The sequence below is a fragment of the Heptranchias perlo genome, chromosome 14 (assembly GCF_035084215.1).
Source record: "Heptranchias perlo isolate sHepPer1 chromosome 14, sHepPer1.hap1, whole genome shotgun sequence".
Classification (NCBI taxonomy): Eukaryota; Metazoa; Chordata; class Chondrichthyes; order Hexanchiformes; family Hexanchidae; genus Heptranchias; species Heptranchias perlo.
In genome coordinates, this window is record NC_090338.1 from 64,500,127 (window position 1) to 64,644,305 (window position 144,179).

The window sequence follows — 144,179 nt, forward strand, 5'->3', positions numbered from 1 at the left end:
TGCTTGCTGCTCACAGAATCGTGAATGTGACGCATCCAAACGGCCTGTTTAACTAGAGTAGGATTATCCAGTCTAAACAACAAGACAACTAGGAAGTGTGATCATCGACTACAAGCTGCCAACGTCATCATTTACAAATAGAAACCTCAGTCGCTGATGGTGTCCCTTTAACTTGTGACGGGGCTGGGTGTGTAGACTCAGGTCGTTGAGTGTAAGCCAGCTGGTCCTCCACCTCAGTGCTCGTTCTCCATGTGGGAGTGTAGCCGGTCGGTGATGGCAGGCTATGCAATAGTGAGCGGGCAACACAGCCGAGGGGCTTGATTTCATTCATCACCATCATCGGTCGACTGTTGTCGGAGCTCCTGTGATTGTCCTCCACACCTGAACCCCTGGCGTTCTGGAGACTGTCTGCAGTGGCTCTTTCACTGACTGGGTCACGGTTTGTAGGCTTTGGGCACCGTTGGCTAGTTTGAAATTAGCTCACCCGCCTTTTAATGCCGAGTCCTCTGTCAAGGGTTCCACTTCACCCCCTCCCCCTCCCTCAGGTGCTCCTCCGCTCAAGGACGTTGGCTCCTTCTGGAGGTGACCGGGTCACTTAACCGCTGCCCGGCACTCGCCGGTGACCAATCACTGGTGCCACCATCTAGTATCGTTATGGAAACAGGATTGAACACCTGACCTGACTGCAAGGAGATTGATGTGGAGACACTCGAACATGCTGATGGTTTTCTGTGTGCCGATCCCAGCCTGGCCAACAAATAAAAATAAGATTATTTGCAGTGAATGCGATTAGTGCATTGGCCGAGCTGCCTCCGATTGGGGTATTTGAAGCGATGAGCAGAGTCCTGAGCCCCCTTTTAATTGCACCAAGCAGCACAATATCTGACGTAATAGTGTGAATGGTTGGGCTCATCTGACATTTCACAATAGCTGCTGCTGAGCACAAAGACACAGCACCAAAATAACAAAGGACCAGGAGCTTCAGAAAAACAACTCACAGCTTAGCAACAGTGCTCAGTATAAGCCAATGAATGTGAAAAGGAGTAATAACATTGAAAGCACAGTGGGACACAGGCTCGCAACGTAAGCTGTGGATATACCCAAAATCCTTTCACTCATACCGAAGGGAAAAAATTTAAATACAAGTCCAAATTCCACTTACAGACAGGCTCCCCTCCCAACCCCACTCACTGCCACACACCCCTCATTCACAGTCACTCTCCCTTCAAACCCCACACAGTCAACCGTTCCCCTCATACACTCACTCATGGTCTCTCTCCCCTCATACACTCACTCACAGTTTCTCTCCCCTCAAACACTCACAGTCACTCTCCCCTCAAACACTCACAGTCATTTCCCTCAAACACTCACTCAGTCATCTCCCCTGAAACACTCACTCACAGTCACCCTCTCCTCAAGCCGCTCCTGGAGCTGGGACCGGGGCTGAGGGATGGAGCTCGGAGCAGGGCTGAGGGGTGGAGCTGGAAGCAAGGCTGAGTGGAGGAGCTGGGAGCAGGGCTGAGGGGTGGAGCTGGGAGCAGGGCTGAGGAGTGGAGCTGGAAGCAAGGCTGAGGGGTGGAGCTGGGAGCAGTGCTGAGGGGCGGAGTTGGGAGCAGGGCTCAGAGCTGGAGCTGGGAGCAGGGCTGAGGGGTGGAGCTGGAAGCAAGGCTGATGGGTGGAGTTGGGAGCAGGGCTGAGGGGTGGAGCTGGAAGCAGGGCTGAGGGGTGGAGCTGGGAGCAGGGCTGAGGGGTGGAGCTGGGAGCAAGGCTGAGGGGTGGAGCTGGGAGCAGGGCTGAGGGGTGGAGTTGGGAGCAGGGCTGAGTGGTGGAGCTGGGAGCAGGGCTGAGGGGTGGAGCTGGGAGCAGGGCTGAGGGGTGGAGTTGGGAGCAGGGCTGAGGGGTGGAGTTGGGAGCAGGGCTGAGGGGTGGAGCTGGGAGGAGAGTTTGCATAAACTTTGCTGTATTCCCTTGAGTTTAGAAGGTTTGAGGGACGATCTGATTGAGGTGTTTAAAATGAAAATAAGATTTGGTGGAGTATATAGAGAGAAACCATTTCCTTTGCTGGGGGAATCGAGATCAAGGGAGCACAATCTCAAAATTAGAGCTAGGCCATTCCAAAATGAAATCAGGAAGCACTTTTTCACAAAAATGATAGCAGAAAATCTGGAATTCCCTCCCGAAAAATGTTGTGGATGCTGGGGGTCAGCTGAAATTTTCAAGACTGAGAGTGATAGATTTTTGTTATGTAAGGGTATCAAGGGATGTGGAAGAAAGGCAGGTAAAATGGAGCTGAGGCATAGATCAACCATGATCTAATTGAATGGCGGAACAGGCTCGAGGGGCTGAATGACCTACTCCAGTTCCTATGATTTCCATCTTCAAATATTGGTAAGCAGACACTGCCCTTGGAATGCTGAGTGTTTGCATGAATTGCAGAGAGTTGCCACATGCACAGCTTTCACTGAAATCATTAGAATAGGCCCCGGAGGAATGACGGCCCAGAATGGGAAACCACAATAATCAACACTTTTTTATGATGGTATTTCTTCCTTTTTTCCCTCCCTTCGGGCACCAGAGGAGATAATCTGAACAGGAATATTTTCTCTACTTTTCTTCCCCTTTAATGCTGACGAGATCAATGAGCTCAGTGTCAAATTGTGATTTAAACCTTTGAATGCGAGGAAGACAAAAAAAAAACTGGGGAAGTGCTCCCCCTGGTGCCTCAAATGGCATGGTACTGAGCCATGCCAGGTCTCTGCTGACTCTCTGGAGTACCACAAGATCGCCTTAATGGTGAGTGTTTTAATGCGGTTAAACATGACCAAGTGAGCAACTTCACCTTTAATTGGTCCTTAACAAGCACTTAGCAAGCCAAAAAATAAAACCTACTGTCAACGTCAGATGTGTGTGTTGACATGCGTTAATCCGGTTTTGTCGCGAGAGAAATTTTGGAAGATGACGTCACCAGATTACGACACATTGGCGCACCCATATTGCGTGGGTCAGCGCTGGCACATCAGGTGAGGTACTGGAGAGCAATGGGCAGCTGCGGTATCCTGTATCCCAGCAGGGCTCAGCCCCTTCAGGGAAGGAAGAGGAGGAGAGAAACATTGATTGAAAAAAATCTAAAATAATTTTAACCAACAAGCACCCTTCAAATATAAAACAAAAAAATAAATCCGGAACATTTCTGGTATGTGTGGTACGTGCATATTGTTAGCTGGACACTAGATGGCCCCATTGATGGGAGTAAGCATATTGTAGCAATTACATACTAAGGCTTCTCATATTACGTTTGTTATTCTTTGATGGAATGTTCCAAAGGGTCTGGGAATAAGAGCAGTTAGTTACTACCCCACCAATACCAGTGTTTATTTATGAGTGTCCACTGTGGCTTAGTTGGTAGCACTTGTGCTTGTATTTTTTTATTCGTTCATGGGATGTGGGCGTCGCTGGCGAGGCCGGCATTTATTGCCCATCCCTAATTGCCCTTCAGAAGGTGGTGGTGAGCCGCCTTCTTGAACTGCTGCAGTCCGTGAGGTGAAGGTTCTCCCACATTGCTGTTAGGAAGGGAGTTCCAGGATTTTGACCCAGCGACGATAAAGGAACAACGATATATTTCCAAGTCAGGATGGTGTGTGACTTGGAGGGGAACGTGCAGGTGGTGTTGTTCCCATGTGCCTGCTGCTTTTGTCCTTCTAGGTGGTAGAGGTTGCGGGTTTGGGAGGTGCTGTCGAAGAAGCCTTGGCGAGTTGCTGCAATGTGTCAGAAGATTGTGGGTTCAAGACCTACTCTGGAGATTTGAGCCTAAAATCTAGGTGTACACTACTGAGGGAATGCTGCACTGTTGGAGGTGCCATCTTTTGGATGAGACATTAAACTGAGGCCCCGTCTGCCCTCAGGTGGACGTAAAAGTTCCCATGACACTAATTTTGATGGTATTAGACAGGAACTTTCAGAAGTTGATTGGGAGAGTCTGTTGGCAGGCAAAGGGACGTCTGGTAAGTGGGAGGCTTTCAAAAGTGTGTTAACCAGGGTTCAGGGTAAGCACATTCCTTATAAAGTGAAGGGCAAGGCTGGTAGAAGTAGGGAACCTTGGATGACTCGGGAGATTGAGGCCCTAGTCAAAAAGAAGAAGGAGGCATATGACATGCATAGGCAGCTGGGATCAAGTGGATCCCTTGAAGAGTATAGAGATTGCCGGAGTAGAGTTAAGAGAGAAATCAGGAGGGCAAAAAGGGGACATGAGATTGCTTTGGCAGATAAGGCAAAGGTGAATCCAAAGAGCTTCTACAAATACATAAAGGGCAAAAGAGTCACTAGGGAGAGAGTAGGGCCTCTTAAGGATCAACAAGGTCATCTATGTGCGGAACCACAAGAGATGGGTGAGATCCTGAATGAATATTTCACATCGGTATTTACGGTTGAGAAAGGCATGGATGTTAGGGATCTTGGGGAAATAAATAGTGATGTCTTGAGGAGTGTACATATTACAGAGAGGGAGGTGCTGGAAGTCTTAACGCGCATCAAGGTAGATAAATCTCCGGGACCTGATGAAATGTATCCCAGGACGTTATGGGAGGTTTGGGAGGAAATTGCGGGTCCCCTAGCAGAGATATTTGAATCATCCACTGCGACAGGTGAGGTGCCTGAAGATTGGAGGGTAGCAAATGTTGTGCCTTTGTTTAAGAAGGGCGGCAGGGAAAAGCCTGGGAACCACAGACCGGTGAGCCTGACATCTGTAGTGGGTAAGTTGTTAGAGGGTATTCTGAGGGACAGGATCTACAGGCATTTGGAGAGGCAGGGACTAATTAGGAACAGTCAGCATGGTTTTGTGAGAGGAAAATCATGTCTCATGAATTTGATTGAGTTTTTTGAAGGGGTAACCAAGAAGATAGATGAGGGCTGTGCAGTAGACGTGGTCTACATGGACTTCAGCAAAGCCTTTGACAAGGTACCGCATGGTAGGTTGTTATATAAGGTTAAATCTCATGGGATCCAAGGTGAGGTAGCCAATTGGATACAAAATTGGCTTGACGACAGAAGACAGAGGGTGGTTGTAGAGGGTTGTTTTTCAAACTTGATGCCTGTGTCCAGCGGTGTGCCTCAGGGATCGGTGCTGGGTCCGCTGTTATTTGTTATTTATATTAATGATTTGGATGAGAATTTAGGAGGCATGGTTAGTAAGTTTGCAGATGACACCAAGATTGGTGGCATTGTGGACAGTGAAGAAGGTTATCTAGGATTGCAACGGGATCTTGATAAATTGGGCCAGTGGGCCGATGAATGGCAGATGGAGTTTAATTTAGATAAATGTGAGGTGATGCATTTTGGTAGATCGAATCGGGCCAGGACCTACTCCGTTAATGGTAGGGCGTTGGGGAGAGTGAATGAACAAAGAGATCTAGGAGTACAGGTTCATAGCTCCTTGAAAGTGGAGTCACAGGTGGATAGGGTGGTGAAGAAGGCATTCGGCATGCTTGGTTTCATTGGTCAGAACATTGAATGCAGGAGTTGGGATGTCTTGTTGAAGTTGTACAGGGCATTGGTGAGGCCACACTTGGAGTACTGTGTACAGTTCTGGTCACCCTATTATAGAAAGGATATTATTAAACTAGAAAGAGTGCAGAAAAGATTTACTAGGATGCTACTGGGACTTGATGGTTTGACTTATAGGGAGAGGTTAGACAGACTGGGACTTTTTTTCCTGGAGAGTAGGAGGTTAAGGGGTGATCTTATAGAAGTCTATAAAATAATGAGGGGCATAGATAAGGTAGATAGTCAAAATCTTTTCCCAAAGGTAGGGGAGTCTATAATGAGGGGGCATAGATTTAAGGTGAGAGGGGAGAGATACAAAAGGGTCCAGAGGGGCAATTTTTTCACTCAAAGGGTGGTGAGTGTCTGGAACGAGCTGCCAGAGGCAGTAGTAGAGGCGGGTACAATTTTGTCTTTTAAAAAGCATTTGGACAGTTACATGGGTAAGATGGGTATAGAGGGATATGGGCCAAGTGCAGGCAATTGGGACTAGCTTAGTGGTATAAACTGGGCGACATGGACATGTTGGGCCGAAGGGCCTGTTTCCATGTTGTAACTTCTATGATTCTATGATTCTATGAATACAATAAAATCAGCTGTGATGCTCTTGATCATTATTCCGTCAGCTCTGGTGGAAGGTGCATGCACATGGGGGTAAGGTATGAGAGGATTGAGCTTCTGAATGTGCAAAGTTGATGGGCAGGAAAAGACCAGCTGGTCCATCAAGCCTGCCCCACTTTCATCATGACTAGACAATTCCTACCTCGCACCCCCACACACCCAACAGCCATACAATCTCCTGGGAGAGACAAAAAAACAGAGAAAAACCCAGGACCAATTCGGGAAAAAGTAAGCTGAAAATTTCTCTCTGACCCCCTCAGTCAATCGAAATCAGTCCAGGAGATCACATGGACCAAGTCACTATAAAGACACTTACCTTCTATGTGATGTGATCTCTGCCCCAGTCAAGAAGCGGTCCAGCTCTCTCTTGAAAGCATGCAGAGGGTCAGCACCCACTCCACAGCTTGGCTGCGATGGTGCCATGGTTCGATAGCCTGCCATCGCTCAATGTCTCACTCACGAAGAATGGCTACTTGCTGACTTAACGGTCGGTCAGGAGAGAATATAGGCCTAACCTTCCTCCCTTACCACGGTTTTAAACCCAGCTCTTTCTGTCCTGCAGAGGACCGTGCAGTTTAAGGACCTTCCAAACAGGTTTGGCCAACACCTTCAGCGTCCCCCATGCCGAAGGAAGACTGGAAGAATCAAAGCTTTCGGTGGCAAGTCGGAGGTGAGTATTATTAAACATTAAACTCCATGTTATTGGAAAAATGAATGGCTTTCTGCTCCGCCCGTCTCCTTTTGTCAGGTGACGCCTAACTCCACTCTCAGAAGTAACTGTTGGTGTTCACCGAAGATACACGGACCATGGTCTAGGGGTCATGGGCAGGTTGACCCTCCTTCACTTGTGCCCATCAACAGACATTGCTCCATGTGCCTCTGCCACCATCTGTGGCTGACACTGCTGTGTGACACTGACCAGCCCAAGATTCAGTGCCGTTCCCTCGCCTTCCCAGCCAAGGATGGCCAAGGGAATGTTATGAGTAGACAGAGTTATCCCAGATTCAATACAGCAAGTAGAAATCGAACAATTTGATAGATTTATTGATCCTAATGTTTTATTTTATTCTCCTTTCTTGTTCTGTGAGGTCTTCACTTGGCAACTACCCGTAGCGGGTTGATTGAATTCAGCGGGGACGTTATTGTGACTGAGAGGAACGTTCCCCTACGGGACCTCACTTGATGGGGAGTCACAGGTGGCAGGCCCACATTCCCTCAATCTGTAAAGCAAGGCATTCACGACATTCCCGGGAGTGGAACTCCAGCAACAGATTGGGTTGGGATTGCCCGATGAGGACTGGGAGTTAAAATCACCCAGAACTCAAGTTGCAGAGGTCAGGAGAGTTTGGTGTTCCCCTCACCACTCCCCATCCCCCCTCCCAACCCCCCACCCTTCATCCCTCCCCCATGCCGCCTACCCCCCCATCCCTATCCCCCACCTGCCCGATTCCTGCTCCGAATTAAAATCAGACCTTTTCACTCAGAGCACAGCAACACCAGATCATAGGAACATAGGAACAGGAGTAGGCCATTCAGCCCCTCGTGCCTGCTCCGCCATTTGATAAGATCATGGCTGATCTGTGATCTAACTCCATATACCTGCCTTTGGCCCATATCCCTTAATACCTTTGGTTGCCAAAAAGCTATCTATCTCAGATTTAAATTTAGCAATTGAGCTAGTATCAATTGCCGTTTGCGGAAGAGAGTTCCAAACTTCTACCACCCTTTGTGTGTAGAAATGTTTTCTAATCTCACTCCTGAAAGGTCTGGCTCTAATTTTTAGACTGTGCCCCCTACTCCTAGGATCCCCAACCAGCGGAAATAGTTTCTCTCTATCCACCCTATCTGTTCCCCTTAATATCTTATAAACTTCGATCAGATCACCCCTTAACCTTCGAAACTCCAGAGAATACAACCCCAATTTGTGTAATCTCTCCTCGTAAGTTAACCCTTGAAGTCCTGGTATCATTCTAGTAAACCTACGCTGCACTCCCTCCAAGACCAATATGTCCTTCCGAAGGTGCGGTGCCCAGAACTGCTCACAGTACTCCAGGTGCGGTCTAACCAGGGTTTTGTATAGCTGCAGCATAACTTCTGCCCCCTTGTACTCTAGTCCTCTAGATATAAAGGCCAGCATTCCATTAGCCTTGTTGATTATTTTCTGATCATGTAGGTCAATGCCAGTCACAATGCTTTCATAAAATAATGACCAAGCCATGCTCGCCCACATCAATGGGTCGTCTCACTTAAGCAGAATAAATCCTTTACATTTCGTCCTACAACCCAGGGCAGAAACCTCTCTCCCTGCTGTAACCTGTCTTATTCTGAACCTGCCTTTGGCTGCCTGACAGCGTCCTGTTTCAAGAATCCTCTCTCTCTCTCTCTCTCTCTCAGCCTGTATCCCAGCTCTATCTTCTGTCTCTTTTCACAGACAGACAGAGATCAAAGGACTTTCATACAGAATGGGTGTGAGGAGTTTTCTTTGAAGTACACAGACGAGCTAACAAATTGCTCATCATTTAGCCTCGGGGCGAAAACAACTTCCGTTTAGCATATTAATCACCTTTCATCTCGTGGTGTCGATGTTCGGGATCTTGTCTGCTTTCTTGCAGCTCTGTAAAAACTTGATGTCTGTGTCTATATGCGCGATCTGCTTGGATATCCTTTCCACTGTGAGCCGGCAGTTTGTGGTGTCGATGTTCGGGATCTTGTCTGCTTTCTTGCAGCTCTGTAAAAACTTGATGTCTGTGTCTATATGCGCGAAATTGATAGCTAAGTTCTGCACCCATGAGGACGGCCTCAACTGGGATCTTGGGTTCATGTCACGCTACACGTAACCCCACCAGCGAACAAAAGCTATCTGTTTTTAATATAACGGGACATTTGCTGGCTTTTTCTGCCTTCCGGATGTTTCTGCCTCTCTCTCTCTGTTTTTTTTTCTGTTTGTTTTTTTTTTGTTGACTGTATATTCGGGGGCCCTGTAGGTAACACCTCTCTGTCTGAACACTGTGATTGCCTTGGCAGCGGGCAGTTGCAAAGACTATCTGTAATCACCATGTATTGTTCTGTGATTTATAAATGCGTAGGCTTCGAGGAGTTCCTGACATTTACCTGAGGAAGGAGGAAGCCTCCGAAAGCTTGTAAATTTCAAATAAAATCGATGGACTATAACTTGGTGTTGTAAAATTGTTTACAACCTTTCATCTCAGCACCTTAGTTTAAAACTCATGAAGAATAAGGAGAGGGCAGATTTGAAAGATGATCCCTGGAAGATGAAGACTAACCTCTTTAGCCCTGGATAGTGATACTGTCACGTGTCTGGAGCTTTTGACTATATTTCCAGAGAAAGGATTTGGAGAAAGCATTACTTTTTATGTTTTTTAAGCATCTTCATGAGTTTTAAACTAAGGTGCTGAGATGAAAGGTGATTAATATGCTAAACGGAAGTTGTTTTCCCCCCGAGACGAAACGATGAGCAATTTGTTAGCTCGTCTGTGTACTTCAAAGAAAACTCCTCACACCCATTCTGTATGAAAGTCCTTTGATCTCTGTCTGTCTGTGAAAAGAGACAGAAGATAGAGCTGGGATACAGGCTGAGGGAGAGAGAGAGAGAGAGGATTCTTGAAACAGGACGCTGTCAGGCAGCCAAAGTCAGGTTCAGAATAAGACAGGAGACAGCAGGGAGAGAAGGTTCTGCCTTGGGTTATAGGACGAAATATAAAGGATTTATTCTGCTTAAGTGAGACGACCCATTGATGTGGGCGAGCGTGGCTTGGTCATTATTTTATAGTGTAATGCAAAGACAAGTGCTGATTAAAATAAAATGAATCTGAATATATAAAAGATAAGTGATTTAACAGTTAATGTAATTTCGTGGATCGGTTTCAATTGCCTGAGGTGGTCGGAGGGGAATTTTCCAGAGTTTTTTTTCCTTATTGGCCCTGGATTTTTAAATTTTAACAGGGAGGCAAGAAGAGAGCAGGGGTGGGGGAGGGGAGGATTTCTTGACGGGAAACCTGGAATTACGGGTTTTCTGGATGTCCTTACGATTTTGACGTAAGGACGTCTTTCAATTTTTTTTCCACCCGACAGCCGGCCAGATTGACAGGCTGTGGAACGGGAGAGTAGCCAAGGAATGGATGCCATGTAAGTCAGACGTTGGTGGTTGGGGGGATGGGGAGGAGGTCGGTCACCAGGGGCTCAGTCATGTGTGATTGGACATGGCGGGGGGGTCGGAGGTCATGGAGGGGGGGGCGGCGGACATAGGAGTGGGGGTGGGAATCGGTAAATCACACGTGTGGGATTGCGGCAGGTTGGCTTGTTGGGCCTGGAGGAAACATTCCCGCTCATCCTGGCCCACAAGCAGTGCACTAAAGGCACTTACCTGTTGATCTGGGCCTTCTCGCCTCCTCTTACGCGGCGAGAATCAGAAGGCCCGGGAATCCCGGCCCCCGGGAGTTAAAATAAAAAACCTATTAAAATGGAGGCCCGCAGCCTCCGTAAAAGATTTTACTGACCGACCCACCTCCTGAGAGCGGGTTGATCGCCCGCCTCCGTTAAAACTGGAAGTGGGCGGGCTGGAGGAGGGTTGAGGTCGGGTCTTACACTTTTACAATTTTTACCTTCCCACCGCACCCCCCAAACCCACCCATTGGTGGGGTTAAAATTTACCCCCGTGAGTGTGGGGCAGGCTTGATGGACCAGCTGGTCTTTTCCTGCCTGCCATTTTCATATGTTCGTACGTTCACTCGCTGTGAAGCAACTTAATGATTTGCGTCACGCCTCGGCTCACCAAGTCTTCGCTTGATCCGCCTTGAGAGGAACTGAAGAAATACATGTGTGAAAGACACGGATATCTGGGCCAGATCTCTGGTCCAGATCACAAGCGGGTATTATTGATACACCCCTGGGTCCCGCTATCGTACAAGTTTAGTGAAGTGAGGGCCAACTCCCACAAGCATAAGACGCTCAGACCATTGGTGCCATTGAACATGATTGGCAGTTGTAGATTGTTGAATCAGTCCTGCGGTTCCCTTATTATGAGTGAAAGGCTGAGCAGGGATTTCCCCCCCACCCCCCCCAGTGGCCAAGTAGATAACTGCATTGCCCAGTTGGGTCCGAACAGCCCGAGCAGGGAGATCCCAGGTTCCATGCCTGGTCTGTGCTGAGTTAGCTGATCTTGGCCAGGGCAGTATTTACAAACGCGACAACTGGTCTCGGTGTCCCTGGATTAGGGAGGGGACCATCCATCCAGACTCCCAGCCCTGTTTGCTACTCCGCTGGAACGTCTGCAAGTGTGGCTCAGGATCAAGCTCACCTGTGATGCATTCCATGGCCGAACAGCCTGCCAACACACACCGTCTCAGCTCACAATTGGCCCGAGGTACCGGGGAACTACCAGCGCCAACGTATTCCGTCACAAGTCTAAGGAGGGGATAGGCGGGGGGGGAGATACCAAGGAGGAGCCTGTGACACCAGCTCAACTTTTTTTTTATTCGTTCCTGGGATGTGGGCGTCACTGGCGAGGCCGGCATTTATTGCCCATCCCTAATTGCCCTTGAGAAGGTGGTGGTGAGCCGCCTTCTTGAACCGCTGCAGTCCGTGTGGTGAAGGTTCTCCCACAGTGCTGTTAGGAAGGGAGTTCCAGGATTTTGACCCAGCGACGATGAAGGAACGGCGATATATTTCCAAGTCAGGATGGTGCGTGACTTGGAGGGGAACGTGCAGGTGGTGTTATTCCCATGCGCCTGCTGCCCTTGTCCTTCCAGGTAGTAGAGATCGCGGGTTTGGGAGGAGCTGTCGAAGAAGCCTTGGCGAGTTGCTGCAGTGCATCCTGTGGATGGTGCACACTGCAGCCACAGTGCGCCGGTGGTGAAGGGAGTGAATGTTTCGGGTGGTGGTTGGGGTGCCAATCAAGCGGGCTGCTTTGTCCTGGATGGTGTCGAGCTTCTTGAGTATTGTTGGAGCTGCACTCATCCCGGCAAGTGGACAGTATTCCATCACACTCCTGACTTGTGCCTTGTAGATGGTGGAAAGGCCTTAGGGAGTCAGGAGGTGAGTCACTCGCCACAGAATATCCAGCCTCTGGCCTGCTCTTGTAGCCACAGTATTTATGTGCTGGTCCAGTTAAATTTCTAGTCAATGGTGACCCCCAGGATGTTGATGGTGGGGGATTCGGCGATGGTAATGCCGTTGAATGTCAAGGGGAGGTGGTTAGATTCTCTCTTGTTGGAGATGGTCATTGCCTGCCACTTGTCTGGTGCAAATGTTACTTGCCACTTATGAGTCCAAGCCTGGATGTTGTCCAGGTCTTGCTGCATGCGGGCATGGACTGCTTCATTATCTGAGGGGTTGCGAATGGAACTGAACACTGTGCAATCATCAGCGAACATCCCCATTTCTGACCTTATGATGGAGGGAAGGTCAATGATGAAGCAGATAAAGATGTTTGAGCCTAGGACACTGCCCTGAGGATCTCCTGCAGCAATGTCCTGGGGCTGAGATGATTGGCCTCCAACAACCACTACCATCTTCCTTTGTGCTCGGTATGACTCCAGCCACTGGAGAGTTTTCCCCCTATTTCCCATTGACTTCAATTTTACTAGGGCTCCTTGGTGCCACACTCGGTCAAATGCTGCCTTGATGTCAAGGGCAGTCACTCTCACCTCACCTCTGGAATTCAGCTCTTTTGTCTATGTTTGGGGACCGCCGTCCATTGTTCTTGTCAACCGACAGAAGCTGAGTGTCGAACTGAGTCAGAAAGGGAGCTTCAGTTGCTGATAAGGAACAGGCTTAACCGTCTCCAACAGTAATTTCGGTGAGGGTAGAAGTCAACTAAACAACCCAAGAGCACGTGATGAGTCACTCTTGGGTGATCAAAGCTTCTGATCTTGTAGGAAGCTGGAATCTAAAGCTACCAACAGGAGTTATTCAGATGTTGAGTAATTTGAGTCGAACATCTCAACGGTACTATTGAGGTCAAGTTCAATAGAATAATGGCAGTGTTTGTTATCGAGAATATCAGCAGGATGTGACTTCACCACAGAGGGCTGTGGGCCACAAACACAGATCATGCATTTCCTATTTCTGCTACAAGGAGTGCTCTAGCAACCAATGGTATCAATTAAACTAACCAAAGAGTCTCGGTCAATGGATTACACTTTAGAAAATTTCAAACCATTGTAAATTATGACTAAACATAAGTTTTGTTTGAGCTATTTCTGTGAATCTTTTGCTCACCAAAGTGAGGGATGTTGGCACTGGGGAATCAGCGTTCTCCATTTCAGGCACCAATTTTCAGCATTAAACACTCTAGGGCAGGTACAGCACAGGTTAGATACAGAGTAAAGCTCCCACTACACTGTCCCATCAAACACTCCCAGGGCAGGTACAGCATGGGTTAGATACAGAGTAAAGCTCCCACTACACTGTCCCATCAAACACTCCCAGGGCAGGTACAGCATGGGTTAGATACAGAGTAAAGTTCCCACTACGCTGTCCCGTCAAATAATCCCAGGGCAGGTACAGCACAGGTTAGATTCAGAGTAAAGCTCCCTCTACACTGTCCCATCAAACACTCCCAGGGCAGATACAGCACTGGTTAGATACAGAGTAAAGCTCCCTCTATACTGTCCCGTCAAACACACCCAGGGCAGGTATAGCATAGGTTAGATACAGGGTAAAGCTCCCGCTACACTGTCCCATCAAACACTCCCAGGGCAGGTACAGCACTGGTTAGATACAGAGTAAAGCTCCCTCTATACTGTCCCGTCAAACCCACCCAGGGCAAGTACAGCATGAGTTAGATACAGAGTAAAGCATCTACTACACTGTCCCATCAAACACTCCCAGGGCAGGTATAGCACGGGTTAGATACAGAGTAAAACTCTCTGTACACTGTCCCATCAAACACTCCCAGGACAGGTACAGCATGAGTTAGATACAGAGTAAAGCTCCCTGTACACCAGTGACATAGGGAAGAAAAGGGTTGAGGTCTTGCTAAGGGAATATCAGAAGTTAGGAACTAAATGAAAAAAACAGGACTTCACGGGTGGTAATCTCAGGATTACTACCCGAGCCACTTGCTAATTGGCATAGGGATGGACAGATCGGGAAGATGAACACATATCCCACATGGTGTGTTGCCTCCCTGGTGCCAGGGTAAAGGACATCATGGAAAGGGTGCAGAACATTCTGTGGGGGGAAGGGGAACAGCCAGAAGTCGTGGTCCATGTGGGTACCAATGACATAGGAAACAAAAGGGACGAGTTCCTGTGGACAGAGTTTCAGGAGCTAGGGAAAAAGTTAAAAAGCAGGACCTCAAAGGTAGTAATCTCCAGGTTACTCCCAGTGCCACGTGCTAGTGAGTACAGAAATAGGAAGATAAGGCAGGTTAATGCGTGGCTAGAGACATGGTGCAAGAGGGGGGTCTTCAGATTCTTGGGGCATTGGGACCAGTTCTGGGGCAGGAGGGACCTGTTCAAGACGGCCGGGTTGCACCTCAACAGAGCTGGGACCAGTGACCTCACGGGGAGGTTCACTAGTGCTGTGGGGGAGGGTTTAAACTAATGTGGCAGGGGATGGGCACCGGGATGTAGCATTAGAGAGGAGAAACAAGGTGCGCAAAGGATTGGGAGAGACAGATAGCGCTGGAGTAAGAAATAGTACAGTATTAGGTGGGGTCAGACGAAGAGAGAATAGGAGAAGGTCTAAGATAGAATTAGAGTGCGTGTGTGTAAACGCACGAAGTGTGGTAAATAAGGTCGGTGAGCTGCAGGCGCAAATAGCCACATGGGAATACGATGTTGTGGCAATAATGGAGACCTGGCTCAAAAAAGGGCAGAATTGGGTACTAAATATTCCTAGATACAAGATGTTCAGTAAAGATACGGAAGGGAGAAAAGGAGAGGGGGGTGACAGTATGGATTAAGGAGAATATTGCAGTGCTGGAGAGGGAGGATGTCCTGGAGGGGTCAAAGACAGAATCTATTTGGTTAGACTTAAGAAATAATAAAGGTGCCAATAAACTACTGGGTGTATTCTATAGGCCACCAACTAGTGGGAAGGATATAGAGGAGCAAATTTGCAGGGAAACTACAGAGAGTTGCAAGAACCATAGAATAGTGAAAATGGGGGACTTCAACTATCCTAATATAGACTGGGATAGTAATAGTGTAAAGGACAAAGAGGGGGAGGAATTTCTGAAGTGTGTTCAGGAGAACTTTCTTGATCGGTATGTTTCCGGCCCAACGAGGAAGGAGGCATTGCTGGGTCTAGTTCTGGGGAATGAAGTGGGTCAAGTGGAGCAAGTGTCAGTGGGGGAACATTTAGGGAACAGTGATCATAGTATCATAAGGTTTAGATTAGCTATGAAAAAGGACAAGGAACAATCTAGAGTAAAAATATTTAATTGGAGGAGGGCCAATTTCAGTGGGTTGAGAATGGATCTGGCCCGGGTAAATTGGAATCAAAGATTGGCAGGCAAAACTGTAATCGAACAATGGGCAGCCTTTAAAGTGGAGATTGTTCGGGTACAGTCTAGGCACATTCCCACGAGGGGGAAAGTAGGGCAACCAAAGCCAGAGCTCCCTGGATTTTAAAAGAGATAGAGAGTAAGATGAAGCAGAAAAGTGGGGGGAGGCGGTGTATGACAGATGTCAGGTTGATAATACAAGTGAGAACCAGGCTAAGTATAGAAAGTACAGAGGAGAAATGAAAGAGGAAATAAAAGGGACAAAGAGAGAGTATGAGAATAGACTGGCGGCCAACATAAAAAGGAATCCAAAAGTCTTCCATAGGCATATAAATAGTAAACAGGTAGAAAGACAAGGGGTGGGCTGATTAGGGACTAAAAAGGTGATCTATGCATGGAGGCAGAGGGCATGGCTGAGGTACTAAATGAATACTTTGCATCTGTCTTTACCAAGGAAGATGGTGCTGCCAAAGTCACAGTAAAAGAGGAGGTAGTTGAGATACTGGATGGGCTAAAAATTGTTAAAGAGGAGGTACTAGAAAGGCTGGCTGTACTTAAAGTAGATAAGTCACCCGGTCTGGATGGGATGCATTAACCCTAACCCTAACCCAACCCTAACCCTAATGCATCCTAGGTTGCTGAGGGAAGTAAGGGTGGAAATTGCAGAGGTGCTGGCCATAATCTTCCAATCCTCCTTAGATATAGGGGTGGTGCCAGAGGACTGGAGAATTGCAAATGTTAAAATGTTACACCCTTGTTCAAAAAAGGGTGTAAGGATAAACCTGGCAACTATAGGCCAATCAGTTTAACCTCGGCGGTGGGGAAACTTTTAGAAACGATAATCTGAGACAAAATTAATAGTCACTTGGACAAGTGTGGAGTAATAAAGGAAAGCCAGCACGGATTAAAGGCAAATCGTGTTTAACTAACTTGATTGAGTTTTTTGATGAAGTAACAGAGAGGATTGATGAGGGCAATGTGGTTGATGTTATGTGTATGGACTTTCAAAAGGCGTTTGATAAAGTGCCACATAATAGGCTTGTCAACAAAATTGAAGCCCATGGAATAAAAGAGGCAATGACAGCATGGATACGAAATTGGCTAAGTGACAGGAAACAGACAGTGGTGGTGAATGGTTGTTTTTTGGACTGGAGGAAGGTATACAGTAGTGTTCCCCAGGGGCCATTACTAGGACCACTGCTTTTTTTGATATATATTAATGACTTGGACTTGTGTGTACAGGGCACAATTTCAAAATTTGCGGATGACATAAAACTTGGAAGTGTAGTAAACAGTGAGGAGGATAGTGATAGACTTCAAGAGGACATAGACAGGCTGGTGGAATGGGTGGACATATGGCAGATGAAATTTAACGCAGAGTAGTGTGAAGTGATACACTTTGGCAGGAAGAATGAGAAGAGGCAATATAAACTAAATGGTACAATTCTAAAGGGCGTGCAGGAACAGAGAGATCTGGGGTATATGTGCACAAATCTTTGAAAATGGCAGGACAGATTGAGAAAGCAGTTAAATAAGCATACGGGATCCTGGGCTTTATAAATAGAGGCATAGAGTACAAATCCAAGGAGGTTACGTTGAACCTTTATAAAGCACTGGTTCAGCCACAGCTGGAGTATTGTGTCCAATTCTGGGCACCGCACTTTAGGAAGGATGTGAAAGCCTTAGAGAGGGTGCAGAAAGGATTTACTAGAATGATTCCAGGAATGAGGGACTTCAGTTATGTGGAAGACTGGAGAAGCTGGGGTTGTTCTCCTTAGAGTAGAGAGGGTTAAGAGGATATTTGATGGAAGTGTTCAATATCATGAAGGGTTTAGAAAGACTAAATAAAAAGAAACTGTTCCCATTGTCGGAAGGATCGAGAACCAAAGGACTCAGAGTTAAGATGATTGGCAAAAGAACCAAAGACGACTTGAAGACAAACTTTTTTACACAGCGAGTAGTTATGATCTGGAATGCGCTGCCTGAAAGGGTGGTGGAAGCAGATTCAATCGTGGCTTTCAAAAAGGAATTGGATAAATAGTTGATGGAAAAATATTTGCAGGGCTACGGGGAAAGAGCGGGGCAATGAGACTAACTGGATTGCCCTTACAAAGAGCCGTCACGGGCACGATGGGCTGAATGGCCTCCTTCTGTGCTGTAACCATTTTCTGATTCTATGAATGTGTGGCTGAAAGACTGGTGTGGGACATGGGGCACTGATACCAGTACTGGGACATGAAGGAACTGTACCGTTGGGACGGGCTCCATCCGAACTGGAATGGGACCAGTGTCTTAGCAGAAGGGATAAATAAGGCTATCAATAGGACTTTAAATTAGTGAGCCGGGGTGGGGGGGGTGGGGGTGGATCTGCTGAAGATATTGTAAGTCTGAAGAAAAAAGAAATAGGAATTGAGAGTAAAGGTCAGACCAAGGTAAGGAATAAAGATAACATAAACGGTCAGGGAACAAATACAGTTAGAGAACATAAGTACAAAATGACTGTTAAAAATAAAGTGAGAGGAACAATTACTAAAAACAAATTAAATTGCCTGTACAACAATGTGCACAGTATCTGAAACAAAACTGGGGAACTGGAGGCAATAATTCATAGTGAGGAGCCAGATGTAGTAGGGATAACTGAATCATGGCTACATAAAGAACAGGACTGGCAGTTAAATATTGCCGGATATAATGTATTTAGAAAGGATGGGGAAGGAAGAAGGGGAGGTGGGAGTAGCTGTACTAATTAGAGACAACATAATGGCAATAGAAAAAAAGAGGCATAAGTAACAATAAGATAGAAACAGAGTCCATATGGATTGAGACAAAGGATAAGAAGGGATCAATCACGTTAATAGGTATATTTCACAGACCACCTAATAGTGGAAGGGAAGTGAAGGATGAAATATGTAGATAAATCTATGAAAAGAATAAAAAGCATTGTATAATAATCAAGGGAGATTTCAACTAACCCCCAAAAAACTGGCAAGAAGATGTAGGGAAAGGGGAAAAGGGAATGGAGTTTTTACAGTTTGTACAGGACTCCTTTCTTATTCAGTTTGTGAGAAGCCCAACAAGAGAGGAATCACTGCTGGATCTAGTAATGGGAAATGAACCAGAGCAGATAAGAGAAGTAAGCATAGGGGAACATCTAGGCAATAGCGATCATAACATAATAAGGTTTAAAATAATGATTGAGAAAGGCATAAGTGAGACAAAGACCAACGTAATAGATTGGATAAAAGCTAATTTTGAGGTGATGAGAATGGAATTGGGGAAGGTAAACTGGAAAAAATGTTGACGGACAAAGAAATAGAACAGCAGTGGGAAATATTTAAAACTGTGATCCCCTTGGCTGGGGGGCCAGGAACGAGGGGTCACAGTCTCAGGATACGGGGTAGGACATTTAGGACTGAGATGAGGAGACATTTCTTCACTCTGAGGGTGGTGAACCTGTGGCATTCTCTATCATAGAAGGCTGTGGAGGCCAAGTCACTGAATATATTTAAGAAGAAGATAGATAGATTTCTAGACACAAAAGGCATCAATGGGGTATAGGGAGAGAGCAGGAATATGATATTGAGATAGAGGATCAGCCATGATCATATTGAATGGCGGAGCAGGCTCGAAGGGCCGAATGTTCTACTCCTGCTCCTATTTTCTATGTTTCTAATAGAGTCCAGGAGAAATATATCCCTCTAAAAAGCAAGAGCAAACCAGCCGATAATGAAACACCATGGTTAAACAAAGAGATAAGGGTAAAATTGAAACTTAAAAAAAGGTATACACTAAGTACATAGACAATAACGGAGAGGATGACAAAAGGGAATACGAAGAGGTTAGGAAAGAAGTTAAAAAAACAAGTGGAAAGCAAAGAGGAACTACGAAATTAAATTATCAAGGAATATAAAAAGAAATAGTAAAGTATTCTACAGACAGTGAAATGGCAGAAATATGGAATGGTTACTTCACCTCACTATTTACCAGGGAGGTTAACAAGGTGGGCATGACATTAGAAGAAGAGATCAAAAAAGACATAAACACATTTAAGATAGAAAGTGGGGAAATAATTGATAAACTATTCAAACTTAGAGAGGATAAAAGCGTTGGTCTGGATAGATTGCATCTGCAAATATTAAAAGAAGTTAGAGAGGAGATAGCAGAGGCACTATTACATATATATATAAAAAATCATTCAAAAAGGGAATAGTGCCAGAGGACTGGTGGTCAGCTAATGTTATTCCTATATTTAAAAAAGGGAGATAGAACAAATCCATGGAACTATAGACTAATTAGCTTAACGTCGGTGGTAGGAAAGTTAATGGAATCCATACTCAAAGATGTAATAGAAAAACATCTAGAGAACGAAAATATAATAAAGAACAGTCAGCACGGATTTCAGAAGGGAAAGTCATGCTTGACCAATCTTATTGAATTCTTTGAAGAAGTAACAGAAAGAGTAGGCAAGGGTAATGTAGTAGATGTAATATATTTGGATTTTCAAAAGGCCTTCGATAAGGTACCACATTGTAGACTCATGACTAAGGTCAGAGGATGTGGAGTCAAGGGATCCATAGCAGAATGGATAGCAAGTTGGCAACAAAACAGAAAGTAGAGAATAGGGGTTATGGGTACACACTCAGACTGGCAAAAGGTGGGAAGTGGTGTTCCACAAGGATCAGTGCTGGGACCACTGTTGTTCACATTTACATTAACGATTTGGATTCGGGAATCGGAAGTACAATTTCAAAATTTGTGAACAACGCCAAATTGGGGGGTGTAGTTAATACAAAGGAAGAATGCATCAAAATGCAAGAGGACACTAATAAACTTGCAGAATGGGCGTGTAATTGGCAAATGAATTTCAATATAGATAATTGTGAAGTGATGCATTTTGGTAGGAAGAATAAGGAGGCCACATACTGCTTGGATAATAAGAGTCTAAATGGGGTAGAGGAGCAGAGGGATCTCGGGATACAAATACACAAATCACTAAAAGTAGCGACACAGGTTAATAAGGCCATAAAAAAGGCAAATCAAGCACTGGGGTTCATTTCTAAAGGGATAGAATTGAAAAGCAGAGAAGTTATGTTAAACTTGTATAGAACCTTGGTTAGACCACACTTGGAGTACAGTGCACATTTCTGGTCTCCATATTATAGAAAGCATTGGAGAGGGTGCAAAAAAGATTCACAAAGATGATACCAGAACTGAGAGGATATGCTTATCAGGAAAGGCTGATCAGGCTGGGACTCTTCTCTCTAGAAAAGAGAAGACTGAGGGATGACCTGATAGAGATCTTTAAGATAATGAAAGCGTTTGATAGGGTAGACGTAGAGAAAATGTTCCCACGTGGGGGATTCCAAAACTAGAGGTCATAAATATAAAATAGTCTCTAATAAAACCAATAACAATAACCACAACTTGCATTTATATAGCGCCTTTAATGTGATAAAACGTCACAAGGCGCTTCACAGGAGCGTTATCAAACAAAATTTGACACAGAGTCACATCAGGAGATATTAGGAAGGTTGACGAGGTAGGTTTTAAGGAGCGTCCTAAAGGAAGAGAGAGAGGTAGAGAGGCGGAGAGGTTTAGGGGGGGAATTCCAGAGCTTAGGGCCTAGACAGCTGAAGGCACGGCCGACAATGGTGGAGCAATGAAAATTGAGGATATGGAAAAGGCAAGAATTGGAGGAGCACAGAGATCTCAGAGGGTTGTAGGGCTGGAGGAGGTTACAGAGATAGGGAGGAGCAAGACCGTGGAGGGATTTGAAAACAAGGATGAGAATCTTAAAATTCAGTAGGGAATGCAGGAGAAACTTCTTTACCCAAAGAGTGGTAAGAATGTGGAACTCGCTACCACAAGGAGATGTAGAGGCAAATAGAATAGATGCATTTAAGGGGAAGCTAGATAAACACATGAGGGAGAAAGGAATAGAAGGATCAGCTGATAGGGCTAAATGATTTCGGGAGGGAGGAGGCTCGTGTGGAGCATAAATGCCGTCATAGACCAGTTGGGCCGAATGGCCTCTTTCTGAGCTGTAATTTCGAGGCGTCTCGATGTACACTGTCCCATCAAATACTCCCAGGGCAGGTTGGGCACGGGTTAGATTCAGAGATATTCAGCCCCAAAATCCTTCCTGCTGCCATTTGGTGAATTTTCTGCATTCAAGGGAACCTGTCACCCTACCCAGTCTGGCCTACATATGACTCCAGGCCCTCAGGGTTGGGTAATAACTGTGGCCTTGCTAGCATCATCCACAATTTTTTAAAGAATGCCATGATTCTTTTTGCTGTGATAAAGAGCTTCATAATGAGCTACAGCTCATCCTGAGGGTGCGCTTACATAAGTTATGGTAAAATTGAAATAGACCTCAGAACTGTGGCACTCCTTCCCTCTCTCAGTCTTCTTTCCCTCTTACAACCCACTAACTTTCAAAAAGAAACCGCACTTGGCATCACCAAACCACTACTTCCTGCTTTACCTTGCCTTCTGCCTTCTCTCCGACTCTCTTCAACCATGGTGTTGTTCTGCACCGTGAGTCTTGACCCTTCACCTGGTCCACTTGATGCCAGGAGTACACTGAGTTACTTTGAAGTGCAGTGGCTGTTATGTAAGCAAACAAAGCAGCCATTTTGTGCACAGCCAGGTCTTACAAGCCTTGCAATGAGATGAATGCCTAGTTAATCTGTTTTTAGAGGTGTTAGGTGAAGGAGGAATATTGGCCAGGACACCGAGAAACCGCCCCTGTTCTTAGAGTAGTGCCATAGGATCTTTACTGTCTACCTGAACAGGTTAAAATAAGGCCAGTCACTTGACCCCCTCTGAACCCACGGCTGTGTCCCGATGTTAACCTGCTCTTTTGAGCAGGCAAGCGGGACACCCGCAGGGAGGCAGCGAGGACCTCTTTAAATATGCAGATCAGGTCCCGATGACTGCAATATTAATCGGAGGCCTGAGCTGGGGAGCAGTGATGGCTTCCCCTTCAGACCGGACCTGTTGTGAGGGAGTTCATGGTCCAGAAGAGGCACGTGTGAAGAATGTTCTTTCAGGCTTCCTTGTGGGCCTGGAGGAGAAGGCGATCTCCTCAGGGCTTCACAAGGAAACCTTGGGCCTCCCTCACCCTCTCCCCAATTCCCTTCAGCGCACCGCCACCCAGCTCCCCCCCAACTGACTGCCGGGGATCGTTCCCACAGGTCCCTGGCCGTGTCCTCCTACAACTGAATTCCTGTTCCCACCTGCCAGCCAGGTAGTGGATCTGGCTGGGTCCGGGCGGGAGTCAAAGAAATGTATTCAAGTAAGTCCCGGCCGTTAAGATCGGCCAGGCCTCCACGTTGACGAACTCCCCGGATTTGCTGCTTGCTCCGGGGCTTGCGTGCACCGTAACCCCCCCCCCCACCCCGGTAAAATCAGGGCCTAAGTCTCCAAGTATCCCATGAGAAGTTTTTTTTTTCTATATTAATCAGGCAGAGTACCACAACCGTTGAGGCAGTGTAAGCATCCATCCTATTTAGAGTAAAATGAAGTAAGGGTGGCTCATTGGAGTGAGATCACCACTTCCTCCTGTGGTCTGTTGCTATGACAGCCCTTCCTGAGGAAGGGTGACAGCTGTACTCTGGGTACGAAGGGATCGTTAAGAGAACTCTACTGGTTGTAGGACTGCCTCTCTCTTTCCAGTAAGCCTCTGTTGAAATTATCAAATGTTCTAGATGAAAGACATGGCAGGGAAAACAAAGCTTGCCGTCAATGGAAGGATGGTGAGTGGCGTTCGACATGTTGGATGGCTTGAAGTGTGTTTTTGTATTTGAAGTGTGTGCGTTTGCTGAGCTAGATGTTCTCTCATGCTCATATTTAACAGAACGAGTACACCTCGCACTGATCTTTATCTGTGTTCCGCTTAAATCTGCTTGGGTGATAATTTTATTTTCTTGTGTTAAATCGGACACTGAAGTTGGTACTATCTGTAATAGTGTTGATAAACCCGCTTAAATGAAAATGCATCTGTGTTGACTGAGCAAAGCTTTCTATAATTGAACAGGTTTATTCTGGGAGGAGGTGGATAGATTTACTTGACTCCACGAACACGATCGCCACAGATCTCGAGACTAAGGGGTGTAATTTTGCGGTGTGATATTAGTAATGGGCACCCTTACACGTCCCTAGAAAATTCCTCTGACCAATGCTTCAGCCAAGGTGTGAACCAGCATTAATATCGCACGGCATGATTCCAACCAACGTGAGGGGGAAATTCCTCCGACTGGTCATTTTAGGGAGAAAATCGCCGAGAACATTAAATGCTCCATCGCATCAACCCAATTCTTTGTCCATTACCATTGAAATTGCCCCAAGACCATTCTAAAAACACAAGGTAATTGAGACCACCTCAAGTTGACACTTGATCCCCTGTTGTTTCCTTCTTGAGAAACAGCTCACCTTTGTGCGACATCTCCATAAGGATTGATAGATGTCTGCCCCTTGGTGTGGGGGTTGGAGGCCTGAGGCACACTTTCTCCTACTTGTGGGGCGTGGTGTCATATTATTATTGCAGAATCACATTAGGAAGCACTTCTGCAATACCAGCTCACTGCACTAATATCTGTGCATCTGGCAGACATACTTGCCCCATGAGCTGCACTAGTTTTTTTTTACATCTTCATTCCTCGTTACAAGTTTATTGACCCTGTTAGAAGTTCTGTTTTGTTCCTGTGTGTTTGCCGGGAGATTACGGTTTTCAAATGGCACTGAGGCATGTGACGTGACCAAAGCCCATCCAAGAGGTGGGGCATCGAGCGTGTAAGTGCATCAAGGGGCTGTCAGCCGCCCGTACGGCAGCTTAAACCTTTAAACAGGATGCGGTTGAAGCTTCTGAATGAAAGTCTCAGAGCATGTTGATTGCTAGTGACAGGGTTGTGTGACTAAGTGCGAGAAGGCGCTGCGATCAGCTCCAGTTCAACTTTTATTGTCAGGTAATGGGCTTGCGGGAAAAGGCTAGAAACACTTGGATTCTTCAGCCATTCAGGGAAAGAAAGAAAGAAATTGAATTTATAAAGCATCTTTCACAACCTCAACTTGCTTAGGGGAGAAAGCAAGCAAGAAAGCATGAAAGAACCTGTGTTTACATGGTACGCTAGAGTAGACTAATAATCCAGAGAACGTGAGTTCAAATCCCACCATGGCAGTTTGAGAATTTGAATCTGGAAATAAAAAGCTGGTATGAGTTAAAGTGACCATGGAGCTGTCGGATTGTCGTAAAAACGCAATTGGTTCACTAATGTCCTTTAGGGGAGGAAACCTGCCGTCCTTACCCAGTCTGGCCTTTCTGTGACTCCAGTCACACACCAATGTGGTTGACTCTTAACTGCCCTCTGAAGTGGCTTAGCAAGTCCCTCAGTTGTATCAAACCGCTATCAGTGGTTCAAGAAGAAAGCCTACCACCTGCTTCTCAGGGCAGCTAGGGATGGGCAATAAATGCCAGCCTTGCCAGTGACGCCCACATCCTGAATGAGTTTTTTTTTAAATATAGCGCCTTCCATATCCTCAGGATGTCCCAAAGTGCTTCACAGGCAATGAATTATGTTTAAAGTGTCAGGTTGATAACACAAATGAGAACCAGGCAGAATATAGAAAGTTCAGAGGGGAAGTGAAAAAGGAAATAAGAGGGGTATAAAGAGAGAGTATGAGAATAGATTGGCGGCCAACATAAAAAGGAATCCAAAAGTCTTCTACAGGCATGTAAACAGTAAATGGGTAGTAAGAGGAGGGGTGGGGCCGATTAGGGACCATAAAGGAGATCTACTCATGGAGGCAGAGGAGATGGCCAAGGTAATAAAAGAGTACTTTGTATCTGTCTTTACCAAGGAAGAAGATGCTGCCAGAGTCTCAGTAAAGGAAGATATAGTTGAGATACTGGATAGGCTAAAAATTGATAAAGAAGAGGTACTAGAAAGTAGACGAGTTACCCTGTCCAGATGGGATGCATTCTAGGTTGCTGATGGAAGTAAGGGTGGAAATTGCGGAGGTTCAAACAAGGGTGTAAAGATAAACCCATCAACTACAGGCCAGTCAGTTTAACCTCAGTGGTGGGGAAACTTTTAGAAACGATAATCTGGGACAGAATTAACAGTCACTTGGACGAGTGTGGATTGATTAGGGAAAGTCAGCACGGATTTGTTAAAAGCAAATCGTGTTTAACTAGCCTGATGTAGTTTTTTGATGAGGTAACAGAGAGGGTAGATGACGGTAATGCAGTTGATGTGGTGTATAAAGGCGTTTGATAAAGTGCCGCAGGGTAGGCTTATCATCAAGATTGCGGCCCATGGAATAAAGGGGGCAGGAGCAACATGGATACAGAATTAGCTAAGTGAAAGGAAACAGAGAGTAGTGGTGAACGGTTGTTTTTCGGACTGGAGCAAGTTGTACAGTGGTATTCCCCAGGGGTCAGTGCGAGGACCACTGCTTTTCTTGATATATATTAAAGGCTTGGACTTGGGTGTTCAGGGCACAGTTTCAAAATTTGCAGATGACACAAAACTTGGAAGGGTAGTAAACAGTGAGGAGGATAGTGATAGACGTCAAGAGGATATAGACAGGTTGATGGCATGGGCAGACATGTGGCAGATGAAATTTAATGTAGAAAAATGCGAAGTGATATATTTTGGTAGGAAGAACTAGGAGAGGCAATATAAACTAGAGGGCACAACTCTAAAAGGGGTACAGGATCAGAGAGATCTGGGGGTATATGTGCACAAATCGTTGAAGGTGGCAGGGCAGGTTGAGAAAGCAGTTAAAAAAGCATATGGGATTCCTGGCTTTACAAATAAAGGCATAGAGTACAAAAGTATGGAAGTCATGGTGAACCTTTATAAAAAACTGGTTCGGCAACAACTGGAGTATTGGGCGCTAAATTGGGCCGTATACCGCATTTTGTTTCCGCGCTACACGGCCTCTCCGACATCCAAGATGGCGTCTTGGATGCGCATGCATGTTACCCGCGTGACGTGCGCCAGACGCCATCTTGGTATAGGAGTTTGCACAGGCACAGATGACGAACGCTGGAATCATGTAGAGTAGGGAGAAAATGGCTTCAATCAGTGTGCAATGCTGATTTAAAGTGATAGACACCATTTTGGGACTTAATGCTCAACTCAACGCACAGTCTTAACCCCAACCATCTGAACGTGTCTTAGAGTGCTTGGAGGACTCCCCACCAGCACTATTTAAAGGGACCATGCAGGTTAGTAGCTGGATTATTGCTTCTGGCTGCCGAGACATTTGTAACTGTTTTTGGAGGTCTCCTAGACGTCAATACTAGGACGCGGGGACATAGCCTAACATTTTGAGCCAGGACGTGCAGGAGTGAAGTTAGGAAATGCTTCTACACACAAAGAGTGGGAGACGTTTGGAACGCTCTTCTACAGACGGCAGTTGATGCTAGCTCACTTGTGAATGTTAAATCTGAGATTGATAGTTTTCTGTGAACCAAGGATATTATAGAATCATAGAATCATAGAATCATAGAAGTTACAACATGGAAACAGGCCCTTCGGCCCAACATGTCCATGTCGCCCAGTTTATACCACTAAGCTAGTCCCAATTGCCTGCACTTGGCCCATATCCCTCGATACCCATCTTCCCCATGTAACTGTCCAAATGCTTTTTAAAAGACAAAATTGTACCCGCCACTACTACTGCCTCTGGCAGCTCGTTCCAGACACTCACCACCCTTTGAGTGAAAAAATTGCCCCTCTGGATCCTTTTGTATCTCTCCCCTCTCACCTTAAATCTGTGCCCCCTCGTTATAGACTCCCCTACCTTTGGGAAAAGATTTTGACTATCGACCTTATCTATGCCCCTCATTATTTTATAGACTTCTATAAGATCACCCCTTAACCTCCTACTCTCCAGGGAATAAAGTCCCAGTCTGTCTAACCTCTCCCTATAAGTCAAACCATCAAGTCCCGGTAGCATCCTAGTAAATCTTTTCTGCACTCTTTCTAGTTTAATAATATCCTTTCTACAATAGGGTGACCAGAACTGTACACAGTACTCCAAGTGTGGCCTCACCAATGCCCTGTACAACTTCAACAAGACATCCCAACTCCTGCATTCAATGTTCTGACCAATGAAACCAAGCATGCTGAATGCCTTCTTCACCACCCTATCCACCTGTGACTCCACTTTCAAGGAGCTATGAATCTGAACTCCTAGATCTCTTTGTTCTATAACTCTCCCCAACGCCCTACCATTAACGGAGTAGGTCCTGGCCCGATTCGATCTACCAAAATGCATCACCTCACATTTATCTAAATTAAACTCCATCTGCCATTCATCGGCCCACTGGCCCAATTTATCAAGATCCCGTTGCAATCCTAGATAACCTTCTTCACTGTCCACAATGCCACCAATCTTGGTGTCATCTGCAAACTTACTAACCATACCTCCTAAATTCTCATCCAAATCATTAATATAAATAACAAATAACAGCGGACCCAGCACCGATCCCTGAGGCACACCGCTGGACACAGGCATCCAGTTTGAAAAACAACCCTCGACAACCACCCTCTGTCTTCTGTCGTCAAGCCAATTTTGTATCCAATTGGCTACCTCACCTTGGATCCCATGAGATTTAACCTTATGTAACAACCTATGGAACAAATCAAAATACACAGCTAGTAACTTGATTTACATTTTGCCAATTTCCTCTGACCCAACACCACCTCGATTTTAGGGAATGCATGCATTCCTTTTAGGGGATATGGGGCTAAATCGGGTATATGGAGTTAGGTCACAGGTCCACCATGATCTCATTGAATGGTGGAACAGGCTCGAGGGGCTAAATGCCATGGCCACTTGTTGCCTCTTGATATGCGCCACCTTCTCTTGCAAGAAAGCGGGATGTGTGCCTGGTGATGTGCCTGTCATGGTTGAACAGCTGCCAGTGTGTGTGGCCTGTGAGTTGTGGATGGGCAGCTTGCAACAGTAGTAATGTGTAAGGGCGGGAGGAAGCATTTGATGGGAAGAGTTGAGTACTGATGGAAAGAGTTTGTTGGTATGTGGGGGATGGGGGTGTAGTGCATGATGCAGTTGGTAGGAGACATCACTTGACAGTTGACCTCAGTCACCTTGACCACTCATGTCAAAGCATTGAACTTCTTCCTGCACTACATTCATGTTCATGATGCTGTGCGCCTGGCATTGACTTCATCCCCAGCTGCCTCCCACTGCTTTTTGAGTATATACCTGGAGGGCTTCTTGCCCCCCCCCCCCCCCTCGAGGATATAGGATGTCCCTCCTCTGTCCACCTCTTGCACCCAAGGTCTCTAGTGCATAGCAGAGAATCTTGGTGCACGCACTCTCGCAAGTCTGGTACAAACTCAGATCGGCAGATTGATGAGGTCTGGTGTGCAGATTGGGGGATGTGGGATTTAGTAGTGCACAACCTTTATTCAATTTTTTAACATAACTCATCAGTGTGTAAACATAGGGATGGGATCTGCATCTGTGTTTTACGTGTGCGATATCTGATCTCTGTTCAGACTCCATGCAGGCAGTAGACTGTTATTTTCAGCAAATAACAGGTACCAGCTACCTTTAAGAGATTTCCAAGAAACATCCTCCCTTTAAGAGATTGAGCTCCCTTTGGTGGTGGAAAGTGCAAATTGCATTGATTCCACGTGCAAGGCCTGGAAAGGAATGCTGATTGCAGGTAAGTGCTCCTGTGGGTCCAAACTTGCGTCTTACCAGCCCAGGATCCATTGGGCATGGGGCACCGCCCAAAACGGACCCTTATCGAATTTTTCCCCCATTGTGTCCAGTTCTGGGCACTGCACTTTAGGAAGGCCGTAGAGAAGGTGCAGAAGAGATTTACTAGAATGATTCCAGGGATGAGGGACTTTAGTTACGTGGATAGACTGGAGAAGCTGGGGTTGTTCTCCTTGGTACAGAGACGGTTGCGAGGAGATTTGATAGAGGTATTCAAAATCATGAAGGGTCTAGACAGACTAGACAGAGAGAAACTGTTCCCATTGGCAGAAGGGTCAAGAACCAGAGGGCATAGATTTAAGGTGTTTGGCAAAAGAGCCAAAGGTGACATGAGGAAAAAATTTTTACACAACGAGTGGTTAGGATCTGGAATGCACTGTCCGAGGGGGTGGTGGAGGCAGATTCAATCATGGCCTTCAAAAGGGAACTGGATAAGTATTTGAAAGCAAAAAATTTGCAGGGCTACGGGGATAGGGCGGGGGAAGTGGGAATAGCTGGATTGCTCTTGCAGAGAGCCAGCGTGGACTCGATGGGTCGAATGGCTTCCTTCTGTGCTATAACCTTTCTATGATTCTAAGTGTAGCAACTGTTGTTTTAGAATGTTACAATTTTACAGCATTGAAGGAGTTCATTCAGCCTGTGCCTGAGTCCCATTCTCCTGTCTTTCTTCATACTCCTTTTACATTTTCTTTTTCAATTATTTATCCACTGCCCTTTTAAAAGTTATTTTGGATTCTGCTTCCCCCATTGCTCAGAAATCACTCAAGGGACAGTTAGATGCTGTGATGGGGGTGGGGGGGAGAGGGCATTTGTCCTTTGATGGGCCAGATGGGCTGAATGGCCCCTCCCTCCCTTCACCTATATATATATACAGTGTAAATACATTATAACACAGGAACAGGAGTGGGCCATTCAAACCCTCGAGCCTGTTCTGCAATTCAATTAGATCATGGCTGATCTGTACCTCAACTCCACTTATCTGCCTTGGCTCCATATCCCTTGATATCCTTACCCGACAAAAACCTATCCTACTCAGTTTTGAACATTTCAAGTGACCAAGCCTCAATAGCCTTTTGAGGGAGAGCGCCCCAGATTTCCACTACTCTCTTTGTGAAAAAGTGCTTCCTGATTTCACCCCAAAATGACCTAGCTCTAATTTTAAACTTGTATCCCTTCCTCTGGATTCCCACACCAAAGGAAATCATCTTTCGGTATCTAGCCCATCAATCCCTTTATCGTTTTAAAGACCTCAATGTGATTAGCCCTCAACCTTCTAAACTCAAACGAAAACAAACCAAAGTTATGCAACCTGTCCTCATAATTTAACACTTTAATCCCCAGATATGTTAACAAGGAATTCTGGGGGGAAAATTGGTTAGGGGCCATTTTTGGGCGTAGGTAGCATGATGTGCTATTACCCCGTGCCCAATGACCTCCGCACAGGCAGGACGTAAGCTTTGGCCCACCCGAGGACTCACCTGCAATCAGCGTTCCTTTCTGGGCCTTGCACATGGAATCAATGCAATTTGCACTTTCCACCAACAGGGGCAGCTGAATCTCTTAAAGGGAGGATGTTTCTTAGAAATCTGTTAAATGTAGCTGGTACCTGTTAATTGCCGAAAACAACAGTCTACTGTTTACACAGAGTCTGAACGGAGATCAGACATCGCACACGTAAAACACAGATGCAGGTCCCATCCCTATGTTTACACACTGATGAGTTATGTTAAAACATTGAATAAAGGTTGCACCCTACTAAATCCCACATCCTCCAATCTGCACACCAGACCTCACCAATCTGCCGATCTGAGTTTGTACCAGGCCTGCGAGAGTGCGTGCACCAAGGTTCTCTGCTGATGCAATAGAGACCCTGGTGCAAGAGGTGGACAGAAGGAGGGACATCCTATATCCACAGAGTTGGTGGGGGGGGAGGTGGGCAAGAGGCCCTCCAGACATATATCTAAAGGCAGTGGGAGGCAGCGGGGGACGAAGTCAACGCCAGGCGCACAGCATCATGAACATGGATGCAGTGCAGGAAGAAGTTTAATGCTTTGACATGAATGGTCAAGGTGAGTGAGGTCAACTGTCAAGTGGTGTCTCCTACCACTGCATCATGCACTACACCCCCATCACCCACATACCAACAAACTCTTTCCATCAGTACTCAACTCTTCCAATCAGATGCTTCTTCTCACCCTTACACATTACCACAGTTGCAAGCCGCCCACCCACAACTCACAGGCCACACACACTGACAGCTATTCAACCATTACAGGTATATCACCTAGACACACGTCCCGCTTTCGTGCAGGAGAAGGTGGCGCATATCAGGAGGCAACAAATGGCCGTGGCATTTAGCCCCTCGAGCCATTCAAGGAGATCATGGTGGACCTGTGACCTAACTCCATATACCCGTCTTAGCCCCATATCCCTTAATACCCTTGGTTCACAGAAATCTATCAATCTCAGATTTAACATTCACAAGTGAGCTAGCTGTCTGCAGAAGAGCGTTCCAAACGTCTCCCACCCTTTGCACGCAGAAGCATTTCCTAATTTCACTCCTGCACGTTCTGGCTCTAAATGTTAGGCTATGTCCCCGCGTCCTAGTATTCAAGTCTAGGAGACCTCCAAAAACAGTTACAAATGTCTCGGCAGCCAGAAGCAATAATCCAACCACTAACCTGTAAATCCTGCATGGTCCCTTCAAATATCGCTGGTGGGGGGTCCTCCAGGTGATCTAAGACACGTTCAGATGGTCGGGGTAAAGACTGTGCGTTGAGTTGAGCGTTAAGCCCCAAAATGGTGCCTATCACTTTAAATCAGCGTTGCACACTGATTGAAGCCATTTTCTCCTTACTTTACACGATTCCAGAATTCATTATCTGCGCCTGCGCTAATTCCTATACCAAGATGGCGTCCCGGAGCACGTCACGTTGGAAACGTGCGTGCACTTCCAAGATGCCATCTTGGATATCGGAGAGGCCGTGTAGCGCCGAAACAACAGGCAATGCATGGCCCAATTTAGCGCCCCCTATGTTGGTGGAGGAGTTTCTCAGTACGATTGTTGTAAGAAATTTGTCTGGAATAAGATTACCTGTAATTAAATGTGACAAAGAAGTGTGACACAGGAAGTGTGACATAAAGGATAGGCAACACAAGTAAAGACACACACGTACATACATACTTAGGTGAAAGGCTGAGGCCCATATTTCAGGACACCACCAAGGTTGAGAGGAGTTGGACAGTGCTGAGGTTACTCAGGAAGTAATGGTTTAGTGACACCAAGCTTGTGTTTAAAGAGATTGCAGCTTATATGAGGAAGTAAAGATTGTGGAGTACCACAGTTGTGTTTCCTTAGTCATGATGTGGAGATGCCGGTGATGGACTGGGGTTGACAATTGTAAACAATTTTACAACACCAAGTTAAAGTCCAACAATAAAAATAAAAATAAAATTGTTGGACTATAACTTGGTGTTGTAAAATTGTTTACAATTTCCTTAGTCAGTTCAAGTAAGAGATAATGTACTGAGTCTTGATTTAGACACAATGAGGAGGAACAGCACGTCAGACATTTTTAACCTGGAGCCAGTTTTCGGCAGGTGAGATTTGATTTCAAATCAAAACTCATCCGCTCGAGGGGGAAAAAAAAAGAGGCCTGGGGTATTTTAACTCTGGGGCCTCATTTAAATGCTGTTGGTTATTCCGGGCAGGAAGTCGGTGGCCAGCGGCACAAAGTCACGTGACCTGGAGGCTGCTCGCCTCGTGGGTAAGTCCGCGGGATTGGCTGTCAGGCTTTTTCAAAGAGGTTCACTGCACAGGCAATATGAGGTTACGAAAGACGGGGGACTGCAGGGAGAGCAGTTCTGTTTTGGGCTGTAGGGCAGGATGCAGATAGATTATAGAATCTTACAGCACAGAAGGCGACTCATCAGCCCATCGTGCCTGTGCTGGCTCTTTGAAAGAGCTCTCCAATTAGTCCCACTCCCCCGCTCGTTCCCCATTGCCATGCAATTCTTTCCTTTTCAAGTATTTATCCAATTCCTTTTTGAGAATTACTATTGAATCTTCTTCTTCCACCCTTTCAGGCAGCGAATTCCAGATCAGAACAACTCGCTGCGTAAAAAAAAACAGTCCTCATCTCCCCCCTGGTCCTATTGCCAACTATCTTAAATCTGTGTCCTCTGGTTACCGACCCTCCTGTCAGTGGAAAGTTCCTCCATATTTACTCCATCAAAACCCTTCATAATTTTGAACACCTCTATTAAATCTCCCCTTAACCTTCTCTGCTTTAAGGAGAACAACCCCAGCTTCTCCAGTCTCTCCACATAACTGAAGTCCCTCATCTCTGGTACCATTCTGGTAAATCTCCTACGAGTTTCCTGTCCAGGAACATGAGAAGTGCTAGTGGAGCCTCCCCCAGACATGAAGCATTAATCAGTTTTTGGGCAGACTGATCAAAATAAGCCAAGTTTATAGTGTGATATGGTAGGCTAGAGAAATGGGTCCATTTCCTAGCTCAACTAGGTGCTGTTGTAAATTCCAGTGAGGTAATTGTTTTCTGCTCAGGCTGGAAATGCGTACAGTGTGTCACCAAAAATAGGAATCATCAAACTCAAAATAAACACCACACTCCCGCTGCTTTTCTTGTTTTGTGTTGAGTGTGGGAAAGGACCATCCATGTTCATTGTACAGAGGGGAAACCCAAATCTAAAAAATTTCCATCACAACAAAGTGATGCTCAAGATAGCGTGTATCTCACGGTCATTGTAATCTGTGTGGGTGAGTGGGGACGTCTGACCTTTTAGCACAGGGTTCTACTCTGTGTCTCTGTTTTGCACTTTGGGAAATTTCTGCATTTCTGACTGATTGAGGGTTTAACTTCTGGCTACTGTTATGACCCCACATTCTAGATAAATCGGAAACTAATTCTGGTTTTGTTTTTGTGTGCGTATGTCTGTGTGTGTGCGTGTCTGTGTGTGTATACGTGCGTGCGGGTGTGTGTTTTTGTGTGTCTGTACACGTGTGAGTGCTTCTGTCTTTGTGTGTGTGTGTCTGTGCGTGTGTGTGTTTTTGTGAATGTATGTGTGTGTCTGTGCGTGTGAGTGTTTGTGTGGGGTGGGTAGTTATCAGCAATGCTGCTCACTGTGTTGGAGTGGATGCAGTATTACAGACTCCGAGGCAGCCTGAACAGCTTCATCTATGAGCTATAGTGACTTTTCAATGATCAGATATGATATCTTTTCTCAGCTACAAAATTTTCTGAGCATATTTTGAGAATACCTCACGTTTTGACTGTGCTATAGTAGAATTAAAAAATTCAGATATGAGCAGCAAACAAATAGTTAATAGCATAATGAGTAATCTTAAAAATACTGCACTTGACTAAGTTCTCTGACCAAATTGATCTGATGTGTAAAGAATAGAAGAAAGAACTTGTCCCAAAGCGCTTTACAGCCAAAATACTTTTGAAATGTAGTCATTGTTGTTAATGTAGAAAAACACCGCAACCGATTAAACACAGCAAATTCCAACAAATAAATGAGCAGATAATCTCATCAGTGATGTTGATTGAGGGCTAAATATTGGCCACGACACCGGGGAGAACTCCCCTGCTCCTCTTCGGAATAGTGCCATCCACCTGATAGGATAGAAGGGGCCTCGGTTTAACATCTCAACTGAAGATGGCACCTCCGGCAGTGCAGCACTCCCTCAGTACTGCATTGGAGTAACAGCTTGGATTATGTGCTCAAGTCTCTGGAGTGGGGCTTGAACCCACAACCTTCTGACTCAGATGTGGAAAGGAGATAGTCAGGGAAGGAAGATCTGAGGGCAGGCCGCTGCTGTGTAGCTGGACTTAGGAGTCAGTTTCAGGCCGAACGGAATTCCAAAACAAGTTCATTGGTTATTCTCTCAACCTTGGGAGATAGTCTAAGTGTAGGAAAGTTAGGCTCTTAATTAAGTTGGTGATCAAAGCCGAGAAAGGAATGTCAGTAATATTAACTGATAAATACTTATCACATTTGTATGGTATTCCTTTGTCCACCATTTTAGTGGAGCAAGTAACCCGTTTAAAATAGTAGACAAAGGAATGCCAAACAAATGCAATAAGCATTGATCTGTTAATATCCCCTTTGACATTTCTCTCATGCTGCTCTCAGCAGTGTCCTGGAGATTAATCTTTAATTCCTGGAGACTCCAGGTCAATCCTGGAGGGCTGGCAACCCTATGAGGGATAAATGTTTGGCCAGGACATCGGGGAGAACTCCCCCGCTCTTCGTTGAAATAGTGGCCCTTGGGATCTTTTACGTCTAAATGAGAGGGCAGACAGGGCCTCCATTTGACGTCTCATCCGAAAGTAGTCTCGCGCCTTAAAGAGGCAGATGCCTGGGCCGCCCATGTGAAGGTTGTAACGGACTGCCGGTGGTCAGATTGACGGCAGGAACGGGGCGGTAAGTGTTTTGCCGCAATTTCCCGAGGCTCCACCGCTTGGCTACCACTCTGTCGAAATCGGGACCCTCGTCTCCGCTCGCAGCAATGAGCATAATCGCCACAGTAAAGTCATCAACTGGCACTGTGCCAGCGTGTCGAAGGGCAGCTGCCTTTCCCCGAGTCGTTAGCGCTTTGCAGAAAGGATGAATGAAGGTTTGGATTTCCGTGTCCGCATCTGCGGGGAAGTCCCGTGATTTACAATGTAAAACAATACTTTGACTCAAGTAGGAGCTGCCTTGTGGCTTAACACGACTCCTGATTTCACTTTCTGTTGAAGTCAGCAGAGCGTAAAATCAGACAGGCTGTAAAAGGGGCCTGCGATCTGACCACGTCAGTTTCCCACTGGGCGGGTTAGGGCTAAATGACCCTCCTATGACTCGAGGCATCCAGCCCATAATACAGAATCTAGTTGAATCTCTATATGTGATCAGTTGATTAAACCAGCCACTTTCCCATGGTGCCCATGCACCTCAGTCCTGGCCAAAAGCTCGTATGATTCAGCGGAACTATCCTCTAAACAGCTGTAACCTTTGTGTTATAGCCACGTAATCAAGGCGATTATAAAAGAACTTGCATCCCCAGAACACCCCAAAGCACTTTACAGCTAGTGAATTACTTCTGAAGTGAATTCACTATTTTGTAGGCCAATGCAATAGACAATTTGTACACAGCAAGGTTCCACAAACAGTAATGAGATAAATGACCAGTCAGTCTGTTTTTAGTGATGATGATTGAGAGAGAGGAATGTTGGCCAGGACACTAGGAGAACTCTGGAGTGCTATGAAATCTGTCAACATGATGCAGCTTGAAACAGTCAAAATTAGTCCCGTGAACTCGTGGCATTACACTGGTCTGGAGCTGGCAAACATTGTTTAACATCCAACATTGATAGTGTGACAAAAATGAAATGTAGCTTGGTGTGGGCTTCTTGGCTCAGTAGCACCATCGCCTCTGAGTCAGAAGGTCGTGGGTTCAAGCCCCATTCCAGCGACTCGAGCACATAATCTAGGCTGACTCTCCAGCGCGGTACTGAGGGAGTGCTGCACTGTCGGAGGTGCCGTCTTTCGGATGAGATGTTGAACGAAAGCCCCATCTGCCTGTTCAGATGGATGTATAACATCCCATTGCACTATATCGAAGAAGAGCAGAGGAGTTCTCCTGGTGTCCTGGTCAACATTTATCCCTCAACCAGCCCCACTAAAACCTGTATGCGGCAGGTTGGAGTTCGGGTCTCGCGATTTTTAATTTTTAACCCCCGACCCTCTCCCGGCCATCGTGGAAGGGGGGGTTAATATCGATCCCAATGGCTTTGGTCTTCCCAATATTTAACTGGGGGAAATTTTGTCGCATCCAATACTGGATGACAATGGCATGGATGAGAGATTTAGCAATAGATATGCTGAGACAGCAGTGGAGGTAAGCAATGTGACTGAGGTGGAAATAGGTGGCCTTTCACCTTAAGAAAAGGAAAATGAGATAACACCATCAGACCCATTGGCACTCCCCCTGACATTAACTATATTTATATGGCTTGTGACAGAAACAATTAGCATTTTAGACTTTGTATTACTACACGCGGGGGATTAGTGCTGGTATTTATAACTGGTACTTAGGGATTGGGGTGGGGGAAGCAGTTGTGATCGACAGTGTGAGCATTACCAAGTCCTTGGACACACATGAATATTGTAAAGTAAAACTGCATTTTAATCTGTTTCAAGACTGTAAATCAAATCTCTCATCTCTTTCTACATTCTTTTTTAGGCCATGGCGATATCAGACGGAGGTTAGTATACTTGTACGGAGACAAGCAATGGACGACACTTGTGGTAGGATTGAGAAACTTGGGTGTCGGGGCATTGGGATTTAAAGGGGAAAAACTGTTAGAAGCATGTCCACCTGTTCTGGTTCAGGTAAAATATAGTGATGTGGCGAATGACCTTTTATATTACACCCTACAAGTGCCTGGATCTGTCTGAAGGGATCCTGAATCCCCTGTGCCAGCTCCCAGTGTGACAGGCAAGTCTCCTGAACCGCGTTCCTTCAGGTAGGACGAGCGCAGACAGGAGATTTATCTGCAGATGAGGAGCTGATTTTTATTTTTCCTCTCCCAGTCCAGGGGCACTGAGGCCAATAGTAACAGCCTACTACTCTTTTAGCTGGCATCAGTTAACATAGGAACAGGAGTAGGCCATTCGGCCCCTCGAGCCTGTTCCACCATTCAATTAGATTACAGCTGATCTGTACCTCGACCCCATTTGGGTGCCTTTGCTCCATATCCCTTGATACCCATACCCAACAAAAACCCTATCGATCTCAGCCTTGAAAATTTCAATTGACCCCCAAGCATCCACAGCCTTTTGGGAGAGCGAGTTCCTGATCTCCACAAGCCTTTGTGTGGAAAAAGTGACTCCTGATTTCACTCCTAAATGGCCTAGCCCTAATCTTAAGATTATGTCCTCTTGTTCTCAATTCCACCCACCAGGGGAAATAGTTTCTCTGTAAACACAGACTGAACTAGATCTGTATTTCTTATCACCACACTGACCAGTACAGGGAAGCCAGGTTCCTCTTGGATGTCATGTAAGGTGTACTTAATTTAAGGGAATCCATGATAGATCTTGGTACATGACGACTGCATGATTGCCGTGCTAGAACGCCCAGTAGATGGAGCTGAGTTCCTACGGGCCCCACTCCAGAGATTTGAGTACATAATCTAGGCTGACACTACAGTGCAGTATTGAGGGAGTGCTGCACTGACAGAGGTGCCGTCTTTTGGATGAGATGTTAAACCAAGGCCCCGCCCTCCCTCTCAGGTGGATGTAAATGATCCCATGGCACTATTTCGAAGAAGAGGGGAGTTCTCCCCGGTGTCCTGGCTCAACCCTCAACTCTCAACCAACATCGCTAAAACAGATTATCTGGTCATTATCTCCCTGCTGTTTGTGGGACCTTGCTGTGCACAAATTGGCTGCCGCGTTTCCTACATTACAACAGTGACTACACTTCAAAATGTACTTCATTGGCTGTGAAGCCCTTTGGGACGTCCTGAGGTTGTGAAAGACACAATATAAATGCAAGTTCTTTCATTCTTTCTCACTGCAGCATCCAGGTTTATTTAAAGCGTGGTTGCAAATGACTATCAGTTACATCAAATAACTTTAACGTTCCTACAGAATTGTCTGAAGAAACGGAACTTGGGCTAGGGATCCCTTGTTACAGGAATCTCTCATCGTCCGACAGTCCAGGGCAGGGTCAGTTCATGTACTTCAGATGTCATTGGGAGGTTCTTGAATCACCTTGGCGCGCTCCCAATTCCCAATGTGTCAGGAGAACTTTTCCCGACTGCTCCGGACAGGAAAATGGAACAATACCAATTGGGAGTCACCAAGGATAATGCGGGGCAGTCCTGGATAGATTGGGTGATGTGTAAGGATCTACTCACTGGGCAAGACAGTGTTTTGTTGATTGAAAGAAAGAAAGAACTTACATTTATATAGCGCCTTTCACGACTTCAGGACATCCCAAAGCACTTTACAAACAACAAAGTACTTTTGAATGTAGTCACTGTTGTCATGTAGGAAATGTTGCAGCTAATTTGCACACAGCAAGATCCCACAAACATCAATGACTAGATAACCTGTTTTAGCGATGTTGGTTGAAGGATAAATATTGGCCAGACACCAGGAGAACACCCCTGCTCTTTATCAAATAGTGCCATGGGATCTTTTATGTTCACCTGAGGGGGCAGACAGGGCCTCGCATTAACATCTCATCTGAAACTTGGCACCTCCGTCAGTGCAGCTTTCTCAGTACAGTCACTGGACTGCCACCCTGAACCTACCAGCGCTCTTCGGGTTAAATCACAATGCAAAATATTTAGTTTTGAAAATTTTGACAAAACCTTGTTATCGATAAGTATGCCTGAGGCTTCGGTAGTTGTGACTAAGTATTAGTTGGTGTTTTGAGGTGCGGAGTGCGGTGGGGAGGATGGCTGCCTGTCACTCGGCTCACAAACCACAAGGGGGAAGGCTATTTGAAATCAGGGTATGTGCACGTGTGAAATGGGGGTCAGGAGCACACTGTGAATACCCACATTCAGCACCAGGTAAGAGGGACTTCGAACACAACCGTATGTGGTACAGAGTGGGGTCATTTTAGTATAATCCGCCCGGCATGGGAGTGACGGGATCAGATCGGTCGTTCACTTTACACCCAGCCTGATTTTACTTTTCATTGACTTCAATGTACTGAATGATAAACAGTATCTGAAGAACAGATCAGGATACAACAGCACTTCACCTTTGGCCTCTCTCTCTCTCTCTCCCCCCCCCAGCTTCTGGGTTTCCCCTTGTAAATCCAACTTCCCTCCCTCCCACCCCAGGGTGGAAGGAGCCACAGCTCTACATTCCCACAGCCCAATTTCTTAGCATTGTCGCCACAGGCAAGTGTGCACCAGCTCTGCTTTGCATTTGGAGCTGAAGGGAGAGGAAAGGAGAGGAGGGGAGGAGAGCAGGCACGGAACCTTCATTGCGACCCCCCCTCCCCGGTATTCAATCCTCCCAGTGACCTGGCCCGGCCACCCTCAAACCCAAACCATCCGATTCAGGATCAGACAGATGACATGATTATATTTTAAAAGAACTGGGCTCAAGGAACACATGAGGAATGAACAGAACACATTATGTGATGAAGTCTCCTATTTCTTCAATATTTATTCTCTGGATGTGCTGTCATTGGCTAGGCTGGCATTTTATTGTCCATCCCCAGTTGCCTATGATAATGCTAGGTGAGGTGTCTTGCTAGGCAAGATAGGCCACTTAAGAGTCAACCATGTTGATGTGGGACTGGAATCACATCTAGGCCAGACCAGGTAAGGACAGCAGGCTTCCTTCCCTGAAGGACATTAGTGAACTTCATGGTCACTTTTACTAATGCTAGCTTTTTATTTCCAGATTTTTGTTTTAAACTGAATTCAAAAGCTCAAACTGCTACAGTGGGATTTGAACTCATAGAGTTAGGACTACTAGCCTAGTTTCATAAGCACTATGCTACCATCCCCAGTATTTAAAGTAGGCGTTGGTTAGAGGATAGTGAAACTAGAGCAGGTCTGTGTAACCGTGTTTGTCTAAAATTTCTGTGGTGGTTCAGGGTGTTTTAGGTGTGGCTCAGACACGAGTTTGGGAGGAAGTAGGTTAGACAATCTCAGTTACTATAGAAGCCCCACGACATTCACAGGACTACTTCCTAGATTCAATTTCCAAAAAGAAACAAGCATTTTGAGTCGAGTTAATTGGCCTTAGTGTCCTGGTCTAGGACAGTGTCGTCCAATAGGAATTGCTGACTAGCCACTGGTCTGGCTATGATGACACTGTTTTAATCACATGCACTAATTTTAGTGGAAAAAACCTTACATATACTCACACTATACAGGTAAATGTACAACACATCTATATTTACTTAATTAACATCTACCACCATTTAGTAACCAAGGAAGTAAAGCAGTCACAACAATCAAATAAACACTCACACACTCTGTTTTTCATCGTACTATTTTACTAATAAATGCACAAGAAGGTTAAAGTTCACATGCACACGCCATGCGAATGTGAGTATTGAGATCACAGGCCCAACACCTGTCTGTTACTCATGTTTTATTTACTAATCAGACGTGCAGTTAGCCACATCTGGATTCCCAATTAGCCACTTGTGGCTAGTGGCTAACGTATTGGACAAGACTGGTCTAGGGAGGGGGTGATCAATCAGGATTCCTGGTGAGAAGAAGGGAGGGGGGTTGAATTGGCAGGGGGGGGGTTGATTTATTGGTACATTAGGTCAGTGATGATTGACAATTTGTACATACAGTCGCAAACATTTTGCAAACTTGTACAAGTGGCAACGTAAATGCATCAGCTTCACGGTCCAAGTGAACAGTGCTCGAACGAGAGAGAATTAAAGACCGCCATTTACACTGTGCCATATCAGAACTGTCAGAAACGTCTCAAAGTGCTTCAATACAATGAATTACTTTGAAGTGGCTGTTGTTAGCTCACATCAATATCCCATAAACAGCACTGAAATGAATAACCAGTTAATCTACTTTTAGTGACGATGGTTGAGGGAGGATTGATGACTGGGACACTGGGAGAACTCCCTCTCTTCGAATAGTGGCGTGGGATATTTAGTGTCCTTCGGGACGGGTAGATTTGGCCTCCACCTTAATGCCCCACTTAAAGATGGCATCTGCGACAGTGCAGCACTCCCTCAGTACTCCACTGGGAGCGTCAGCCTGGATTGCATGGTCAAGTCTCTGGAATGGGGCTTGAGAACAGATACCGATTGGAGACCAGTGAACAAGACGGAGGGGGACATTTTAACCGAACCCACCGGGTGGGAATGAGGCGGGTTCAGATTGAATATCCCGTTTTACACCTGTAAAACGAGCGTCCAATTCAAACACATTGCCCCCACCCTCCCGTCTACCGTTCCCACCAGAAGTGTTAGGTTAAAATTACCCCCAGATTTCCCGCCAGGGAAACCAGGGTGTATGGTCACAGCGGCTTGCAATACCCACCTCACATTTAGAACTGTAGTCTGCATTGAATATACAGGGCATAGAATGGGGGGGGGAGTCGCTGTCAGAGAAGGCCATATATGTAATGCCAATTGAGAGGTTTAAAAGGGAGAAACTTGGAAGTAAGGGATTTGGAGAAAAGATTAAAAAGATAGAGGAGATTTCCCAGAATGGCACCAGGGATGAGGGACCAGTTACGTGGAGAGACTAGAGAAGCTGGGAATGTTCTCCTTAGAGCAGAGAAGGTTAAGGGGAGGTTCACGGATTTAAGGTAATCGGCAAAACAACCAGCGAGTTGTTATGATCTGGAATGCACTGCCTGAAAGAGTGGTGAAGGCAGGTTCAATAATAACCTTCAAAAGGGAACTGGATGAATACTTGAAAAGGAAAACATTTGTAGGGCTGTGGGGAAACAGTAGGAGTAGTGGGACTAATTGGATAGTCCCTTCAAAGAGCCAGGACAGGCATGGTGGGCCAAATGGCCTCCTTCTATTGGTGTATGATTCTATGATTCAATGGCTAACAAAATGGCAGATCAGACTCGATAGGCCGGGTTTGCTATTCCCGTTCCTACAGCCTAGATTGTCCCCAACAGCAGTTTCTCTGTCGCAGGTTGGATCTTCCGCCTGCCTAATTGACCTAGATTAGATTAACTTGCATGTTTCAGGCAGATTCCTGGCAGTGTCCGCGCCAGTTCCAGGGAACCCTGGCATGGGTGGGAAATGGCTGCTACAGGCCTCAACCCTCTGCAGCAGCAGAGCTGGGGCCAGCAGCTGTGAGGCAGTGTCAGCAGAGGGGCCTACCCTCCTGACAATTTAAAACTCATGGCTGGAAGGATTGAATCGATCGCTCACTTGAACAATTTCCTTCACTACCCTATTCGACACGTTGCTCAATTTCCACGAGGAAAATTCACCAGTTCCCTGTTGCCGAGGGAGAGCCAACAACAACAACTTGCATTTAAGTAGCTTCCTTAACGTAGTAAAACCATCCCAAGGTGCTCCACATGAGCCTTATTAGACAAAATTTGACACTGAGCCACAAAATGAGATATCAGGACAGGTGACCAAAAGCTTGGTCAAAGAGGTAGGTTTTAAGGAGCAACTTAAAAGAGGAGAGAGAGGTAGAGAGGTTTAGGGAAGGAATTCCAGAGCTTAGAGCCTAGGCAGCTGAAGGCACGGCCGCCAGTAGTGGAATGATGAAAATCGGGAATGAGCAAGAGGCCAGATTTGGAGGAGCGCAGAGATCTCGGAGGGTTGTAGGACTGGAGGAGGTTACAGTGATAGGGAGGGGCGAGGCCACGGAGGGAATTGAACATGATGAGAATTTTAAAATTAAGATGTTGCCGGACCGGGAGCCATTGCAGGTCAGCGAGCACAGGGGTGATGGGTGAACGGGGCTTGGTGTGAGTTAGGATACGGGCAGCAGAGTTTTGGATGAGCTCAAGTTTATGGAAAAAGGGAGCATGGGACGGAGAATGGGTGTTGTAGAACTATCTCCAATCCACCTTCGTTTGAGCGCGACTCCCCACAGGGAGCAAGGGAGCGGTGAATTTACCCCAGTGTCCCAAATGCGGCCTCGCCAATGATCCGTGCAGGACGGGAACGGCTTGATTGGACTCTGTTGACTGGCAGGCTGCCACTTGTAATATAAAGGTATCACGAGAGCGTGTTAGTGCTGGTGAAACAGTTAATGAAAAGTGAGACTAGCTGAGCACAACTTGTTAAGGAACTAGGGTGTCACTTCCTGTGAATTGTGTGGGGAAAAGGAGGAAGGAGCAGTTGGGATTCTGAAGAGCCCTCGGTGATCATGTTGGCGTGTGCTGAGATTAACATGTTTAATTTAAGACGTTTGGGATTCTTTAAAGGCCGATACAGTTTCCGAAGCTCTGGTGAGTGCCAGTTTGATGTGTGGTTACTGGGGTTTTGGGGGAGAATTGATGGGCCAAGGGGTGTCATTTTTTCACCCTCAAACCCAAAGGAAAATAATGGGACCGAGAGTTGAGACTTAGTGGGGGAGTGAGGGAGGGGGGTCACTGGCGTCAAATTGGGTGGTCTGTGGGTGGTCTTCATGTCCACCTGACTTGACCTACTATTGACCCCGTGAATTTGTTTGGGATTGGCCAACGGTACTCCTGCCTGCACTTGGAAGCACACCATTGATGGAGGGGTGGGTGGGAAACAGTTGCTACTGAAGGATTCGAACAATAGCAGCTTCTTAAAGGGTCAGCTGGCCTGAAGGAAGTCATTGCTATCGCTTCTAGAAATAGATTCCTCCTTGTGATGGTCAGGTATCTCCTGGTGGAATCGGTTCATTTATTTTTTGGCGTTCCATCAAGAAAACTACCCGAAAATGGAGGGCAGATTACCAGCTTGCGTTCTGGACTATGGCGCCTGCTCGTTGCCACAGTTACTGAGCGGGCTTGGTTAGGCATGCCTCACCTGTCAAAAGGGTCACCAGCTGCCACTGCATCGAAGACGTTTTATCCTGATAACAAAATCTGTTTAGAGGTGAAGTAAAAACGGTTCCATTGAGGATGAGATTATACATCTGGCATCACTTGGGTCTGATGCAGGCAGTGATTGTGGACACCCAGTATAAAAGGCCCCTAGCCGGTTACAAGCCCTGGTGTAGCCTCACTCGGCACTGTTCATTGTAAATACCCGACCTGGCAGATTGGTTTTAAACGCTTATTACTCTTTTGAGTAAAGTTTGTTTTTTACATTTAATTTTAACTCATTTAGATTTATGTCTTGCTTTAAATTAATATTTATCCAGACCACTTACAATTTCATACACCAGAGTGAGGTCTCCTCTTAATTGTCTTCTTCCAGATTGTAGGGGGTTCAGCTTTCCTGATAGCTTTACTTGGGATCAGTAAGCCTTTCTTTTTTCTTTCTTTGGCACTCATGTTGCTTGCATTCAATGCAAAATCCAAGAACTGACTAGTTGCTAGCCCGTAACATTGCACATTGGGCATCAAAACCAGGTGAAGCGGGGTTAGTAGCAAGGGATAATTGGACCAGGATGTGCAGCTGTAACTCCGTCTCCATTTTAAAGTCATACGTCCTGTCCTTACTTTTATATAATAGAATCATAAAATGGTTATAGCATGGAAGGAGGCCATTCAGCCCATCGAGTCCATGCCGGCTCTCTGCAAGACCAGTCCAGCTAGTCCCACTCCCCCGCCCTATCCCCATGACCCTGCAAATTTGTTCCCTTCAAGTACTTATCCAGTTCCCTTTTGAAAGTCATGATTGAATCAGCCTCCAGCACCCCCTTGGGCTGTGTATTCCAGATCCTAACCACTCGCTGTGTAAAAAAGCTTTTCTCATGTTGTGTTTGGTTCTTTTGCCAATCATCTTAAAACTGTGTCCTCTGGTTCTCGACCCATCTGCCAATGGGAACAGTTTCTCTCTATCTACTCTGTCCAGACCCTTCATGATTTTGTACACCTCAATCAAATCTCCTCTCAACCTTCTCTGCTCTAAGGAAAACAACCCCAGCTTCTCCAGTCTATCCACGTAACTGAAGTCCCTCATCCCTGGAATCATTCTGGTTAATCTCTTCTGCACCCGCTCTAAGGCCTTCACATCCTTCCTAAAGTGCAGTGCCCAGAACTGGACACAATACTCCAGTTGTGGCCGAACCAGTGTTTTATAAAGGTTCATCATAACCTCCTTGCTTTTGTATTCTATGTCTCTATTTATAAAGCCCAGGATCCCATATGCTTTCTTAACCGCTTTCTCAACCTGTCCTGCCACCTTCAACGATCTGTGTATATATACTCCCAGGTCTCTCTGTTCCTGTACCCCTTTTAGAATTATGCCCTCTAGTTTATATTGCCTCTCCATGTTCTTCCTACCAAAATGTATCACTTCGAACTTCTCTGTGTTAAATTTCATCTGCCACATTACCGTCCATTCCACCAGCCTGTCTATGCCCTCTTGAAGTCTATCACTATCCTTCTCACTGTTTATTACCCTTCCAAATTTTGTGTCATCTGCAAATTTTGGAATTGTGCCCTGCACTCTAAAGTCCAAGTCATTGATATATATCAAAAAAAGCAGTGGTCCAGCACTGAGCCTGGGGAACACCACTGTACACCTCCCTCCTGTCCAAAAAAAAACCATTCACCACTAGTCTCTGTTTCCTGTTACTTAGCCAATTTCATATCCATGCTGCCACTGCCTCTTTTATTCTTTGGTACTTTGATTTTGAAAGTATTTATAGTTATAAAGCAAAACTTATGGCTGTTTGAGTATATCTGGAGTCTAGGCTGCAGAGTTTGGAGATGCAAAACAGAGTTGCTGTAGGACCACCACTGGTGGGGATGATGTAATTACAGCATGACAAGTTTACATTGGCAATTATAAATATCAATATGGGATTTTATAATGGAAAAAGTGGAATAAAAAAATGTCAGAACAGGAAGTTAGATTTTGTAGACAGGAAATTCATGTTGACATAAGATTTTTAATATGTTACAGATGTAACTTCTAAATTCAAACAGATTTAAAATCTTTTCACTGCCATAAAACTATCAAATTCAAATAAAATGGAGCTCTTGTGGAAGAAACTGCTCTAGTTTGTAATGTGCTTTCGTAACATTTCTTGTATTCACCATTTTTACTGAGTTAAAATGATCAACAACTTTGTTGAAACAGTCAACAGAGGAATTTCAACCAAACAAGATAACCGAAGGATAGACAAATTTAACACCATTGTGTTTCTTTCTCCAGTGCTGTTTTCATAGAATCGCACAAACTCATGAAATTCAGTAACGTTTGCAAGTTCTAGTGCTAGAGCTAATGAGTAGAGTTTGATAGTTGGACGTGTATTGATGGGACTCTGGTTCTTTTTGAATGGAGGGACTGAATGGCCTTCCTCATCTGTATCCATCTTGCATGAGCTTTTGCCTTAAGTGAAAATCATATTGGAAGGTATATTATGGGACTGGTGATCAAAGGTGCTTCAGGCACTTTGCTTCCAGTCAAAACATAACAATTAACAAAACGTGCCAAGGCGCTTCCCACTGGGAAGGCCATTCAGTCCCTCCATTCAAAGAGAACCAGACAAAATTTGACACCAAGCCATGTAAAGAGATCTTAGGACAGGTGACCAGAAGCTTGGTCAATGGGGTAGGTTTTAAGGAGTGTCTTAAAGGAGGAGAACAGAGGTAGAGAGAGCAAAATGGTGTAGGGAGGAAATTCCAGCACTTAGGGCCTCGGCAGCTGAAAGCTTTTGATAGTGTCTTGTGCTCAGTCTGCAACATAACTACCTATTAAAGCTCTCTGTCTTTATTGAATTTGGATTTTACTCCTTACTGAGTGTCCAGCCTCTTTACTTCCTGTTCCAATTGTGACAAGGCACCGGATTGATATAAAGTTTGATTTCTTCCTGATTGTGGCTGTGCCACGTTGTTGAGAGTAGTTCCTGTTCTGGCATGCCTCAGCGCACTCATAATCTGAAAGTGGGAATTTCAGCAAATATACAAAACAGGGAAGGGTGGGTGAGTGGTGGGAAATGACAAGGGTAGTGAAGACCAAAAACATGAAGAGAAACCTGAAGTAAGATGTATCAGTTTTTTATCTTGGACACCTCATTGCAGAGTCATGCATAATGGTTTCGGACAGTAACTCAAGGCAAGAGCTCAGGAAATGAAACTGGAGACATTTACCACCTTTTCCTCTGAGTCGTGTACTCATTAAGGTGACGGGTGTTAGTGCTGGTGAATGGGATACGTTCCATTTTTGGGGGAGCGAGTGTCAGCAGCAAACACTGGAAGAAGGAGCTTGCGTTTATATTGTGCCTTTTATGATCTCCAGGATGTCCCAAACACTTTACAGACAATTAAGTACTTTTGAAGTGTGGTTGCTCTTGTAATGTAGGAAACATGGCCACCAATTTTAGTACGGCAAGGTCTCAGAAACAGCAATGAGATAAATGACCAATTAAACTATTTTAGTAGAGTTGGCTGATTGATAAACGTTGGCCAGGATCCCTGTTGTTCTTCGAAATAGTGCCATGAGATCATGAACATCCACCTGAGAGGGCAGACGAGTCCTCAGTTTAACTTCTCATCCGACAGTGGGGCTTGAACCCATGACCTTCTGATTCATAGGAGAGAATGCTACTACCAAGCTAAGGCTGACACCTTGTCCCTAGTCAAACACAACTCTTTCTACCCTGCCCTAACGACATCAGTGCGATATTTTTCCATCTCCCACACCAAGCAGCCTGGTGCCCCTCTGAGTGAAATTGCCAATTTCATGCCAATTTGTGCCACATTGAGGCAGTTTTGTGCACTGGACCCAGATCCACTGGGGACTGTATTGAGACAATGGAGAAACGACCCTTCAGATGTAATTGTCATGACATCTAAATGAGCTGGTGCGTAGGACTGGTAACGTGAGGTAGGCACCTGAGAAAAATGCCTTACTGTGGGGAACAGTGAGGCTCCTGCACTGCCTCCTCATTAGTACAAGGGGCCTAACTTTGGATTCATGACATGCAAGTTCTTGGTTTGATCCAAACAGACTCCCCTCTATTTCTATGGGGCCAATAATGCAATGCTCGGCGCCCATAGTATGGAGGCGCAGTGTGTGCTATCTCTCCAATTAAATTTGGCGCTTAAGCCTGAGGACTAAACTTCATTCACCTAGCATGCTGTAATGTGCCTTGAAGTGCCTGTGGTGCTCAGGACCAGTGAATTCTCCCACGTGTTGGGTTCATTAATGCCCCAGCTTCCATTTAAATTAGGTTGTCCTCCCCATGATGCAAATGTTCAGGCTCATTTACATTCACACGACTGTCTTAAATAAACATTCAGTTTGACTCCTGGGTGGGAGCACCATTTGTGATACACCTCTGCAAGTTCAGCCTGCGAAGGTCAGTCTTTAAATAAGGCCATTATGCCCCAAGGGTTTCTACGATTTGAAAAAAAAACAAACTGGTGGCAATTTAATGTCAGGCAACAGCCCTTTAATAGCTGCTGGTACTTGTTAAGGTGACCCCTGACCCTCGTGGTGATTTCAACCTATTATACGTTAAGTGTTAGGAGCATGCAGAAATATTTAAATGAGCTGAACCTACCCAATTGGAGAAGCTGGCTCAATAGGAGCAGCTGCATGCAGCTGCTGAGGAACACAGGGCCTGGCAGTGCTGTACAGAGACCACCATATCTCTCTCCCCACCACCACCCCCCCATCTTGTCTAGCTGAACCCATTGAAATCTTAGTTATTCAGATGTAGGTGTGAGTCCCTTGTTACAGTAACAAATAGATTTTGCAATAAGTGCAAGGCATAATTATTTTAGCTTCTGTTGATAATAAATGTCTCCATGAAATTACGTGCTTTTTTGCACAGCGATCTGTAGTGATCTGGAATGCACTGCCTGAAAGGATAGTGGAGCCAAATTCAATAGTAACTTTCAAAAAGGGAATTGGGTAATGGAAAAAAAAATCACAGGGCTATGGGGAAAGAGCAAGGGACTAATTGGATAGCTCTTTCATGGAGCCGGCACAGGCACGATAGGCCGAATGGCCTCCTCCTGTGCTGTACCTACTATAATACAATGATAGTCTGAAATGAGTTTGGCCATGCTTCATGGAGCAGGAAGCTGCCAAAGCTGGAAAGAGTATGATGGAAGATGAAACATCAAACTTGGGTTTTAAAGGTCTTTCGGTTGAGGGAGGTAAGGAGTTCTGCAGTTTTGAGGCACTGGGAAAGATTGAGTGAGAATAGGAGAGATGCAATGAGTCTTGATATCAACACAGTGAGGATCTAAGGATGAGATGCATCAAAGTTACAACACAGAAGCAGGCTATTTGGCCCAACCAGTCCGTGTTGGCGTGTAGCCTTCATGAAAGCATATAGTAATTATTGTATTTAGCTATCCTGTTCCATTATCCCTTCACCCTCTTTTCCTTCACGCACCTCTCCAATCTAATCTTGAATGATGACATCTTTTCTGCCTCAACCACTAACCCTGGAAGTGAATTCCACAGCCTCACAACTCTCTGTGTGAAGCAGTTTCTCCTGCCCTGTGTTCCAAATCTCTGACATTTAATCATCCATGACCCCTCAACTACTGGAACTTGTCTTCTTCTACCTGCCCTGTCCCATCCTTCCATTTTTTTGCCTGTTTTTTCTGCAGGGTAGCCTTGGAATAAACATGTAAAGACTGTGGATGCTGGGGGTCAATTGAAATGTTCAAGACTGAGATCAATATATTTTTGTTGGATAAAGGTATCAACGGATGAATGGGATTGAGGTACAGATCAACCATGATCTAATTGAATTCGAGGGGCTGAATAGCCTACTCCTGTTCCTATGTTCCTAGACCTGTTAGATACTGTATCCAACATATCCTTTTATCTAAAGAAATTCAGTGCCATATCCGTTTAATGATTGACTTTTTTTTATTCAGCTTACTGCTTTGATATCCAAACACACTAATATGATCCAATCTCCACAGAGTTGAACATCACAGAGGCTGATGGCCGTGGAAGTGACCAGAGTCTAAACAGCAATGCCAGTCTGCCCAATGTCCAGAGCAGTGCGTGCTACGCTGAGAGATCAGTGGCCAGCTGGGCAGTGTCCTTCGAACGGCTTCTGCAGGACCCTGTTGGTGTGAAGTATTTCACAGTAAGTATTCCCCATACTTCACCATTCAGCACCAAAGGAACATCTGCCAAAACCAGGGGTTATCTTTACCCCTGGCCTCTTCTCCACTACCAACTATCTCCTGAAACCACTCTCCTTCCCCCCTTCTTCAACAAGGAGAGCCATGTGAGGAGCTCATGGACTTTTTTATCACCAAGATTGAGACCATCCATTCAGCTGTCGCTGCTGTTCCCCTCTTCCCCCTTGCCCAATAAGCCAAACCTCCCCGTGTCTTTCTCGCTCTCTCTCTCTCTGTCCCCCCCGCCAAACCCGCATGTCCCCTCATGCTGCCTCTAGCAGGGCCTACAACCCCCTTCGTCCGCCTCTGGCCTCTTAGGCACCTTTCCCACCAGCACGCCAACATTGGTGGCCAAGTGATCAGCCGCCTAGGCCACATGCTCTGGAATTCCCTGCCTAAACCCTTCCGTATCTTTGCCAATCCATCTCCCTCAACTCTTTTAAGACTCTCCTTAAAGCCCACCTTTTTGACCAGCTTGCGGTCACCCCTCCTAATTTCTGCTTCTTTGGTTCAGCGTTCATTTTTCTTTATACTTCTGTATAGCGCCGTGGGAAATTTTTCTGTGTTAAAGATGCTGGAGAAACCTGGGGCTATATGTGCACAAATCTTTGAAAGTGGCAGGACAGGTTGAAAAAGTGGTTCAAAAAGCATATGGGATCTCGGGCTTTATAAATAGAGGCATAGAGTACAAAAGCAAGGAAGTTACATTGAACCTTTATAAAACACTGGTTCGGCCACAACTGGAGTATTGTGTCCAATTTTGGGCACCGCACTTTAGGAAAGATGTGAAGGCCTTAGAGAGGGTGCAGAAAAGATTTACTAGAATGATTCCAGGGATGAGGGACTTTAGTAACATGGATAGACTGGAGAAGCTGGGGTTGTTCTCCTTAGAGCAGATAAGGTTAAGAGGAGAGAACTGTTCAAAATCATGACGGGTTTAGATAAAGTAAATAAAGAGAAACTGTTCCCGTTGGCGGAAGGGTTGAGAACCAAAGGACACAGATTTAAGGTGATTGGCAAAAGAAACAAAGGCAACATGAGGAAAAGCTTTTTTACGCAGCGAGTAGTTATGATCTGGATTGCGCTGCTTGAAAGATGGTAGAAGCAGAGTCAATCGTGGCTTTCAAAAAGGAATGGGAAAATGTTTGCAGGGCTATGGGGAAAGTGCGGAGGAGTGGGACTAATTGGATTGCTCTCACAAAGAGCAGGCACGGGCTCGATAGGCTGAATGGCCTCCTTCTGTGCTGTAACCATTAAATGATGGAGGAGGGGAATGCTGTTATTCTGGAGACCCTAGTTACTGGCATTTCTTTTAATTCATTCTTGGAATGTGGGCACTGCTGGCAAGGCTGCCATTTATTGCCCAACTCTAGTTGCCCTGAAAAGATGGCAGTGGGCCTTCTTCTCAAACCATTGGCAGCAGTTTTGATACAGCTGAGTGGCTTGCTAGGCAGCTAAGAGTCAACCATGTTGGTGTGGGACTGACCAGACTGGGTAAGGTCAGCAGCTTTCCTTCCCTAAAGGACATCAGTGAAGCACTTACAACAGCTTCATGGTCACTTTTACTGATCCCACCTTTTCATTACCAGATGATATTTTGTTTAAACAAAATTAAAATTCTCAAACTGTTGTGGTGGGATTTGAACTCCCCTTCTCTGGATTATGAATCCTGGCCTCTAGATTACAGGTCAAGTAATATAGCCACAACACTACCTGTACTGCTATGCATATTGGATTATTTTATGTAGTGTCAGAAATATTCAGAGGTATTGTGGTGCATATTACGAAACTTAAAAAGTATTCGAAGGGTTAACCGTAGTGTTCACAGAAATTGTCCCAGCAACATCAGTGCTGTCATGTGGCAGTGACTGTTCCACTGTTTATTCCACTGATGTCTCTTGGTTTTAACTTTCTTGAAGGATGATACCAGAACGGAGAGGGTATACTTATCAGGAAAGGCTGAACAGGTTGGGGCTCTTTTCTCTAGAAAAGAGAAGGCTGAGGGGTGTCTAAAAGCTGACTTTAAAATTATGAAGGGTTTGATAAGGTAGACGTAGAGAAGATGTTTCCACTTGTGGAGGAGACCAAAACTAGGGGTTATAAATATAAGATAGTCGCTAATAAATCCAGAGGGAATTCAGGAGAAACTTCTTTACCCAGAGAATGGTAAGAATGTGGAACTCACAATAGTTGAGGTGAATAGCATAGATGCATTTAAGGGGAAGCTAGATAAACACATGAGGGAGAAAGGAATAGAAGGTTATGAAGGGTTGGATGAAGAGGGGTGGGAGGAGGCTTGTGTGGAGCATAAATGCCAACATGGACTAGTTGGGCCGAATGGCCTGTTTTTGTGCTGTAGACTCTGTGTAATTCTATGAACAGGTTTGTTATAAATTGGAGGGAAATTCGGCCAATAAATCCGCATCTGCACAAACCTGGAAGAAAATGAACCTAGTCAGTGGACAGTCATTGCCATATGACGGTGTTAAATGTTTTTTTTCAGTGGTGAAATGCATTTTGTGACTTTGTGGAAACTACTTCTGTTCTGGGAATGGTATTGTTTTGAAATACTTCTCAACTTAATCAGAAATTCTCTGAATGTACCTGACCAGGCAGCCAAATGGCATGCAAGTGGGCCAAAATATTGCCTGGTAGCATATGAGGGAGGCCCGAGAGTGAGATCCAATAGATTTTTGCCTCATCCTGTGGTGTGATGTCTTAACTCTACAGTGTAGAACTGAATCACTCCTGGTCTCTGTACCGTGTAGCATTATGAACCTGCGTCACTCCTGGTCTCTGTACAGTATAGAACTATGAACCTGTTTCACTTCTGGTCTCTATACAGTGTAGAACTATGAACCTGTTTCACTCCTGGTCTCTGTACAGTGTAGAACTATGAACCTGTTTCACTTCTGGTCTCTGTACAGTGTAGAACTATGAACCTGTTTCACTCCTGGTCTCTGTACAGTGTAGAACTATGAACCTGTTTCACTCCTGGTCTCTGTACAGTGTAGAACTATGAACCTGTTTCACTCCTGGTCTCTGTACAGTGTAGAACTATGAACCTGTTTCACTCCTGGTCTCTGTACAGTGTAGAACTATGAACCTGTTTCACTCCTGGTCTCTGTACAGTGTAGAACTATGAACCTGTTTCACTCCTGGTCTCTGTACAGTGTAGAACTATGAACCTGTTTCACTCCTGGTCTCTGTACAGTGTAGAACTATGAACCTGTTTCACTCCTGGTCTCTGTACAGTGTAGAACTATGAACCTGTTTCACTCCTGGTCTCTGTACAGTGTAGAACTATGAACCTGTTTCACTCCTGGTTTCTGTACAGTGTAGAACTATGAACCTGTTTCACTCCTGGTTTCTGTACAGTGTAGAACTATGAACCTGTTTCACTCCTGGGGGGTGATTTTAACCCCCAAGAGCAGGTGGGTTGAGGGCGGGTGGAAGTTGAAAATAGTTGTTTTTTGGGTCGCGACTGCAATCCGGCTTCACTTCCAGGTTAACGTCGGTGTGTAAAAGTACAGGCTTCCCACTGGGAACGCAAAGTCCGAAAATTTTGAGTTTGCGGCTCAAAAAAGCAACTATTATCAACTCTCACCCGCCGCCAACCCACTCATTCTTGGGGGTTAAAGTTACCCCTCTGGTCTCTGCACAGTGTAGGACTATGAAGCACTCCTTAAAACCCACCTCATTGACCAAGATTTTGGTCACCCCTCCAAACATCATCTTTCTGGCTCGGCGTCCATTTTCTTTTGCTTATGCATCTGTGAAGCACCTTGGGACGTTTCTCTATAATAAAGGCGTTATATAAATGCAATTTGTTGTTGTAGTAGCTGCAGCAGTTATGTTCCTGGAGAGGGACAGGATCAAGGGATATGGTAGGTAGGTGAGGTTGATCTCTGAAATTGGAATGGGTTAATTGAGTCTTATTACACTGACTCAGTTGTCTCCTCTTTCCTTAGGAGTTTTTAAAGAAGGAATTCAGTGCGGAAAACATATTATTTTGGCAAGCTTGTGAACGTTTTCAGCAGATTCCAGCAGATGACTTGGATCAAGTAAGTGTTGGCTGATTATACTTCCTACATATGCTTTTTTTGTATGCCTCCAACTTTCTCCTCTCCTCCAGAAGCCACCAGCTGAGGCTAGGCTAAGGTTCCGCGGATGCTGGTTGCCCTCTAGTAGTCTCACCAAGTGAACACCCATCATGGCCGAGCCTGGACAATGAGGCCCCCAATTTCCTATTTGCCTCAATGTCAAGGGATCCTCAGCAGGGTGGGACTTCCACCTGCCACTTGTCCCTGACCCTAGGCCACTCCTCCAGGTCAGGGGCATTGAAATATTTTGGGTGGGTACTGAGGCCATTTACGGCAATGCCTAGCTCTGGTTGGGAGGGGGAGGGTAGGGAAGGAGTTGCAGTATGTTGCCCCTGCAACATGTTTAATATAGGAATTGATGGACGAGAAATGACCAAGGTCCATCGAGTTCGCCTTCTACCATCCTGGTAGTCGCGTGATACAACGATAATGGAGTTGTTGACTAATCATAACAATCGATCTCTATAATTTAGTCTACAACAAAGAACCAGACATGAGGCGAGGAAAACCCCATAGAATCATAGAATTATAGAATGGTTACAGCATGGAAAGAGGCCATTCGGTCTGTCGAGTCCGTGCCAGCTCACTGCAGGAGCAATCCAGCTAGTCCCACTCCCCTGCCCTATCCCCGTAGCACTGCAAATTTTTTCCCTTCAAGCACTTATCCAATTCCCTTTTGAAGGCCATGATTGAATCTGCCTCCACCACCCTCTCAGGCAGTGCATTCCAGATCCTAACCACTCGCTGTGTAAAAAAGCTTTTTCTCATGCCGCCTTTGGTTCTTTTGCGAATCACCTTAAATCTATGTCCTCTGGTTCTTGACCCTTCCGCCAATGGGAACAGTTTCTCTCTATCCACTCTGTCCAGACTCTTCATGATTTTGAATACCTCTATCAGCAGGTAATATCGCAGATATTCGCTATCTCCTGGCCCTTTTCTAACCCAGAGATACTGAGGCCAATTGCAGTGCCTTGGTTGAGATCAACTAACTCAACACAGATCAAGGGATTGAACCTTGGACCTTAAAAAGAACAAGAAAAAGAAAGACCTGCATTTCTATAGCGCCTTTCAATACCTCAGGATGTCCCAAAACTTTTTACAACCAAATAAGTACTTTTTGAAGTGTAGTCACTGTTGCCATGTGGGAAACGTGGCAGCCAATTTGTGTACAGCAAGGTCCCTCGATCAGCAATATTTAATGAGCAGATAATCTGTTTCTAAGTGATGTTGATTGAGGGATAAATATTGGCCAGGACACCGGGGAGAACTCCCCTGTTCTTCTTCGAAATAGTGTTGTGGGAACTTTTACGTCCACCTGAGAGGGAAGACAAGGCCTCGGTTTAACATCTCGTCCGAAAGATGCACCTCAGACAGTGCCGCACTCCCTCAGTACTGCCGTGGAGAATTGGCCTGGATCATGTACTCAAGTCCCAGGAGTGTGAACTGTACTGTCTTGTGTCAGTGAATGTCAGAACTTTAGCTAACGCTGTGCATCCCACTACAGAATTAACTGACATACAGTACTGTTGATTTAAAATGCCTACGTTAGGAATATAGCAATAAGTGTAGGCCATTCAACTCCTTGTGCCTATTCTGGCATTCAATTAGATCAGGGCTGATCTGTATCTTAACTCCATCGACCTGCCTTTGTTCCATAACCCTTAATTCCTTTGCCTAACAAAAATCTATCAATCTCAGCTTTTGACATTTTCAATTGACCCCCCAGCCTCAACAGCTTTTTGGGGGAGAGAGTTCCAGATTTCCACTACTCTTTGTGGGAAGAAGTGCCTCCTGACATCATCCCGAAATGACCTAGCTCTAATTTTAAGGTTATGCTCCCTTGTTCTGGACTCCCCACCAGAGGAAATAATTTCTCTCTATTTACACTATCAACTCCTATAATCATCTTAAACACCTCAATTAAATCACCCCTTAATCTTTTATACTCAAGGGAATACAAGCCTAGTCTATGCAACCTGTCTTCGTAACTTAACCCTTTTAGCCCAGGTATCATTCTGGTGAACCTGTGCTGCACCCCCTCCAAGGCCAATATATCCTTCCTGAGGTGCGGTGCCCAGAACTGAATGCATTACTCTAAATGGGTTCCAACCAGAACTTTATATAAATGCAACATAACTTCCACCTCTTTGTATTCCAGCCCTCTTGAGATAAAGGCCAACATTCCATTAGCCTTTTCAATTATATTTTGTACCTGTCCACTAGGTTTTAGTGATTTCTGTATATGGACCCCTAAATCACATTGCTCCACACAGTTCCTAGCTCCTTGCCATTTGGAAAATACTCTGATCTATCTTTCTTAGGTCCAAAATGGATGACCTCATACTACCCCACATTAAACTCCATCTGCCATAGTTTTGCCCACTCACTTAATCTGCCGATGTCCCTTTGAAACTTTCTGCTCCCATCTACACTATTTGCTGTGTCACCTAACTTAGTGTCATAGCAAACTTATATATTCGGCTCTCTATCTAAGTCATTTATAAATATAGTGAAAAGCTTAGGACCCAGTACAAACCCCTGCAGGAGACCACGAGTCACATCCTACCAATTTGAGAGCAGATCCATTGGGGCTGATTTTCGGCTGACGGAGCGGATGCGTTGGGGGCTGGGGGGTGGCTCCAAAAATCGCTAAAATCCGGAGTGGGTTCAGAGCCCGGCTCCGACCCGATGACTTCCGGGTTCCCCAGTGACGTATCCGGGTGCGCGCATGCCTCCCGAATGCAGGAGTCCCACCGGCAATTAAAGCCGGCGGGATGATCATTTCCATAGTTTGTCAGATAGTTGAAGTACTTGAAATACTTGATTGACTCGACATTTTGGCAGGGGTGCAATTTTGAAGGATCCGTGCTGTGGGAAACATTCCCTGTTGCAACAGACGTGTTTCAACCAGCAGCCGGTGGGAGATGCAAATTTGACAGGTGGGGAGAAAACCTCATTTATTGCAGCAGGGCACTCTGTCACTTCAGACAAAGTTTTGGCTGCAACACCTTTGTGTTTTCACTCAAAATTCTTACTTTCCACCCAAAACTCTGCTGTGCAAATATATTTACCTATTTTGCGGACCCCCTCAAACTCACACCGTCAGGATGGGGGGGGGGGGGCACCATAGCTGCATTCACCACTTCATCCGAGGACGAGCAACATCACCAGCCTCGCCAGGCACGGCGTCCACCTCCGCCACGTGGAGCTCCACAACACAGTGCTGCACCACAGGCACCTGCACAAGAGCACGGAGGGCAACAACACAGAGAGCGATGTTGCAGGAGGCACTACCTTCGCCACAGGGTCTACAGACCGAGGCCCAGCTTCCTGGACCTCTCTGAGGAGCAGTGTGTACGGAGGCTCAGAGTCAGTCGCCAGGTAGTCGCAGATATCTGCAGCCTCCTTTATGCCGAGCTTCTCGCGGCTGGGCCAAGCAGCATCTCCTTACCTGTCGCTGTCAAAGTCACCACTGCCCTCAACTTCTTCACCTCCGGATCATTCCAGGGTGCCACCGGGGACATCGCCAGGGCCCCTCCAAAGACTGCTCCACATGCACCTGTGCAGGGGCAGACTTGGCCATCTGGAGAGGAGGCAGCATTGTGGGTACTGGTTGAGAGGGGGGCATTGGGTGAGATGTGGGAGCGCTTTGAGTGGCGTCCCCACTTCCATGTCCCCTTTCGCCATCATCCCTCCCCTGGGCCAGGCCCACATCACTCCTACCACCTTGCTGGACGACAGTTTGGAGGACATGTGTGAAGCCTTGTAAGGCCAAGGCCAGAGTATCTGCCTGCCTGTTTAAAGTAGCAGAATATTGTTCACCCTGAGTCCGAAGGGCCATTGTCAGGGCTTGAATGGACTCATTTGTGAGCCGTGCTTGAAGCTCCATGGAGGCCAGCCTTCCTTCCATTGCAGACGTTCCCGCACTTATCCGCGACACTATCTCAGAGATGCCCTTACGTCCCTGCAACAGTATCTCAGGGATTCCCTCCCGTACCTGTGCTGCCATTCCACTCATGCAGGAGTTGGACTCCTCCATCCTCTGCGCGATTGTGGAGAGTGCGCGTGGCACCTATTCCAGCGCCTCACAAATGCACTGCTGCCCCTCAATCATTCTCCTTTTAAAGGATGTCACCCAGGGTTCAGCATCTGTGTCCAGTTGAGCAAAGCCTGGAGAGGAGTGCTCCCACCGACACGGACTCCCCATGGCTGCCCCTGCAACCAGTGTCTGCTCGTGCTCACGTGTATGGTAACTCACCATGTGTGACCCCAACTAACTGTGGACTGGGACCCACCAAGGTGTGTGTATCTGCGCTGGTGGATGGCTCGTTCAGATGTAATGGTGTCCTGTCAGAGGCCGGCAGGTCCTCTGAGGAATCGCCCTCCGCCGTCACAGCGGTCACTGAAGGTCCTGTAAGAGAACAGAAGGCAATATTAAGCATGATTACAGATGTGTCATGTTGCGATGAGCATACTGAGGTGCTGAAGCTGGTGAGGCATGTTAACATCAATTCATATTGTGTGTGCTGAATGTTAAAGTTCTGTCACCAGACGTTTGTCAGGTGCCAGTCTCGGTATCCCCGATGGACAGGCACTCGAGGGTGCGGCTCAGCTCCAGCGCCTCCTGCTCTGCGTCTGTGAGAACCACTATCTGTTGCGGACCCCCCTCCAGTCCTCGCCCTCTCCCTTGCATTCTGGGCTCTCTTCTTCTATAAGGGGAGAAAGTAGTGACGCGTGAGTGATGGTGACGTGGCCAACCGATGAATGCATTGGTTTGGGTGAGGCTGACCGTGAAAGAGATGCATCAGAGGGCGAGTATGAGACAGAGCCATGACATTGTATGAGGATTGGGTTGAGTGGTAGTGGTGGGATGACTAATGGGGAGGTGAGGAAGTGCAGGTACGTTGAGGATGAGCTTTGAGTGGGTGTGAGGAGTGATGTGATGGAGTAGTGTTGGCAGTGCAGAATGAGTTGTGGGGGTGGGGGGCAGTGATGTGGAAGACAGAGTGTTGGAGAATGAGTAAGTTTACTCACTTTTGCTGACCTAGTTAGGTCATTGAAGCGCTTCCTGCACTGGATCCAGGTGCGGGAGATGTTACTGCTGCTGGTGACCTCCTCTGCCACCTTGAGCCAGGCCTTCTTGGTGGCAGAGGCAGGCCATTTCCTCCCGTCCGCCGGGTGGAACACATCCCTCCTCCTCCTCACCCCCTCCAGTAGCACCTGGAGTGAGGCATCACTAAATCTAGGAGCAGCCTTTCCCCTGGGCTGCTCCATTGTGCTGTTTGGGTTTTTGCTCCAGGAGCAGCCATTGGAGGACTGCCCCTTTAAATAGAGCTCCTCCAGCTAACAGCCCGTGATGCGGGTGCGCAGTCCGCCCACCCACTGCGCAGCTTTCGGACGGCAAACCCGCAAACCACGTTAAGTGGCTCTAATTTACCTGCAATCGCGTTGGGAACGGACGGATTTTATTGGGCGGGTTACCCATGCGCCCAATCACACCCCCCCCCCCCACCGCTGCCATGCCACCCCCCCCACTAATATCGGGGCCATTATCCCTACTCCCTACACTCTGTCTCCTACCTCCTAACTAATTTCCTACCCATGTCAATAGGTTGCTTCCAATTCCATGTGCTTACATTTTTGTTAAGTCTCTTTTGTGGAACCTTATTGAATGCCTCCTGGAAATCCATATAAATAACATCCATAGACACTCCCTTACCTATTACATTACTTACATCTTCAAAAAATTCAACTAGGTTCGTTGGACATGACCTTATCTTTTCCAAATCCTTGCTGGCTCTCTGATTAGTTCATATTCATGCAAGTGTTCAGTCACTCTGACCCTAATAACAGGTTCTAATAACTTTCCCACAACAGACAGATTAACAGGCCTATTATTTCCTTGTTTATCTCTCCTACCCTTCTTAAATAATGGAGTGACATTGGCAATTTTCCAGTCCAAGGGGAAATTCCCAAGTCAAGAGAGCTTTGGAAGATCATGACTAGAGCATCTACAATGTCCTCACCTACCTCTTTTAATTCTCTGGGGTGGAAACCATCAGGTCCTCGAGATTTGTCTATCTTCAGTCTCATTATTTTCTCCATTGCCATTTTTAAAATTTATATTAAACCTAGTAAGTTCCTCCCCTTGATTTATTTTTAATTTTCCTCGTACCTCTGGTATCTTCATCTTCGTATCTTCATCGTCTACTGTGAAGACCGACACAAAGTATTTAGCAAGTCTGCCATCTCCTGATTTTCAATTACAATATCAGTACTGTTTATTAATAGTATTTTTCGATATATCCCCCTGATTACTCGGGTGTAGCTGCCACCATTACAAGAGCAGTGCTGCTTCGACCCATCTCTCTTTGTCCCTGCGTTAAGCTCTCACAGATTGCTGGCGAGATCTACAGCACGTACCTATCCAGCAGCTCCCTCAGCCCCATCAACATCGACAGACAGGCACAGCTGGAGGAGGACGTTCTCAACGCCCCCACGTCGGATATGTTCAAAGCACAACAGCTCCAGGTACGCACTGCCAGTACTCGATTAACCCCTCTTAATGGTTACTGCATTCAGTTCTGGGCACCGCACCTCAGGAAGGATATATTGGCCTTGGAAGGGATGCAGCATCGATTCATCAGGATGATACAGAGGCTAAAAGGGTTAAATTATGAGGACAGGTTGCATAGACTAGGCTTGTATCCCCTTGAGTATAAAAGATTAAGGGCTGAACTAGTTGAGGTGTTTAAGATGATTAAAGGATTTGATAGGGTCAATAGAGAGAAACTATTTCCTGTGGTGGGGGAGTCCAGAACAAGGAGGCATAACCTTAAAATTAGAGCTGGGCCGTTCAGGGATGATGTCAGGAAGCACTTCTTCACACAAAGGGTAGTGGAAATTTGGAACTGCTTCCCCAAAAAAGCTGTTGAGGCTGGAGGTCAATTGAAAATGTCAAAACTGAGATCGATAGCTATTTGTTAGATAAGGGTATTAAAGGTTACCGAACCAAGGCAGGTAAATGGAGTTAGGGTACAGATCAGCCATGATCGCACTGAATGGCGGAACAGGATCAAGGAGCTGAATGGCCTATACCTGTTCTTATATGGTGGCCGATGGTAGTTAGAAAGAAACGTGCATTAATATAGTGCCTTTCATAACCTCAGGACATCCCGAAATGCTTCACAACCAATGAAGCACTTTTGAAGTGTAATGTAGGAAATGAGGCAGCCAATTTGCTGATAGCAAGCTCCCACAAACAGCAATAGGATAATCTGATTTTTAGTGATATTGGTTGAGGGATAAATGTTGGCCAGGATACCAGGGAGAACTCCCCTTCAAATAGTGCCATGGGATCTTTTATGAAAGGGTAGAAATCTCATCTAACAGACAGCACCCCCTCAGTACTGCACTGCTGTGTTAGCCTAGATTTTGTGCTCAAGTCTCTAGAGTAGGACTTGAGCCCACAACCTTCTGACTTAGAGGTGAGAGTGCTACCCACTGAGCCACAGCTGCCACCTAGTTTGATGGGATAGATGCTGACTGTTCACCTGGAAGAGAAGAGATGACCAAGGATTGGCTCACCGTAGGTAAAATGAAGTTACCCAGTATTCTGTTGGGGGAAGGAAGAGGTTGCAGTTGAAATAACTCACAAATATAACTATTATCACTGTGTCTTCGCTTACTCCTGCAATCTTCAGGTTCTTAAAACCTAGAGGCAGAAATTCCTTTAGGCCCATTTTCATGCCTGAAATGGGGTCCATACACAGAGCGCACACCCCAAACAGTATACCCGAGGCTGGCTCGAAATCAGGCCTCATTAACATTGTCGTGCCTCCACTAGGCAGCTCGCCCATTTTATAAGTATGATTATTGGGTTTCTTGCCTTGTCAACAGTGGGACAGTCTCTGGGTCTGCATCAAAACATAATAACCTACCTTTATGTTGACCGACTCTGGGTCGGCCTCAACCAAACCTGGAAATCCTGAGCGGAGCAGGCCCGATTCCTGCCAGGAACATATAGAAGGACATTGCACACTTCCAATGCAAGATTCTCCATCATTGGACAGATAATCAGAGGCTGAGGGCTGCACCAAAGTAAAATATCTCTTTAATGGTTAATTAGATTTTTATTTCTCGCACTGAAACTCAGTCTAAATTCTAGTTTATGCTACTTTTATGCAAATAGATTTTTGGGTTTACCACACTGAACTATATTTTCCCTCTCTGCAGATCTTTAACCTGATGAAGTTTGACAGCTACACGCGTTTTGTGAAGTCCCCACTTTACCAGCAGTGTGTGCTAGCAGAGGTCGAGTGTCGGCCTCTTCCTGGTAATAACCCCCAGCAAAGAAGCCCGGCCTTGGAACACAAAGATGACCAGGACAGTGTGAGCGCCTTTGGCTCCAAGAAGGTAAGCTCCTGCCCCCTAACATGGGATGATGCAGAATCCGACACGACTCCTGACTTGCGACCTCTTTAGTACTCCTATTTAATTGGCTGGCAACACTGAAAAACACATCACCCACTTGTTGATGATTGACCAGCCAACCTGGCTCATTGATGATCTAGGCCTTTCATTCTTCCCACTCAGCTGCAGGTAACGCTGCAAGCCAATATCCTAATGTGCAGAGTAGTCCTAACTGGACAAACCGTGGGAAAGTTACATAGGAACAGGAGTAGGCCATTCAGTCCCTCGAGCCTGATTCAATTAGATCATGACCATTTACCCTCCTTAGCTCCATATCCCTTTATACCCTTACCTCACAAAAATCTATCTGTCTCAGTCCTGAATGCTCAATTGTCCCTCAGCATCCACAGCCTTTTGGGGGACAGAATTCCAGATTTCTACTACCCTTTGTGTGAAAAAATGCTACCTGATTTCACCCCTCAATGACTTAGCTCTAATTTTATTATGTCTCCTCCTTCTTGGTTCCCTGATCAGAGGAAATAATTTCTCTGAATCTATCTTAACGAATCCTTGTAACATTTTAAGCACCTCAATCAGATCACCCCTCAATCTTCTATAACTCAAGGGAACATAAGCCAAGCTTTTGCAACATACCAGTGTTGGCTTTAATAGGTTAAATTCCATTCTGCCCCAGTTAGACTTGCCTAAGCCTCAGCTCTTGCCAGCCTATGTCTTAGCTTTGTGGTGAGTGTGGTGTGTCGCTGCAGAGAGAGGGAGAGAGTGGGCACTCTATATCAGGCAAATGGAATGTCCTTATGGGGATCTCTCAGTGGTTTAGTTTGGAGTCTTTTAAGCACAGACAGTCTTTTGCATGTGCCAGACATCCGACTGACCCCAGAAGAGACATGTTGATAGGCATTGGATTACTTTCACTTCCAAGTGCATGAGTTCAGTGAGCAGAGTGATAACTGTCGTGATGCATCTCTTACTGTCCTGTAACAGAAGCCGAAACTGAAGCCAGGAAAGTCGTTCAGCGGTATTTCACAGGACAGCTATGATAGAAGAGGAGGAAACGTGGAAAAGCAGATCTGGAGAAGTACAAGCAAATTAAATCGGAGAAAAGAGAAAAGAGACTCCTTGGGAGGTTAGGCACCAGTTGGTACTGCTCAAACTAATGAAAAACTGTACTTAATAAATGGAACGTGATGGGGTGCAATATAACGCAATGGGTTGCAATGCAATGTAAAGGTGCGCAATGGTCTGTAATGGGGTGCAGTATGATGTAATGGGTTGCAATGCAATTGAATGGGATGTATTGAGTTATAATGGGGTACAGTACAATTTAATGGGCTGCTATAGGGTGCAATGGGATTTTCTCATCAGTTAATAAGCCTTGCTGTTTTAGAGTAAAATGATGACTTCTCACACCTGGCGTGTTAGAGGACCATTTAATTCTGATTTCTGTGCGTGTTTTCTCCCCAACTTTCTACCTCCCCCATCCTCTCCTGAACATGGTAGCTCTATGCTGGGTTACAGTTCCACAGGCACCACCCACCCTCGGTACCCCACCCAGGTAAGCCTGACACTGAATATTGGCAGGCTACTCAACCACGTAAGGCAAGACATCCTATCCTGATCCTCTTCCCACCTGACACTGAGCTTGAATCCTTCTAGTTCTGACGGTTGAGTCCCACACTGTGCAGTGTCGGTTACCTTAACATGGAGTCCCAGCAAGCTACCTTTTGACAATCAGTGATATTAGGGTCAATTTGCAATCCTGGTGGAGTACTGCACTGAAAGGTTGCACGGGTAGGAGATACAGCTACTGTGCTATCACCCATTGCCTGACCCGCTGTGAACACAGCTCCCCATTGCATTTGTTTAACTGAGAGAAATAGCCCAGCTTTTATGTATTTGTTTTTTTCTTTGTGTATTTCAAATTCTGAATATTATAAATATTTATAGTGACAATCAGGCTTTTTTTTAATCCATTTTTTGCTCCCTTCATGTGTCAGCCTTGACCCAGTTGGTAGCACTTTTGCTACTGAGTCAGAAGGACGTGGGTTCAAGCCCAAGACTTGAACACATAATCCAGGCTGACGTTCCAGTGTAGTACTGAGGGAGCGCTGCACTGTCGGAGGTACCGTCTTTTAGATGAGAGGTTAAACCGAGGCCCTGTCTACTCTCCCAGGTGGACGTAAAAGATCCCACCACACTATTTGAAGAAGAGCAAGGGAGTTTTCCCCAGTGTCCTGGCCAATATTTATCCCTCAATCAACGTCATAAAACAGATTATCTGACCAGTATCTCATTGCTGTTTGTGGAATCTTGCAGTGCGCAAATTGACTGCCATGTTTCCTATATTACAACAGTGATTAAAAGTGCTTCATTGGTTGTAAAGCACTTTGGGACATCCTGAGGTCATGAAAGGCACTATATAAATACAAGTCCTTTCCTTTTCCCCTCATCCTCTGAAGTACCTACACATGCTGGAGTGCAGTTCCATAGGTCTCAGCTGGGCTCCAGTACCTCACCTAAAAGGCCAATCTTCAGCTGTGGCCTCTGTTGATGGCTTTTCGACTGTGGAGAGGATCACAGTCCAGACTGATCAAGTACTTACCCATTCCCTCCCTACAAGAGTGCTTTCCAGGAGGGAGTCACTGGGAGTAATTTGGAAGCCAATTGTAGCACATCCAACTGCTGCCTTGGATGAGATTAGTTAATTTGGTGCACACCAAAGATTGAGCCAGTGACCTTGTGGTCGATGCAACTAGATGGTGCCTTCACCCACTCACCCATCAGGGAAGCTAATTCATGCTCTTTATAACTCGATCCAGGTCGTATCAAAGTATTTTACAATGTGACTAACAATTCTCTCTCTTTTTTTTCCAGTAGATTTTTCAGAGAGTAATGGTCTCTCCCTGTCTCGCCGTGAGTCGCAGGGGTCTGTGTATTCCACAGCCAGCCTGGAACTGGGTTTCCTCAGCTCGCTCACAGCCAGAACAGAGGTATAACAGAGGGAAACGAAAGATCTGTGATTGAGGTTAACCATTCAATCCTCACAAATCTACAGCAGATGTTAGACTTCACAGGTCTAGATATGTCCTTTAAGGGGAAACTAGATAAGTACATTGGAGAGAAAGGAATCATAGAAAGAATCGTAGAAAGGTTACGGAAGGAGGCCATTTGGCCCATCGAGTCCGCACCAGCTCTATGCAAGAGCAATCCGGCTAATCCCGCTCCCCCGCCCTATCCCCGTAGCCCTGCAAATTTTTTCCTTTCAAGTACTTATCCAGTTCCCTTTTGAAAGCCACGATTGAATCTGCCTCCACAAACCAGCCCCCCACCCACCCTGGCAGTGCATTCCAGACCCCAACCACTCTTTGTGTTAAAAAAGTTTCTCCTCATGTCACCATTGGTTCTTTTGCCTATCACCTTAAATCTATGTCCTCTGGTTCTTGACCCTTCCGCCAACGCGAACAGCTTCTTTCCATCTATTCTGTCTAGATTTTGAATACCTCTATTAAATCTCCTTTCAAACTTCTCTATTCCAAGGAGAACAACCCGAGCTTCTCCAGTCTACCCACGTAACTAAAGTCCCTCATCCCTGGACTCATTCTAGTAAATCTTTTCTGTACCCTTTCTAAGGCCTTCACATCTTTCCTGAAGTGCGGTGCCCAGAACTGGACACAATACTCCAGTCGAACCAGTGTTTTATAAAGGTTCATCATGACTTCCTTGCTTTTGTATTCTATGGGCATGATTTTGACCCCGAGCCGGAAGGGGGCGGGGAGGTCAAATTTCAGACAGGAATCTCGGAAGCACGGGTTTCCCAGACCACCTTACGATTTTGACGTAAGGACGTCTTTTTTTTTGTCGGTTTGCTGTCCACCTGACTGGCCTGAATTGACAGGCTGGTCTCAGTGGATGGGAGAGCAGCCTGTCAATCAGGAATAGAAGAATATGCTGATAGGGTTAGATGAAGTAGGGAGGGAGGAGGCTCGTGTGGAGCATAAACACCGGCATAGGCCTGTTGGGCCGAATGGCCTGTTTCTGTGCTGTAAATTCTGTGTAATATCATACAAAAAATTCTTCCTCATCCTTCCCTCCTCACTGCCTTAGAATCAAGACTCATCGCACCAGTAGACTGAGTGGTATGGGGAGTTGGATATTGGCCTCTCACTTCTGGGACTTGGGTTCACATCTAGCCCGGATTGTGGGATGAAAGTCTTTTATGTCTAGTGGCTCTAGTGTCCTACATGAAATGAGTTTAAGCAATTTCAGTCCAGTCCCTAGTGGACCTAGTTCGCATTAACTTGGCAATCTCGCTCAACGTGGCCCATGTGAGAAATCTTAGCCCTGCGAGATCGCTGAGTCAAAGAAGAACAGAATACCCAACTGCGAGACATGGCTGTCCTACTGACCTGCAGAGCTGAATCTTGCAGCCGACTTTATACACACTACCCTGACTCAACAAACTCTCCGGCCTCTCAGCATTTTAATGACTGAGACTCAGCAGCAGTCGCCCAAGAAAAACACAGGGATGAGATTTGGCCTCCCGCTACATGAGTGGGTCTATCCATGGGAAATTGGTTCCAAATGGGCCAATCTTACGGAGACTTACCTGTACCCAGCTTATCTGCATCCCAATTAGATACTTATATTGCATTTTATGTATGATTTTCATCTCAATGCTCACCTCAGTTTTGCAAGGATGATTAGCAAATATTTGTAAAACTGTGATGGTTGCTTATAACATTTAATTATCTAGTTATTGACCAGATTTCTTCCAGTATGTCAAATCTGTAAAAGACTTCTTCAGTTATTTATCAAAGGTTGACGTCATTACAGAAAGCAGTTGGAGTTCCTTACAGTTATTCCAACTATTTAGCATCAGAAAACAGATCTCCCGCTGATGTGTCATGGAGCTATAGAGACCAGAAAGGCCCCAGATTACATCCCTGGCCTCTGCCGAGGTAGCTGATCTCAGCTGGGACATTGTTGGAGATGCTCCAATTGGCCTCAGTATTTCCAGACACAAAGAGGGAACATTTTCTTGATCGATATCCAGTGACCACTGCTGGAAAGTCACACACAGACGGGTTTCAGTCGAGGACAAGATCGGCCTTAGCTATGTTACTTACCACAGTTGAATAGCATATTGATGCTCAGTATCCAGGCTTGTATGTGAAGAATGACCACTTGGGCAAGTTGTCCAGGGATGGACCAGACCCTCTGACCTGCCCTCATGACTGGGTCATAGTGTACAGCAAGCAATCGGGAAAAAGAACTTCTTTTGGACCCTCCGTGTTTTTTCTTATCGTGATATTCTCCAGGAGGCCCTTCTTCACACAAAACGAGCGGTCAACACTTTCAATGGACCGGTTGGGTAATGGAGGCATAAGCTTTAGAATTGATTGGAACCAGTTGGACGCTGTGTTGGGAGGACTGTAGGTATTTTTTACATGGATGAGCTAAGATGGGTTGAATGGCCTTCTTCATCTGTATCTATCTTGTGATCTTGTGGTTTATCTTTTACGGGAAAGAAAATAGTGGTGAAGTTATGCAGTGGATTGTGTTCAGTTGGTGATAGGTAAGGCTAGTTTGTGGTATTGGATTAGGCGTCTACAACCTCAAGCTGAGATGACAAAAGCTTCGGTATAGGTCCTTCCACCATGTTGATGGCAGATGTCCATCATAGGACCGATGAGCAAACTCTGAGACTTGAGACGACAGCCGCTGGAAAGTGTTGCCTGGAGGCTGGGTGTGAGAACTCGTGCTCATGTATACTGGGCTCGGTGCTTACATTGATTGGGGTTGTGGGGAGGCAAGCATCTGCTGCTGAAGTTCAGCACCTCCAACTGGTGGAACCACCATTCAGTGGTGTACACCCACTCTATGGTCAAAGGGATGACGACAATGTACTTGTGCTGCTCATCCTGAGGAGCTCCTGGTGCCTGTTGTCCATCCAGTAGGGGCTCAAACGTATGCTCGTCAGTTGTCTGACAACCGACTAGTGACTATCCTCCTGGGGGGGAGAGGGAGGCTGGGAGCTGAATGGGGTCTTTATGGTGTTGAGATGGCTCCAAGGAAACATGTGATGTTTGCTCACTGCCAAGTCTGTGGCAGACTCGCTCACCTGATATCTGAAGGCCTGTCTGGACTTCAGTCCTCTATGGCACTGTTGATGATTGACCAGCAACCAGGCTCACTGATGAAACCTGGAGGGAGTCGACCTGACATTGGGAGCTGGAGAGTCCAGGGTTGGAGGCTTGTAGGGCTGGAGGAGGTTACTAAGATAGGGAGGGCACCTAGAGATAGGTGTAGATCTTTCAACTGCAGTGAAGGGTTTCCACACACACATGACCAGAAAGAAAATTGTATTCAGATGTACTGAGTGAACCATGATCTGTGCTCTTGGTTGCAGAGTGAGAGACCGAGCCCAGAGACAGAAAAAGAGAAGAGAGTGAAATACTGCTGCATTTACCTCCCCGACAGAACTGCCTCCTTAGCAATGGTTCGACCTGGCTTGACCATCCGAGACTTACTGTCTGGGGTATGTGAAAGACATGGGATTCTTCTGGCTGCTACGAGTGTCTATCTGGCTGGAAGCGAGAAGGTAAGCTGGTGTTTGGCACTTTACCATGTACAGGATATTTAATTTCCATTTGAGTTCCCCGATAGCCTCTTGGGTAAAGCTGGTGTGGGCTCCATACATAGAAACATAGGAACAGGACTAGGCCATTCAGTCCCTCAAGTCCACTCTGCCATTTGATAAAATCATGGCTGATCTGTGATCTAACTCCATATACCTGCACCATACGGTGCAGAAGGCCTTGGGCTCGATTCATTGGTACAGGAGTAGGCCACTCAGCCCCACGAGCATGTTCCACCATTCTATTAGATCATGGCTGATCTGTACCTCAACTCCATTTATGCAACTTCTCTCCATATCCCTTCATAGCCTAAAAGGCTCCTGGATCCCCTGTGCCAGCTCCAGACTCCCAGTGTGACAGAGAAGTCTCCTGAACCACGTCCCTTCAGGTAGGACAAGCGCAGTCAGGAGCTGATTTTTATTTTTCCTCTCCCAGCCCAGGGGCACTGAGGTCAATTGTGACAACCTACTACTCCTTTAGCTGGCATCAGTTAACATAGAAACAGCAGTAGGTCACTCAGCCCTTCGAGCCTGTTCCATCATTCAGTTAGATTATGGCTGAGCTGTACCTCAACTCCTTTTACCCACTTTTGCTTCATATCCCTTAATACCCTTACCCAGCAAAACCTCCTCGATCTCAGTCTTGAAAGCTTTGCAACCTTTGTTTCCTATCTTTGCACTTCCTGAACCGTGGCTTTTGTCCTGGGCTGTTATTGTGATAAAAAGATAAGATCTACCAGTGTACAGTTTACGCCAATTCTGATTTACTCACGTGATTTAACCGTAATTAGCTGTTCTGTCTTTGTACCCTATGAAAAATAATGTAAAAACATATCTATATTCTTAGAGTAATGATACAAATAGCACTGGTTGTGATGGAGCCCGGATTATCTGGGTCGACTCCCGATTGTATGTTTTACATTTAATCAGTAACTTTTGTAACATGTTTAGGTAGAGGTTAGAACTAATAACACAAGCCAGCTTAATCAGAGAGTGGTTAGAATGTGGAACTCGTTACCACAGGGAGTAGTTGAGGCGGATCGCATAGATGCTTTAAGGGGAAACTAAATAACCACATGAGGGAGAAAGGAATCGAAGGGACTGCTGAGAGTTTGAGATGAAGTAGGGAGGGAGGAGGCTCGTGTGGAGCATGAACACTGACACAGAGCAGGTGGGCCGAATGGCCTGTTTCTGTGCTGTACGTTCTATGTAATTCTATGTACTACCCTGTTCGGACAGGCTCTGCTCTGTCCTTAGCTCTTGGTTTTGATGCCATGCTTTCACTTCAGGCTGAAGTGAATGCTAATCATCTGGGAAGGGGGAAGTTACAATCTTAGTTTGCACTACAGTAGGAAGTAAAAGCAGTTTTGTAATAAATAGGGTGATTTAGTCAAGCTAGGAATGATTATAACATCACATGATAGCCTGAAGGTGTTTTGTTTTGTTAAACCAAGCTTCACATGCCTTTAATGCATCAATGCCTGCTCTCAGGCCCAGCTCTACCACAAGGGTGTCCAAGCTTTCCTTTTCACGGTCGCATAGGTGTGTACTATAGGGAAACATAGGAATGGGAACAACAGGAGGCCATTCAGTCCTTCGAGCCTATTCCGTCATTCAATTATTCCATGTACCTGAACTCCAGATAAAGATCTGTCAATCTCAGTTTTGAAATTTCAATTGTCCCCCAGCATTCACAGTCTTTTGGGGAAGAGAGTTCCAGATTTCCACTACCCTTTGTGTGAAAAAGTGCTTCCTGATTTCATTCCTGAATGGCCAAGCACTAATTTTTCGATTATGTCCCCTCGTTCTTGATTCCCCCACCAGAGGAAATAGTTTCACTGGCCTAGGAATTGGGCCACGTAGTGCCTGTTTTTCAGGTGCTATGCGGACACCTAAGACCTCAAAATGGTGGGCAGGAAGACCGCGGGCAATTCCGGCCAGAAATGCGCCGCCTGCCATATTAGGTAAGGGCAAACAAGAGGTGTCCTTTACCCACGCCTGAAGTAGGCGGTAGATCATTTACATATGCAAATAAGGAGCCCAACGCCTGCTTGAGGTCCCTGCCGCAGACAGCACCATCACGGACTAAATTCAGGGAAACCAGCCTGCCACAAAAAAGGAAACTTATTAACCCTCTGAATGTGGAGCCGGGAGGAGCATTAAAGGACGCTCTCAATCGCCATCACTCCCAGTCACACTCACCGCCCCGGTCCCGTGATCCCTGACCCCCGATCTCCCTCCTCTCCCAACCATGACCCCCGATCTCCCTCCTCCCTCCGGCCCTGACCCCCGATCTCCCTCCTCCCTCCGGCCCTGACCCCCGATCTCCCTCCTCCCTCCGGCCCTGATCACCGATCTCCCTCGTACCCCTGGCCCTGACCCCCGATTTCCCTCCTCCCTCCGGCCCTGATCCCCGACCTCCCTCCTCCACCCGGCACTGACCCCCGATCTCCCTCCTCCACCCGGCACTGACCCCCGATCTCCCTCCTCCCTCCGGCCCTGACCCCCGATCTCCCTCCTCCCTCCGGCCCTGACCCCCGATCTCCATCCTCACCTCGGCCCTGGCCCCCAATCTCCCTCCTCCCCTCGGCCCTGACCCCCGATCTCCCTCCTCCCCTCAGCCCCGGATCTCCCTCCTCCGCCCCGACCCCGATCTCCCTCCTCCCCTCGGCCCCCACCCCCGATCTCCCAACCGCCCACCCCGGCTCCCGATTCCCCACCCCCACGACTCCAGGCTCCCCAATCCCCGACACAGGCCCTGATCCAGGTCGGCTGCCTCTACCCCCCCACCCCTCCCAGGCCACCTATCACTGCCCCCCCCAAGGCCTGCAATCCTCCCCTGAGCTGTGCCCCCACGATAACACCCTCTTCCCGGCTTCCGTCCTCCCCCCTCCCAGCTGTCACTCACCTGGGGGTCACTGTAGCGCGAGCAGCAGTGTGATCTCCATTCCCCCTTCTTTAGAGGGCTCTTCCCGCCACACCGGCTTGATGGTAGTGAGGTCTGAGGCTCAAGATCCGGGGCTCCCTGGTCCTCTCTCTGTATTCACTCTGTGCAGGGGAGATCCCAGATATAGAAGTTCCCTATTTTCTAGAAAATAGGAAACACCGCGATCGGATCGCCTCTCAACCTTCCGGCCCACATGGAAAGATCAAATCCCTGTTCTCATTGATCTGACGATATCTCCAGTTGTCGAGGCTAACAGATCTTGGTGTTCTGATTCCACCAATGCATTGAGAACAGCCCTTCTCAAAGCTTTGGACCCCACGAAATTAGAACAGGACGAAGCAGTGAATGAGAAATGTAAGCACAAGGTGGATTTGCCAGATTACAAGGGCTCGATGGGAGGGCCAAAGGTTGGGTAATACCCTGCTCCGTGGCACCGAGTGCTACAGAGAGCACGGGGAAATAAATCCATTCTCGTTCCTGCGCTTAAGGATCCAAAGTTTTGGCATTGAACTTCTGGCCTTTGTGACGGAATAGCCATTCTCCAGCTTGCCCCTTGTATGCTTTGCTTTTTTAGTTTGATGCTGCTGGCACATGACTATGTTCTTATCCATTAGAAGAAGAAGAAAGAAAGACTTGTATTTATATACAGCACCTTTCACAACCTCAGGACAATCTCAAGACGCTTTACAGCCATTGTTGTAATGTAGAGAAATGCAGCAGCCAATTTGCACACAGCAAGCTCCCACAAACAGCAATGAACAGATCATCTGTTTTTAGTGATGTTGGTTGAGGGATAAATATTGACCAGGACATCGAAGGGAATTGCCCTGCTCTTCTTCGAATAGCTTCATGGGATCTTTTACATCCACCTGAGAGGGCAGAAAGGGTCTCAGTTTAACATCTCATCTGAAAGACGGCACCTCCAACAGTGCAGCATTCCCTCAGTACTGTATTAGAGTGTTAGCCTGGACTTTGTGCTCACACCGCTGCAGTGGGACTTGAACCCACGACTTTCCAACTCAGAGGCAAGAGTGCTACTGACCGAGCCACGGCTGACACCCCAGATTAAGACAAATCTACCCATTAATTGCCACACCCCAGTCCTGCATCTTCTGAGGTATTAACACGTTATAATTGTGCCAACGATTTGGACAACACAAAATAAACTTGAGCCATTGAACATATTTCCCAATTGCCAATAAACTACAATTTCTTATTTTGAGAGTTTCCCAACTCTTTTAGATATTTCCCTTCCCTGGTGGTGAGGGTGTTTCTTCATGGATAGGTCTAGACAATGAATGTTGGCAAGCCATTCCAATATTGAGAGGAGGAGGGGTGGCATTGCAGCTACCCCCCAGCCTGTTCTCACCTAATGTCCACGCACACGCTGTCCAGCCACTGGATAGCGGCCGGGAGCAGAAATCCTAGCTGATTTCCCCCTTCCCCGCCTTTCCTAGCCCAGGAGCACCAAAGCCAAAGACAAATGTCACGCCACTAGCCGCCACCCCACCTGAGACCAATTAACTCAGCCCAGAGCAGGGTTTGAACCAAGGAGTACAGAAGAATGAGAGGTGATCTCATTGAAATGTGTAAAATTCTTAGAGGGCTTGACAGGGTAGAAGCTGAGAGGCTGGAAAGTCTAGAACTAGGGGTCATAGTCTCAAGATAAGGGGTCAGCCATTTAGGACCGAGATAAGGAAAAATTTCTTCACTCAGAGGGTTGTGAATCTTTGGAATTCTCTACCCCAGAGGGCTGTGGATGCTCAGTCGTTGAGTATATTCAAGACTGAGATCGATGGATATTTGAACACTAAAGGAATCAAGGGATGTGGGGATTGGGCAGGAAAGTGGAGTTGAGGTCGAAGATCAGCCATGATCTTATTAAATGGCAGAGCAGGCTCGAGGGGTCATATGGCCTACTCCTGCTCTTATTTCTTATGTTCTTATGTTCTGAAGGACCTTCCTGTTCTGTACGCCTCACCTATCCCCTGCTGAATAGTCCAAGTGAGACAGTGGGGGAGTCCCAAACTATTCATTTCTGACTTGTGAAACACGTTGTTTACGGCCTAGTTTTCCTTTAAATTTCAGAAGCCCCTCGTGCTGGATCAGGATAGTATGATTTTATGTGACCAGGAGCTTCGTGTGGAGAAGAAAATACTGTTTGAGTAAGTGTTACATTTTAATGTCAGATCAGTAGGATAGTACACTGTAGAATGTTAATCAATGGAGTTAATAATCAAACTATCCCACAATCTGGTCACTGGAAAGACTGGAAAGGCTTAGGCTTTTCAGCCTGGAAAGGAGAAGACTGAGAGGCTGAGAAAGAATAAACGGAAACAAAGGAACAGCAGTACGTCATTCTGCTCCTCGAGCCTGTTCCGCTATTCAGTTAGATCCTGACTGATCTGTGCCTCAATTTACTTGTCTTTGCTCCATATCCCATGATACCCTTATCAAATAATAATCTGTTGACGGCAGTGTAGTGGTTATGTTACTGTCACAATCCAGAGAACGTGAGTTCAAATCCCACCGCGACAGTTTGAGAATTTGAATTTGGTTTTAAACATCTGGAAATAAAAAGCTGGTGTGAGTAAAAATGACCACGAAGCTGTCTGAATGTCGTAAAAACCCAACCGGTTCATTCATGTCCTTCAGGGAAGGAAACCCACTGTCCTTACCCGATCTGGCCTATATGTGACTCCAGTCCCACGCCAACATGATAGACTCTTAACGGTCCCTCTAAAGTGGCCTGATAAATCATTCAGTTGTATCAAACCGCTGTGTCAAGGCAACTAGGGATGGACAATAAATGCCGGCCTTGCCAGCGACGCCCACGTCCCATGAATGAGTTTCAAAAAAAAGTTATTCAAGACTGTTAAAGGTATCAAAAACTTAACAGAATATGGGGTGTAAATCCGTTTTGGGCGGTAGAGTAAAGATGAGTGATAGCGCATCGGCAGCCTGTTTCATACTCTGCCCAATTTTCTTTGACTTCAATGGAAAAGAAAATCAGGTGGAGTGCAAAACAGGCTGCCCTTTCAAATTTATACCCCAATTACTATAAGTTAAACTATGGGAGTAGAACTAGAGGACACAGGTTCTAACTAGACTAGGGTAATTTTCGGACTGATAGCAGGAAACTATTCTTCACATAAAGAGTGATCAATGTGTGGAATAAACTTTCAAATTGAGCAATGGAGGCAAATCATTTAAGAAACAATTGGATGGTACAAGGGTGAGGGATGTTAGTATCTCTCTGTTTGGGTGAATCAAAGGAAACAACTGGCCTTCCTCATCTGTAATGATCTTGTGATCAAAAAGGCAGTCAATGAAAAGGCCACACCACATGTGACTTGCAGTTTTGACCACAGGTTAACACAAAGAATGTGGGTGAGAATTCCTTTTGCATAGCAACATCATGAATTTTCTAATTTCACAAACACTGACCAGAGGAAATGTTCACATGAAGGGAGGTACAGTCTCAGTACAGAAAGCGATTGGAGCATTTTCACCTCTGTTGATACCTGTTAGAGCTTTGAGTTATGAGGATTGTTTGGAAAAATCTGGGCTTTTAACTTGAAAGGAGGCGACTGAGAGGTGTTCCTCCAGCTGTGTATAAGGAAAATCTGGAAAAGTACTTCAAACTGAACAGCAATAGTAGGACAAGGGGACACAGGTTGAAATTACAAAAAGGCAAATTTAAGCCTGACAACAGGAAGTTGTTCATACGAACGGTGGTCATCACGTGATTGACTCGCCGATAGAGAAATGGGAGTCAAAAGCAATGGAATCACTTATGAACCAACTGAACGGTACAGCGGGGGACTTTAGGGTCTTCCTGGATCGATGACCAAACATCATAGAATCTTACAGCACAAAGGGAGGCCATTCAGCCCATCATGCCAGTGCCGGCTCTTTGAAAGAGCTATCCAATTAGTTCCACTGCCCTGCTCTTTCCCCATTGTCTTGCAAATGTCTTCCCTTTTGAAAGTTACTATTGAATCTGCTTCCACCACCCCTCGGCCAAATGACCTCCCTCATCCGTAACTCTTATGCTCTTATGAGGCAGTGAGCAACTGTGAAGTGAATGAGTTATCCACACTTGTCACACTATAAGTAGCCAGAATATAAGGGCAATTCCATCGACCCATGCTGCTGGCGGTATATAAAAAGAACATCGGTTTGAGATTGGGCTGTAAGGCCTGTTCTCTGACCCATGTTCCCTTCGAACCCCACCCCACGTGGGGAGCATGGGATTGGTGAATTTATCCTCCAAATTGGATGGTGAAAGTGAAATAACTTTAAACCCCAAGTTAGGGGGAGTTTTCTAAGTGTTGATGACTTTAATTAATTCCCCCTCTTTCATTCTGCTTCCCTTTCAGGTTGGATCTCATCCCAGTAAATCGAAAACTTTGGGTGACGGCTAAACCTACCAAAACAGTGTCCGAGGCTTTACAGCCATTTCTGATCAAATATAATTTAAACATCAAAGAGATGGAGGCTAAAATTGTACGTATTAACACTGAAGAACAAAAAGATCTTGCATTCATGCAGTGCCTTTCATGTCCTCAGGACGTCCCAAAGTGCTTCACAGCTAATTCATTATTTTTGACGTTTAATCATTGTTGTTTTGTAAGAAACGCGGCAGCCAATTTACGCACTGTAGGGTCCCACAAAGAGCAGCGAGTTAATGACCAGATCATCTGTTTTAGGTAATAAAATCAGAAAACACGCAGCAGGTCAGGCAGCATCTGTGGAAAGAGAAACAGAGTTAACATTTCAGGTCAATGACCTTTCATCAGAGCTGGATTTGATTCTGATGAAAGGTCTTTCCCCATAGCCCTGTAATTTTTTTCTCTTCAAGTATTTATCCAATTCCCTTTTGAAAGTCACTATTGAATCTGTTTCCACCACCCTTTCAGGCAGTGAATTCCAGATCATAACAACTCGCTGCGTAAAAAAAATGTTTCCTCATGTCGTCTCTGGCTCTTTTGCCAATCACCTTAAATCTGTGTTCTCTGGTTACCGACCCTTCTGCCACTGGAAACAGTTTCTCTTTATTTACTCTATCAAAACCGTTCATGATTTTGAACACGTTTGTCAACTCTCCTCTTAATCTTCTCTGTTCTAAGGAGAACAACCACAGCTTCTCCAGTCTCTCCATGTTACTGAAGTCCGTCATCCCTGGCACCATTCTAGTAAACCCTCTCTAATTCCTTCACATCCTTCCTAATGTGCGGTGCCCAGAATTGGACTCAATACTCCAGCTGTGGCCGAACCATTGTAAATGTTCAACATAACTTCCTTGCTTTTGTACTCTATGCCTCTATTTGTAAAGCCCAGATTCCCGCATGCTTTTTTAACAGCTTTCTCAACTTGGCCTGCCACCTTCAAAGATTTGTATACATAAACTCCCAAATCTCTCTGTTCCTGCACTCCCTTTAAAATTGTACATTTAGTTTATATTGCCTTTCCTCATTCTTTCTACCAAAATGTATCACTTCGCACATCTCTGCGTTAAATTTCATCTGCCATGTGTCTGCCCATTTCACCAGTCTGTCTATGTCCTCCTGAAGTCTGTTACTATCCCCCACATTGTTTATCACATTTCTGTACTTTGTGTCATCCGCAAACTTTGAAATTATACTCTCCATACCCAGGTCCATATGTATCAAAAAGAGCAGTGGTCCTAATACCGACCTGTGGGGAACACCACTGTATGCGTCCCTCCAGTCTGAAAAACAACCGTTCACCACTACTCTCTGCTTTCTGTCCCTTAGCCAATTCTGTTTCCACGCTGCCGCTGCCCCTTTAATCTCATGGGCTTTAATTTTGCTAACAAGTCTATTGTGTTGTACTTTATCAATTGCCTTTTGAAAGCCCATGTACACACTATCAACCGCACTACCCTTATCAAACCTCTGGGTTACTTCATCAAAGAACTCAATCAAGTTAGTCAAACACGATTTTCCTTTAACAAATCCGTGCTGACTTTCATTTATTAGCCCAGACTTTTCCAAGTGCCAATTAATTTTGTCTCAGGTTATTGTCTCTAAAAGTTTCCCCACCACCGACGTTAGGCTGACTGGCCTGTAATTGCCAGGTTTATCCCTCTCCCCTTTTTTAAACATGGGTGTAACATTTACAATCCTCCAGCCCACTGGCACTGCCCCCATAACTAAGGGGGATTGGAACATTGTGGTCAGAGCCTCCGTAATTTCCACCCTTACTTCCCTCAGTAACCTAGAATGCATCCCACTTGGACTGGGTGACTTTTCCACTTTGAGCGCTGTCAATCTTTTAAGTACCTCCTCTTTATCGATTTTTATCCTATCCAATATCATTAATACCTCCTCCTTTACTGCTACAATGGCAGCATCCTCTTCTCGAGTGAAAACGAATGCAAAGTATTCATTTAGTACCTCAGCTATGCCCTCTTCCTCCACTAGAAGATCTCCTTTTTGTCCCTAATTGGTCCCACCCTTCCTTTGACTACCCTTTTACTATTTATATGTTTATAAAAGACTTTCGCATTCCCTTTTATGTTAGCCGCTAATCTATTCTCATACACTCTCTTTGCCTCACTCATTTCCTTTTTTTGATCACCTCTGTACTTTCTGTATTCAGCTTGGTTCTCTGCTGTATTATGAACCTTACATTTGTCATAAGCCTCCTTTTTCAGTTTCATTTTAATCTCTTTATCTTTAGTCATCCAGGGAGCTGTCGCTTTGGATGCCCTTCCTTTCCCCCTCATAGGAATGTGTCTACTCTGCGCCACAGCCATCTCCTCCTTGAAGGCCTCCCATTGTTCAATTCCTGTTTTGCCTACCAATTTTTGATTCCAATCCACCTGGGCAAGATCCCTTTTTAACTCACTGAAATTAGCCATCCTCCAGTTAAGTATTTTCACATTTGATTGTTCCTTGTCCTTTTCCATAACTATTCTAGACCCTAAGGATATTATGATCACTGTTCCCTAAATGCTCCCCCATTAAAACATGCTCGACTTGCCCCACTTCATTCTGCAGAACTAGATCCAGCACTGTTTCCTTTCTTATTGTTCAAGAAAGTTCTCTTATATACATTTCAGGAATCCCTCCCCCTCATTGCCCATTACACTGTTACTGTCCCATTCTATTTTGGGATAATTGAAGTCCTCCATTATCACTACTCTGTGGTTTTTGCATCTTTCTAGAATTTGCCTGCAAATTTGCTTCTCTATCTCCTTCCCACTATTTGGTGGCCTATAGTATACACCCAGTAGCATCATAGCTCCTCTATCGCTCCTTAATTCTTACCAGATTCTGTCTTTGACCGTTCAATTACACCATCCCTTTCCAGTGCTATAATAGTTTCTTTGGTCAATACTGCCACCCCATCCCCCTCCTTTCCTTCTTTTCCTATCTTTCCTGAATACCTTGTAGCCAGGAATATTAAGTACCCAATCCTCCCCTTCTTTGAGCCAGGTCTCTGTTATTGCCACTATATCATAGTCCCATGCAGCTCACCAACATTATTTATCACACTACATGCATTTATGCACATGTACTCCAAATTCATCTTAGACTGCCTGGTATTTGCCCCCTGTCTGATCCCTCCTATTTCTGAACTATTCTTTACTTTAGTTCTATTTGACCCCCTTAGTCCTCTGTGCACCTTGTTTCTCCTCTCTAATGTTTCATCCTGGTGCTCATCCCCCTGCCAAATTAGTTTAAACCCCCCCCTACAGCACTAGTTACCCTCCCCACAAGGACATTGGTCCCAACTCTGTTGGGGTGCAACCCATCCACCTTGAACAGATCCCTCCTGCCTCAGAAGTGGTCCCAATGCCCCAGGAATCTGAAGCCCTCCCTCCTGCATCATTCCTCCAACCATCGGTTAACCTGCCTTATCCTACTACTCCTATACTCACTAGCGTGGAGCACTGGGAGTAATCCAGAGATTGCTACCTTTAAGGTTCTGCTTTTTAACTTACTCCCTATCTCCTGAAACTCTGACTGGAGGACCTTACCCTTTTTCCTTCCCATATCATTGGTTCCCACATGGACCATAGCTTCTGGCTGTTCCCCTTCCCCCCTCAAAATGTGTTGTTGACAAGATTTCCAATAATGAATGGAAAACAATTAGATTTATCATAACTTTCTATACAGCAACTCACTGCTAGCTTGCAAACTCCATCTTGCAGCCTAGTTCCACCAGTTTGGATCTAACTGGTTGCTTATTTGAAACCTAGATATTTACGAAGGTATGAACAATGACCAACAGGAAAAGACCCTCTGGTCCATCCAGCCTGTCCCACACAATTGTGATACCTTGTGCATTACAATATATACACTCTCCACCCTGCCCAAAACTATGTGATCTCCTGGGAGAGGTGAAAAACCAGATTAAAAAAACAGGCCAATTTGAGTGCATAGAATCTGGGAAATTCCTCTCCGACCCTCCCACCATGGAAATCGAAACTAGCCGAGATCACTCTGGCCCTGATAATTCTCTGCACTGCCTACCTTTTGTAAGAGGTGATCTCCACCCCAGCCAGAAAGAGGTTCAGCTCCCGCTTGAGGTATTAAAGGAAAGTTTCAAAATTTTCAGACTCAGACTGTTATATTATTACAGGCCCCTAAAGTAAGCTGGTTGTGAAGTGCTTTTGGTGCAGACTCTGGTGAAGTAGATTTTACCGGCAGCAATTGGAACTGTATTGGTGAATAATGTTTTTTTTAATCTGTGTAAAATAGAGTGGAGAGTCCCTGCCTCTCAAACTGGATGTCACAGTGTCCTGCCTGGAGAGTCAACGAGTGATCCTGGACAAGATACAGAAACCCAAGCAGGGTATGTAACTTGCGGGCGTGTTTCTCTTGTTCAGTTTTCTCCTCTTCCCCCCCACCCCCGCCCCCCGCAGGTGCCCACTCTTGCTTTGAGTTTCGGTCTGTGGGCACTGGGACCCCTCCAGTGCTGCCTCCTTCGTAATCGAGCATTAACAGCAGTGGGGGGGGGGGTTACACAGCTGAGTCCGTTCGGTTCTCACCCAGGCCATCACATGCGCACTTTCTAGCAGGAGTAGGGTTGCCATCTCTGGTTGGACATATTCCTGGAGCTGTCATCACGTGACCTCCTGCCTCCAAGCGCCCCACTCCCACACTTCTGCCATTGGTCGCCCGACATATCCATACTCGCGGTGCACCGCCTTCTACCTGATTGGATGGTTCTTGACTGTTGGTCAAACAGCCGTTTTTCCCATGTCCAGTATATTTATAACTAGTAAACGAATGTGTTCAAAGAATTATTTATTTAAAAACACAATTTTTTTGAATGCCCCTATATTTGTTCTCCAGGGTTTGCTCGCAGCAGTGTCCTGGAGATTAGTCTTTAATTCCTGGAGACTCCAGGGTAATCCTAGAGGGTTTGGCAAACCTAAGCAGGAGTAACTAGATAGCAAACAAGCTTCGTCAGGTGAATGACCTGACGAAGGGGATAATCTCCGAAAGCTTGTGATTTTAAAATAAATTTGTTGGACTATAACCTGGTGTTGTAAGATTCCTTACATTTGTCCTACCAGGAGGGCAGTGCACTAGCTTTAGTCTGGCATCCACCTTTCGACCTGTCTGGCTTGGGCAGCTCGACCAGGAGTTATATTCCAGACAGTGTAGCTCTCAGGGTCATAGTAGCTCGCAAGCCTTCCCACCACATCATGTGACAGTTCCTCGGGAAGGCACTTACAATAAGTAAAAAATCCAACCTCCATAGTCTCATACAGTTTCTTTATTGATACATCTCTATCAAGGACATATGTAGACAAGGACATATATACACAAACGATATTTAAACAAAGATATACACAAGGATATTTACACAAGTATAGGAGGTAACAAGGAGGGCTGGAAGGCTGTTACCAGTGGGGTTCCGCAGGGCTCAGTACTCGGCCCCTTGCTTTTTGTGGTATATATTAGTAATTTAGACTTAAATGTAGGGGGCATGATTAAGAAGTTTGCAGATGATACAAAAATTGGCCGTGTGATTGATGGTGAGGAGGAAAGCTATAGACTGCAGGAAGATATCAGTGGACTGGTCAGGTGGGCAGAAAAGTGGCAAATGGAATTCAATCCAGAGAAGTGTGAGATAATGCATTTGGGGAGGTCAAACAAGGCAAGGAGTACACAATAAATAGGAGGATACTGAGAGATGTAGAGGAAGAGAGGGACCTTGGAGTGCGCGTCCACAAATCCGTGAAGGTAGCAGGACAGGTAGATAAGGTGGTTAAAATGGCATACAGGATACTTTCCTTTATTGGCCGAGGCATAGAATATAAGAGCAGGGAGTTTATGCTAGAACTATATAAAACGCTAGTTAGGCCACAGCTTGAGTACTGCGTTCAGTTCTGGTCACCACATTACAGGTAAGATGTGATTGCACTAGAGAAGGTGCAGAGGAGATTTACGAGGATGCTGCCAGGACTGGAGAATTTTAGCTATGAGGAATGATTGGATAGGCTGCTGTTGTTTTCTTTAGAACAGAGGGTGCTGAGGGTGATTTAATTGAGGTGTATAAAATTATGAGGGGCCGAGAAAGAGTGGACAGGAAGGACCTATTTCCCTTAGCAGAGAGATCAATAACCAGGGGGCATAGATTTAAAGTAATTGGTAGAAGGATTAGAGGGGAGCTGAGGAAAATTCTTTTCACCAGAGGGTGGTAGGGGTCTGGAACTCACTGCCTGAAAGGGTGGTGGAGGCAGAAACCCCCAACTTATTTAAAGAGATGTGCACTTGAAGTGCCGTAACCTACAGGGCTAAGGACCAAGTGCTGGAAAGTGGGATTAGGCTGGGTAGCTCTTTTTCGACTGGCACAGATATGATGGGCTGAATGGCCTCCTGTGCCATAAATGTTTCTATGTTTCTATAGATATACATGCACATATCACAGATCCCAGGAAGATTTTTCCCCCCATTTCCCAGCCCAGGAGTACTGAGGTCAATGATCACATCCCAGTAGTTCTCCCAGCTGAGGTGAACTAACTCAGTACAGATAAGGGATGGAGCCTGGGACCTCTCTGGTCCATAGGGATCACTACCACATTGAATGGTGCATTTGCTAACTGAGCCATGGCAGGCAGTTGGGGTATGCATTCTGAGAAACAAACCACATCTTTCCGTGAGTGGGCTCAAGTCGCAGGCGATAATTGGAAGGTGAGCCCTGCTCTCCCCTTCTTATTGTGTGTGAGTCACCAGATACCAGCTCTAAATGCTAAACAACCAACTGTAAATGCAGCTCCCGCAGAGCTGACCTTTCACTGGTCAGATCCGTTCACACAGAAGCTCTCAGTGGCAGTATTAGGTTGTCATGTTCATCTTGCCCCACAGCTGTTAAATCCTTTCTTACAGCCTAGTGCTTCCTAGAGTCTTTATCCAGGATGTCATGATCAAACAGTGCTTTGGTTAGACCACATCTTGTGTGCTGTCTCCAATTCTGCTCATTGTGCCACAAGGGAAGCTTTCAAATACTGGAGGCAGTGCAGAGAAGAGCCACCAGGCTTATCCCTAGTATCAGATGTCTGAGTCACAAGGAAAGACTGGAGAGACTTAGCATCTTCAGCCTTGAACAAAGGCAATCGAGAGATGATCTTATAGAGATATATCAGAGAGTCAACAGAATGGAAAAAGTAAATTCTGAAAATTGCTTCAAACTAAACAGTAACAATAGGGCAAGGATTCACAGATTCAAATTAGTACAAGGCAAATTTAGGATGATATCAGGACCTACTTCTTACAAAGAGAGGCCAACACATGGAATGGACTCCATGTAGAATCCTGGAGGTGAAAACCATGGAAGCTTTTAAGAAACAATTGAATGTTGCAATGGGGAGGTACCGTAGGGGCGTTCTGGCAGGATGAAATAAGATGGGCCAAAAGACCTATCTCATCCATAATGATCTAGTAAACTTTGAACCTAAGAGCTGTGGGTAAGAAATAACCAACATCTTGCTGAGTGCTTGCTAACCATCGGTCCTGTTTTTATTGTTCACAGGCAAAGGACAAGAAGAGAGAAATAATTCAAACCAATCATTCTCATACCTTGTAAGTGCAACAAAATCTTCCAGCCTCAAAAAAAAAATTAAAGGCCCCTTAACAATAGAGGAGAGTGCCCCGAACCAAACACACAGTTCTCTGAATAGCAGGAGACGGATGGCATTTGTAGACAACAACAACACCTTTAATATAGTAAAATGTTCACAGGCACTTCACAGGAGCGATTATCAAACAAAATTTGACACCGAGCCACATAAGGAGATATCAGGACAGGTGACCAAAAGCTTGGTCAAAGAAATAGGTTTTAAGGAGTGTCTTAAAGGAGGAGAGAGAGGTGGAGAGCTTTAGGAAGAAAATTCCAGAGCTTAGGGCTTAGGCAGCTGAGGGCACGGCCGACAATGGTGGAATGATTAAAATTGGGGATGTGCAAGAGGCAAGAGTTGGAGGAGTGCAGAGATCTCAGAGGCTTCTATGGCTGGAGGAGGTTATAGAGATAGGGAGGGGCAAAGCCATAGAGGGATTTGAAAACAAAGATGAAAATTTTAAAATCAAGGCATTGCCGGACCAGGAGCCAGTGTAGGTAAGTGAGCAGAGTGGGTGAATGGGACTTAGTGCGAGTTAGGATATGGGCAGCAGAGTTTTGGATGAGCTCAAGTTTACAGAGTGTGCAAGATGGGAGTGCATTAGAATAGTCAAGTCTGGAGATAACAAAGGCATGGATCAGGGTTTCAGTAGCATAGTTTACCATGGTCACAGTCACATAGGATATAATTTGTGACGTTGATTAAGGTCCTTTCAGTGCTGTGGCAGGGGCGGAAATCTGATTGGAGAGATTCAAGCATAAAGTGCGGGAAAGATGGTCACGGATTTGGGAGGCGACAACATGCTCAAGGACTTTGGAGAGGAAAAGGAGATTGGAGATGAGACGGTAGTTTGCAAGGACAGAGGGCAACAACAACAACTTGCACATACACAAATCTTTGAAGGTGGCAGGCAAGTTGAGAAGGCTGTTAAAAAAGCATATGGGATCCTAGGCTTTATTAATAGAGGCATGGAATACAAAAGCAAGGAAGTTATGCTAAACCTTTATAAACACTGGTTAGGCCTCAGATGGAGTATTGTGTCCAACTCAAAGCACCACACTTTAGGAAGGATGTCAAGGCCTTAGAGAGGGTGCAGATGAGATTTACTAGAATGGTGCCAGGGATAAGGGACTTCAGTTATGTGGAGAGACTGGAGAAGCTGGGCTTGTTCTCTTTAGAGCAGAGAAGGTTAAGGGAAGATTTGATAGAGGTGTTCAAAATCATGAATGGTTTTGATAGAGTAAATACAGAGAAACTGTTTCTAGTGACAGAAAGATCGTAACCAGAGGACACAGATTTAAGGTGATCAGCAAAAAAGCCAGAGGCCACATGAGGGAACATTTTTTTACACAGTGAGTTATAATAATCTGGAATGCACTGCCTGAAAGGGCGGTGGAAGCAGATTCAATAATAATTTTCAAAAGGGAATTGGATAAATACTTGAAGGTAAAAAAATTAAAGGCTACGGGGAAAGAGCAAAGTAATGGGGCTAATTGGATAGCTCTTTCAAAGAGTCGGCACAGGCACAATGGGCCGAATGGCCTCCTCCTGTGCAGTACCTACTATGATATAACGCCTTTAACGTAGTAAACTATCCCAAGGTGCGTCACAGGAGTGTTATCAAACAGAATTATATATCAGAAGCTATCAGGACAGGTGACCAAAAGCTTGGTCAAAGAGGTAGGTTTTAAGGAGCATCTTAAAGGAGGAGAGAGAGGTAGAGAGGTTTAGGGAAGGAATTCCAGAGCTTGGGGCAAGGTACATTATAGTAAAGGAGTGCTGTTATTTATCCAATTATCCCATCAACAGAAGCAACAAGAGTCTTCCTCAGACATAAAGGAAGCCTGGGAGAGCCCTTCCCTGTCCTTGCAGATCTCTAGGAGAAGCAGAGTTAAAGGAAGAAATGAAGAGAAGAAGGAGCTGTACCGTAAGACTTATGATGTGGAAGGTAAAACAAACAAAAACAACTTTGCCGCTCGTGGGTAGGAATACTTGACAAAGCCCTTTACGTTATGAAACAGGAGCAGAAAAGGGAGAAGCAGAGAGGGGCAAATGCACAGTTTGAAGAGAAGGATTTGAGGAGGTTTTTTGAACGTATGGAAGAAGATACAAGGTGGGGGGAGGGCGACTTGACAGGCCTTCCCAAATAGGGTTGCCAATCCTGCCGGATTGTCCTGGAGTCTCCCAGAATTGAAGATTAATCTGCAGGACACTGCTGTTTGGGGAGAAAAAAAATCACTCTGGCTGGACTCACAACAAGTAGCAGGGCTGCAGCATGCCCAGAATGCAGTGTGGCCCTGGATCATGCCCACTCTAACCGGTAAAATCTTGCAATGGACAGAACGGTTTTTGGAGGGCTTCTAGCGGTATTGTTGCCGCTATTTTTGACCAATTGCCAGGAGGATTGAAGTTTCAGGTGATCAATGGCGGTTGAAAGGGCGGGAGGTCATGTGATGCAACCTCCCAGTCTATGGTCCAACCAGCCTTGGCATCCCAATCCCAAAGGACAGGAGCATAGAGGAATAAGCAACTGCCCATGGTGGAGCAGAGGAGTGAGGGGCAAGGGGAGGGTTCTTTGAGAATTGCCACCAGGTTGGCTGGTGAACACACTGTCTAATGTGGACTTGAGCTATACTGACCAAGATGGTCCTAAGGTTCAGTGCCTGAACTGTGCAGAGTTAGCTGACCTCATCTGTGGCAGTAGTGGAGATGCTACAATTGGACTCAGCGTCCCCGTGCTTGAATGATGAGGGAAAGCAGCTCTGCCATTCATTCCTGATCATTGTCTCTTGACTCTCACCTTTAGGAAGGGAGGGGATTGGAGGTGGTGAAGGCCTTGTGTACACCAGAGCTACGATATAACTGCAATTTTATTCTTCCTCTTGCAGCACTGTTTGAGATGTTGTCAAAAGCACAGAGTTGCCGTGCCAACGATCAGCGAGGCCTTCTGAAGAAGGAAGACTTGGTGCTTCCAGACTTTCTGCAGCTTCCTGAAGGAGTGGCCAGGATCTGTCTTCACCCACCCGAGTCAGACACTGGGAGAGGGAAAGGCGCGGGAAATCGAACCCAGCCAGGGAAAGGTACGACCGATGGTGAACGGAGCACAGGAGCTCAGGGTGAGAAACCGACTCCGATCGCGGTGATCTCCACTTCACAGGGCGCACAGCAGGGGGATTCAACGGGCCAGAAGAGTCCATGCCCTGGACAGACTTCTAACGTCAGAGAGACATTGCAGCCATGGCCTACAGAGCAGGATCCAAAGCGAGGTCCACCTAGAGTGGCCGCTCCATCTCCTCCCGTTCCCCATGACGGAAGCAGGGGCACCAGTCCGTCAGCCCTGCGCGACAGGGCAGGAGAAGCCCGTGAAAACCCAGCACCCGTGATATGATAACCCAATCCCCTTTGAGTCCCAGCGACACTGCCAAGTTCCTTCAGCACCATGCCCATTGATGACACTCCATTGGCGGTGGAACTGCATTTTCCTCCCAGATGGGCCGAATGGCCTCCTTCTGTGCTGTATGATTCTATGAATTCTAGGCTTGTGGCACTTTACGGAAACCAAACTGTGAAAGAAATAATAGCGAATATTGGATCTCAGGACAGCAAGCAGAGTCAGAGTAGGCCACCGCGCATTAAGGACGCTTGTCTTTGTGATTTATCTCCAGTTGAATGTCCTGCTAATGTTGCTGAGTGCAGTAAACCTGAATTATTTGAACTCAGAGGACAAGCTCGGATTTTACTCCTAATCCGTTCGCACTTAGAGAAATGTGCTCTTGGTCAGGAAGGCAGATTTAAACTGCCAGGCTCCTGGATCAAAGATGTACCTGACTGATCTTAAATCTAACCTTTTTCTGGATCTGTCCAAAGTGACTTCAGCACCTCAATGGACGCACTTATCCATTCTCCATTTTGTTTACATATATCTGTTGGTGTTGTGCATCTTTGTATATTTTTTGTCCTCCGTCTAACGAGTGTCTCTCAGGGAAATGCAATGATTGTCGACTTCCAGGTCAGAGTATCTGCACAGGTCCCATGCTATGGTAGAGCACAACATCGATTGATCAGACAATGACTAAAGCCAAGTGATTGAGGGATGATGTAACATTACGTGACAACCTGCAGTTTCTACCCTTGCAGCGTGCTGTGTAAAACACATTAGAAGCCTTAGAGGCAGCAAAAAAGTTTCTGTGTGGAGGTGAGCCTTAGGCTACCAAATAATGGCCCTAACCCTCAGAAGAACACTTGCTTGTTGCTCCAGTGGGACTATTTCAGCTGGCTGCCTGCAACTAAGCAGGCAGCACTGGTTCCCTGGTCCGAAGGGATGGTTTTATGCTCGCAAGACAAAACCTGCTTCATTTACAAATCAGAAACAGCCTGGCATCCTTTCTCTAAATATTGTTGATCAGTCCTCTATGCACAGTGGCTGACAAACCTGAGAAATAACCTGTTTTGATTCCCATAGGTACGTCTTGTGAGAATATTTTCGAGAGGAACTGTCGACCTTGTGTGGCTGGTTTAGGGGCTGTTTGTGTCAGCTCTGCTTCAGTGCAGACTGCAAAGCCTCTTATTAACTTCCCTGAGAAGGTGATGGTGGACCTTCTTCAACAGCTGGTAACGGTTTAATACAGCTGTGTGGCTTGCTAGGCTCCTTCAGTGGGCAGTTAAGAGTCAACCATGTTGGTGTGGGGGACCAGAGTCACATATAGTCCAGACTGGGTGAGGACGGCAGGTTTCCTTCCCTAAAGAACGTTAGTGAACCGGTTGGGTTTCTCCGACAATCCGACAGCTTCGAGGTCACTTTTACTGATACCAGCTTTTCATTTCCAAATTGTGTTCCGGTTTTACTCCGTGTCCCTGTCACAAACATGTTCCACGTTAAGGATGGAATTTGTGACAGCCGAAACCGGAACACAAGATATTCTTCAATGGGAGTAAAGCAGGAGATGTGGGGCAAGAAAAGTTACTGCAGCCAGTCCCGAATAAAGCCAACTCTTCTTTCAGTCCTAAAGGTGTGTTTTGTGGATCTGTCAGTGGCACTGACTGCAATATATTTATTCCCTTGGTTATAAACTGGTTTATTTTAAGGTCTGAGGAAGGGCTGCTCAAGTGATGTAACTTCCCAAACAGTAACTGTGTCCTAGTATCTTATTATTCAATGTTTGTAATTGTACGCAGCATTGTGGATTGTGAAGATTTCTCTTGCAAAAGATACAAATAAACCTGAATTGTTCGCCATTTTAATATCACTTAATCTGTGAACCCAGCTTATTTTTAGATTTTTTTTCAGTACCAGTCTCATGACTTATTTGCTAACCTTAGTGAACAGAAGAAACCCACCCATGTGTGTCTCCCTCTCTGTCTCTCAAATTTTCTCTGCTTCTCTCAGTCTCTGTGCCCTTCTTTCATCTCCATTTGTCTTTCTTTCTTTCTCTCTCTGTATTTTGCAGTCTCGCTATCTGTCTTGGTGTCTCTATCTATCTGTATCTCACTTTCTCTCCCTTTGTCTCTCTCTGCCTTCCCTTTCTCTATCTGTCTCTCTCCCTCTCTATCTGTATTTCTCTGTCCCTGTCTCTATTTTGCTTTCTCTGTCTCTCTCTTTATCTGTCACTCTCCCTCTCTCTGTATCTCTCTCCCTCTTCCTGTGCCTCCCTCTCTATATATCTGTCTCTCTTCCTCTCTATCTGTATCTCCCCGTCTCTCTATTTGTATCTCGCTGTCTTTATCCATGTGTATCTTGCTGTCTCCTGTGTCTCTCTCTTTATCTCTCTCTTTCCTTCTATCTGTATCTCCCTGACTGTCTGTACCTCTGTCTCTCTCCATCTCTCTATCTATATCTTGCTGTCTGCCTCTCTCTCTCTCTCCCTGTATCTTGCTCTCTGGATGTATGTCTCTCTCTCTGTAACTGTCTGTCTTTCTGTCTCGCTATCTGTATCTTGCAGTCTTTATCTCTCCATCTCCCTATCTATCTATAGCTGACTCTGTCTCGCTGTACCTTGCTATCTCTCACTGACTTTCACTGTCCATCTCTCTTGCCATCTCTCACTGCCTTTCTCTATCTCAGTCTCTGTAACTGGCTGTCTCTGTCTCTATCCATATTTTGCAGTTTCTATCTCTCTCTCTTTCTATTGCTCTCTCCTCCTTTGTCTTGCTGTCTCCCACTGACTCTCTATCTCTCTTGCTCTATTTATCTGTCTCTCTTGCACCCTTTCTCTGTCTATCTCCCTTGCTCTGTCTATCTCCCTTGCTGTCTTTCTGTATCATGCTGACCCTATCTCTCTTCCTCTCTCTCTGTATCTTGCTGTCTCTCTCTCTGTCCCTCTTTCTCTCTCTATATCACTCTTCGGTATCGATAATATATGGCTGCTATCTGTTACACTGATGTGTCCCCCATACTATCGGGTGTTCAAGACCTCAGGCCTACCCTGTGCCCAATGTACTTAGTGCTTTATAATGTAGTTGACATGCAGAGAGGTTGCTTGGAACCTACACACAGTGTGTGCACAAAGCACATTATGGCCTGCCATTTTATTTAAATGAGGGGCCCTCTTGATAATCTCACTGAATACTTTGCAGGGAAAAGAAATAAAACAGGTTCTGAGGACACACTTTCTCACATCCATATCTGGGACCAATGCTCACTATAGGAGCCGGTTGAGTATATTACCTCTGGACAGATACTCTCTATAGGAGCCTGTTGGGTATATTACCTCTGGACAGATACTCTCTGTAGGAGCCTGTTGTACATATTACCTCTGGACAGATACTCTCTGTAGGAGCCTGTTGGGTATATTACCTCTGGACAGATACACTCTATAGGAGCCTGTTGGGTATATTACCTCTGGACAGATACTTTCTGTAGGAGCCTGTTGGGTATATTACCTCTGGACAGATACACTCTGTAGGAGCCTGTAGGGTATATTACCTCTGGACAGATACTCTCTGTAGGAGCCTGTTGTGTATATCACCTCTGGACAGATACTCTCTGTAGGAGACTGTAGGGTATATTACCTCTGGACAGATTTTCTCTGTAGGAGCCTGTTGTGTATATCACCTCTGGACAGATACTCTCTGTAGGAGCCTGTAGGGTATATTACCTCTGGACAGATACTCTCTGTAGGAGCCTGTTGGGTATATTACCTCTGGACAGATACTCTCTGTAGGAGCCGGTTGAGTATATTACCTCTGGACAGATACTCTCTGTAGGAGCTTGTTGGGTATATTACCTCTGGACAGATACTCTCTGTAGGAGCCTGTTGTACATATTACCTCTGGACAGATACTCTCTGTAGGAGCCTGTTGGGTATATTAGCTCTGGACAGATACACTCTATAGGAGCCTGTTGTGTACATTACCTCACAGATGCTAGTTTTCAGGCAATTAGATTCACTCCATTTGACATGATCACTAGAAGTGTGATGAAGCTGCTCTCACAGTGCTGTTAGTTAGGGAGTTCCACAATTTTGACCCAGCGACGATGAAGGAATGGCGATATATGTCCAAGTCGGGATGGTATGTGACTTGGAGGGGAACTTGGTGATGGTGTTCCCATGCCTTTGTCCTTCTAGGTGGTGGAGGTTGCGGGTTTGGCCAAAGAAGCCTTTGTGAATTGCTGCAATGCATCTTGTAGATAGAAGGCACTGTAACCACGGTGCACCGGTGGTGGAGGGAGTGAATGTTTAGGGTGGTGGATGAGGTGCCAATTAAGCTGACTGCTTTGTCCTGGATGGTGTTGAGCTTCTTGAGTGTTGTTGCAGCTGCACTCATCCAGAGACATGGAGAGTATTCCATCACACTCCTGACTTGTGGCTTTTAGATGATGGAAAGGCTTTGGGGAGTCAGGAGGTGAGCCACCCCCCACAGAATACCTAGCCTCTGACCTGCAGTTGAGTTTCTGATCAGTGGAACCACCAGGGACATTGAAGGTGCAGGACTCGGCGATGGTAATGCCATTGAATGTCAAGGGCTGCTATATCTGTTCTTAATCTATCTCATTTAGCACGGTGGCAGTGCCACATAACACAATGGAGGGTGTCCTCAGTGTGAAGGCAGGACTTGGTCTTCACAAGGACTGTGCTGTGGTCACTCCTACCAATGCTCACTATGCATATTTAATTAATTCAAGTCCTGGACATTCAGATGGGAATGGCTGTGTGTAATAAGTAGGACGACGTCCTGCTCCATTCTCACTAACAATGCACCTATACTGGAATAATGTACTACTGTGTGCAATCCTAGTCACCGCACTTCAATAGACACTCACCTGGATCGGAGCAGGTACAGAAAAAAGAAACAAGAATGATCCCAAGTATAAAGAGAATAAATTATGAGGAGGGAGTAGATAAACTCAAGCTCTACAGAGTGGAGAGAAGAAAGTTCAAGGGCAAGTTCATTGAGGTATATAAAGTATTAAGTGGCATAGAAAAAGGTGAACCCTGCTATTACAGGTGTCAGCCTTGGCTCAGTAGTATCAGTCTCACCTCTGAGTCAGAAGGTTGTATGTTCAAGTCCTTCTCCAGAGGCTTGAGCACAAATTCTAGGATGACTCTTCAGTGCAATACTGAGGGAGTGCTGCACTGCTGGAGGTGTTGTCTTTCGGATGAGAAGTTAAACCCAGGTCCTGTCTGTCCTCTCAAGTGGATGTAAAAGATCGCATGGCACTAAGAGCCAAGGGAGTTGTCCTAGACAAAGAGATAGATATTAAGGAGTGTCTCAAAAGAGGAGAGGGAAGCCAAGAGGTTTTTACTAACATTTATAAATGGAGGAAGGAAAATATACCACTCCGTGTGTGCAACCTGTAATTTTACAACATTAGTTTTAACAGGTGATCAATCAAGGGTTGTGAGCCTGTGATGCCATCTCTATGGGCGATGCCCCCCACTGGGAGCACAGAACTGACTTTCAGTTGCCTGAACTGAGGTTTCCAAGTTAATTCTGGGCAGATTGTTCACTGTGGTGAAGGTTGAATCCTAGAGGTCACTAGTGAAATTCGGGAATAAGAAGCAAGTCAGATGGGACTTTTTCAACCAAAGGGTGATGGATTCGGGGGATAAGTTACCAGAGAAGGAGAAGTGGACAATTTAAATGTGTTTCTTGAGGGATATGGTGAGTAGGTGAGTTTGATCTCTAAAAGACAGGATTGTTATATTATAAAGATATTATTATATTCTGAATATAAATTTACAGATTTCTATGTAGCAGAAGTGCAACAACAACAATTTACATTTATATAGCAGCTTTAACATAGTAAAATGTTCCACGGCGCTTCACAGGAGCGATTGTCAAACAAAATTTGACACCGAGCCACATAAGGAGGGTTAGGACAGGTGACCAAAAGCTTGATCAAAGAGGTAGGTTTTAAGGACCGTCTTAAAAGAGGGGAGAGAGAAGTAGAGAGGTGGCGAGGTCTAGGGAGGGAATACATGAGCTTAGGGCCTAGGCAGCTGAAGGCCCGACCGCCATGGCGGAGCGATGAAAATCGGGGATGCGCAAGACGCCAGAATTGGAGGAGCGCAGAGAACTTGGTGGGTTTGTAGGGCTGGAGGAAGTTACAGGGATAGGGAGGGGTGAGACCATGGAGGGATTTGAAAACAAGGATGAAAATTCTAATATTGAGGCATTGCCGAACCGAAAGCCAATGTAGATCAGCAAGCACAGGGGTGATAGGTGGACAGGACTTAATGCAAGCAATGGATTGTGCGGAGCAAGTGGGGGTGAGGACATGATAACCTGGTGAATCAGGCTTGCTCCTTCATGTTGAGAACTGTTTAGTCCTTGCAAAGCACAGTGACATTAATTTAGCTCTTTCACTTTTGCATAGGACCTTTGACACCACACACAAAGGATGACGCACCAATGGGATTTGTTATTGGTGAGAATGTCCACTCTTCACAATCCATATACTGGGCAATCTAATTCCCCCACCCCCATTGACAATGGAGAAGAGGCTGTTTTTTACTCAAATATAGGCGCAAATAGTCTTCAAAGTAAAATGAGTAGAAAATTGGTGGTCCAGCAGTTATCAGTTCTAAAAGCCTCATTACACTTGGCACTAGCAATACAAGGAAAAAGAACCATGGGAATCAAGATCAGAGAGAACGGCAATGCCGACACAGCTTGCACACTGCTTAACATCAATGGGTTGATTCTTCAATCGGACACTCTTGGCAAAGCCTGGAAATCATAGTGACTGCAGGTCAGGAAATTGCAGCCGCAGTTTTTCTTCCATTTCATTCCAAAGCCCTGATTCCTGCTGATTTCCTAACCCAAAGCCCTGATTCCTGCTGATTTCCTGACCCAAAGCCCTGATTCCTGTTGATTTCCTAACCCAAAGCCCTGATTCCTGTTGATTTCCTGACCCAAAGCCATGATTGCTGTTGATTTCCTAACCCAAAGCCCTGATTCCTGCTGATTTCCTAACCCAAAGCCCTGATTCCTGCTGATTTCCTGACCCAAAGCCCTGATTCCTGTTGATTTCCTAACCCAAAGCCCTGATTCCTGTTGATTTCCTGACCCAAAGCCATGATTCCTGTTGATTTCCTAACCCAAAGCTCTGACTCCTGCTGATTTCCTAACCCAAAGCCATGATTCCTGCTGAGTTCCTAACCCAAAGCCATGATTGCTGTTGATTTCCTGACCCAAAGCCCTGATTCCTGTTGATTTCCTAACCCAAAGCTCTGATTCCTGTTGATTTCCTAACCCAAAGCCATGATTCCTGTTGATTTCCTAACCCAAAGCCATGATTCCTGCTGATTTCCTGACCCAAAGCCCTGATTCCTGTTGATTTCCTAACCCAAAGCCCTGATTCCTGTTGATTTCCTGACCCAAAACCCTGATTCCTGTTGATTTCCTAACCCAAAGCTCTGATTCCTGTTGATTTCCTAACCCAAAGCTCTGATTCCTGTTGATTTCCTAACCCAAAGCTCTGACTCCTGCTGATTTCCTAACCCAAAGCCATGATTGCTGTTGATTTCCTAACCCAAAGCCATGATTCCTGCTGAGTTCCTAACCCAAAGCCCTGATTCCTGCTGATTTCCTAACTTGAAGCTCTGACTCCTGTTGGTTTCCTGACCTAGAACTTTGTTTCCTGCTGATTTGCTGAGCCAAGTTGCACCAGAGTGGCATCGAAAGTAAATTCTATCTGGTACATGACACCCAGGAAACAACTACTTAACCTAATGGACCAAGAACCCAGAGTCTGTAAATCACAATACAAAACACTAGACATTTGAGAGAATCTCTGTAAAACGAAACCCCAACCAGCAGAAAAGTTCTTGCAGAAAACAAGATAACGGGAAATAATTGTGGGTCAACTGTATGACTGCATTCTTCATTGAACTGGTATGGTCTGCATTCCACTGATGGTATTGGATGCTTGGTGTCCATGGCAACCTTCATGCAGAATTCTTTCTCTAGAGCTCGGGCGCGTTTCTGTGTTGTGACTCAAATACAATTATATTCATCAGCCACTACTGTCAAACCCCTACGTGGGAAAAAGATGGTTGACAATTTAATTCCTAGTTGGCCAAACCTCCCGTGTTCTATAATTGATGAGTAGATAATGAAGTATTTGAGTAGACATTACTGGTTACATAAATTCTCAGAGGTTTATGATGAGCATTCATTCTGGGCCTCTAGCCAAATCTCAAATTAATTGTCAAGCTGCCTTCAGTGATTCGTATCAACGAGCATCAGTTCAATCATTTATATTTTACAACATAGATTCTCTAGGTTCTGCAGACCAGGATTTGAGAGTGTTTCTTCTTCTTTTCCCTCAGTTCCTTGTTTTCAAATCCCTCCATGGCCACGCCTCTCCCTGATTCTAACCTCCTCCAGCCCTACAACCCTCAAAGATTTCTGCGCTCCTCCAATTCAGGCCTCTTGCGCATCCCTAAATTCTTTGCTTCACCATAGGCAGCCGTGCCTTCAGCTGCCTAGGCCCTAAGCTCTGGAATTCCCTCCCTAAACCTCACCGCCTCTCTACCTCTCTCTCCTCCTCTAAGACGTTCCTTAAATCTTACCTCTTTGACCAAGCTTTTGGTCACCTGTCCTAATATCTCCTTATGTGGCTTAGTGTCAAATTTTGTTTTATAACGCACCTATGCAGTGCCCTGAAACGTTTTGCTATGTTAAAGGTGTTATATAAATGCGAGTTGTTGTTGTTGTTGTTGTTGTTGTTGTTGTTGTTCGTGGCCTCTGTGGTGTAGCTTTGACGTGACCCTTGCTGTCCGAATTCAAGGACATGTCAATGCCCACAATTACGTCTCTCACTGTCTGAAATCAAACTAACATTTCGCAAGACTGTGCATGAGTGAGAGATTTTTTAAAATGTATTCATTCTCGGGATGTGGACGTTACTGGCAAGGCTGGCATTTATAGCCCGTCCCTAGTTGCCCTGAGAAAGTGGTGGTGGGCCTTCTTTTCGATACAACTGAGTGGCTTGCTAGGCCATTTCAGAGGGCAGTTAAGAGTCAACCATGTTGATGTGGGAGTGGATTCACATATAAGCCAGACCGGGTAAGGATGGCAGGTTTCCTTCTGTAGGGGGTGGTGGTGTGTGTCAGCTTCACCTCTGACTTCTGAGCAGCCCGAATCGCTCCCACTCCCTGGGTTCTAGATCTTGGACTTATTTGGGGGTTGTGACAAAGTGCAGCAGACAAATGGTTTTGGTGCAAGAAACTTTGATCTTTATTCAAGAGAGAAAATACAACACAACAATCTTAACACTCTAATAAAATGGGGAACACTTCGGTACACACGAGGGAAATTATAGTAGAAAGATACCTCACCCCTCCCAATCCCACTATACTAGCTAAGTTGGACTCTAAAGGACCAGAGATAATACTCACCAAACGAACCCTTGACAGTAATTCACCCAGAGGTAAGTCAGGAATAGGTTGTAGAGTGGAAACTTTGCGGATCTTCGGGTTTTCTCCCGAGTTGGTTTTCTTTGGTCATGGTGGCCCAATATTACCCGGTTGGTTGGTGGTAATATTCGGTTGGTTGTTTCGTAAGGCCCTTGTTGCCGTGAGGTGTCTGATGGTCACTGGGGCTGTTGCTCTGGTTTCTTCTTGTGTGTCGGCCTGCTTCTAGAGCTGCTGACCTTCTCTGTTGAACTGCTTTCCTGTTGCCCCCTCGCCTTGTTGAACTGCCATCTCCCGAGCTGTCGAACTCCTAGCTGAACTGAACTGCTTTGCCCTTGCAGGTCTGGCTGACCGGTTCTCTCATGTAGGGTTCGTGGGTTCCGCTGGAAGTTGCCCTCCTTCCAGAGACAGGCAGAACAAGAGAAACAGAACACAAGAGCCAGCAAGCCAGAGAGAGAGAGAGGTTTCAAGTTTCCACTTCTATATCCCTCTCTTACAATGGTCTTCGTCACTTTAAAAAAAAGACACTTCATGTCTGTTTGAACAGTTCTTACAAAGTCCTTCAGAATCTTTGATGGCTTTTGATGGTTTCTCATCATGTTGCAATTGCTTCTCCCGATGGGGCATTGTTAATTCCGATTTGTAGAGCTTGCCACACAAGGCTTCCTTTTGTATCCAACGTCCTAGGTGTTGATCGGTTTTGCTTTAAAACAAAGACATGGCCCCACCATGTCTGGAGCAGTTGCCTCTTTGAATGGCCGACTGCCTTTCGAATTAGTGCTGAGTGTTGACCACCTGCTGTAGGTTTTGCATTAAAACAGAGACATGTCTGAAGCAGTAATTCTCCCACATTCCACTGTGTGTGTTGTTGATTCGTCTGGTGACCTCTCACCTATCCTTCCATCTTAGGATTTTAGTCAATGGCCAAAGTTTTCCATACTCAGGGAAAAGGTGAATTTCTTTAGAGTTTTTCTCCGAGTTTTGGGGGATCTGTGAATTTTGAGAATCTTATACTTCCCTAAAGGGACATTAGTGAACCAGTTGGGTTTTTATGACAATCCAACAGCTTCATGGTCATTTTTACTGATACCAGCTTTTTATTTCCAGATTTTTAAAAACTGAATTTAAATTCTCAGTCTGCCAAAACATATGTTTTTCCCCCTCTCTCTTGGGAGTTTTCAGGTCGCATTATTCTGTTTTTAACATGAGCGACTTTAAGGAAAAATGATAGAATAGCATTTAAATATTTATACATCAATCAGCGTCCATTTTTAATTTTCCATTTTTGCCCCTCCTCTCCTGAAGGTGTTGTCTCTCGTTGGGACGAGTTCCATGAACAGCTCCCGCCCTTCAATAGCTTGACCCAAGTGGCTCTTCTTCATCTGTGAGCTTGCAAAATAATGCATCAAAAAGGCTAATGGAATGTTGGCTTTTATCCAAAGGGGCCTGAAATACAAAGGGGAAGAAGTGGTGCTTCAGTTGTACAGAGTCTTGGTCAGTCCCCATCTGGAGTACTGTGGTCATTTCTGGGCACCACATCTCAGGAAGGATATGTTGGCCTTGGAGGAGTTGCAACACAGATTCGTCAGAATGATACCGGACCTTAAAGGGTTAAATTATGGGGACAGGTTGCATAAACTTGGCTTGTATTCCCTCACAAAGAGAAGATTGAGGGGTGATCTGATTGAGGAGTTTCAAATGATACAAGGATTTATGCAGAACAAGGGGCATAACTTTAAAATTAGAGCCAGGCCATTCAGGAGGGAGATCAGGAAGCATTTCTTCTCACAAAGGTTAGTAGCAATCTGAACTCTCTTCCCCAAAAGGCTGTGGATGCTGTGTCAATTGGAGCTTTCAAGACTGAGATTGATAGATTTTTGTTGGGTAAGGGTATCGAAAGATATGGAACAAAGGTGGGTAAATGGAGATGGGGTACAGATCAGCAATGATCTAATTGAATGGCCTTCTCCTCTTCTTATGTTCCTAGACAGTGAATGGAGGCAGACTATTCGAGCCGGCAGAGGGTATTAGAGCCCGACTTGGTCCTGTTCACACCCGACGTCCACACATGTGCACTTTTGCAGTCGGGGTCATTGTAAAGCAATCAGGACCTGGAATACTCCCTGGCCCACAGAGCTTCCCGTGGCCAAATCTGCACAGACCGGGATTGATTCTGTGACGTCCTGGTCTGTACAAGGCAGTTTGGAGGAATTGCTGAATGAAGATTCGATAACCGTTTCTTTTAATACTTTTTCTAACAGTCTTGCTTTTTTGTGTTGGTCAATGTGAGGGAAGTCAGTGCTGGGAAAATGGCAAATTTTCCAATTTAAGGCATCCAGTGTCAGCATCAAACACTCCCAAGGCAGGTACAAAACAGATTAGATACAGAGTAAAGCATCCACTACACTGTTCCATCAAACACTCCCAGGTTAGATATAGCATGAGTTGGATACAGAGGAAGGCTTCTTCTGCACTGTCCCATCAAACACTCCCAGGGCAGGTGCAGCACGGGTTAGATACAGAGTAAAGTTCCCTCTACACTGTCGCATCAAACACTCCCAGGGCAGGTACAACATGGATTAGATACAGAGTAAAGTTCCCTCTACACTGTCGCATCAAACACTCCCAGGGCAGGTACAACATGGATTAGATACAGAGTAAAGTTCCCTCTACACTGTCCCATCAAACACTCCCAGGGCAGGTACAACATGGATTAGATACAGAGTAAAGTTCCCTCTACACTGTCCCATCAAACACTCCCAGGGCAGGTACAACATGGATTAGATACAGAGTAAAGTTCCCTCTACACTGTCCCATCAAACACTCCCAGGGCAGGTACAACATGGATTAGATACAGAGTAAAGCATCTACTACACTGTCCCATCAAACACTCCCAAGGCAGGTATGGCACGGGTTAGATACAGAGTAAAGTTCCCTCTACATTGTCCCATCAAACACTCCCAGGGCAGGTACAGTGCGGGTTAGATACAGAGTAAAGCTCCTTCTACACTGTCCCATCAAACACTCCCAGGGCAGGTACAACATGGATTAGATACAGAGTAAAGCATCTACTACACTGTCCCATCAAACACTCCCAAGGCAGGAATGGCACGGGTTAGATACAGAGTAAAGCTCCTTCTACACTGTCCCATCAAACACTCCCAAGGCAGGTACAACACGGATTAGATACAGAGTAAAGCATCCACTACACTGTTCCATCAAACACTCCCAGGTTAGATATAGCACGAGTTGGATACAGAGGAAGGCTTCTTCTGCACTGTCCCATCAAACACTCCCAGGGCAGGTACAGCACGGGTTAGATACAGAGTAAAGTTCCCTCTACACTGTCCCATCAAACACTCACAGGGCAGGTGCAGCACGGGTTAGATACAGAGTAAAGTTCCCTCTACACTGTCGCATCAAACACTCCCAGGGCAGGTACAACATGGATTAGATACTGAGTAAAGCATCTACTACACTGTCTCATCAAACACTCCCAAGGCAGGTATGGCACGGGTCAGATACAGAGTAAAGCTCCCTCTACACTGTCCCATCAAACACTCCCAGGGCAGGTACAGCGCAGGTTAGATACAGAGTAAAGCTCCTTCTACACTGTCCCATCAAACACTCCCAAGGGAGGTATGGCACGGGTTAGATACAGACTAAAATTCCCTCTACACTGTCCCATCAAACACTCCCAAGGCAGGTATGGCACGGGTTAGATACAGAGTAAAGTTCCCTCTACACTGTCCCATCAAACACTCCCAGGGCAGGTATGGCACGGGTTAGATACAGAGTAAAGCTCCTTCTACACTGTCCCATCATACACTCCCAGGGCAGGTACAGCTTGGATCACATGTAGAGTAAAGCTCCCTTTACTCCAACCCAACAATCTGGCTCAAGCCCAACCTCAAAAGAGCCCCCCATCCCCCCTCCCCCACACTACTGTACCAGTGTCACATTTTTAAAGTTCCAACCCAGACATCCAGTGGTCTCTCATAGTGAAATTGCTAAATAGTGCCAAATTCATGGCAGGCTAGTCCTGTAGGTCCTTTGTATTAAAAATGCCTGAACTCATTTCTCATAGGAGCTGTACAGGGTGCAGACAGAAGAGCCTGATCCTGAGTTTAAAATCCTCCAAAGCTGAATCTGAAGCTAAACAGGCCATGAACCCTGTGAAAATGTATTTAATTTTGCCACACAGAGGCAAAAGTAACCTATAAAGGTGATGTTGTGTGTGAAGACACTGCCTGGTGTAGAACTGAGCTGTATCGACCAGAAGATCTCAGGTTCGGATATTCGACCTGTACTGAGTTAGCTGAGCAGAGCTGAGCCGAGCTGAGCCAGAGCAATGAAAGGATGTTATATTGAACTCAGCACCCCCTGGGCTGGAGGGGTGGTGAGTGAAGTCAACTGGGGTCCCTGCTCCTAATAGCTATCCCAGTGACCCCTGCTGGAAAGGGCAGGCTTCAGGCGAGAACAACAATAGGCTAGGCCGTGAAGTTCTTCATTGTTGAACAGCCCAGAAAGGGTCACCGCCTTCAGGAGAGCAAGGGGGAAAATCAGCAATGAAAAAATAGGAAAGGTGAAGTACTGGAGGTGACTCAGACCTTGCAGCTTAAGAGTATTGGGTCAGGATCAATAATAGCTGGCCTTGATGTTTCAATGCCTTGAAAGATTTATTCAACTGTTTTCAAGTAATGCGATGTGACAATGGAGAGATGCTCATCCTGCTCCAATCCTCACTGACAGCCAGACTAGTGCTTTCTGGCACAGTGAACTGCCTTGAACTTTAAAGAGATTTAATTATTTTGGGGAAAAATGGGCAAGGTAAGGGCAAAGATTTGAACCCTGCTCATTAACTTTTATAAAACATCATGCCTTCTTGACTGAAGAAATAACATTTTTAAACAACATATGTGTTGACATTTATAGAAATAGACAAAAAAAATACATTTTGGTGTCCCAGCATCATTTCAACCTGACCTCATTTTAATTTGTTTCCCCTGGTTTCTCCCTTCTGCTGCTCAAGGTGCTGCTTGTTGCCAGGGAGACTTGAAGTGCGAGCCGAGATAGTGCACCTCGGTGGGATATTCGACCGGTAGGGTATCACAGCATAGTTTGATCCTGTCCTTTCTCAGATGCTACATAAGTTCACTTTATGCAATTTAAAATACTCGTTCTTGTGTTCAAATCCCTCCATAGCCTCGCCCTTCCCTATCCCTGAAGCCTCCTCCATCTCTGCAACCCTCTGAGATCTTTGTGCTCCTCCAATTCAGGCCTCTTGCACATCACTAATTTCTATCGCTCCATCATTGGCAGCCGTGCCTTCAGCTGCCTAGGGCTGAGAATCCCTATGTGGTCAGTGTCCAGTAAAGTATTAAAATGCCTACGTGGAGCCCTTTAATGAAAATGCCCATATAGTCAGTTTTCAGTAAAATAGTAAAGTGCCTACGTGGCAAAATAGCAGAAGTAGCAATGTGGTTAGCCAAAGGGTTAATTAGTAGCCTGTTAGCTGGGAGTTAGGACAGTGGGCCTCTTTAGGCCATCTGTTCGCATGCTCATCTCTTTACCATAAGGCCTGCATTGTCTTATCAGTGTAGGAGTCTTTGGAGTCTTTGATGTGGGTCAAGGACTGGTCTGGGTGTCTCCATGTAGCTGGATCATCAATAACCTTAACGAGCTTAACGAGACCAAAAGACATTCCAAGCTAAGAGATAAGGAACGAGAGGGACAGGGGAGAACATTCCTAGTGAGAAGATAGGATACATCCATCAGTGTCTGTCACTGCGGCATGATCAGGCCATGGGCTACCTGTGATTGGCCTGAAATCATGTAACCTAGCATGGCCAACCTGTGCCCGGCTTATGATTGGTGTTGACCTTCGTGTTAACAAATGTTCCAACCCCTGTTGATCTGTATAAACGTTTGGATTTCTGTATGTTTCTTTGTCTTGCTCTGCCAGCATAGAGGGACTCTGTCAGGAGTCCAAATCGATGCTGCAGACCAAGTCCGGCTATTAAAGCTGTGTTGAACTTTAAAGGTGTATTCGACTCAGTTTTTGCTGAACCAGACTGAGGGGAAAGAATCCAGTTCATCAGGGCCTAAGCTCTGGAATTCCCTCCCTAAACCTCACCACCTCTCTGCCTCTCTCTCCTCCTTTAAATGCTCCTTAAAACCTATCTCTTTGACCAAACATTTGTTCACCTATCCTAATATCTCCTCATGTGGCTCGGTGTCAAACTTTGTCTGATAATGCCTTGGGGCAATTTACTGTGTTAAAGGCGCTATATAAATGCAGGTTGTTGTTGGTGTTGATGCGATCGCGGGATTGTGATCAAGGGCGGGAACACTGAGGGGGATTTTTCAAATATCCCCCCTCTCCTCGGTCCAGTTTGATATCAGTTCTGCAAGAAGTTAGTTGACCTCGGTTTGGGCGGAAGTGGGGTCCTCACAATCTCCCTCAGGAGGAAAAGACCACGAATGCCTCCACTCATTACCACTATCCAGAGTGTGGGCCTCAGGAGAAGAAAAGATTGGGCTTGATAGTGATGGTCCTTCCATGCCTCGACTGGCTTATAGACACCTAGCGGCTGGATTTTCCTGATCCAGGCTTGGGCTGGGCTTTTGCCTCCACCTTCAGCCCAGTTTCCTGGGCCGGGGGTCATTATGTAGTCACGGCAGACTCCCAGAGTGATTCCCACCATCAAGCGGACAATCACACACTGCGACATTAAAGGGCCGCAAAGACTGGACTGGAACATTGACTAAAGGCCTTGGCCTGAAGGAGAAACAAGCAGGGCCATTCCCGCTGCTACCCCGGATAGCCCATCTGGCCGTTCCAAGGAGCAGTGGGAATCATAGGTGGATGGAGGGGAAATGGGCCGTGAAGACAGGCCCTATCCCCCAACCCTCTCCTTCCCCCAGGCATTTGAATGCGGCTGGTGGGTTAAGGAGCAGCCAATGGCAATCCCGGCGGGCATGGGCCGAGGGAAATTCTGGTCTGGGGTGATGAGGTGGCAGTGGGCCCATTTTACCCCCTTTTCTGCTGTTATCATGCCCGATAGCGGAGGACAATCCACCCTCGTGCACAATCATACACAAGGGCCAATTCCGCACTCCCAACTCCTAGTCCTCAGTGGTGCTCACCGTTGGGTGGGGGGTGGGGGTGGGGTTGCTCTGCGCCTGAAATTTCTCACGGAAAACCTCCCTGCTGGAAGCAAAAGGGGTCACGGAATTGGTCTCTGAGGAAAGGCCATCTTAGGTGAGGTACCAGAGAACCGTTGGCACTATGGGGACCGGAGCCTAGAACGGGTTAGTGCCATCAGGAGAGAAAATGCTGAGAGTACAAAAATAAATGTGCCCTGTGAGTATTTAGATTTAATTCCATAATAGCTGTAGTGGCAGTGAATTGGGCTCAAGCTGGTAATGGTGAGGTGGAATCAGCCAGAGCAGAATATCGTGAGGTTGTCACTGTATCCTGACACAACGGAATTGACAGCATAGCATGTGTTTGACTTTATATTAATACTTTAAAGAAAAAGAATTCTCAGGATGTCACTGGCAAGGCCGGTATATGTTGTTCATCCCTAGTTGCCCTGAGAGAGATGGCGGTGGGCCTTCTTCTTGAACCGCAAACAGTTTGATACAACTGAATAGCTTGCTAGGCCACTTAAGAGTTAACCACGTTGGTGTGGGACTGGAGTCATATGTAAGCCAGACCAGGTTTCCTTCCCTAAAAGACATTAGTGAAGCAGTTAGATTTTTACAACAATCCAATAGCTTCATGATGTGGAGATGCCGGTGATGGACTGGGGTTGACAATTGTAAACAATTTTACAACACCAAGTTATAGTCCAGCAATTTTATTTTAAATTCACAAGCTTTCGGAGGCTTCCTCCTTCGTCAGGACGAAGGAGGAAGCCTCCGAAAGCTTGTGAATTTAAAATAAAATTGCTGGACTATAACTTGGTGTTGTAAAATTGTTTACAATAGCTTCATGGTCATGTTTACTGATACTTTTAAACTGAATTCAAATTCTCAAACTTTTAATGGTGGGATTTGAACCCACTATTGTACTAGGTTATTAGTCCAGACCTCTGGATTACTAGTCCAGTAACATAACCACTATGCTACTATACCCATGATATACAAAATCAGTGATCATGCAAAGCCCAGCAGAAGGCGTGATGAACAGATGGGGTCTGACTGAATTGGATCTTGCATTTTGTACCCTTCCCCAGCGTAAATATCAAAATGAGGGTCGGAAGACAGAGTGACATCATATTCCCGCCATATTCAGTTACACCTCACGTAATTACCTAGAATCATAGAACTTAGAGCACAGAAGGAGGCCTTTCAACCCATTGTGCCTGTGCCGGCTCATTGAAAGAGATATCCAATTAGTCCCACTCTCCCCTATAGCCCTGCAAATTATATCTCATGTATAAAATCTGCATGGCTTGGCACAAAGATAAAGGAAGTGAGTTTTCTCTGTTGTAGTTCAGCTTCAAAAGAAGTCCTGGAAATTCTTTATCTTCTGTGGTTTCATCTTGGCAAAGTTCTGCTTTTTTTGAGTCCTCAATACTTCTCAGTGAAAAGTACCCCTTCAAAATGTAGTACCTGTAAGAATATGGTTTAAAACAAAGCATGGTCAAATATCCCATCTTGCTTAGCTTGCATAAAGCTCTTAGCAAGAGGGCGGATGTTGTGTGGGGGGTGATGTTGCGTCTCGGTATATGTGATCAAAGACAATTCGTAAAAGACAGAGAATGCTGAAACTTCCGAACTATAAACACCCAAAGGTCAAGAGATGGCGCATTTCTAGATAACGTCTACACCAAAACAGGAGATGTGTTTGCTATGAAAACCGACATTGGTGGGGTCGTGCAAGGCCGAATAGGGGGGCTGTACTCAGATAAGAAAGGCCACGCATTCCTCAAAGGAACAAACAGAGATTTATTTGTAAACAGAGATAGAGGTTGAGGGCATTAGCTACATTACATAAAACAGCTTATCTTAAGTTGCTAACGTGGCATCATCACGACTTCACCCCCCTCTCCCCACCACCACCACCACCCCCCCCACAGCACTGATTGCCGATCCCAGATAGTCAAGTGGAAGCTTGCCCACATGCACGCAAATTAGCTGATCCCAGATATTTGGACAGGGTCGGCAGCGTACTCGCTGGGCAGGTGGAAGTGCCCACTGGCATAAGGACCCAGCAGAAAAGGCAGTCACAGTCACTCCCTGCCTTGAGAGATTCTCATGTTCATTTTATGACCTCAGTAATATTTCAATTCAATTATTTATCAGGCAATTTTGTATTAGTCTTAAGCCTGTCCTAGAGGACAGAGCTGCTGCTCAGGCAACCTCCAGGCTGAGTGCAAATGTTACTGGGAATGCTGACTTATGCTGGGTACAGTTCTACTAGATCTGGCAGCTCTCCAATCCCACAGCAAAGTGACTATTTGTCATCGTATGGTGATTGTCAAGAATCTTTGGGGTCGGTTATCACTGCCCTTGCCTGGTGTTAACGGGGTGGTAAAGGTCTCAAAATGGTGTCAGTAGCCTTATCGCCCCATTAACATCAGGCGACACGGCTGGCTCCATTTTGAATGGGGCCTGCCGTCGGGTGTCCAAAGCACCCGCCTGATTCAGGCGATAGGCCCCTTTGGTGTGATGTAGTGCTCATCACTGAGATCTGGCTGCAAGCTGGTTATAACTGGGAGATATTCCAGATTATAAGGTCTTTAGGAAGGACTGGGAAAATGGAAAAGGAGGAGGAGTAGCAATATTGATAAAAGACACTATTACAGCATTAGAAAGAGGAGATATCAGTAAGGGTGAGCAGGCAGTAGAAACTCCCTGGGTAGAATTGAGGAATTGAAAAAAGATGAAAGACTTTGGTGGGAGTTGTCTTCAGATCTCCTGACAGCAGTGATGAAGTAGTGGGATGCACACATACAGAGATCAGAGAGGCTTGTTGCAAAAACAGAATGGTTATAATGGGAGACTTTAATTTTCACATAGACTGCGAGAAGCAGAACATCTCAAGTCCCAAAGGCAGCAAATTTCTTGAGGGTGTTCGAGAGTTTTCTGGAATAATATGTTCTTGAAACCAACAAGAGGACAGGCCACATTAGATTTAGCAACGAGTAATGTGGCAAAAATAATTAACACTCTAATGCTAAGGGAACACCTAGCTAACAGTGACAATAACATAATTGAATTTGATATTAGGTTTAAGAGGGAGACAGGTGAGTCCCAAACTAAAGTTTTAAGTTTAGGTAATGTTGACTATGAAGGGATGAGGCAGAAATTGGCCACTGTAAACTGGGCAGAACAATTAACCGGTAAAACTACAGATGAACAGTGGGAGGCTTTCAAAGAAGTATTTGGTAGAATAGAAGACCTGTACATACCCCTAAAGGGCAAAATCTCTACATATGTAATTATATAACCATGAGCAACAAAAGAGGTGAGAGATGGTATAAGGGCTTATATAAATGCAAAGAATAGTGGAGATTCCATGGACTGGGAGAGATATAAAGAACAGCAAAGTGATACAAAGAAAGTTGTAAGAACTGCAAAAAGAGAATACGAGAAAAAATTGCTAAGGAAATCAAGGATAACAGTGAAAGTTTTTACAAGTGTATTAAGAGAAAGAGGGGGGCCAAGGGTAATGTGGGCCCCTTAAAGACACACACAGGTAATATTGTAATTGAAAATAAGGAAATGGCAGACATGTTAAATGATTACTTTGTACTGGTCTTCACAGTAGAGGAAGAGGATAAAGTACCAGAGATACAAGGAAAACTAAAAATAAATCAAGGAGAGGAACTTACTAGGTTTAATATAAGTAAAAAATGGTAATGGAGAAAATAATGAGACTGAAGATTGACAAATCTCCAGGACCTGATGATTTCCACCCCAGGTATTAAAAGAAGTAGGTGAGGAAATTGCAGATGCTTTAGTCATGATCTTCCAAAACTCTCTTGATTCAGGAATCATCCCCTTGGATTGGAAAATTGCCAATGTCACTCCATTATTTAAGAAGGATAAGAGAGGTAAACTAGGAAATTATAGACCTATTAGTTTAACAACTGTTGTGGAGAAGTTACTAGAACCTGTCATTAGGGACTGCGTGACTGAGCACTTGGACAAATATGAGCTGATCGGAGAGCCATCATGGATTTGTAAAGAGTAAGTCATGACGAATAAACCCAGTTGAATTTTTTAAGGTCACTAGCGTGGTAGATAAGGGAGTGTCTATAGATGTTATTTACATGGACTTCCAGAATGCATTCAATAAGGTTCCATATAAGAGACTGTTAGCAAAAATAAAAGCGCATGGAATTGGAAGCAACCTATTGACATGGGTAGAGAATTGGTTAGGAGGTAGTAGACAGAGAGTAGAGATAATGGGTATGTACTCAAACTGGCAGGTGTGACTGGTGGTGTCCCCCAGGGATCTGTACTGGGTCCTCAGCTTTTCACTATATTTATAAATGACTTAGATGAAGGAATAGAGAGCCATATATCCAAGTGATAACACTAAATTAGGTGGCATGGTAAATAGTGCAGATTGGAGTCGAAATTTGCAAAGGGACATTGATGGATTAAGTGAGTGGGCAAAACTGTGGCAGATGGAATTCAGTTTGGGGGAAATGTGAGGTCATCCACATTGGATCAAGGAAAGATAAACCAGAGTATTTTCTAAATGATGAGAAGGTAGGAACTGTAGGGGAGCAGATAGCTTTAGGGGTCCAAGTACAGAAATCACTAAAAGCTAGTGGACCAGTACAAAAAATAATCAAAAAAGCTAATGGAATGTTATCCTTTATCTCAAGAGGACAGGAATACAAAGAGGTGGAAGTTGTGCTACAGTTTTATAGAGCTCTGGTTAGACCACACCTGGAGTACTGCCTTCAGTTCTGGGCCTTGGCCTTGGAGGGTGTGCAGCACAGATTAAAGTGCACTTAATGCAAGTCTGACTTGTGATAGTGAAGGAAGTTATGACTCAGGACATTTACTGTATATAGAACATGATTTAATTTTTCTAATGTTCATCTGCAGGTGCCTGTTCAAGATTCTTCTCTATCTGAAGTGTGCTATAGGAAAGAGTAGACTGATCGTCAACCTGATAGTATAGTATGCAGTAAAACAACAACAACAACTTGCATTTATATAGAACCATTAACATAGTAAAAATATCCCAAGGCGCTTCACAGGAGTGTTATCAGACAAAATTCGACACCGAGCCATATAAAGAGGTATTGGGACTCCTGACCAAAAGCTTGGTCAAAGAGTGACGTAAAGGAGGAGAAAGAGGTGGAGAGGCGGAGAGGTTTAGGGAGGGAATTCCAGAGCTTAGGACCTAGGCAGCTGAAGGTAAGGCCCCAATGATGGGGCGATGGAAGTCGGGGATGCGCAAGAGGCCTGAATTGGAAGAGCGCAGAGATCTCGGAGGGTTGTAGGGCTGGAGGAAGTTATAAAGTTAGAGAGGGACAAGGTCATGGAGGGATTTTAACACACGGATGAGAGTTTTAAAATTGAGGCGTTGCCGGACCGGGAGCCAATGTTGGTCACCGAGCACAGGGGTGATGGGTGAATGGGACTTGGTGAGAGTTAGGATACGGGCAGCAGAGTTTTGGATGAGCTCAAGTTTACAGAGAGCGGAAGGTGGGAAGCTAGCCAACAGAGAATTGGAATAGTCGAGGCTGGATGTAACAAAGGCATGGATGAAGGTTTCAGCAGCAGATGAGCTGAGGTAGAGGCAGAGACAATCGACATTACAGAGATGGAAGTAGGCGGTCTTGGTGATGGAGAAGATGTGCTGTCGAAAGCTCAGCTCAGGGTCAAACAGAACGGCGAGGTTGCCAGGGAGGGATATGGAGTCGGTGGTTAGGGATCGAAGTTTGTGGATAACAGTGACTAAATGGCATTGCAAAACTTACAGCTGTTTCTATATATATCTATCTATATCTATAAATATGAATTAAAATGTCTGTGATTTCTCTAGTTCAACATGGCTGCGATTAAAAAACATTCAAACCTGCAGAATGTGTTGCTTATCTGGTACCAGATAGATGGGGATACTTCGTGTAAACCTTCTTTAAGTGAATTGGCCTGAATTAGCATTCAGTTCACCAAGGAACTAGGCACTGAAATAGATAAAGGTTTTCAAAGTAATTTTATCAAAGTCTACTACAGGGACATCGAGAATTGTTTGCAGGATTCCAATGCATGACTGCCCACAGACATCCAGTAACCCTTTGCATCTTAGCAAAACCCTCCAAGCAACAGACGGCATACTGATCTGATTAAAGCAAGACATGCCTCTGCTATCCCCACACCATCCTTCAGGGCCTGATAGGCTGCTCAGCATCTCACGTGGCCCCTCCTTACAGCAAACCCGGGAGATGCTGCACAGAAAACTGCTCAGAACTAATGACTGAAAGCATCGGGACAGTTGGGAGAGAGCTTTGTGAGGTGACTACAAGTGATGGAGAGAGGGAATCTGTGAGCATCTCGCCGTGCTCTGGATAACTCTTAAACTTAGGACCCACAATCTGTGTAAGCATCATTATTTATTCAAGAACATGTACATTTTTGGCAAAAAAAAGCATAGAACTGAAGGATAAAATATTACTTATTCATAGTGTGTGTTTTGTGTGCTGTAAATGAATTATCAGATACATTGAATTGAAATTGTACAAAAAAAAATCTCCTGTACTGATAATTGAAATTGCTTAATTCAAAACTACTGAATGATATGATTTTTATTTGAGCAAAAATGACTTTGAATTAATGGGAGCGGAATGTACTTGGTATAGGTTATTATAAGGGATGATGACACCTGTCCCTTGGGTGCTTAAAGTGCACTTCGTCCAAGTGACATGACTTGTGATAGTGAAGGGAATTATGAATCAGAATATTTATTGTACATAGAGCATTATTTACATTTTTTATCTGTATAATATCTCCAACGACCTGTTTAAGGTCCTCCTCTATAAGAAATTTGCTATAAGAACAGGTGGACTGGTCCTGATTTTATATTGGAACCTGTTAATAGCACATTGTAAACCGACAGATGAAATCCAAATGTTTTCTCACGTCCTTGGGACAAGAGCTGGGTCGGGGTGGGGGGCGGTGGGTAAAGTTCGAGCAGATTTGGTGTGGTTTTATTATAATTGGGAATGTTATTTCTGGCTCAGAGGAATGCTGTGTTGGAAAGGTTTTTGTGAGAGAATTACTGGGCTGAAGCTGAAGGCTTTTAGTCCTGTCACCGTGATGTTCAAGGACTATATCAATAACAAGGCACAGACTTCTCCATCGTGAGGTATCACGTACCTCGGAGCCTGATTAGGTTGTAGGCAGATTGCATTCTGAGTTACCGGGTGTGTTAGAGGAAGGGAATGGTTTAAATATTGGAATCCTTTAGGCTGAGGAAGAGGAACAATCTGTCAGGTTTTCGTCTCCACACTTCCCCCCCCCTTTTATTGGAAAGTGCACAGATGGGTGTCAGCTGTGGCTCAGTTGGTAGCACTCTTGCTGTCAGGCAGAACGTTGTAGGTTCAAATCCAACTTCAAGGACTCAATATACAAAATCTAGGCTGATACTCTAGTGTAGTAATGAGGGACTGCTGCAGTGTTGGCAGGTGCTGTCTTTCAGATGAAATATTAAACTGAGGCCCTATTTGCCCTCGGAGGTGGATGTAAAAGATCCCATGGCACCATTTGCAGAAGAGCAAAGGGGGTTCTCCCTGCTGTCCTGGCCAATGTTTATCACTTAAACAGATTATCTGGTCCTTTATCTTATTGCTGTTTATGGGACCTTGCTGTGCGCAAATTGGCTGCCACGTTTCCTACATTACAACAGTGGCAGCACTTCAAATGTACTTTATTGGCTGTGAAGCACTTTGGGAAGTCCTGAAGTTGTGAAAGTTGCCATATAAATGCAAGTCTTTCTTTCTTTTAATAAATCTTCAGTGGAAGCTCTGTATTAATATTCTCAATTTTCTACAAGACTTTCCATGGAGTCGTGATTTAGTTTTACATAAACTATCAGACATGCCATGGAGCATTCCTAATTGATGTTTCACAGACTTTGGGTCCTTCATCCATTAGGATAAGGATAGGATAATTAGGATAGCATCTGGATGCCCAGTAGCTGGTAGAGTTTACTATCCATGCAGCTGTGATATTTAGCATTGAGTCAAGAGACCAGCAGGAGTCAGGGCTTTAAGCCAGCAGGTCATAGGGCCATGGAAGGTGGGGCCTTGCAGTCAGGAGACCAATGGGAGTCAGGGATTCAGGGCTGGGAGACCAACTGGAGTCTGGGCTTCAGGTCAGGAGTACAGCGGGAATCAAGGCTTCAGGTCAGGAGATCAGCGGGAATCGCAGATTCAGGACTGGGTTATCAACAGGAGTCGGATCAGTGGGAAATAGGGCTTCATCAAGAAACCAATGGGAGTTGGAAATTGAGGTTGGGAGATCAGTGAGAACCAGGGCTTCAAGTCAGGAGACCAGTAGGAGACAGGGATTGAAGTCCAGGAGACCAATGGGAGTCAGGGATTGAGGTCCAGGAGACCAATGGGAGTCAGGGATTGAGGTCCAGGAGACCAATGGGAGTCAGGGGTTGAGGTCCAGGAATCCATGGGAGTCAGGGATTGAGGTCCAGGAGACCAATGGGAATCAGGGATTGAGGTCCAGGAAACCAATGGGAATCAGGAGTTGAGGTCCAGGAGACCAATGGGAATCAGGGATTGAGGTCCAGGAATCCATGGGAGTCAGGGATTGAGGTCCAGGAGACCAATGGGAATCAGGGATTGAGGTCCAGGAGACCAATGGGAATCAGGGGTTGAGGTCCAGGAGACCAATGGGAATCAGGGATTGAGGTCCAGGAGACCAATGGGAATCAGGGATTGAGGTCCAGGAGACCAATGGGAGTCAGGGGTTGAGGTCCAGGAGACCAATGGGAGTCAGGGGTTGAGGTCCAGGAGACCAATGGGAGTCAGGGGTTGAGGTCCAGGAGACCAATGGGAATCAGGGGTTGAGGTCCAGGAGACCAGCTGAAGTTAGATTAAATATGAGAATATGTGCCATTTTGTTGCTGTTGCTCTGTACATTGCTATACAGACAACTTCATATGCTCTTATTTTTCATTACTCATTTTCTTTTTATCAGGTATTTTATTATTTCTTCCTATAATCTTTTCTGTCCCCTGAGTTTTCATTTTGTTTTTATTTCATTTTGTACTCTGACCATTGCTCTCATCACTTCTTTTTCTTATCTTTGGGTTACGATTATATCCACCAAACCCTCCTTCCCCTCCCCTCCCCTCCCTTTTACTAGTTTAAAGTCCTTTCCACAGCCCAATTTATCTTCTTTTTCACTTTAGTCTCCATTCCTCTCCTGAAGGCACTAAATCTGGCTATGGTTTGGTTCCACGGGCCACTGGCACCATGCCTAAGTTGCCATTCTTCATGTGTGAGCCCAGATGATGAACGTTGGCAGGATATTTGACTATGGGGGAAGCACATCTTCACTCATCCTCCACGCACACATATTTGACCTTTGGAATCAATGGATGGCAGTTGGCAACAGTATACCTCCCTCTTCCCTGACCAAGGGCCCAAGGCCAATTATAATGCCCCTTATTGATATCATGGCTGAGATCAGCTAACTCAGCACAATCCAGGGATGGAACCTGAGACCATCAGCTCTGGATGGCTCAGCACTACACTAGATGAGGCCCAAAAGCTTCTAATTGATTTCCTTTTATTTGTGTTGCTGTTGAACCCACTCTGTTAGTTCTGAAAAAACTCCAACGTCGCACTGGCCCCACGAATATTAAAATCTCTTTTTCTTGTGCTCAGAAAGGCTGTTGAGTGATTCAAAAGGGAAAGGTAGCAATCGAACGTCTGAGAAGAATAAATAAAGTCAAAAGTGACTGCAAGATAAGAGCATGGGACCTTGCCGCCCAGTGCTTCATGTGGTACTGAACCATTGGAACCAGCAAGGTCCCAGGCTGGGATCTCACTCTGTGCTGAGTCAGCAAATCTCACTTAGGACAGCAGCTACAATTAGTCTCGGTGTCCCTGGACTTGAGAATGGGATCAATCAGCCAGGGTTCCTGATGCTGGTTGGCATCCAGTGCGGTTGTATGGGGAGCGAGCAGGAGAGTGGGATTGGATTAGGGGAGATAAACATCCGCCCAGACTGGATGGGTTGAAAGGCCTGTTTCTGAGATCCTATGATGGAAGTGTGGAAGGAAATCACCCTGAAGAATCTTTAGGGTAACTTGACCCCAAAGATTGCAATGTAAATTCACACTATATTGCCAATTTATGAAATGGCAGTCTGGGCAAAGAGCCTTGCCGGGTAGGAACTGAGTATGAAGATTCCCAGCTCCCAGTGACAGGTCTAACCCTCCAGATCCAGTAAATGAGCCAGAACAGTTGGTCTATTATCAATAGTGCTCTGGAGTGCCGTGGGCGAACCTGGCTTGGGCCTGTCTGCCATAGAGGGGAGACTCGGTTCCAATCTTCCATCGCCAAGTATGTCATCGTGAAGCCAACTTCACTCCAAAGAGACTCCCGTCCACTCAAGGAGAACGGTCACTAATTAGTCAGGGGACAACAGACAGTTGCAGACTTGGGCCCTTGCTAGGCGGATACCAGAGACCATAAAACTCCCCCCCCCCCCCCCAAACTGAGTGCCATGGTGAACAGCACACCTGTCCATAACCTGTGGAGTCGATTTTAATCTTACCCGCTTGGTGGAAACCGGGCAAGTGAGCAGTTAAAAATGATCAGGTTACTTACCTGCTCAGACATGCAGAGTTCCGCAGGCAGATGACACAACAGCCTAAAGCAGGCAGGACCCTCATGACTTTATGCAAATCGGGCCCCTATTAGGTCAATAGGACCCTGAAGCTGTTTGATCCGCGAACTGAGCAGGTAAGCCATCGCAGCTTTTCCCGCTAGGCAGAAACAGGTCTACAGTCAGACTGAAGACAAAGGAATGCCCTTTAAACCCCCGGGACAGTGCTTCACACAACTGCCGCATGTATCAAGAAGTCACAGAATCATAGAATCTTACAATAGAGAAGGAGATCATTCGGCCAGTCATGTCTGTGCCGGCTCTTTGAAAGAGCTATCCAATTAGTCCCACACCTGCTCTTTCCCCATTACCCTGCAAATTTTTCCTTTTCAAGTATTTATCCAATTCTCTTTTGAAATTTACTATTGAATCTGCTTCCACCACCCTTTCAGGCAGTGCATTCCAGATCATAACAACTCGTTGAGTAAATAAATTCCCCTTATCTCCCCTCTTTTTTTTGCCAATTATCTTAAATCTGTGTCCTCTGGTTACTGACCCTCCTGCCAGTGGTAACAATTTCTCCTTATTTACTTTATCAAAACCCCTCATAATTTTGAACATCTCTATTAAATCTCCCCCTTAACCTTTGCTGCTCTAAGGAGAACAATCCCAGCTTCTCCAGTCTCTCCTTATAACTGAAGTCCCTCATCCCTGGTACTATTCTAGTAAATCTCCTCTACATCTTCCCTGAGGTCTTAACATCCTTCCTAAAGTTTGGTGCCCAGAATTGGACACAATACTCCAGCTAAGGCCTAACCAGTGATTTATATTCTTTGCTTTAAATTTAATCTGTCATGTGTCTGCCCATTTCACCAGTCTGTTTATATCCTCCTGAAGCCTGCTACATCCTCCTCACTGATAACTACATTTTCAAGTTTTGTGTCATCTGCAAAGTTTGAAAGTTGAGCTCATGCCACCCTCAATTTTCTGTGTAATATTTTTTGAATGACTGGTCAATGGACAATTGTAATTAAAGTATTAGGAGAGTGTTTCTGGTCTCGTGGAAGTATTCTGTACCACTACTGACATCAGGGTACAACAGAAACGTCAGTGAACCCTCCAACATCCATCGTTTTCACATTGGGTCTTCTCACTGATATGGCAAAACAAGTAGAGCAAGGGTGGATTTCAGATAAATGAATGCAACTGTAGTCTATGTCTTAATGTAAAACAACCTCATTTAATATTTGCTTTGAAATGATGCTCCAGTCGTCAAAGGATTCAACTCAAGACTTTTGATTCAATCCTTCCCTTCAGAGAACTCAATAAGGCCTTTTCCTTTCAAATTGCCTTCAGCCTTCCTCGGAAGGTTACCTTATCGAACAAAAATGGTTACATTCTCAACACAGAACACTGGACCGGATGATTCACCAGGCAGTGAATAGAATCCACAATTTGGAAACCCATTATTGTCTGACAGTGATTCATATCTTACTCACATTCGATAAGTCGTGATTGAATTCATTGCTTCAACTGGAATTGTACTTCCCAATGCCTTCAGCAGGTGGCACTGGTATATGCTGAATACAATAGAGCAGGCTTTTATTGGCACCTAATGTTGTGATTGATCTTGCTTTATCTGAAAGAAAGAAAGAACTTGCATTTATATAGTGTCTTTCACGAACTCAGGATGTCCCAAAGCGCTTTATAGGCAATGAAGTACATTTTGAAGTGTAGTCACAGTTGTAATGTAGGGAAACACGGCAGCCAATTTGCATAAACAGCAAGGCCCCACAAACAGTAATGTGATAACAACCAGATAATCTGTTTTAGTGATGTTGGTTGAGGGATAAATGTCGGCCAAGACGTTGGGGAGAACTCACCTGCTCTTCTTCGAAAAGTGCCATGGGATCTTTTACATCCACCTGAGACGGGGCCTCGGTTTAATGCCTCATCCAAAAAACGGCACCTCCGACAGTGCAGCACCTCCTCGGTATGAATCGTTCCCTCTGCCCGGATCGAACCAATTTTTCGGCCACTGCCTTCAGGAGTGAAAGAGAGTCAACTGAAGAATTATGACTTGTTTCTTCAACAGAAGATTTCTCTCCTGACATACTGCACTTTTTATGCAATTTCTAAATCAGTATTAAAAGTAGAGGTGATTTGCATTATGGCTTGGATTTTTAAAACAATGATCTATTATGTGCCTTGCTGTGATTCCCACAGGAGACTGCTCTTCACTATGTGAATAATTCATTGTCATCTGAAGGTTCTGACACAAACGAGCAATACTGAGCAGCATGTGGGCAGAACTGTTAACCAGGAGGTGTGAGATTTTCATTCACAAGATGAGCTGTCGCTTCGCTTCATGTCAGAAACATAAATATGGCTCAGGAGCCTAAGGTGTCAGTCGTGGCTCAGTTGGTAGCTCTCTCGCCTCTGAGTCACGCCCCACCCCAGAGACTTCAGTACATAATCCAGGCTAACTCTCCAGTGCAGTAAAGAGAAAGTGCTGCACTGTTGGAGATGCCGCCTTTCAGATGTGATATTAAACTGAGGCCCTGTCTGCCTTCTCAGGTGGATGTGAAAGATCCCACAGCACTATCTTGAAGAAGAGTGGGGGAGTTCTCCCTGGTGTCCTGCCTGATATTTATTACTAAAACAGATTATCTGGTCATTATCACATTACTGTTTGTGGCAAATTGGCAGCCACAATTCCTACATTATAACAGTGACTACACTAAAGTACTTCATTGGCTGTAAAGTGTTTTGGAATGTTCTGAGGTTGTGAAAGATGCTATATAAATGCAAGTTCTTTCTATGGCTAATGGCAGTAAGCAGTGTCTATGACATGGGGTTGTAGGCATTAAGGTATCCTTTGTTCCTCTCCCTCATCCTCTTTTCCATTTATCTTTCTCTCTTCTTCCACGGGGTGCTGAATTGTGTGTAATATTGGCGGAGCAGGTCATTAGACCAATCGTGGGCGGTCCCAGTGATGGGCAGATTGGTGGCTGATGGATTGGCTCTTTTGGGTGCACCATGTTTGAACCTGCTGATTTAACTGAAGGGCAGCCAAACGAGCTGCCATTCACAATGAACTCGCCCTGAGCAAGGCTAAAGAAATCATCCTTTCAACCTCCCAATAGGGGAGATACAGAGAAACTATTTCCTCTGGTGGGGGAATCCAGAACAATCTTAAAATTAGAGCCAAACCATTTAGGAGTGAAATCAGGAAGCACTTTTTCAAGCAAATGATAGTGGAAATATGAAACCTGCTCTCCCAAAAGGCTGTGGATACTGGTGGACGATTGGAGCTTTCAAGATTGAGATGGATAGATTTTTGTTAGGTAAGGGTATCAAGGGATATGGAGCAAAGGTGGGTAAATTCAGATCAGCCACGATCTAACTGAATGGCAGAAGAGGCTCGAGGGACTGAATGGCCTATTCCTGTTCCTATGTTCCTATTAACACTGGGGCAGCATTTGCTCCCCCTACAGGAGCATCTATGTATTTTTTTACTCCCTTTTTCTTGATTCTTCTTTCGCCTGGTTCTGGGATTTGTACATGTTTCCTCTTGCTTGGTCTCACCAGAGAGTGAGAAAATATTAAGAAGTTGGGGCTATTCCGGCACCTATTAAATCCATCAACTGCATTGCTGGCCTTTATACGATAACAGCTGTGGTTCAGTGGTAGCACTCTCGACTCTGAGTCAAGTCCCTCTCCAGAGACTTGAGGACATAATCCAGGATGACCCTCCAGTGCAGTCCTGAGGATGTGCTGCACTGTCGGAGGTGCCGTCTTTCAGATGAGACGTTAAACCGAGGCCCTGTCTGCCCTCTTAGGTGGATGGAAAAGATCCAATGGCACTTTGCGAAGAAGAGCAGGGGCATTCTCCTGGGTGTCCTGGCCAATATTTATCCCTCAACCGACATCACTAAAACCGAATATCTGGTCATTTATTTCATTACTATTGATGCGATCTTGCTGTGTACAAATTGGCTGCTACTTAATTGGCTGTAAAGAGCTTTGGGATGTCCTGAGATCATGAAAGGCGCTATCATTTAAAGTTACTTCTTTCTTTCTTTAATTGAGGCCTTCAGAACAGGAAAATCCCAGGTTTGTTTCCCAGCCTGCGTTGAGTCATCTGATCTCAGCCAGGACAGCATTTGGGGTTCTACAATTGGCCTCAGTGCCACTGGGTTAGGGCGGGGGATAAAAATCAGCCTGGACTCCTCCTCCTGATCACTACCCAGTCACCTGCTGTGAAGTGTGAGTGAGTGGATGGTGGATCTGGACTAGGGTTGCCGACCCTCCAGGATTGCCCTGGAGTGTCCAGGAATTGAAGATTAATCTCCAGGACACTGCAGCGAGCAAACCCAGAGAAAAATCACAGGGGCAATAAAACAAATTATTTTTTTTTTAATCTTCTTTGAACACTTTTGTTTACTAGTAATAAAAATATTGGACATGGGAGAAAAGGCTGCTTGATTGACAGTCAAGAATCATCCAATCAGGTAATGAAGAGTCTATTCGCTTTCCAATTGGCCGTGGGAAGGCGGTGCACAGCAAGGATGGACATGTTGGCTGACCAATGGCAGGAGTGTGGGGGCAGGGCAGTTGGAGGCAGGAGGTCTTGTGATAACACCTCCAGGAATCTGTCCAACCAGAGTTGGCAACCCTAATCAGAACAGATGCCTCTGGTGATTGAATAGATTGTTGACCATCACAGTCTCAGCTCACACTTGAAGAATGGGCCAACGTAGATCAATGTACTCAAGGGCCACTGCCACCAGCAACTGTACCCCAGCGGGAGTCCGTCCCTCAAGGAGAAAATTAGAAGGAAGACACGTAGTATGATAGTCATTATTATAATCAGTTGAAAAGTCTGGTGCAAGATTTTGGTGCTGCTGCTAGAACTATTGGTGTGGATGGCCAAAGGGGAGAAGTCGCACTGAAGCCAAAACATTTTAGGGGCCCGTCTTCCCGTCGTTAGCACCCAGAGCATGTTGATTCTCCAGCACGCTAATAACAGGAAATAGGGATGAAGACCTTTGACACCAGGTCTCTGGGCCCCACTGTAGGCCTGGTATTTTCAGGGCTTTCCCTGAGGTATGACAAGAGTGCCTGCACTGGCAACAGGCCCAGGCGCTGTGTTTTGAGGTGAATGAAGCAGGAGAGGGCATCCTTATTTGAAGAGGCAGGTAGTAAGGCCTTGCCCAGCTCCTCTCTAATCAGAGGATCAGAGTGTGGCAGGAAGTGTGCTTGCAGGTAAATCCCTTCTTTCTGTTCTAGACGTTGGGCCTAGGGTCGGCCATGACAGTTATTGCTCTTGCTGCACGCTTCTCAGGCTGACTTTTTTACCACTTCTAGGCGCTACGATATGCCACAGTTGGGCCGGCACTAGGGGTTCAACTAGAGCCAAGGAAATGACCTGGCCCACCAAGGTTGGATGCATTGAACCCTGGAGAGGGGCAGCACACCGAGCCTGACGAGTGCCTGGGCAGAGGGTGGCCGGGAACATCAGCCCCTTACAGTGTAATTCATCACCTCAAATTGTTCCCAGCACTCCAATCACCAGTGATAGACAGACCTGTAGCCATCTAGGACTTCACCCTGGTGTTACACTGCTGATCTGCTGGCTCCAACACAGCCCAGGTTTGGAGAAGGGGCATCTCTAATTGCACTGCTGGGCATTTTTCATAGTTTGAGTGGGCACAGTATGAGCATTTCACACATCTAATGTCACGCTCCACTGAAGCTGCTTTTATATTGGGTTTAGTGGGTTGCCAGCAGCATCAGTTCTTGGATTCTAAGACTACCTAATCCTGGGCATTAGGGCTTTCTAATCCTGGGCATTAGGACTTCCTAATCCTGGGCATTAGGGCTTCCTAATCCTGGGCATTAGGGCTTCCTAATCCTGGGCATTAGGGCTTCCTGTTCCTGGGCATTAGGGCTTCCTGTTCCTGGGCATTAGGGCTGCCTGTTCCTGGGCATTAGGGCTGCCTGTTCCTGCACCTTAGGGCTGCCTGTTCCTGCACCTTAGGGCTGCCTGTTCCTGGGCATTAGGGCTGCCTGTTCCTGGGCATTAGGGTTTCCTAATCCTGGGCATTAGGGCTTCCTAATCCTGGGCATTAGGGCTTCCTAATCCTGGGCATGAGGGCTTCCTGTTCCTGGGCATGAGGGCTTCCTAATCCTGGGCATTAGGGTTTCCTAATCCTGGGCATTAGGGTTTCCTAATCCTGGGCATTAGGGCTTCCTAATCCTGGGCATTAGGGCTGCCTGTTCCTGGGCATTAGGGTTTCCTAATCCTGGGCATTAGGGCTTCCTAATCCTGGGCATTAGGGCTTCCTAATCCTGGGCATGAGGGCTTCCTAATCCTGGACATTAGGGCTTCCTAATCCTGGGCATTAGGGTTTCCTAATCCTGGGCATTAGGGCTGCCTGTTCCTGCACCTTAGGGCTGCCTGTTCCTGCGCCTTAGGGCTGCCTGTTCCTGCGCCTTAGGGCTGCCTGTTCCTGCGCCTTAGGGCTGCCTGTTCCTGGGCATTAGGGCTGCCTGTTCCTGGGCATTAGGGCTGCCTGTTCCTGGGCATTAGGGCTGCCTGTTCCTGGGCATTAGGGTTTCCTAATCCTGGGCATTAGGGCTGCCTGTTCCTGCACCTTAGGGCTGCCTGTTCCTGCGCCTTAGGGCTGCCTGTTCCTGCGCCTTAGGGCTGCCTGTTCCTGGGCATTAGGGCTGCCTGTTCCTGGGCATTAGGGCTGCCTGTTCCTGGGCATTAGGGCTGCCTGTTCCTGGGCATTAGGACCACCAGTTCCTGAGCATTAAGGCCACCACTTCTTGGGTTCTAGAAGTGTCAGTTCCTGAGTTTTAGAGCCCTCAGTTCCTGAATTGTAGGGCAGCCAGTTCCTGGGCACTAGAGCTGGCAGGGTCTGGAAGCCAGGGCCGCCAATTCTTGGGTTCTAGGGTGACCAGCTCCCATCATGCAGTCGGGGAGTAGGGTTGCCAACCCTCCAGTTTGAAGATTAATCTCCAGGACACTCCTGCGAGCAACCCCCTGGGTGAAAAATCAGAGGGGCATTAAAAAAAATTGTGTTTTTTCATTTTCTTTGAGCACTTCCATTTATTGATTATAAAAATATTGGCGATGGGGAGAAAGGCTGTTTGACTGACAGCCAAGATTAATCTAATCAGTTAACAAAGAGTCTGTTCACTTTCCAATTGGCCATAAAAAGGCCGTGCGCTTGGAGGATTGACCAATGGCGGGAGTGTGGGAGCGGGGGGCAGTTCAATCCGGGAGGTCATGTGATGAAACCTCCAGGAATACACATAACCTGAGTTGGCAACCCTATGGAGTGGGGGGGGGAGATACAACAGCAACATAAATGTGCCAGATTTGCTGAGGCCAGCCTCTCTCTGAACCCAGTGTAGCTTAAAAATCCCAATGACAATAGTGTTATCAGTGGTCATTCAGGGCCTGGAAATGTTAAAGTGAAACATGAACCTGAAGAGCAGACATTCCTTGCAATTTCCCTTGGTACATTTATTCTCTTTCTCACTGCCATCTGTGAGCAGGAAGCTGACTTCAACGCAAGTGACAGATGCAGGCATGGGTGCCGGTTGTGTCATTTCTACCACCGGCAGAAGTGAACAGCTTGTTGTGCACAGTTACGACCGTGTTCCTTGCTGGCTGCTGCGCTCTGCGTCTCACACATCAAGACGATGAGACCCAGCGGGCTGTGAGGGAGTATCACAGCTCCACAGATTAACCCCCGCTCCATCCCCCCACACACACACACACACACACACACACACGTACACTCTCCAGTAGCAGCCACTGGATGGCCATCAGGAGTGGAAACCCTGGATGATTTTTGCCCCCCTCCCCTCTACTGCGGAAGCTAAACTGAATACAGCATTTCTACCATTCACCTCGCTGAGCCCAGCTCACTCAGCACAGACTAGAGATGGTCCTTTCCACGTGTACAGTGCATTTACTGAGCTACCTGGGGGGGAACCATCTGTTTTCTCCTCTTCTGCTCTGTGTTCTGTTTGTACTGCACACTATGCCTTCACTGACAGGGCAGGGGACTGCCTTCCCACTCCAAGGCCTGTATCATTGCTGCTGTTGACTAAGCCACTACAGGTACCTTTATATTGAGGTCGGTATCTCAGGAATGCTATGAGCCCCTGCCCGGTGCTTTTTAAAATATTCATTCTCGGGATGTGGGCATCGCTGGCAAGGCCGGTATTTATTGCCCATCCTTAATGCCCCTTGGTATGGTGATAGTGGGCCTTCTCCTTCAACCACTGCAATCCGTGCGGTGAAGGTGCTCCCACAATGCAGTTAGGTACGGAGTTCCAGGATTTTGATCCAGCGACGATGAAGGAACGGCGATATATGTCCAAGTCAGGATGGTGTGTGTCTTGGCGGGAAACTTGGAGGTGACATTGTTCCCTTGCACCTGCTGCCTTTATCGTTCTAGATGGTGGAGGTCACCTGTTAGTGGGGGGAGGTGGGCCGCTGTGCTCTTTCCACCTTGCCTTTTGCCTTCGTTCCAAATCAACAACAGCTTGGCATTTATTTAGCGCCTTTAACAGAGACAAATGCCCCAAGGTGCTTCACAGAGGCACAATCAGAATAAAAGCATGCCAAGCCAAAGAAGGAGATGTTAGGAGGGGTGACTCAAAGCTTGGTCAAAGAGGCAGGTTGTAAGGACGGTCTTAGGGGAAGAGAGGGAGGTGGAGAGACTGTGCAGTTTAGGGAGGGAATTCCAGAGTTTAGGGCCTAGACAGCTGAAGGCATGGCCGCCAATGGCGGGCTGAAGGGATCTTGTGTTGTCAGAGGTGGAGGAATACAGAGTTCTCGGATGGTTCAAGGCTATTTGGAGACCAGAGACCTGAAATTAGCGGCAACTAGCCCATAGAATCCAGCTCCATGCATTTAGAGATAAATGGAACCTATGTAAATATGGAGGGTCATATACCATCAGGTCTTGAAGGCCACCTGATGTACATTAAAGTGGGACTTCCATGTGCCTGCTGTCAATGCCTGTCCTTCAGTGTAAAAGGAGTGAGAGTCAAAGGTTGGTGGTGTGTCACTCTCTAACTCACCCTCCACCTCTATGGTGCCCGTCATTGGCTGACTATCTCCCTCTGACAGAACACTGTCGTCAGACTACATGGGGAACCTCAGTCTCAGTGCACTGCACAGTGGATCCCCTGCAATCGCAGTACTTTGTATTTTCAACAAAAAAAATCTTGTTGCTGAACTGTTCTAATGATTAACAGTGGAACTCTGATTAAATTTAGTGAGCTTAGCATTATGAGACAGAAGCACTGAAGGCTGTTGTCTTCTTAGGCCAAATAGGAATGTAACATTGAGCCTTGGTGGGGGTGGGGGCAGATATAATGTTTAAATTCCATAGAGAATTACATAGAGTCTACAGCACAGAAACAGGCCATTGGGCCCAACAGGTCCATGCTGGTGTTTATGCTACATACGAGCCACCTCCCGCCCTACTTCATCTAACCCTATCAGTATAACCTATTCCTTTCTCCATCATATGCTTATCTAGCTTCCCCTTAAATGCATTTTTTCTATTCCTCTTGACTACTCCTTGTGGTAGTGAGTTCCACATTCTTATCACTCTCTGGATAAAGAAGTTTCTCCTGAATTCCTTGTACCCATTTATTTCTAGGTATCCCGTGTTGCTGGTGCAAATGGATCTGGGTGTTCTGATTTAGGATTTATCCATCAATGAGGCAATAGTACTAATAATAGCCCTTTCCAAACCTCTACGTCAAACCAGTGAGAAAGAAATAGCAGCGTGAATAGGTTTGGGTTCCCTGGGCATCACAGGCCAACAAATGCGGGGGGGGGCTATAGTTTGGATACCCCAAGCCAATATGGCGCTGTAAAGCTACCCACCTAAAAAAAACCCTAACCCCCTCTCCCCTGACTTTTCTGCTCTTGTATCCTTACTAAATCTCACCCTTCACCCAACCACACCCATGTACACCCTTCAATCTGGCTCTCTATCATCATGGCCTCTCCACTTCTGAGGTCTCCATCACTGATAATCTCTGACCACTTTCTCATCTCCCTTACAACTCGCATCTCCCTACCTTCCCCTAACCTTCACCATCAGCCCCTGGCCAAAACTCTCCCCCTATCCCCCACCAATTCACTCATAAATTCCCAACAGGCTTTACTTTCCTTTTCTGCTGGTGACCTCCTCCAGTCCGACAAACCTCCGAGATCTCTGCGCTCCCGCAAGTCTAACCTCTTGTGCATCTCGATTTACATCGCTCCACCGTTGGCAGCCATGCCTTCAGCTGCTAGGCCCTAAGCTCTGGAATTCTCTCCTTAAACCTCTGAACCTCTCTATCTCTCTCTCCTCCTTTATGTCGATCCTTAAAACCTACCTCTTTGATCAAGCTTTTGGTCACCTGTCCTAATATCTCCTTATGTGGCTCAGTGTTAAATTTTGTCTGATCACGCTCCTGTGACGTGCCTTGGGACGTTTTTACTATGTTAAAGGCGTTAAATAAATGCAAGTTGTTGTTGTTGTTGTTGCTAATTAAAATTCTGAGTAGCAAAATAACCACCAGCATTTCACTAAATCGCTCTTGTTATGTTGTGTTCTTGTTTTGTGTTGGACCTCGAGCAGTCATGCCATCCCTGCCACTGTTGACTTGCTCAACCACTCCCTCGCCTCTACCTTCAACGCCCTCGTTCCCACCACATTGCTCACCGTCTCCTGACCACACTCTTCCCAGTAATGTAGAACCGATCTTCACTCTCATAAGTCTGAGGGCCGCAAACTCAAGTGTTTCAAGAGGATGGCTGGTGCGATCATTGATTGTCAGACCTGGCTCGATCATGTTAAGCACTCCTCAGCCAAATGCTCCTAATATTCCAGGTTGCCCCTGCCAGGCAAGGAAAAGCCATAGCTCACTTTACAGAAGTGTAGTGGTTATGTAACTAATAGTCCAGAGAATGTAAATTCAAATCCCACCGTGGCTGTTTGAGAATTTGAATTCAATTTTTAAAAATCTGAAAATAAAAAGCTGGTATCAGTAAAAGTGACTATGAAGCTGTTGGATTGTTATAAAAACCCAACTAGTTCACTAATGTCCTTTAGGGAAGGAGACCTGCTGTCCTTACTCGGTCTGGCCTATATATGACTCCAGTCCCACGCCAATGTGGTTGACTCTTAACTGCTATCTGAAGTGTAATAGCCAGCCACCCAGTTGCATGAAACCACGACACACCACATGGACTGTAGTGGTTTAAGAAGGCCACCCACCATCTTCTCAGGGCAACTAGGGATGGGTAATAAATGCTGCCATTGCCAGCGACGTCCACATCCCGAGAATGAATTCATAAAACACAATTTTTTTCGATGCGCTGCCTCCTCAAATCCCATTGACTTGTCCTCTCCCCCCTCACCTCCAATAGTAAGGATTTTTAAAAAAATTCTTCTCAGGATGTGAGCATCGCTGGCAAGGCCACATTTATTACCCATCCCTAGCTGCCCTGAGAAGGTACCATTGGGCCTTCTTCTTGAATTGATGCAGTGCTTGTGGTGATGATGCTCCCACAATGACATTAGATAGAGAATTCCAAGTGCAAAGTGTGTGGGATTCATTGTCTCTAAGATTGAGACTGTCAGTGTAGCTATCTCTGCCATTATCTCACCTTCACTCCCCCACTGTTCCTAATCTCCTCCAAGTGTCCTACTCACCCTCTTTTCCCCTATCACTCTGCAGCTTCTCCCCCATTCCCCCATTTCCTCTCCAAGTTCATCTCTTCCTACCTCCTGCTTCCTTGATCCCCATCCCACTCAACTCCTGGCCATTCAATAGGGTTACCAACCCTCCAAGATTGCCCTGGAGTCTCCAGGAATTAAACATTAATTGCCTGGACATTGCTGTGAGCATTCTGGGGGCAAAAATTATAAGGGCATTAAAACAATGGTGTGTTTATTTTTCATTTTCTTTGAACACTTTCATTTATTGGTTATAAAAATATTGGAGAGGGGGAAAAAGGCTGTTTGACTGGCAATCAAGAATCATCCAATCAGTTAACAAAGAGTCTGTTCACTTTCCAATTGGCAAGGGAAGGTGGTGCCCTGTGAAAATGGACATGTCGGGCATCCAATGGCGGGAGTGTGGGGGCGAGATGATTGCAGACAGGAGGTCAAGGGATGGAACCTCCAGGAATATGTCCATACAGCGTAGGGAAGTCTACCACTCAATACCAGCTGGATCCCATGATTACCAGCACTGTAAACCTTTCTCTTCGCTCAGGGACTGTCCCTCTCCCTTTCAAAAATATTTATGCTGACTTGTGTTGGGGTATACTTACACTGACTTGTGTTCGGGTATATTTGTGATGACTATTGTTGGGGTATATTTGTGCTGACTATTGTTGGGGTATATTTGTGCTGACTTGTGTTGGGGTATATTTGTGCTTACTTGTGTTTGTGTATATTTGTGCTTACTTGTGTTTGTGTATATTTGTGTTGACTTGTGTTGGGGTATATTTAGGCTGACTTGTGTTTGTGTATATTTGTATTGACTTGTGTTGGGGTATATTTAGGCTGACTTTTGTTGGGATATATTTAGGCTGACTTTTGTTGGGATATGTGTGCGCTGACTTGTGTTCGGCTATATTTACGCTGACATGCGTTGGGGTTTATTTGTGCTGACTTGTCTTGGGGTATATTTATGTTGACTTGTGTTTGAGTATATTTATATTGACTTGTATTGGGGTATATTTATGAAGACTTGTGTTGGGCTTTATTTGTACTGACTTATGTTAAGGTTTTTTGTGCTGACTTATGTTAGGAACATAGGAACATAGGAACAGGAGTAGGCCATTCAGCCCCTCGTGCCTGCTCCGCCATTTGATAAGATCATGGCTGATCTGTGATCTAACTCCATATACCTGCCTTTGGCCCATATCCCTTAATACTTTTGGTTGCCAAAAAGCTATCTATCTCAGATTTAAATTTAGCAATTGAGCTAGTATCAATTGCCGTTTGCGGAAGAGAGTTCCAAACTTCTACCACCCTTTGTGTGTAGAAATGTTTTCTAATCTCACTCCTGAAAGGTCTGGCTCTAATTTTTAGACTGTGCCCCCAATCCTAAAATCCCCAACCAGCGGAAATAGTTTCTCTCTATCCACCCTATCTGTTCCCCTTAATATCTTATAAACTTCAATCAGATACCCCTTAACCTTCGAAACTCTAGAGAATACAACCCCAATTTGTGTAATTTGCGGCTCACCACCACCTTCTCGAGGGCAATTAGGGATGGGCAATAAATGCTGGCCTTGCCAGCGACGCCCACATCCTGTGAACGAATAAAAAATAAAATAAAAATCTCTCCTTGTAACTTAACCCTTGAAGTCCTGGTATCATTCTAGTAAACCTACGCTGCACTCCCTCCAAGGCCAATATGTCCTTCTGAAGGTGCGGTGCCCAGAACTGCTCACAGTACTCCAGGTGCGGTCTAACCAGGGTTTTGTATAGCTGCAGCATAACTTCTGCCCCCTTGTACTCTAGTCCTCTAGATATAAAGGCCAACATTCCATTAGCCTTATTGATTATTTTCTGCATCTGTTCATGACACTTCAATGATCCATGTACCTGAACCCCTAAGTCCCTTTGGACATCCACTGTTTTTAACTTTTTACCATTTAGAAAGTACCCTGTTTCTATCCTTTTTTGATCCAAAGTGGATGACCTCACATTTGTCTACATTGAATTCCATTTGCCACAATTTTGCCCATTCACCTAATCTATCAATATTGCTTTGTAATTTTATGTTTTCATCTACACTGCTTACAATGCCACCAATCTTTGTGTCATCGGCAGACTTAGATATGAGACTTTCTATGCCTTCATCTAAGTCGTTAATAAATATTGTGAATAATTGAGACCCAAGACAGATCCCTGCGGGACTCCACTAGTCACATCCTGCCAATGTGAGTACCTACCCATTATCCCTACTCTCTGTCGCCTTTCGCTCAGCCAACTTCCTAACCAAGTCCGTACTTTTCCCTCGATTCCATGGGCTTCTATCTTAGCTAACAGTCTCTTATGTGGGACTTTATCAAATGCCTTCTGGAAGTCCATATAAATAACATCCATTGACATTCCCCTGTCCACTACTCTAGTCACCTCTTCAAAAAATTCAATCAGGTTTGTCAGGCACGACCTACCTTTCACAAATCCATGCTGGCTCTCTCTGATTAACTGAAAATTCTCGAGGTGTTCAGTCATCCTATCCTTAATTATAGACTCCAGCATTTTCCCCACAACAGATGTTAGGCTAACTGGTCTATAATTCCCTGGTTTCCCTCTCTCTCCTTTCTTAAAAAGCGGAGTGGCATGTGCAATTTTTCAATCTAGAGGGACAGTTCCTGAATCTCGAGAACTTTGAAAGATTATAGTTAGGGCATCCGCAATGTGCTCACCTACTTCCTTTAAAACCCTGGGATGGAAACCATCTGGTCCTGGGGATTTGTCACTCTTTAGTGCTATTATATTATGTTGGGGTATATTTGTGCTGACTTGTGTTGGGGTATATTTGTGCTGACTTGTGTTGGGGTATATTTGTGCTGACTTGTGTTGGGGTATATTTGTGATGACTTGTGTTGGAGTATATTTTTGCTGAGTTGTATTGGGGTAAATTTATACTGACATGCATTGGGATATATTTGTTCTGACTTGTGCTTGTGTATATTTGTGTTGACCTGTGTTGGGGTATATTTAGGCTGACTTGTGTTTGTGTATATTTACGCTGACGTGTTGGGGTATATTTGTGCTGACTTGTGTTGGGGTATATTTACGCTGACTTATGTTAGGGTGTATTTGTGATGACCTGTTTTGGAGTATGTTTGTGCTGACTTGTATTGGGGTATATTTAGGCTGACTTGTGTTGGGGCATATTTGTGCTGACTTGTGTTGGGGTATATTTGTGCTGACTTGTGTTGGGGTATATTTGTGCTGACTTGTGTTGGAGTATATTTGTGCTGAATTGTGTTTGTGTATTTTTCTGTTGACTTTTATTGGGGTGTATTTACATTGACTTGTGTTACGTTATATTTGTGATGACTTGTGTTTGGGTATATTTGTGTTGACCTGTGTTGGGGTATATTGACGTTGACTTGTGTTGGGCTATATTTAGGCTGACTTGTGTTGGGGTATATATACACTGACGTTGGTGTATATTTATGCTGACTTATGTTGGGGTATATTTGTGATGACTTGTGTTGGGGTATATTTAGGCTTACTTGTGTTCGGGTATATATATGCTGACATGTGTTGGGGTATATTTGTGCTGACTTGTCTTGGGGTATATTTATGTTGACTTGTATTGAGGTATATTTAGGCTGACTTGTGTTGGGGTATATTTAGGCTGACTTGTGTTAGGGTATATTTGTGCAGACTTGTGTTGGTGTATATTTGTTCTGACTTGTGTTGTGGTATATTTGTGGAGTCTTGTGTTGTGGTATATTTGTGGTGTCTCGTGTTGGGGTATATTTGTGATGACATGTGTTGGTATATATTTGTGATGTCTTGTGTTGGGGTATATTTGTGATGACATGTGTTGGTGTATATTTGTGATGTCTTGTGTTGGGGTATATTTGTGATGTCTTGTGTTGGGGTATATTTGTGATGACTTGTGTTGGGGTATATTTTTGATGTCTTGTGTTGGGGTATATTTGTGATGACTTGTGTTGGGGTATATTTTTGATGTCTTGTGTTGGGGTATATTTGTTCTGACTTGTGTTTGGGTATAATTATGTTGACTTGTATTGGGGTATATTTACACTGACTTGTGTTGGGGTATATTTGTGATGACTTGTGATGGGACATATTTGTTTTGGCTTGTGTTAGGGTATATTTGTGATGACTTATGTTGGGGTATATTTGTGATGACTTGTGTTGGGTTATATCTGTGCTGACTTTTGTTGAGGTATATTTGTTCTGACTTGTGTTTGGGTATAATTATGTTGACTTGTATTGGGGTATATTTACACTGACTTGCGTTGGGGTATATTTGTGATGACTTGTGATGGGATATATTTGTTTTGGCTTGTGTTAGGGTATATTTGTGATGACTTATGTTGGGGTATATTTGTGTTGTCTTGTGTTGTGGTATATTTGTGGTGACTTGTGTTGGTTTATATTTGTGCTGACTTATTTTGGGATATATTTGTGATCATATTATCATAGAATCATAGAAAATTTAAGGCATAGAAGGAGGCCATTCAGCCCATCATGTCCGCGCCGGCTGAAAATGAGCCACCCAGCCTAATCCCACTTTCCAGCACTTGGTCCATAGCCTTGCAGGTTACGGCACTTCAAATGCACATCCAAGTACTTTTAAATTTGACGAGGGTTTCTGCCTCTACCACGCTTTCAGGCAATGAGTTCCAGGCCCCCACCACCCTCTGAGTGAAAAAACAAATTTCCTCAGCTCCCCTCTAATCCTTCTACTTGCACTTTAAATCTGTGCTCCCTGGTTATTGACCTCTCTGCTAAGGAAGTAGGTCCTTCCTATCTACTCTATCTAGTCCCCTCATAAATTTGTACACCTCAATTAAATCACCCCTCAGCCTCCTCTGATCCAAAGAAAACAACCCCAGCCTATCCAATCTTTCCTCGTAACTAAAATTCTCCAGTCCTGGCAACATCCTTGTAAATTTCCTCTGTACCCTCTCTGGTGCAATTACATCCTTCCTGTAATGTGGTGACCAGAACTGTACGCAGCACTCAAGCTGTGGCCTAACAAGTGTTTTATACAGTTCTAGCATAACCTCGCTGCTCTTATATTCTATGCCTCGGCTAATAAAGGAAAGTATTCCGTATTCCTTTTTAACCACCTTATCTATCTGTCCTGCTACCTTCAGGGATCTGTGGACATGCGCTCCAAGGTCCCTCACTTCCACCACACCTCTCAGTATCCTCCCATTTATTGTGTATTCCCTTGCCTTGTTTGCCCTCCCCAAATGCAAGTGATGTCTTCTGTTGGGGTATATTTGTGATGTCTTGTGTTGTGATATATTTGTGATGTCTTGTGTTGGGGCATATTTGTGATTTTTTGTGTTGGGGTATATTTGTGATGACTTATGTTGGGGTATATTTGTGATTTCTTGTGTTGGGTTATATTTGTGATGTCTTGTGTTGGGGTATATTTGTGATTTTTTGTGTTGGGGTATATTTGTGATGACTTATGTTGGGGTATATTTGTGATTTCTTCTGTTGGAGTATATTTGTGATTTCTTGTGTTGGGGTATATTTGTGATTTCTTCTGTTGGGGTATATTTGTGATTTTTTGTGTTGGGGTATATTTGTGATTTCTTGTGTTGGGGTATATTTGTGATTTCTTGTGTTGGGTTATATTTGTGATGTCTTGTGTTGGGGTATATTTGTGATTTCTTCTGTTGGAGTATATTTGTGATTTCTTGTGTTGGGGTATATTTGTGATTTCTTCTGTTGGGGTATATTTGTGATTTTTTGTGTTGGGGTATATTTGTGATTTCTTGTGTTGGGGTATATTTGTGATTTCTTTTGTTGGGGTATATTTGTGATGTCTTGTATTGGGTTATATTTGTGCCCAGACTGTAAATGTTGGCCAGCTATCCACCGTGTGAGGTGATGACATCAATGCCTCCTGAACTATCCAGCTTTTATAAGGATGTGTCATGGTAGCAGTCAGAAGCATCAATCTTAGACTGTTCGCTCTCCCTATCTGACGGGTTACAGGGCCAAGTGTAGCTCCCTTACTGGTGCCGTGACTGACATGAGCTAACAGCATGGTCCCAGGATTGAAGCTGGGTTGTTGCTGTTCTGGATAGCTCAGTCTTTACCCATAGGAATGGCACCGCTGGGGCAAGCAGCCCCTGCTTCACATTCTGAAGCCAGCTTGGTACCGCATACTCCTGCTACTGGGTACAGGAAAGGATTTGGTGTTAAGAATGATACTATTCAACATGCATCTGAATTTATTCTGCAGAAGGGAGAAGATTGATATCAACTCAAGGGGAGACTACGACATTTAGTGCTTGAAACCCCTGCACGAACACAGAGCCAAGATGGACAAAAAGGTAAGATTGCAACCACTGGGTTATTGATATTTTATTTCTGAGGGATCAGTGCTACATTAGAATACATACATGCAAAGATACTGAGTACTACAATGCAAAAACAGTGCAGGATTAGAAATGGCCATTCAGCCCATCAAAGTTTGAAACCTCTGGTCCCTACTGCACTTTAAACACCAAGGTCTTTGCCCCTACCACCCTACTAGTAGATTATTCGAAGTATTGCTCCTTGAGGAGGTGGGGTGGGGGGTGCGGGTGATTTTCAACTAGTGCCCAAAACATGCCTGTTCATGCCGGTTTGAAGCCCGAGGCATTTTGAGGCAGCTGGAGAGCTGTGGGCACCATGCAGACATCCCCGCTGTGGCTCGCCAGCTCAAGGAGGGCGGGAGATCTGGCCGATTCCCATGCTGATCTGAACAGATCGAGCCGGGGAGTGGAGAGACAATTGAGGTGGGTGGCGGGGGGCGGGGGGAGGGAGCAGGGAGCAGAATGGCCATGAACGACACTCCTGGTGCTCCCGAGCCCGTCAAAAAAACATTAGAAATCTCCCTGGGCCTTTTTCTCTGAGTGTCAAGCCCTGTCCTGTTTAAGCTGCGGTCAGTGGGGAAGGTGATGTACCACTGGACCCCTGGTAAAGAGAGCACTGGTCACCTGCTATGAACTGCGGCCTGGGATATGCAGCCAAGGTCCCCAGTAGCAGCCTCAAAGGATACAATGGCATAAAAGTTCAGGGCTGTGATGACTTTGAGGACCAATGGCAAGGCCTCCTTGGCCCTGCAGGGCAGCAGGTGCTCTTGCAGGAAAATTGCAGAGGCCTGCAATGGCCTGGCTGGAGAAATGCAGCCCCCTGCTGCACTGTTCCTCAGAGAGGCCCAAGAAGGTGACTCTTGGCCTGTAGAACTTGTGGGCTGGGTATGGTTCCCTGTGCACAGCTCCCTCCTCACCTGTTGTCTGCTGGTGGTAATGGTTGCTTGAGGCTGATGCTCCTCCTTCTCAAAGTACTCCTTCATCCAGAGTAAGAATGGCTCCCACAATAAGTAGTGAAAGGGTCTCAAGGCAACAAAAATGTAGAAGCAGTGATCTCTCTCTTTCTGTCTCTCCTTCGCCCTCATTAACTCCCTCTGTTTCTCTCCTTCTGTCTCTTTCTCACTCTCTCTCTCTCACACACACACACTCGATGGCCAATCCTGGCCTGGCGGGAACCGGACGGGTGAGGGAATAAAACTGCGGGAATAAAAATGTAGAAGCAGTGATCTGGAAGCTTGAAACTCACCTGTTAAACCAGAGAGCAAAAGATCCTCAGACCCAGTGAGCTGCAACTGAGAGCCTTTTATACTACTTCAGGAGCCCAATCGGGTCCGACTGGGCAGGACATCCACCATTTGGAGTGAAAATGCAGTGGGCGCTGAAATGACATAATCAAAGCGCGACCTTGACCTTTTATTTAGGATCCCGCTTGCCTGGGACACAAATTGGTGAGTTAAAATGGTGGGGGCGGGAACGGTGCGGGAAAGGTGTAGGAAGCCCCCACCCTGACGCAGTTTTATTCCCTCACCCGTCCGGTTCCCGCCAGGCCGGGATTGGCCATAGAGTGTGTGTGTGAGAGAGAAAGTGAGAAAGAGACAGAAGGAGAGAAACAGAGGAAGTTAGTCAGGGAGAAGGAGAGGCAGAAAGAGAGACCGAGACAGAAAGAGAGAGGCAGAAGAAGTGAGAGAGGGAGAAAGGGTGGTAGAAAGAGAGAGACAGAGGGAGTTAGAGAGGGAGAAGGAGAGGCAGAAAGAGAGAGACAGAGACAGAAAGAGAGAGACAGATGGAATTAGAAAGGGAGAAGGTGAGGCAGAAAGAGAGACAGAGACAGAAAGAGAGACAAAGACAGAAAGAGAGACAGAGACCGAAAGAGAGACAGAGACCGAAAGAGAGACAGAGACAGAAAGAGAGACAAAGAAAGTCAGAGAGAGAGAACAAGACAACAAAAAGGAATATGACAGTGAGGGAGACAGCGATACAGTGGGAAACAATAAGATGGTAAGAGACAGAGAGAAATAAGATAATGGAAGCGGCAGCAAAAGTCAACATGAGAGAAAGAAAGAGACATGAAGAGAAAGTGACAACAAAAGAAGAGAGAGAAAGTGAGAATGAGAGTTAGAGACAGCAGGAAGAACAGCGGAAGAGAGATATGAAGGAAAAAAGAGGAACAGAAATATAAAGAAGGCAGATCATCACAGTATAATTAGAGAAGAAAAGGGATGAAAGGAAAGAACTGGTGAGAGAAAAAAAAAGGCCAAAGGGAATGAAAGGTGAGCGAGTGATAGTGTGCAGCGCTCCACGGATGATTGAGTGATCTGACAGTTTGCCTGTGTCTGGAACAGGTAGAGTTAACTATCAGGTATTTTACGACTGGGCTTAGCTCAGTAACAAGTGTGTAATTATTTCTATCCCTGAGATAGGGCGGCATAGGGAACACCATCATCTTCAGGTTCCCCTCCAAGTCACAAACCATGCCACCTTGGACATATATCGTCGTTCCTTCACCGTCGCGGAGCCTTAATTCTGAGAGCACCTTCACCACACGGACTGCAGCGGTTCAAGAAGTAGACCCACCACCACCTTCACAAGGGCAACTAGGGATGGGCAATAAATGCCAGCCTTGCTTGTGGTATAATTACAGTTGTATCGAAACACAGGAATGTTAGCACTGAACCCACAGTATACATGCAGGCTAGGATTTTCCTCAACAGCCTGGGATCCTGCTGGTCATGGGCGGAGCGGGAATTCTGGCCACTGTGCTGACCCCACTGTGACTCCATTACAGTTCCATGGGTCGGGATTAATCAAGAATTCAGGGCAGGCTCCCAGCGCTCCACGCACCTTCCAATGGGAGTTAGGGTTGCCAACCCTCCAGGATTGCCCTGGAGTCTCCAGGAATTAAAGATTAATCTCTGGGACACTGCATGGGGGCATTAAAAAAATTGTGTCTTTTTAGTTTTCTTTGAACAATTTTATATATTAGTTATAAAAATATTAGACATGGGGGGAAAAAGACTGTTTGACTGACAGTGGACAATCGTCCAATCAGGTAATGAAGAGTATTCACTTTCCGATTGGTGTGGGAAGGCGGTGCACTGCGAGGATGAACATGCCGGGCGACCAATGGGGACGGGGTGATTGAAGTCAGAAGGTCACATGATGAAACCTCCAGGAATATGTCCAACTAGAGATGGCAACTATATTGGGATTCCGTTACTGTTGGGAAATATTGACCTGGTTAGGAAATTGGCTGAGCGGCAGGAGACAGAGAGTAGGGATAATGGGCAAGTACTCAAATTGGCAGGATGTGACTAATGGTTTCCCACAGGGATCTGTGTTGGGTCCTCAACTATTCACTGTATTTATTAATGATTTAGATGATAGGATAGAGAGCCACATATCCAAGTTTGCCATTGACACAAAGATAGGTAGCTGTGGTGGTTCACTCACTGCAGCTGTTTAAAGGGCTAGGCCAACAATGGAATGAAATGTAGAAGCCCCAGTGCAGCCTCGGGACTGCCGGATAATGGCCAAACTGAGTAAATCCCCAACATGCTGTGAACTGAGATCTCGGAGGGAAAGGGCAGCATAGGAAGATCACATTGTAATGAGCGCTTGGAATTTGACAAGGTACTGTCTATATTGTTTAAATGAATAAATGAAAGTGCACTAACCTGATGAGGAAGAGCAGGGCAAGCTATTCTGGGGGGCAAGAACGTCACAATTTCTTCATGTACAAGTGATTTAATGAGGTGGAAACAGAGGATAAAGCCTGTGCTTGAAGAGAGGCAAATTCAAAACCAGTCTGCAAAAGCATTATTTCAGTGAGCAAGTGGTCAATCTATGGACTAGGCTCCCTGGGGAGACGGTGAAAGCAGTTAGTGGGGATTCATTCAATTGTAAATTTGATTGATTTTTTTCATAAAATAACATTTTGGCATATGAGTCATTTGAGACATGACATGTGGTCAGTGTAGCATGCTTGGGAGGGAAACAGTGACTTTGTCCACAGGGTTTTCTCACCTCATATCTGGGTCTGTTGTAGATTAATTGATGGAGATTGATTGCTACGATTAGTCAACAACTCCATTATCGTTGTATCACACGACTACCAGGATGATGGAAGGGAACTAGATGGACCTTAGTCTTTTTTCATCTAATAATTCCCGTGTTCCTATGCGTTTCAATCATATTTAACCCATAACGTGCCTTCAGGTTCAGGGAAACTCCAGTCTCCCGGGGCTGACCAGATTTGTTTGTTTGGAGTGCTGAAACAATGATGGCACAATAATGAAATATTGACTTGGTTAGGAAATTGGCTGGGCAGCAGGAGACAGAGAGTAGGGATAATGGGCAGGTACTCAAATTGGCAGGATGTGACTAGTGGTGTCCCACAGGGATCTGTGTTGGGGCCTTAACTATTCACTGTATTTATTAACGAATTAGATGATGGGATAGAGAGCCACATATCCAAGTTTGCCGATGACACAAAGATAGGCTGCATTGTAAGCAATGTAGATGGAAGCATAAAATTATAGCGAGATATTAATAGATTAAGTGAATGGGTAAAACTGTGGCAAATGGATTTTAATGTAGGCAAGTGTGAGGTCATCAACTTTGGAACTAAAAAGGATAGATCAGAGTACTTTCTAAATGGTGAAAAGCTCGAAACAGTGGAGGTCCAAAGAGACTTAGGAGTCCATGTACATAGATCATTAAAATGTCATGGAAAGGTACAGAAAATAATCAAAAAGGCTAATGGAATGCTGGCCTTTATATCTAGAGGACGAGAATACAAGGTGTAGAAGTTATGCTACAGCTATACAAAGCCCTGGTTAGACCACACCTGGAGTACTGTGTTCAATTTTGGGCACTGCACCTTAGGAAGGATATATTGGCCTTGGAGGCAGCGTAGATTTACTAAAATAATACCTGGACTTCAAGGGTTAAATTACAAGGAGAGATGACACAAACTAGGGTTGTATTCCCTGGAATTTAGAAGATGAAGGGGTGATTTGATTGAAGTTTTTAAGATATTAAGGGGAACTGGCAGGGTAGATAGAGAGAAACTATTTCCGCTGGTTGGGGAATCTAGGACTAGGGGACATAGCCAAAAAATTAGAGCCAGGACTTTCAGAAGCGAAGTTAGGAAACACTTCTACACGCAAAGGGTGGTAGAAGTTTGGAACTCTCTTCCGCAAATGACAGTTGATGCTAGCTCAATTGTTAATTTTAAATCTAAGATTGATAGATTTTTGTTAACCAAAGATATTAAGGGATATGGGGTTAAGGCAGGTATATGGAGTTAGGTCACAGATCAGCCATGATCTCATTGAATGGTAGAACAGGCACGAGGGCCTAAATGGCCTACTCCTGTTACTATGTTCATGTGTTCCTATCAGTGATAGTTTTATTAAATAACTAAATTAAACACAAAACACGATGGGGTAGAATTTCCATGGAGTGTTCTCCTGATCTTCTGCCATTCTCCAGGGTTTCTGCTCAAGTTACAGCAGGAGATTGGGAGAACGCCACAGAAATTCGACTCCCATTCATAATAAAAATGAAGAAAATCAAACCTTTTTGTTTGCCCCATTGACCCTCTTTTCCCTTCAATTCTCGACTGTTGCATATTCTCTCTATCCTTTTTAAAAAAAAAACAATTTTATCTTTTTTCTAATCCGTTGTAACTTTTCCCAAAGTCTTTGCAGGAAAAATGTTAAATTTAGTGCATTTTACTTACTTGGTTTCCCCTTTCTGCTGGCTCCCATCAGCTATTTAAGAGGCAGGAATGGATTTAAAAATCTGGGCTTTCAATAGCTGAGAACTGGATTTGGAAGACATCTTTTGAGCTGCTTGAAAGCCAGACTCGGAAGATTGATGTGACCACATTATTTAAAAGCAGCCAGGTCAATCTTCAATTGGTTGTTTTCTTCCTGAAAGTAGGAAGATGGCTGGGGGATGAGTCCACTCATCACCAGCCCATGGCTCCTGAGAGCCCAAGCTAATGAACCAACCCAGCTTTCAGTCACCTCTCCTGATCTCTCCCTTCCTGGTTCAGCGTCTGGTTCCTTACAGCAGTTTAGGAAGCGTCTTGGAATATTTCATGACATTAAAGGTGCTGTATATATGTAGGCACTCGAAAGAGAAGAATGTTTGCCAGTTTTTCATGTGACAGCTGGCCCTTTAAGGTCTCTCTGATTGTTCATGAACAATCTTGTGAACTTTTATTTTTCCTCTCAGAATGAATCACCTTCACCACAGAAGCAGGGTGCCAAGAATCGCTCGAAATCCACCGATGAGATTGTTCAAGCAAAGAAGGTCCTGTATCATGAAACTTCTCCTAGCTCATTGAGAGCCTTTCTATATATACGTTCAGGCAAAGACCAGTGCTGTTCATTAGGGAAATTCATATTTGGTTCTTTGAATATTGTGGTTGAAAAGAGCCACACTAAAGTTATTTTCCCTGTAATTTCCCCTCTTCATCTGAAGGTGCTGACGCTCGCTGGTGTACTGTTCCGCATGTGTCAACACCATCTGGTAGCTCACCCAAGTGGCCATTCATCATATGTGAGCCTGGACAGGAGGATGTCCGATTGCAGAAAGGATCTCACACCATCATCAATCTATGCCCACATGCACTTTCCATGGGAGGGGGTGGACAGGACCACTGGCTGTGTGTTCCCATCATTGGTCCAGGGTCAACAGGAACACTGGCTGTATATTCCCATCATTGGCCCAGGGTGACAGGACCACTGGCTATGTGTTCCCATCATTGGCCCAGAGTCAACAGGAACATAAGAACATAAGAACTGAATGTGGATGAACTGAAGGTGTTGATAAACACATGGGAGTATGATATTGTTGCTGTCACAGAGACATGGTTGAGGGAGGGGCAAGACTGGCAGCTCAATATTCCGGGGTACAGAATCTTCAGGCGAGACAGAGGGGGAGGTATAAGAGGAGGGGGGGTCGCAATATTAATTAAAGAATCAATTACTGCCATAAGGAGGGATGATATATTAGCAGGTTCCTCAAATGAGGCCATATGGGTGGAGCTTAAAAACAAAAAGGGGGCAAGCACTATGATGGGAGTGTACTATAGGCCCCCAAACAGTCAGGGGGAGATCGAGGAACAGATATGTAGGCAAATCTCAGAAAATTGTGCAAATAATAGGGTAATAATAGTGGGGGATTTCAACTTCCCCAATATTAACTGGGATACTCAGAGTGTAAAAGGCTTAGAGGGTACAAAATTCTTAACGTGCATCCAGGAGAGCTTTTTGAGCCAGCATGTAGAAAGTCCTACAAGAGAGGGGGCGGTACTGGACCTAATTCTAGGGAATGTGGCCGGCCAAGTGGAAGAAGTGCTAGTAGGTGAGCACTTTGGTGACAGTGACCATAATTCGGTGAGATTTAAGGTGGTCATGAAAAAGGATAGGGAGGGGCCAGAAATAAAGGTTCTAAATTGGGGGAAGGCCGATTTTAATAGGATAAGGCAGGATCTGGCCAAAATGGACTGGGATCAGCTGCTTGTAGGAAAATCCGCATCGGAGCAATGGGAGTCTTTCAGAAGGGAGATTGAGACCATACAATGGCAACATGTTCCCGTAAAGGTCAAGGGTGGTTCCAAGAACTCCAGGGAACCTTGGATGTCAGGGGATATACGAGAATGGATTAGGAAAAAAAGGAGGGCTTTTGGCAGATACAAAAGGCTAAAGACGGAGGAAGCCCTAGAGGAGTACAAAAAGTGCAGGGGGATACTTAAAAAAGAAATTAGGAGATCAAGGAGGGGCCATGAAATAACGCTGGCGAGCAAAATAAAGGAAAATCCTAAGATGTTTTATAAGTATATTAAGGGTAAGAGGATGACTTGGGAAAAAATAGGGCCCATTAGGGACAAAAATGGCAATCTGTGTGTGGAGCCGGCAGATGTAGGAGGGGTTCTAAATGAATTTTTTGCATCTGTTTTCACTATGGAGAAGGACGATGTAGACATAGAAATACGGCAGGGGGACTGTGATATACTCGAACATATTAACATCGAGCGGGAGGAGGTATTGGCGGTTTTAGCAGGCCTAAAAATGGATAAATCCCCAGGCCCGGACGAAATGTATCCCAGGCTACTGTGTGAGGCAAAGGGAGGAGATTGCGGGGGCTCTAACACATATATTCAGAACCTCTCTGGCCACAGGGGATGTGCCAGAGGACTGGAGAACCGCTAATGTAGTACCATTATTCAAGAAGGGGAGTAAGGAAAAACCGGGGAACTACAGGCCAGTGAGCCTAACATCAGTGGTAGGAAAATTATTGGAAAAAATTCTGAAGGACAAAATTAGTCTCCACTTGGAGAAGCAAGGATTAATCAGGGATAGTCAACATGGCTTTGTCAAGGGAAGATCATGTCTGACTAATTTGATTGAATTTTTTGAGGGGGTGACTAGGCGTGTGGATGAGGGTAACGCAGTGGATGTGGTATACATGGATTTCAGTAAGGCCTTCGATAAAGACCTGCACGGGAGACTGGTCAAGAAGGTACGAGCCCATGGAATCCAGGGTGCCTTGGCACTTTGGATACAAAACTGGCTTAGTGGCAGAAGGCAGAGGGTGATGGTCGAAGGTTGTTTTTGTGACTGGAAGCCTGTGGCCAGTGGGGTACCACAGGGATCTGTGCTGGGGCCCTTGCTGTTTGTGGTCTATATTAATGACTTGGATATGAATGTAAAAGGTATGATCAGTAAGTTCGCTGATGATACAAAAATTGGTAGGGTGGTAAATAGCGAGGAGGATAGCCTCAGGCTGCAGGATGATATAGATGGGTTGGTCAGATGGGCGGAACAGTGGCAAATGGAATTTAACCCAGAAAAGTGCGAGGTGATGCACTTTGGAGGAACTAACAAGGCAAGGGAATACACAATGAATGGGAGGACCCTAGGCAAGACAGAGGGTCAGAGGGATCTTGGTGTGCAAGTTCACAGATCTTGAAGGCGGCGGAACAGGTAGATAAGGTGGTAAAGAAGGCATATGGGATACTTGCCTTTATTAGCCGAGGCATAGAATATAAGAGCAAGGAGGTTATGATGGAGCTGTATAAAACACTGGTTAGGCCACAGCTGGAGTACTGTGTGCAGTTCTGGTCGCCACACTACAGGAAGGATGTGATCGCTTTGGAGAGGGTGCAGAGGAGATTCACCAGGATGTTACCAGGGCTGGAGCGCTTCAGCTGCAAGAAAAATAGGGTGGTAATAGTAGGGGACTTTAACTTTCCCAACATTGACTGGGACAGCCATAGCATTAGGGGCTTGGATGGAGAGAAATTTGTTGAGTGTATTCAGGAGGAATTTCTCATTCAGTATGTGGATGGCCCGACTAGAGAGGGGGCAAAACTTGACCTCCTCTTGGGAAATAAGGAAGGGCAGGTGACAGAAGTGTTAGTGAGGGATCACTTTGGGACCAGTGATCATAATTCCTTTAGTTTTAAGATAGCTATGGAGAAGGATAGGTCTGGCCCAAAAGTTAAAATTCTAAATTGGGGAAAGGCCAATTTTGATGGTATTAGACAGGAACTTTCAGAAGTTGATTGGGAGAGTCTGTTGGCAGGCAAAGGGACGTCTGGTAAGTGGGAGGCTTTCAAAAGTGTGTTAACCAGGGTTCAGGGTAAGCACATTCCTTATAAAGTGAAGGGCAAGGCTGGTAGAAGTAGGGAACCTTGGATGACTCGGGAGATTGAGGCACTAGTCAAAAATAAGAAGGAGGCATATGACATGCATAGGCAGCTGGGATCAAGTGGATCCCTTGAAGAGTATAGAGATTGCCGGAGTAGAGTTAAGAGAGAAATCAGGAGGGCAAAAAGGGGATATGAGATTGCTTTGGCAGATCAGGCAAAGGTGAATCCAAAGAGCTTCTACAAATACATAAAGGGCAAAAGGGTAACTAGGGAGAGAGTAGGGCCTCTTAAGGATCAACAAGGTCATCTATGTGCG

General features: G+C 45.6%; 1 protein-coding gene across 3 annotated transcripts; it reads left to right on the forward strand.

The window, feature by feature from the left end:
* Window positions 1-23,261: 23,261 nt before the first annotated feature.
* On the forward strand, window positions 23,262-90,605 carry LOC137332586 (regulator of G-protein signaling 14-like). 3 transcript variants are annotated; one of them, XM_067996522.1, is made up of 15 exons: window positions 23,262-23,388; window positions 37,644-37,665; window positions 50,933-51,102; window positions 55,111-55,203; window positions 61,630-61,773; window positions 63,478-63,657; window positions 64,657-64,798; window positions 66,547-66,662; window positions 70,082-70,273; window positions 75,345-75,421; window positions 77,639-77,765; window positions 81,992-82,085; window positions 85,275-85,324; window positions 87,169-87,307; window positions 88,248-90,605. In XM_067996522.1, the coding sequence occupies exons 1-15, from the start codon at window positions 23,341-23,343 to the stop codon at window positions 88,745-88,747; spliced, it is 2,094 nt and encodes a 697-aa protein (XP_067852623.1). In that variant the 5' UTR covers window positions 23,262-23,340; the 3' UTR covers window positions 88,748-90,605. The 3 variants fall into 3 exon arrangements, with proteins under 3 accessions (XP_067852623.1, XP_067852620.1, XP_067852622.1); XM_067996519.1 differs by lacking the exons at window positions 23,262-23,388; window positions 37,644-37,665 and adding an exon at window positions 44,259-44,344; XM_067996521.1 differs by lacking the exons at window positions 23,262-23,388; window positions 37,644-37,665 and adding an exon at window positions 44,259-44,344 and having other exon boundaries at window positions 66,550-66,662.
* The last annotated feature ends 53,574 nt before the right edge of the window (window positions 90,606-144,179 follow it).

What these genes read in the sequence shown, in the direction of transcription:
- LOC137332586 (XM_067996519.1), top strand. Translation starts at nt 44,263, where the DNA reads ATGTTGGCGTGTGCTGAGATTAACATGTTTAATTTAAGACGTTTGGGA. An exon ending in TTGGTGTGAAGTATTTCACA is followed by an intron (nt 51,103 to 55,110) that starts GTAAGTATTCCC and finishes CTCTTTCCTTAG; the next exon opens with GAGTTTTTAAAGAAGGAATT. An exon ending in AAGAGATGGAGGCTAAAATT is followed by an intron (nt 77,766 to 81,991) that starts GTACGTATTAAC and finishes TGTGTAAAATAG; the next exon opens with AGTGGAGAGTCCCTGCCTCT.